The following is a 144179-nucleotide window of genomic DNA, read 5'->3' as shown; positions in this document are numbered from 1 at the left end:
TATAAAAAAAAACTAGGACATGTGCACACATTGTTTTTTTTAAATATTTAGCATACAAATTTAATATTTTCAACATAGAAATATATAAATCAAGTGCATGTATATATATATATATATAATTAAAATAAACTTAAACATTAATAAAAATACAAAATAATCATAAAAATAACAAAGTACAAATGTACTATTAAAGATATCCTTGTTGTCCAACACGTCATAGTGTGCCCCGTAGACACAGGACGCCAAGTATGGCCACTGCATAAATTAATCTTTGTTTTAGGATCTATCTATTGTACTATGGCTCTTTAATTTCTCCTTTAGCCGTAACCTTGCCAATATAAGAATTAGAGACCGATAGAAAGGAAAGGATATGGGCCCGTGCAAGCAGGAAATAAAAAATTTCTATTTGAGTACTATCACATAAATACTAAATATATATTCTATAATATGCTTTTGTTTCACAAACGTCAACTCTTTTGCAATTTAAAGTTCAACTTTTAGGTCCCATTTGGATGACACTCAAAATCAAGACTTTGAGTGTCAAATCAAATTTTACTCATAAAATTTGGTTTGGTGATTGTTTTGGTGGCCTCAAATTAGGTTTTGCAAAACCTAGTTTCAAAACCCAGTTTTGAGAAAACGCCCCGCCCAATTTTTTATTAGAAAACCTAGTCTATCGGGTACGGGTGGTGAGAGGGAAGAAGATACCCCCATCTCTCAACGCTTCACCATACTCTTCATATGCTGGCCACTGGTCGGCTACGTTTTGGCCGTCTAGTGGTTGGAAAATAATTGAACAGTGTTGTCTTCCCCAGGTGATGTTGTCTTGGCCATTTTTTGACCAACATGGAAAATCGATGTATTTTTGAAAAATATCATGATCCGACCATTTTTCAGCTAGCCACCGGCTGGGAAATGGCAGGGCTAGTACCACCCTTGCAGGATGGTACTAATCCATTCATTTTCTACTCATCGGTTTGCTGAAAAATGGCCGACTAAATTTTTTAAAAATTTTATACCTTTTTTTATTATTTTATTTTTTATTTATTTACTTTCGACCATAAACGAAGAAATCATATCTGGGTTCCCTAAAGCTTCACATTTTGCTACATGAGAAATTTAACTTTAAAATGTATAGGATCTTCTCACCATCTAGAGTAATGGCTATGAATTTAGTTCTAAATACATTATCATTTTTTAGACTGCAAATATTCGACTAAAGTCACATATGATACTAAATTTGCGTGATACCATTCAAACCTCCTTTCAGTAACAAGGAGATCTACAAATATGTGGCTATCTGTGTAAATATTTGGCATGTGAATCTTCGTAACTTTGCATGCTTGCCGAATCATATATTATAGACATCCAAATTTTTCAAAATGCCCAAAACCCTAGAAAGTCCATTTGTCCTACCATGGGAAGGCACACTTGAGGGGTTGTCCCGACCCTGGGTCTTATCCTGGGATGGCACACCATGTGTCATCCCTCTGGGGCTATCCTGGCTTGTTCCAGGTATGGGACGGCACAAGCTGTGTCATCCCACCACACCCCCCTTTTTTTCCTGGTTTTGTCCTGGGATGACACAACTTGTGCCATCCTAGGCTTGTCCCCTTGTCCTGGGATGACAAAACATGTTCTACCATCCCAGCCTGTCCAAGTTGTCCCAACCTGTCTAGGCTATTTCTTTGGGACAAAAGAACATGTTATGTCATCTCAGTTTATCCCCTTGTCTGGAACGACAAAACATGCTCTGTCATCCCAGCCTGTCCAGGCCATTCCAACCAGTCCAGGCCATCCCGCTCCTATTGTCCAAGTCATCCCACATTGTGACGACCCTCAGTTTGGTCGTCCTACTTGAGACAGACAAATACTTTGGCCATCCCGTGACTGAATGCAGGGATAAGCCAAATATCCTCCTGCACATTTTTTAGAAAGGAAGAACTCTTCTGAATGAGTCTTATTCTCATTTGGCATAGACTTGAATCCATTTGGGTTGGATCTAGATCCAAAAAATTCGGTGATCTGTATTTCGTTCAAAATTTTATAAATAGGGGTTTGCTCCTAGGATCTGGTCATCTGAAAATTTTTTGTCCGAGCATTGGCCTTAGAAAGAACGAGCCCTAGCCTTGCCATACCCTTCTCTATCAAGTTGTAATACCTATATGGAGCTGCTGTCGAACTAAAAAAAACTAAAAAGAATATAACCGACCCTCGAATCTGAGAAAGGTACTTTCTAGATCCTTGGTTCATTTATCTCAATTTTGTTTAATTTGTCAATTGGTGCTTATATACGTTATCATCTTTATTCGCACGCCTGAATCCACGATGGCGCAATTCCAACTATGAAAATCAAGAAACCTGTCTGGAACTTACCTTTCCCTCGGGCAAAGGATGGTCAAGACTTGCATACAACATCCCCACATCTTTTGAAAGGATTTTGCAAATTCGGGTAAGTCATTTTTTTCCAACTTCAAAATATTTATCAACAGTTTTTGGCGATCACAATGGGACGTCCTATTTTTTTTCCGTAGCTAGAATTGCATTTTTGAGAAAATTTGGATCCTAATGAACCCAAAACTCCTAAACTTAATTTTTTTTTAGTTCAGAGGGCAAAAACACCTTTTGTCGTCCATACTTTGTTGTCTATAGGGTTTAACCGTTTGACCTCCTTTTGGTCGTTCGAACCCTTTGTTGCCCGGTACTTTGGTCATCCGACACCCTTTTGGCTGTTTGGTCCCTCTGTGTCTGGTACTTTGGTTGTCTGACCCCATTTTGTTCGTCTGGTCCCTTTGTGCCCAATACTTTGGCTGCCTGCAGACCCTGGTGTGCAGGGTTTGGCCGTTCAGCTCCCCTTGTAGTCGTCTGATCCCTTTGCCACCTGACAGTTTGGCCATTTGCAAACTTCTGCATGCTTTGGCCATTTGTAGACACTCAGTTTGCGGGGATCCACCATCTAGCAGGATGTTGTCATCCACCCATTTTGTTGTTCGGCCTCTCTGCCGCCTAGTATTTTTGCCTTCTGCAAACTGCTAATTCAGAATGTGTCATCCCAAGCTTCGTTGTCCATAGGCTTTTGTCGTCCTGAACTTTACCATCCCAGGCAGGACTGTTCAAAGCTCTGCCATCTGGCCCTTTTGCTATCTGGTAGTGTTTTCATTCTTACTTTTGTACGACCGCTTAACTTGCTTTTCATATATTTTATTTGTTTTAGGGTTTTTTTACCTTGAATATAGGTCTTTTTGCATTACTTCTTGCATAAATATTAAGTTTAAGCCTATCACATTTTAGAAACCCTTACTTGAGATTTTCATGCTACATAAAAAATAAGAAAAATACAACTTCTAGTAAGTTAAGGTTTGTTTGGGACCTTATCTGGATTTTTTTATGTGCTCTTGATTTATATCCCTCTCATAGGATAAGAGCCTTTTTTATTGGGTATTTTAAAAAATCCATGGTCCTATTGTTTGGATCTCCCCACTAGTACTCTTAAGCAATGAGCTTAAGTATACCTGTGGCGATACCTTGAAGCCAGATAATCCACATTAGTACTGTTAAGTTGTTAGCTTAGGTATATCGATGTGGACCCTTAAGGGAACCCTGACCCATAAAACTCGAAGATACCTCGCAGATTCGTAGATACATCTTTCGAGGATAATTAGGGTACCCAACAATTTTGGAAATCTTTCATTACTTGTTTGGGCCTTTGTAAACCAATTGCTTGGGGTATAATGAATACCTGATCCAAAACCCAAAAACTATAAATCCTATCCACCTAGAAGAACTACCTCAAGAAAATCTCACTTATGGGATGCCACCTCACATATGGAAGTTGACCTATGAGATGCCTCCCCATATGATGTCAAACACCCTCTTTCATGTGGATCCTGAAGAAAGGACTCATACTGATGTCCTTGATGAGCCCGAAGACAATCGGAGGAAAGGAAAAGGTCTAGAACTCCTAGAGTCTAGCTCACGTCAGTATTTCTATCATTCTCGTAAGGATCCCCTACAAGGTGGGAGACAAACAATTCTAGCTCAGGTAAATCCACAAAAAGTTGAGTCCCCAGGACTCTATGTGTCAAAACTCTATCCAAAGGAAAAGATATGTGGGAACAAATGAGACAACAACCAAAGAAAATGGAAGGGAAGAGCATGAGCAGACCCAAGAGGCACATGCAAAAAAAAGGACTAAACGAGCCCAGGAATAGGAACATAGCCAATGGAGTGAATCCCAAGTGTCTAACTGGGAGAGGAGCTCACAGACCCCGATTAACCCATCTGGTCCAAACCATATCGTTTGATTCAGACCGAAAGATAAAATCCCTAGAGGATATGGTCTAAAACCTCAGTGTTAGAATGAAATATATGGATTTGGATAAAAAAGTGTACTTCTTGAAGGATTTTTTACCCGAGGGGTGTGATGAGGATGAGGAGGACACTCCCCCAAGTTTTTAAAGTTTAGTGGGAAGAGAGACCCAAGAACACACATGGCCTTATTCATGGAGAGCATATCCAAATATCAAAACAACGACAAAAGGTTGATTAACTGGTTCTCCAGGAGTTTGGAGGGAGAGGCGTTAGAATGGTTTGTCATCATGAACCTCCAAAATGTTACAAAATTCTAGCATGTAATCAACCTGTTCATGGAGCAGTTTCACTTTAATGTTGAGGCTCTCCCTACTATAAACTAGTTGTATGACCTGAAACAGAAAAAGGATGAAAGTGCTCATGAGTTCATCAATAGATAGATGTCCACAACCAACAAAATGAATGAGCCAATCTCTGTCTCTCATGCCCTGGTCATAGTTATGGATAACTTCTCTCAAGCTCTGAGGAGCCTAATAAGCATGGCTCAAGAAGGCTACCGCCTTTGAGGTAGGCATCTGAAGAGGAGTGTATGATGGGTTTCTGAAAAACAACATAGACAACAACACCTACAAGAAGTCAAACTCATCCAAGGGTCAGGTCAATGTTGTTTGAACCTGAGGACAGACCTCTCAAAAGAATGACAATCAAGGTCAGAAGGCAAGCAACCATAGAACCGCCCCAAAGAAGGCCAACTCAAATGAAAATGGGTGTGGTGGAAACTTGAAATGGACCAAAGAATAGAGGTTCACAAAGTTCAAACACGCCTGATCACAGGTTCTAGATCTTCTGTTATAAGATGACCTGGTGAAACTGCCAGAAGTGTCAGACCCACCGTAAATGAAGGGCAAAGATCCATCTAAATACTGTCGATATCATAGGGTAGTGGGCCGTGATATTGAAGAATGTGTTGTCCTCGGGCATATTATACAAGACAACATCAAGAGTGATGGATTGCTTATTGACGAGGAATAATAGAATAAAGGAAACAATGACACAGACATTTTAAAGAGTCATTCTCCAACCACAACATAGAACAGAAGGTCAAAGCTTGTGACCAAAAAGATAATTGGCTTTCAGAAAAGGCTATTGGGCAAGGACCACCTACCAACTCAGTGCTTTGCATTTCCTAGGCTCTCACATGCAATGTTAGTCCTCAACGACTACCTGTAACTTCATTAATGTGTTACCAAGAGGGATGAAAGTACGAACAATACATACTTCATGGGAGAGCCAACAAATTCCAAAAGAGTCCTCTTAGATAAGTATGATTCGTCTAGACCCTCCAGACAATGATTACACCAAGGTTCCTCCGCCAACATCATATTACAGAGATGCCACCATAAAAGATGACATCCTCTCTACACTCTATCTTAAGAAGAGCCAGCTGAAAAGTGACGTGAGTCAGGTAACATGTTCATGAAAGGTCTACCGACTGAAAGTCTTAAAGAGATCATTATCCTTGATGCCTCATCAAATCATTTCTCAACCCAAGTCCAGCAAGGAAGCCCCCGAGAAATCCAAGAAGATAGAAAAAGGAAAGTACAATATTTAGACCCATATGACCAAGACACCTGCCAACATCTCAATATTGGAACTAATTTGGGATTCCAAAGAACACAGAGAGGTAGTAGAATAAATTCTAAAGAAGGTCAAAATTCTTCTCAGCATCCAGCCTAAAGGATTGAGAACACTAATCTCACAAATCATGACTCAAATGCGAGTTACCTTCTCTGTTGAAGATGTCCCAAAGCCCTCAACACCCCAAACTAAGGCATTGTATATTATTGTGCAAATCAAGGAGATGTCAATCACTAACTATCTGGTGGGTGGTGGTGGTAGAATGAATATATGCTTGGTCATTACTGCTAAAAGATTGGAGATTTTGATAGCAGAATTTGGGAAACACGTAATCCAGATTAGCGGGGAAGATGGCAATGCTACAACCACAACAGGGACTGTGCTATTGGATATGGAAATAGGTCTCATTGCCTAAAAAGCATTGTTCCATATGGTGGATGTGCCACCCTTATACAACCTCCTATTGGGAAAGCCTTAGATTCATGACCTAAAAGTTGACCCTTTCATATTCCACAATGTGTCAAAATATCTTGGCAAGAGCAAATTGTGGTGGTGTATGCCGATGACCCTACCATCTAGATAGTGCAACCCATGTTGTCCTGACCTAAGAAAAAAATTGATATGCCAATTGTTTGATCGAAGGAGGAAACAATCTCATCTTCAAGCTCAGTCGTGAGCGTGACATCATCCAGTTTGGGCCAAGTATCAGTAATAAATCACTCTAAAAAGCCCAAGGCTTTTTAAGAACAAAGGAATGATCAGTGACTTTCACCTCAATAGTCACCCCTTATATCAACATATACAAAAATGTTTTAATGGATGCTGAATCACCTTGCACATGGGGTACCAACCTTTTAAGGGACTCGAAAAAAGCCAACATGGCATAAGAAAGCCTCTTCCAATAGTGTTTAAAGTGGGAACCCAAGGTCTAAGCTACAAGGGGCCTAAATATAAAAAGGGTAAAAAGGAAAAACTCTTATGGGTCCTAAAGGATCACTTCATAAATAAGGCTATCATCATCAGCACAGTAAAAAGCTCGACCATATCGAAGTACACAAGGTTGATACTTTTTTTGTATAAACTCAATCTTGAACCTCAAGAGTCAAACAACAATCCAAGCCTTTCCTTCTCTCCTTTTGAAGAAGACCAGCATGCTCAGAACAAGAAACAAGTCGGAATAGAACCATAATAGTATGGAGGAGAAAAGACCTCTTGTATGAGTCATCATCCCACGACCCTCGGTAAGCCATCAACACCTGGATTCTATAAATAGTCTTTTGAAAAAATTAAAAAATGGAAAAAAATAAAAAGTCTCAAAAAATAAGAAAGTTTTGAAAATAAAAAAAAAACAAAATTTTCAAAAATCCAAAAATATGAGAAAAGCCAAAAAAATCCAAAAGAGTTTTCTCTCACAAAGTCCAAGTTATCCTCTTTATTGTAGGAATATACTATTTTTGTTAACAAGATTAAAGAAGTTTTTAACTAACCCCATATTTTTGTTTTTTCCAACCTATCATATGATGCCTTTTGTTATTAAAATCATGTGGGGCAAAGGCGTCTCAACCTAAGTTCTTGTTGGGAACTCATATTGGCTCTTTAATGCTCATGGGGTCGAGCTATCAGTTTTGGTCAATGAATCACATCTAAAAACATTATCCTTGATCAATGTCTCTTTAAAGGATTTTTTTTCCAAAATGGTCCTTCTTGCGAGCATATCCCCGCACATGAGAATCTATCACATTTGACAACCAATTATTAGGGAAAAATAAGACAACATGCAGTGAGGCCAAGGTACTTTAATCCAATAATTCTAACTCATGAGTTTATAAAGTTGAATTATAGGGGCACGAGATTATTGTCAATGCATGAATGTAGACCTTGTGAAAACCCACTTAGGCAACCGACTCTCTAAAAAAAGGGTTGGGTATTGAGTACCTTCGATACTAATCTACTTCATAAGTTACCCCCCTTAAGGAGCTTTTTTCTTTTATCTTGATAGAAAAGGACATTAAAAAAAATGTGAAAAGGTGCAAAAAAAAAATACCAAAAATAAAGGCACAAAAGTCAATTTTGTATTTAGGCTAACACCTACTTCGAGTCCATGGCGAGGTGGAAGGCACCAATCATGAAACTTCCTTAGGGGTATAAGTTAGAATAAAAAGGTGTATGCTAGGAGAAAACTGATACTTACCTCTCGACCTATAGCGAGGTGGCAGGCTCCGGTCATATGGCCTTTTGAAGCATAGGTTTGATAGACAACAACAACCCTCATGGACCAGAAAGCTATAAAACCCATGGTTGCCAAGCCTTAGGTCAAAGGATGACAAAAGTGAGAAATAAGCCCATCTGAGATAAAAGCAAAGGGACTAGCACTTGAATGCATTCTTATCAAGCTCTAGAACTTTAGAGTTTAAGCCTCAGTGGAGACCATTAGACTCAACAAGAATGCTTTGATACCTAATCTCATATCCCTATAACTAATTGCTTGAAACCAAGGCAAAATTAGAAGAGAAAAATCTGAGTGAAACCGAGTATCACTACCTTATACCAACTTGAAAAAATGAAAGTCTAAAGTGTAGAAATCTCAAGTGCAACAATCAACTTGTTAGGAAAGATCTAATCTTTGAAAAAGGGAGAAAAGAGAAAAAAATTTTGATCATAAATGATCAATCATTCATAACTGTCATAGGCTACTCATTCTACTACAAATGCATGAGTCCCACTACATACCATAAAAGTTTATTACGTGCATCATAATGCACCAAAGAGTCTAGACATAGGGATCCTGAGTTTAAGGAGTACACAAAAAGATCTGTCATTTCTTAGGTGTCACATGATCGAAGTATACCTGACTCCCCTCACTATAGTAGGAAGTCTCATGCCTAAATTGATTATCCTGAGAAGGGCACCTCCACCCTAAGTCCTTACTAGGGCAACTCTATCCTATCCATGAACCCACAAGAGGTATATGACTCCTAATGTTTGCCCCTATAAATTTTCAAAAATAAAATCATCATAAAGGCATCAACGATTAAAATTGGCCTAAAAGTCATGAAAGAGAACTACATACTTCTTGTGCTACCCTTGCTTGATGCACAATATTTTATCCTCTCATGCATAAAGTAGTTGATGGGAGTCCAGAGTTGTAGTAGGTCTTTACCAAGTCAGCAATATCAAGCCTCATCAGGTGGTACAACTTGCCCAACAATATTTAGAATCATTTGGTTCTAAGAGAAGCCCAGATCAATACCCAGTTGTCTTCAATCACTGGCCCGACCTTGTTTGGTGAGACCCAAATAGTCCCTACAACCCATTGAATTTCAAACTGGCATGACCTCGTTCGGTGAGACCAATCATAGTCTCGACAATCCAGTTTTCTAGCCAAAAATACTAGCCCAACCTCGTTCGGTGTTACCCAAACGGTCCCCACAATCCAATGGTTTTCAAATTGGCCCAACTTCATTCGATGAAACTAATTACAGTCTCAACAACTCAGTTTTCTCGCCAAAAATACTAGCCCAACCTCGTTTGGCGGGACCCAAACAGTCTCTACAACCCAATAATTTTCAAATTGGCCTGACCTCATTCGGCAAGACCAATTATGGTTTTGAAAACTTAGTTTTCTCACCAAAAATATTGGCCTAACCTCGTTCATTGAGATCCAAATGGTCCCAACAACCCAATGGTTTTCAAACTGGCCCCACCTTATTCACCGAGACTAATCACAATATTGACATCCTAGTTTTTTTGCTAAAAACACTAGCCTAACCTCATTTGGTGTAACCCAAACAGTCTCCATAACCCAGTGGTTTTCAAACTTGCCCAACCTCGTTTGGCAAGACCAATCACGGTCTTGGTAACCTAGTTTTCTTAACAAAAACATTGGCCTAACCTCGTTCGATGGGACCCAAATAGTTTCCATAACCCAATGGTTTTCAAACTTGTCCGACCTCATTCGGCAAGATCAATCATGGTCTCGACAACCCAGTTTTTTACTAAAAACACTTGCCAAACCTCATTTGGGGGACCCAAATGATCCCCACAACCCAATGGTTTTAAAACTGGCCCGACCTCGTTTGATGAGACCAATCACGGTCTCGACAACCCAGTTTTCTTACCAAAACCACTAGCCCGACCTCGTTCAACGAGACCCAAACAATCCCCACAATCTAGTGGTTTTCAAACTGGCCCAACCTTGTTTGATGAGTCCAATAACGATCTCGACAACTCAATTTTCTAGCAGAAAACATTGGTATGACCTCATTTGATAGAACCTAAATGGTCCTCACAACTCAGTGGTTTTCAAACTGGCCCAACCTCATTCGGCGAGACCAATCATGGTCTTGGCAACCTAGCTTTCTCGCTAAAAACATTGGTCTGACCTCGTTCAACGAGACCCAAATAGTCTTCATAACCCAATGATCTTCAAAAGTGGCCCGTCCTCATTCGGCGAGACCAATTATGGTTTTGACAACCTAGTTTTCTCTCTAAAAACACTAGCCCAACCTCATTTGGCGAGACCCAAGCAGTCCCCACATCCCAATGGTCATCAAAACTGGTCTGATCTCGTTCGACGGGACCAAACATGGTCTCGATGTCCTAGATGGAACAGACTGTTGTGACGTCCTGTCCTGGGATGGCACAACTTATGTCATCTTGGGCTTGTCCCCTTATCCTGGGATGATAGAACATGTTTTGTTGTCCCAACCTATCCAGGCTATTTGTTTGTTTGTCCTCTTGTGTGGGATGACAGAACATGCTCTTTTATCTCAGCTTGTCCAAGTCATCCCAACTTGTCCAGGCCATCCCACCCCTATTGTCCAAGCCATCCCACCTTGGGACGGCCGTCAGTTTGTCAGTCCTACTTGAGATGGCCAAATAGTTTGTCTGTCCCATGACCCAAATGCGGGGATACGCCAAATGGCTTATCCCTATCCACCTGTGCATTTTTCAATAAGGACTCTTCTAGATGAGTCTTATCCCCATTTGGGATAGACTCAGATTCATTTGGCTTGGATATGGATCTGGATCTGAAAAATCTGATGATCTGTATCTTATTCAAAATTTTATAAATAGGGACTCACCCTTATGGTCTTGTAACTGAAAAATCCTTGTTTGAGCACTCTCCTTAGAGAGAATGAGCCCTAGCTTTGTTATACCCTTCTCTCTCAAGTTGTCATACCTACGTGGAAGTGTTGTCAGACTAAAAAGAGCTAAAAAGAATAAAACCAACCCTTAAGTCCGAAAAATGTACTTTTCGTATCCATGTCTCATTTATCTTAATTTTGTTTAATTTGTTGACTAGTTCTTATACACATTTTTATCTTCATTCATATACTTGAATCTGTGACGGTGCAATTCCAACTATAAAAATTGAGAAATTTGTCTGGGCTTTACCTTTCTCTTGGGCAAAAGACGATCAGGACTTGCATACAATATCCCTACATCTTTCAAAGGGATTTAGCAAATCTGGGTAAGTCAATTCTTTCCCAACTTCAAAATTTTTATCAACATATATAAAGTCGTTTTTGTTCATTTTTTTTCTTTTTTTCATTTGTGTCTTGATAGAATCATATTTTTCCAGTAAAACCCTCAATATTGTTTCTCTCCTCTTGCGGTGAAGCTAGGTTGCTTTTTGGCTTTGCATTTCGATGAGGTTGTGGTGTCATTCTTCTCATTGACTTTCCTAGTTAGGTCAAAAGGTGAGTTTCATATAAACAATATATATGCATAATGTTTTATTTTACTCCAAACTTATTTGTGTTTGGTTGTAGCTGTTGATATTTTTTGTATGTTTAACTATGTTTTATTTAATATTTATCATCAGATTTACCGTTTAGGGTTTACTATGTTTAGAGTTTATATATATATATATATATATATATATATATATATATATATATATATATTTGTTTGTGTTGTAGATGATTTATATTTGTTTCCTTATCCTTTAGTTAATATTCGTTATTTTTTTGTTGGTGTAAAGGGGCTTGAGTTTATTATGCACAAGCATTGAATATGAGATAGTTGGTTTTCAGAGTGATTGTTGTAGGTAGTTTTGTTAATTAAATGTATGAAGTGTATATGGATGATCTTTTCTCACATGCTACTTTCATTAGATGAATGATGTATTTTTTTAGATGGTGTAGGTAGTTAATGATGACCTCTAAAAAAAAATAGAGTACTCTACTGTAACACTGATTTTCTTACTTGGAGATCTATAGTGGTCTTCAACAATAGTAGCTATTAGGAATTTATGGTTTTGATGTCTCGTAAAACCAGATATGCGGAAGAATCCATGATCCTTCGGTATAGTTGTTATCCAAACGTAGATACCCAACATATATGCATAGTTATGTTGGACGATGATGTACAATTGATGTTATTTAGTGGCAACATTTATGTAGTGGTTTGCAAAGCTAGAGAAGAAGTTGTTGCTTGCAAATTTAAAGAAAAAGTGGTTGATAAATTGCTTCTTTGTATTTATCTAGTCTTTTTTAATAAATTGCTCTAATGTCTTATGTCTTTTATGTATATGTCAGGTATATATTTCTTGTATAAACATAAAGAGAAATGTGACAGAAAGGGAACCAGACTGCCATCCTCAACCCAAGTAAGGAACCAATTGTGTGCCTGAGGTATAATCAATGTCCTGAGTCACGTGTGTATATTTGTCCTATTATACGTGTGTTTGTTTATATACAATTTCAATTGGTGATGAGAACATGTTAATAAGAAAGGAGAAGTTGTGCAATAGAACACAAAAGAAACAAACGACTATGAATTTGGCGAAGAAACTCTGATAACAAGTGACATAAGTGTTAGGTTTGCTCATTTGTATAGTTGTTATTTTGTTACGTTTGTATGTAGACTCATTTGAATCTAACATGAATGTACATCATATTTTGACTATATAGCATCTAGCAAGATTCATAGAAAGACTCCAAGTGGCCCACAACAACGACATGGAAAGATAAACAAAACTGCCAAGGACCCTTTACCTTACCTTATACTTCTTTGAGTATAAAAAATGAGGTTTATGTTGTTTTTCTACCGACTAATAAAAACCAACTGGTAAACCTTTTTTGTTCACAACAAATGGCCACAACTAAATGACAACAAGATGAGGCAATTGGGCGCTTGAAGAGAAACATATTGCCATATTAACTCTTTGAAGTTGACAAGGTATCCATTGAACAACTTTGCATAGTTATAAAACTTAAATTTCTACGTGCACAACGACTTTAAACTTGATTTATGTTGCAGCTCTTAATTCTTGTTAATTGAGGCAACTACCACTAGGTTCTTTAGAAAATGGACATGTGTTCAAGTTGTACAATTCCACAACGTCCATAGATTGTGCATATGAGAACATCATACAAATAATATGACAACAATACATATTCAATAATGTACTCGCTTTTCTGCATATTTTTGTTAACTCACTTTTTTATATGTTTGTTAACTCATTTCTTTTTATATATTTGTTAACTCATTTTTTTGCAGATTCATTTTTTCAATGTGGTTTGGCTATGACTGTTACAACGATTGGACAACTGTGACTGTGGAGGGTATTCCTCAACAACAAAATGGGTAATTACTTTTCATATTATTTGTTAACTCAATTCTTACATGTGCATGTTATTGACTTGGTATATAATTGTTACATATATGATTATGGCATATATGACCTACTGTATATGCAATATTTAAGCATAAACTGATAAATGAACTTCACATAGATACATGTTTATATGTCATGTTTTGTTGAGTTCTTTGGGATGTAAGCTATAGTTAGTTTGTTAATAAATATTTTTTTATAAAGATTATAAGAATACAAGAGGTGTATGATCAAATTGTATGAACACATGAAGAATGATGCTTTGAAGAGTACCAAAAAGAAAGTTGACAAAGAGGCAAAGAACGAAAATCAACCACAATAGAACATAGATGGTACGAAGTCCAATGAAACGGTAGAGATTAAGGAGACATCAGTCAGTGAGGTGTCAACTAACAAGTCTCAATAGCTAAGTTGTGGACAATTATGTGGAGTTTAGTTTGAATAGTTAATGAAAATGTGTATGAATTATCAAACTTTAAGGATGTAAATTATGAGTTTAAATCTTAGATGTTCTTTAAATATTCTATGATCTGTAAATTATGTTTTGTAAGTGAAGAATGTTTTTAAACAATTTACGAGGTTCTGCAAATTTTGTATGTTTAACTTTATTTCATATGTAAATTGTGTAAATGTTGTTAATTTGAATTGTGTAATTGTAAATAGTTGAATTGTAAAATTATAAACATGTGAATTGTGCAAATGTTATCAATTTGAATTAAGCAGGTAAAATTATAAATTTACGAGGATGAGGAAGTTCGCATAAAATATAGGTGAACAATGACCAATATTTGCTTGAATGAGGAAATTCGCACAAAATATAAGTGAACAATGACTAATATTTGCGACGTTGCGGAAGTTCGCAAAAAATATTTGCGAATAGTTGACCAATACATTTGCAAATTCATTTTATGGACTTCCACATCCTCACAAATATTGGTCATTATTCATGAATAATGTATGCAGACTTTCTCATCCTCATAATTATTGGTCAGTTTTGCCTATTATTTTTGTGGACTTCCATATTCTCACAATATACAGTTTTACCTACTCAAAACAAATTGACATCATTTATACAATTCACCTGCCTATAATTATGATCTATAATTAAAATCTATAGATATAAAAATCACTTATTACATTAAAATTCACAACACTTACACAATTCAATGATTTAATGATTTATAATTACATTGATTTATAATTACATTGATTTACAATGAGTCTCAGTTACACTCAAATTTACAAAACAATCAAAGGTAGAAGTTACTATTGTGGATGTTTTAGGTGCAGTCATAGCTCCTCGATGACCTTATTTGCATTATCAACAAGGCTAGCTTGAGCCTGTATAATATCATTCAACTTGCAGATTTCATCTAGTGCAAGAGCCAACTCTGTTTTCGCTCCACTTGTAGTCTTTATGTTCTTCACTCCAACTTCCTCCTCCTCCTCAATGGCCCTCTTTGCGAAGGGACTGCCTGCAAGTTGCTGGGATAAAATAGCTACATCCTCATCATCAGTGGCATATACCATGAATGACAAGCTGATATCTTCGTCGTCGTTGCATCAGTCTTCAAGTTTAAAGAGGAACATCATCAGGTAATCTTTCATCTGATCCTTTATTTGTTGTGAGACAAATTTGCTAACTACACTAGGGCGATGAGGTTGTTAAACAAACTCACTTCCAGAAGACTCGCTTGGCTATTTGGTTTTCAACTTCATTCATGTTGTGTAACTAAATGTCCATTCTCGCAATGCCCTTCGCCCTCACAACCACATTGATATTCTCCTCCTCCTTTTCCTCCTCCTCCATGTCTTTATAGGGACACCACTTTACCTACAAAACAAAGTTTTATTTATACTTAGTCATATATTGCATTATTTATTAAAATATTAGAAATATCATCAATAATACTTACATCTGCCCTGGTCAGCCTATGCAACGATGCAGTGCATTGTGCACGTCCCATGTGAGGACCCACTACTCTTCAATCAGTTACCTCTTTGTTGTGTAACTGACTTCATATTGCAACACGTGAAAATTCATGCAGACAGTCACATATTTGTGGCCTTGCAATAGATATGTGCTCTCATATCCAAACCTACAAGGATTAATACAAAGATTAACAATGACTAATATACAACATAATACATTAATAATGTTTGAATATAAATCAAGAATTTAGGTATCATGAAGGAATAAGTACCGCTAACAACATAATCTCGACTATATTTTTTCTTTCACTCCTCACGCTACTTAAACTTGTATACAAGTGTGCAAGTGAGGCTGCTCCCAATGCATACTGATCGATGTGATCTAGGTCTTGTAATAGTTTAATGTATGATGCATGGATCAACTTTGTATTAGTGTTGATGAATAAGCATATACCAAAGAAGTAGAACAAGAATGCTCTTACCTTATTTTTTACCCTACTACCACCCTTCCCTCTAGCACACAGTAGCTTCTCCTTTATCCTCCTCCCCTTGCTAGAGTTATAGTGGTTCCTCAGCTATAATAACTGAAGTCTTTCTCCTTTGAACACATTATCCTTCACTTTCAAATAAGGATCACACAGGTGATTGAAATCTCTCCACTCATATCCATTCACCGGCTTCCCATGGCAATTAAATCCAGTGATTAGTGCTATATCCTCCAGCGTGATGGTCATCTCAATATTTTTGAACAGTAATGTATTGGTTACCGGATTCTAAAACTACACAATAACCTTTTGGATATTGTGATTGATGTTTTATTGTGTGATCTTCAAGAATTTTCAGAAAGACATTTGATCCAACTAGTCCTTCGCATTCTCCATTAGTGCTACGAACCAGTGGTGTGCTTGAAACTAGTAGAACCGGTGCATGCAAGATGTTGGATCTTATAATTCTTTTGGTTGCGAATCTTGCAATTATAATTAATTTTGTTAAAATCAGTCAAATTAATCATTAAATTACACACACATACAAATATATCATTTTAATCAATCAATGGCAATATTCAAACTAGTTGAAATGATTAGTGGTAACCTTAGCAACGTTTAACTAGTCAATTTCATCTATGAATAGTGGTAACCTTAGAAATATTCAACTAATTGAAATGATTAAATAATCAAATTAACCACATTAGACACTACTTTTTAACATTTAAATTATTTAAATAGCCAATTAATATTAAAAGTTTAATATAAAATTATGACTACCAAGTAACTTGAACTAATTTCTCTAGAACTTAACATAATGTTTATGAACAAAACCAAATAATTCATGTGCTTTTAAAGTATGAAGGAATGTTAATAGGCACTATTATTGATTCAACAAGAAAATAATAGTTTATGCTTCATACATACACACACACACACACACACACACACATATATATATATATATATATATATATATATATATATATATATATATATATATAACATTTTACACATTGAACTACAATAATCAAACTAGTTATCCTAAAAATATGCTTCACACACGCACACGCGCGCGCGCACACACACACACACACACACACACACACACACACACACACACACACATATATATATATATATATATATATATATATATATATATATATATATGACAATTTAATCAATGATTGAATGTAAAATTAACAATAAACAAAATACCTATTCACAAGCACCAAACCTTGTTCTCCGCTATGACTTTTTCGTTGAAGCTTGCACTTTCTCCTTTGAGACATCATCCTCAAACTCCTAAGGATGATCCCCCTAAACATTGCTCTGTGCATCTGATCGTGCCGCAGGACCCTCACTCACATTCACTTCTTGAGGAGGGTCCATATTAACCTCATTGCATCCTCTCCTTGGTAAGGTACCTCCTCCGCCCTTGTTCATGATTCTTCCCCTCTATTATCTATACTCTCCATCTTTATCTCAACATTGCCACTGAAGTTGGCCACAACTTCAGCTTCATCTATCTGGGTATTGAGGTTAGCAGCAACATCAAAGTGAACTAATGTGTCGTTCTTCTTTACCACTGAGTCTGACCTCCTCTTCAGATGCTTTCGGGATGGAAGACAAGATTGTGACTACAAATCTTTCATATTTTTTTATAGATATGAGCTATTTTGAAATTGTTAAGTGTTGTTTGGCCAACATTGAAGGTGTTTATGGAGGATTGTTTGAGCACAAATTTTTGGATTTACGGAAGGTGCATTTTTTTATGAAAAATGGCGGATACCCAGATTCTTAGCATTGGATGTGGCTCTCTCTATCCATATGTGAAGCTTAATCCGTGATTCATAATACATAGGATGACCTAGTTCATAATCTTCTTCTTTTGCTTTTTCTGTTGTGATCCAACACTAAAAGATGATATATGTATGAACCCCTTCGACACAGTTTTTTTAGTGGCCATATTGTATTAAACAAATTCATAATTTTCTATAATAACAAGACAAAAAAGTATAGGTAAACAGGCAGGCAACAGAGAAATATGACATAGGCCATTGAAAAAGCATTAAAAAAGCCAACAGAATAGGCTATTGACAATGCAAAAACCAGAATTGTTAAGAAAAAAATTAAACAATGTTATTAGCATACCATGTTTATCATACAAGATACTCAACATATAAAAAACTAAACTGCAGGATAGAGGCATATGAATCATTGAAACAAATGAAATAGGCTATTGAACATGCAAAGATAACTTAAAAACCATGTAATTCTTTTACAAAATAACTAACTCATTGCAATTGTGCAAAAAAATAACTTATTCAAGCCGATGTTTCAAAAAAATAACTGGTTCAGCCGTTAAATATATGCTTATAAAAAAAAATCACCATCGATGATTCTGGAATACTCGAGGATGAAGTGCCACCGATGAATCACCGAAAATAGTTGCTAGAAAAGTTACCGATAGGAAGCAGGTTGGGGACCATAAAGAACCCTATTTTGTGCGAAAATAGCTTTGGGGTGCAGACAATCGGGTTTTATACTCAATCGTTTAGGAGTGCAACTTTCATAAGGTATTTGCATTGATCACTAAATATATGTGACTTTAGTCTAGTATTTGTGAAATTACAATGTTCAATTTATCATGAGGTTCACAAATATTTTTATGTGAACTTTGTGAGGTATATGCTGATTAAGTAGGATATTTGTAAGGTTATGAGGTTCAGTTTAATAGGAGGTTAATAGATTTTTTATGCGAATTTAGTCAGGTGTTTGTGAAGTTTTGAGGTTTGGGTTTTTACCAGGTTGTTCGCAAATATGATTATGCGAACTTCGCGATGTCAAAAAAAAAGTGCTCCCTTTTGAGTGAGAGTTTGCGATGCCCGATGAGTGGAATGATATATCGTGCGAACTTCATGAGTTTCACACATGCGAATGATAAAAATGTCCTAACAAAGTTGGCTATTTGTGATTTTGGACATATTGAGGATTTCAAAATTGTTTGACATTTGAGAAAATATGTCATTTTTGCCATATGTACGATCATTTTTCGAACTTAAATTTGACAATGCCAAATGAGTTGATTTCAGACCGTTAAGAATTTCTTGGAAAAAAAGGGGTTTCTCCACACACTACTACGTGTAAGAAGCTCATTAGAACAATATCCAAGTGATATGTTTTCTAGCTAGAATTCACTATAAAAAGGGGTATAATAAGGAACTCCTGCAATATGATGATGATAATAAACAAGTGTTGTAATTGTAATGCACAATAAAAACATTGATGTCATGATACATGAAGATGGTGCAAGAGAGAGAGATTTTAATTGAAATTAAAAATTAATTTAGAGAAAAAAATGTATCATCCAAACGCATTTTTATTGGTTTAAGTAAACATGAGTTTCAAAAATGCATATCCGGTTAGGTTATATGTAGTTTATTGAATCTGGATTTTCATCCAAATCCTAATCTGAAACTGGTAAGGCCAGATCCGGCTACGTAGGATTCAGTAATGCATATACATCACAGTTAGGGATGTCAATGAAACAGATTTTATCCGACGGAATTCGATTCCATTTAGCTGCATTTGGTAAGCGAAAACTATATCCGATGTAAAAAACTGCATCTGTTAAGATTTTTCACCATTCCGATCCGAATCTGAATTCGAATCCATGTAGCCGACGTCCGTTTAGTCGAATACGGTATTCGCCACATCTGATCCAAATCCGAACCGTTTACATCTCAGAATGCTTTGAAATGGACATGGATCGGTTGGATACCCGATCCGTATTCCCCGACTGTTCATCGCTTCAATCCTTATATCCGGATAAACCCCTGCGCTGGCGACCCTACACGACACTCCTCTACAATCTTCACTCTGTACAAACAATTTCTTTCACTCTGCATCAGTTGGCTGCCCTGCCTTCCATCCACCACAGAGTAACGGAGAGATGGCGAACCTTTGCTCTTCCCTATCCCTAATTCCTTCTTCTTCCTTCAGAACCCAACCAGAAGGCCCTAGATTCCCCTCCAGCTCTTCCTCGGGGAGGGTGGGTTTCTCTGCGATCCTCCCACTCTCGGGTGGGCCTCTTCACTTCGCCAACCGCAGGAGGGCCCTTTCCCTGAGAGTCGCCGCACAGGCGGCGCCGGAGGCGCCGGAGGCTTCGAGGAGGCTTTACGTGGGCAACATCCCCAGGAACATCGACAACGGCGAGCTCAGTCGGTTGTTTGCAGGGCACGGCTCCGTTGAGAAGGCTGAGGTTGAGAATTTCGTTCTTGTTCCTTTTCTGTTTTCCTCTTCTGTTGTTTGGGAAGTGGGATCTCGTGGTATTGTTGAACGGAATTGCTTTCATTTCATAAATACAACAATCTGGCAGAATTCTATAACGATAATGTATTTGGAAATTTCCCGGAAATCTTATCGAAATAGTAGAAAGAATTGGTAGTCCGGTTTACGTGACATGAGATGTCTGGCGGAATTAGCAACTAGTTAAATTGGCTGTACTTTTCGTTAGCTGTAAGTGAGCTTAAGGAAAATCATCTTCGCGCCACATGTATGTTGGTAATTGAATTGATGGACATAGAACGAGTGCTACTTTCATTGCTTATGGAGGCAGTGAGTATTACCGTCATTTGCTTCTATGCCTTTACGTAGATGTCTGTTATAATTCCTAGGGAAACAGAAAATCCCTCTTTGTGATAGTTAATTGTTTCGCCCATTTTATTGGCACCGCTGAAAATTTGTAGCGTGTAATCTTTTATTCAGAAATATTGCCTTAGAATTGATTTCTTGTTCCAGAGAGCGAATTGATTGTGTTCTGCTGTTACTTGTGACATTGTGACTTCTCAGAGACTTTTATGGTGCCATCGATGTTGGGAACTAAATGGTCCCCATGTAAAATATTTTTTGAAAGAAATCTATGATTTGACTGTTATTTCAAGTACTTGTATTGTCAGTCATTCTTTCTTCACTGTTAGTTTCTTGGCACATAAAGGGTGAGTTACCCTCACTCGGTATTTGGGAATTAGGCTAGGCTCTCCTCTTCTGAACATCTCAATATTCGAGAAACACACACTCTCTCTCCCTCCTTCCTTCCCATGCCTATTTATTTATTTTTTATGTTTTTCTTCTGTATGTTAACAGGTCATGTATGATAAATACTCTGGAAGAAGTCGCCGTTTTGCCTTTGTAACTATGAGCTCCATAGAGGATGCAAATGCAGCTATTGAGAAGATTAATGGAACAGTAAGATATGAAATATGTTCTGATTGATGTCTTGTGATGATTGGGCATACTCTACCTTTGTAACTGTGAGTTCCATAGAGGATGCAAATGTGGCTACTTAGAAGATGAATAAAACAGTATGCCATAAAATACGTTTTGATTGAGCATATTCTAGCTGCAGGGCTTGCATTCATGATTTAAGACGTGTTTTATTTTTAGTATCCAAGCAGTTGGTACCACTTTCAAATATTTGCAAAGATAATTAAAAATATTCGGTATCATTTTGGCATCAATGATATCCTCATTTCCTTGCCTTTGATTGAGAGCATCATGATACCATTATGAGAGTAATATCACTATGTTTAAAACTTTAAATATTTCCTGTGAAGCTACCTGGTGCAAATCTAACAAGATAGCCATTGTTGTAATATTGCTATATTTAGAACTTCAGATATTTTCCTGTAAATGAAAATCTAACAAGATAGCTCTTTGGCTGAGGATTCTCAGCGATGAAGTTTATGGCCTATTGTGGTTAATGTTTACTCTAGAAGTTACATATCCCCGAATGGGAAGAATAGATACATAAATCAGATAACTATACGTAGCTCAAACTACAACTGGCATACCTTACTGATTACATAAATTTGCTTGTGCACCTTTAAGAAGAGATGAAACTTACTAAACAGTTGGTGTGTGAAAGAATAGAACAACCAGTATGATATACTCAGTCTATGTCAATGGAAAGTTACACGAAAATAGCACATGTATACTTTTAGCTGTGTCCGTGTGACATGGTACACAGTGGAGGCATGAAAAGTAACATCTGATGGCAAATACAGAATAATAGTCCCATATGTAACATGGGCATCTTTGAACACTCAATATATCCGTATCAATGTTGGATACTTCTGGGTGCTGGTACCAGGGTCTTCTGGGGGCTGCCACATATCGATGTATTGTATAATATGCAGGATACATTGTATGTTTCTATGTCAATGCTGGATACTTCTGGGTGCTGGTGTTGGGGTATTTTGGTGGCTGCCACATGCTGATGTATTGTATAATATGCAGGATACATTGTATGTTTATATATCATAGTCACTGTTGCGTTGTAGGTGGGCCTAGGTTAGGTTTGGGGGCTTAGGTGGGCTGGTTCTGACAGGTAGAAAAATTGGTACGCCCAAACGGTATGGAGGAAAAATCTCAAATTTGGAGGGATTGTTTCAGACATTTAAGGGAAGGTACAAACCAATTTTTAGGCGCAGACGATGCAGGGACAGGTCAGAACGGTTTCTGGAATGGGATAGATAGACAAGACAAGATAGGGTTAGACTAAATTTGGGGACAGACACACCATGTTTGTAAAATTGACATCTTAGAACTGAGATATGATAAAATCGTGATTTTTGGAGTGTTCAAACTAAATATCCCAAGAAAGCTTGGGTCCAAATTTTAAACCCAATGGGTTCACGGTTTGGGCTGGGCGATTTTTGGAAGTTAGGCTAATTTCAGGGTTTACCAGGTTTCAGGTCTAGGCAAGATTGGGTCACGCGGGTTCTGGTAAGGATTGCGGTCTAGATCTGAAAGGACTTGGTCCAGGGATTCTTGGGTTACCTAAAGACGTGTGTTAGGGTCTAATATAAGTTCTCGGGACCAGGGATATCTGGGTTGTGGAAGAGGCTGGTGAGATGGAACGGGCTGAACTACGCGTTTTCTTGAGTCGATAGAGTGCAGTTTTGGTGTTCACGAACGGCTTAGGCGGCTTTAGGGAAGGTTAGAGACTGATCTTAAGGTATGATAGAGGTCCAAGGAGTGGTATAAATACCTGAGACACATTCGTAAGGAAGGATGGTCAACAAAACAACAACTGAGAGGTCTCTTTCATCGAATTCCAAGGTATGGATCACTCCACAATGAGATACGAGTACGAGAAGGGCTTGGGCCCTCGGAAGGGTTGAAGGAACATCTTAGGGAGGTCTGGCTTCATGTGGATCACAGGAAAAAGATATAAACACGAGGGAGGAGAGAGAGAGAGAAGAAGAAGGAGAGAGAGAGAGAGAGAGAGAGAGAGAGACTTAAATTTCTTATTCCATAATCAATGCCTGAAGGGGAACCCCAAGTCTCTATTTATAGATGGGAGGTCTGGGATAGAGTCCCTACTCAATCACCTATCATAAGGCATTAAGAATTCTACCGAAAAATAAAGACTGAATAAGGACTTTAGAACCCTTCCTCCGACATGACTCCTCTAATAGAAACTCCTCACAATAACAAATCAAGTTAATCAACTAAAGACCCTCCATAATTAATTAACTAATCAGCTTCTAGAACTGGGGGATGTCCCTTAGGACCCTCCAGCATGGCACGACCCCCTAGGTGGACCCCGTTCCTTAATTGGTTTGCCTTCGGTGCTTGACACGTGTCCTGCTTCTCCTTCTCTTACCCTAAACTCTAGATCTTTGACTTGTCACTCATTATAGAAGCCATGCCAACTGTCAAGTCATCAACCTGGAACCCACACAGTGTTGGCCGACCCTCATAGGGCTCTAGAGGTGGCGTCTAGATCTTGGAGCTTAGGTCTACACCATCTTCTGAAAATTGGGCCGTAACAGACCACCACGCTTTGCACTACTTTTTTCCCATAGTGAGAGAGACCACGACCCAACTAATTGGCCGCTCCACCTAGATCAAACACGAGGTTTTGATCTATCATATGCACTACGGCGATTCTGCGGTTTACCATTCGCTATTCCATAACCGCTGCCCAATTCCTAAGCCGAGTGAAATCCAGGCAAAAGAGTTTGGGGCACGATCGCGTTGCACCAAAGTCGGCATAAGTGCGACTTCGTGGCACGAACAATTCAGCAGTCACAGGGTATGCGGTGACACTAGGGGTGTCAACGGGTCAGATTTACCTAGACCTGACCCGGACCAAACCCTATAGGGTCTGAGTATGGTGACAAATAAGAAGACCTGATTAAGACTCGGGTCCAGACTCGAAGGTCCGATTAATACATGGACTCGAGTATAGTTTGTAAAATTTTATATCAGACCTGGGTTCGACCCGACCCGAGTTTCGATTAAGACCCACAATTTTTCAATGTAAAAATGATAAAAAAATATTATTTTACTAGGCCTGGTTCATGTAGTTCTTATCAGGTTCGGGCATGGTTTCTCTTATAGTAGACCCAGGTCTGGACCCAATACCATACCCAAAAATCTTGTCCAAGTCTGGTTTCACCTGGGTCCGAACCAAACCCGACCTGTTGACACCCCAAACTTCTGAAAGACCCAAGCTCACGGTAGTATAGAATTCTGCTGGTGCGCTCACGACCCAAACTGTAACTGTTTTTCTCGTGCAATGCACTTCGATCATATCATACCGTGCAATGGGTGACCCAGTTAGGGCGTGCTTCTTATTACAGACCCAACTATCGATCAATACAACAAGCACAAGACGCGAGATGATGCCATGAATTTCCAAACGGCTTGAGTGCACGTTGCGACAGATTTCAACTTGTGAGCTTTGGACTTGCTGCCGATTTCATCATGCAATTGGTTGCGTTCGACTGCTGGTCCGGCCAAGCAAGAGATGACTCGGTTTGAATGTCCCGCACACATGAGAGTGCTCCGCTCCTTGTGGGTTGGGGGTGTTGGTTCATTGTTGCACACAAGGTTGTTGCCTTGCTGCGCACAAGGGCGCTCCCCGCAAGTTGGGGCATCTAGTTCCCTGTTGTGTACAAGGGTACTTCCCTATTATGCACTCTGATGTTTCCTGTAGATTGAGGGCTTCGGTTCAGTGTTGCGCATGGGGGCACTTCCTTGTGCACGGCGCTGCTGTCGTGATTGCCGCAAGGTGCCATGGGCTGGTTGAGCTGCCAGCCTGACTGGACGTGCTCTTGGCCTGCGGTGCACTGTTGTGGCATTAGTGATGGCCATACTGAAGGAGGAATCACCGCCGGTGGCAAATCGGCCGACAGGGTATTCAACTCCATGGATATGCCCCTCTAAAGGCCACAACTGCAGTTATGCCATGCTTATAGACAAGGTGTTGGTCTTTCCTCGATATACGTGCTACACATGGCCTCCCTACCAGCTCACTTAGTTGCCACATCAGGTGATGATTGGCTGCTAGCCTGTATCTCTCTCAAATCTACTTGGAGTCTCACACACATTCATTATGGTGTTCGGTCTCTTTGTTGGCAAATCGACATAGGAAGGGAATCAATATTTGTCAATCATCCTTCTCCATTCGGATTCAGCTAGTTTGAATAGGTGGAGTCAGGAGGCGAAGTCCATCATTAGAACTTATCATTCAATGTCCATGATAAATCTCCAAGTGACAGATTCATTTTTCGCAAGTGAATTCCCTCATTCGTATTCACCTCAATCGCAATACAGTCCTTCGTATAGTATTTAAGCTTTTCCACCGGTTTTACCAACTCAATTCTCATCCTCGCATTTGGACCGAATCCTATATCGTACATCCTTTTCACAATTGCGATTATATCTGAATATAATTTTTGAAGCATGTCGTGAAATTCATATCGATTTCTAATTCAGGTCTCGCGATTTGACGAAGACCGAGGGCGTTATCGCTCGAATTCCATTGTTAAAATTCAGAGGAGCGAGGATCGTTCGCTCTGATACCACTTATTGCGTTCTAGGTAGGCCTAGGTTAGGTTTGGGGGCTTAGGTGCTCAGTTAGGTCTAGGTTTAGTCAAAGTCAAATTTGGGTAAACATGGTAGGTTGGTTCTAACAGGTTTTGGTAGAAAAATCGGTATGCCCAAACAGTATGGAGGAAAAATCTCAAATTTGGAGGGATTATTCTAGACACCTGAGTGAAGGTACAAACCAATTTTTAGGAACAGGTCGAAACAATTTTTGAAATGGGATGAACAAACAGGACAGGACTGGGTCAGACTGGGTTTGGGGATCGACACAACCTGTTTGTAAAATCGATATCTTAGAACTGAAATATGATAAAATAGTGAAATTTTCAGGGTTCAAACTAAATATCGTAAGGAAGCTTGGGTCCAAATTTTAGACTCGGGGGTTCACGGTTTGGGTTGGGTGATTTTTGGAAGTTTGGCTAATTTTAGGGTTTATCAGGTTTCAGGTCTAGGCAGGATTGAGTCATAAGCTGCAACAGAAAAATAGGAGGTTAATGAATGATTTTGAAATACATCTACTCGGCAGGTTCTGATAAGGATTACAGTCCAAATATGAAAGGGCTTGGTCCAAGGCTTATTGGGTTACCTAAGGACATGTGTTAGGGTCCGATATAGGTTCTAGGGCTCAGGGATATCAGAATGGGTCGTGGAAGAGGCTGGTGAGATAGAACGGGCCGAACTATGCATTTTTTCGAGCCGATAGGGTGCAGTTTTGGTGTTTTGGATCCTGAATGGCTTAAGCGGCTTTAGAGAAAGTTAGAGATTGGTCCTAAGATATGATAGAGGTTCAGAGAGTGGTATAAATACTTGAGAAACATTCGTAAGGAAGGTTGATCAGCAGAACCACGACTGACAGGGCTCTTACGTCGAATTCCAAGTTAGGGATCACTCCACATCGAGATACTTGTACTAGAAGGGCTTGGTTCCTTGGAAGGGTTGAAAGAACAACCTAGGGAGGCCTAGCTTCACGTGGATCACAGGGAGAAGAATGAGAAACATGAGAGAGGAGAGAGAGAGAAGAGAGAGAAAGAGACATCTAGAGAGAGTGGGACGCCTAAAGAGAGAGAGATTGAGAAACTTAAATTTCTTATTCCATAATGCATAAAAGGGAACCCCAGAGCTCTATTTATAGATGGGAGGTCTGGGATAGAGTCCCTACTCAATCACCTATCCTAAGGCATTAAGAATCCTATTGAAAAATAAAGATTGGGCAAGGACTCTAGAGTCCTTCCTCTCACAAGACTCCTTCTCTAATAGGGACTCCTCACAAGAACAAATAAACTAAGGATTCTTCATAATTAATTAACTAAACTAATTAATTAATTACTTCTAGAATTGGGGGATGTCCCTTAGGACTCTCCAGCATGACACGTCCTCCTAGGTAGACCCCGCTTCTTAATTGGCTTGCCTTCGGTGCTTGCCACGTGTCATGTTTCTTTTTTTTCTTGCTCTGGACTCTGGATCTTTGACTTGTCACCCATTAGAGAAGTTATGTTATCAACCTGAGACCCACACAATGTTGGTTGACCTTTATAGAGCTTGGGGTTGTACCATCTTTTGAAATTCAGGCCGTAACAATCACCTATATCATTTAAGGTAATTTCTCGGCGAGGGTTTTTCTTTGAGATATTATGAAAAAATGATTTTTCTCAAGAAAATTGCGAAAAAATCTTGAAAGCTTTAAAAACTGAAAAAATATAAATAATAATAAAAAAGAGAAAAATAATAGGTTTTCTTGCAAAAATATAAAGAAACAATTAGAAAATATTTAAAATAAAAAAAACAAAAAAATACTTAAAATATATAAAAAATATGCTTTTGAAAACATTGGGAATATCTCGGGAAAATATCATAATATTTTCGTTTTTGGCGATATTTTGAAAATCTCTGGAAAATATTGCTGACCTTGAAATACCGATAATATTGAGATGTTTTCAAAATATTGGCAATATCGGTGACTTCTGTATCAATACTGGATACTTCTGGGTGTTGGTGTTGGGGTCTTCTGACTTCTGAGGGCTGCTACATACCAATGTCTTGCATAATATGCAGGATGCATTGTATGTTTCTATGAATATTTTATATATTCTACATTTTTATCTTTATGTCCTAGTGGAGTTCCCCATTAGTGGTATATACATTATGTATATCAGCTGCCACATATGGATATATTGTATAATATGATGGATACATTGTATGTTTCTATAAATATTGTATTGTATACTTTCTACATTTTTCTTTACATTCTGATGGAGATCTTCATTTGTAGTATATATATTATGTGTATCAGCTGTGGCCTCACATGCTTCTTTTGGAAAAAGCCATTTGCACAAGCCGCACCTGTTATACCACGTACCAACTACCACACCTCTCTGACATAGTTAACCCCTGCGTTCAAAGTGGTGGTCTCAGAAATTTCCTCTCTTACATCAGAGTACATATGGTTGCACTTTAAAATAACTGTTATTATAAAAGTTTGCTTTATGGCATCGCAATCTTGGTTTGTTTGTTTTTCTTTTTGATGGCAAAGAATATTTCTTTCTTTTCTACGGTGCCATTTTCTTTTAAGATTTGCCGTTTGCATTATATGCTAGAAAACTTGAAAAACAGCCATAATTTCATTGGACTTGTTACTGTTAAGAATCTTTATCTTTATAATATTTTGTATTTGATGGTCAAAATTATCCTTTTGCACATACTCTAGGAAATTGGGGGACGACAAATCAAAGTGAACATCACTGAGAAACCTCTTCAGCCTGTTGATCTATCAAATATTCAAGCCGAGGAATCAAGCTTCATTGACAGCCAGTACAAGGTCTATGTAGGTAACTTGGGGAAGACAGTGACATCAGATATGCTAAGTAAATTATTCTCTGAGAAGGGAAAGGTTCTTGGTGCTAAGATTTCAAGAGTGCCAGGGACTTCAAAGTCCAGTGGGTTTGGGTTTGTTTCCTTTTCCTCCGATGAAGAAGTAGAGGCTGCTATTTCTTCTTTTAACAATATTGTAAGTATTTCTGACTATCTGTTCTATAGATTTTTCAGTTTCTTGCATTTTTCTGGTAGCTTTTGAGCTTTGTTAAACATTTCTCTTTCTAATTATAATCCATCCTTTCTAGCGTTTTGAGGGGCAGCAAATTCGAGTCAACAGAGCCTAAACTTGCATTCTACTTTCAGAAGAGGCATGTGTTTTCTTTTTACTGAAGTTTCTTGGGAATCCTTTTATAGCTACAACTTGAATTAGAAAGGTTGCCTCTCTCTCTCGTACATTATACAACGCCCTGAAATTTAGAGTTATCTTTTTTGCCAGGTGGTAAAACTATTCTTCGACTAGTGTGAACCGGAAATTACTTCATTCTGACATGTGAAGGAATTGACTAGCGGCTGATAAGAAGGCCTATTTTCATGGGTTTATTATTTTTGTACATTTTTTCCCTTATGTCCTGCCTGTAGGTTTTAATGAAACAACCTGGATACTGCACCTTGAATTCAGTTGATAAATGCTATGACTCCTGGCTTCTCTTGTCTATGGCTGTATCAGCACATTCAGTGATATAGGTACTTTGGGGTAAGAAATATTTTATATCCCTGTGTCTTTGAAATCTATAATTCTGTTCACATTTATTTGCGATTATGCTGGGGAAGAACCATAATCATATTCTCCCGCAGTGCAGTGCATTTAGCTAGCGTCATATTTTTTTTTATATCCCCCATTTTCAGAGACCTAGCCACGCTGGCTCTGTCAGCCTTACGTTCACTGTCCTGGCAGCATAAGACTCCATGGGCTTACCCCTTTACCCCAGAGTTACCACCATATGATTTTATATGTTTTGCAGGATTCAATTGATGCTTTTTGGAATCTAGAATGTGTCCTTTTTTTGGTTGGTGACTTGGACAGATCAGGTGTTACAGGGTCACTTTTTTTTTTGTCCAAAAGCACACCACGTGCGTCCTAGACTTTCCGAACCCCAGGGAACCTGTTATCATTGCAAAATTTTACTTTTTCAAGTCAAACTGATTTTTTTAAAAGATTTTGAAAATAACTCGTCTCTGCTTTAAAATGCAGGATAATTTCGAAGAATGGGACTCGCCTGTCGGTACGAGGTTCAACCATTCTTGGCATTATAACCAGGAGTAATCAAACCAATGATCAATCTAGTGTTTTGCTTTGCTCAACTTGTTTGTTCTATTCTTAAATGCATAAAGAATAATTTCTGAAAATGCAGATTGAAAAATATGATGTTTGCTTGAAATACTTGGAAAATACTTGGAAAGAGGAACATTTTGAAAATTGTGAGTCACATCTGAGAAGCATTTTTAAAGAAAGAAAATCGATTTCTGAAGAAATCTTGATGTTTTAGGAAAATCGATTTCTGAGAGAATTCAAAATGACTTAGAGAAAATTGATTTATCTGAATTTGAACTTTGAAATTGAGAATATTATAACTTAGAAAATCGTGATTTGAACTTACGAAAATATTTGGAAAATCTTTGAAAAATAAAGGGATCTTGAAAATTTGGTTTCTGAGGAAAATCTAACAAATTTGAGAAAAACTGACTTCTTTGAATTCTGAACTTTGAGAAGTTATTGAAACTTGAAAAATCAATTTTGGGACTTAGAAAAGCATTTAGAAATCCCTTGAAAATCGTTTTTAATGAAAAGGAAACCTTAATGTTTTGAGAAAAATTGATTTCTGAAGAAATTTCAGGATAGCTTTGAGAAATCGATTTTCTTGAAATGAGATTCTTGATTTGATCAAAAGAGGGATGTGTAGCCTTGTGAAATCCTTTTCATGATGCAATCTAAACCTAAGTGAATGAATGAATATAATTTTGCAAAAAATATTTTTTGAAGATTTTGAGGAAAATCATTTGAAAAAGAAATTTATGTGCCTTATAGAATTTTGATGAAATATATTCGCCAAGCCACGAATATGTATTGAATATCTTATTTGATTCTAAAAGGAGTAAATATTTGGAAAAATTTTAAAATATGCAATGATTTCTGAAGATGCCTAAGAGTGTAGGCCATTTGTGGCTTAGAAAAAGATGATAAATCTGGGTTTCATTCGTATTCTGACTATGATCACAAATACGAAACCCACTGAGTTTGTCAACTCCTTAGAAGCTAGTGCATGTGTCATTCGTGTAGACCATGATGAATTTGAATATGCATGAATCATCATCCATCACACATTAATATTATTAAAAAATAAAATTATATGCAATGTGATCCAATTCTAAGCAGGAAAAGTAAATTCTTATTCCAATGTTTACAATTATAATTTACATAAAAAGAGAAAATAAAATAAAATAAAATACACTCTTAAATGTCCCTGCAAAACTAGAAAACTTGTTAGTGAAAATATGTTGGCTTTTATGGATTTATCCAATAATATCTGAAAATTACTGGACTTATTCGGATATAAGCCTTTTTTCATGTTTTCCTGAGATAAACATAATAAAAGCTGATGTAAAATTGCATAAATAATAAAAATAAATAACTCTGAAATTCGGAATTTGGAGAAAAATGATAAAAATACCTTTGAAAACAAGACTATGGCCTTGAAATCAGGGGTTTCAGAAAAGATTTTTGTGAAACTTTGGATTTAGGGATCAAATGGATTTAAATAAACACCAAATCGGGTGTTAAGCACCCTAGCATAATTATAAACATGATAAAATATTAAAAACATGAAACTTTATATCAAAAAATTAAAATATCACAAAATAGTGATTTTTGCTAGTGTTTTACTCGAACTGGGACTCTACGGGCACCTTGTTTTCATGATTTAATCAAATAATATATCAAATGAATTCAAAAATCTGTAAAAATCGATATATATAGTTTTGATAACTCTAAAATTAAATTACATTCAAAAAAATATATTTTTAACATTATTTTAATATAAAAATTGAATAAAACCCTAAAATACGCAATTTTTCCCTTGGGCACATATCTGCCACAATGTCAAACCCGAATCGGGTATCAAATTACCATGGAAATTTACAAAAATTTATAGAGAGATATTAGACAAAAAACAAAGATTTACCTATTTATAGATCTGAAAAATCATCTTCGGTTAGGGAGATATTGCTCCGGCAACATACGCTTGATTCTGACGAATATATAACAAGTTAAAATAAATACATCCAGTTTTGGGTACAGAAAAATATAGCAAATCATGTTCAAAAATTATAAAATTTTAGCAGATGAAAGTAAACACATAGAGAAAGTTTTTTTCTTTTACAGATCATCAATCGGATCTTCGGTCAGGGAGATACGATTGACACAAGTCGATCTAGGGTTTAGACAATGTATACCAGCTCTGTAAAACCAATTCTACTTTCTGTCAGAGGAAAAATATCAAACAGATGCATAAAAATATGAAACATTTACAGAAAATATTAGACATGATAACGAAGACACTTCAACTTACGGATCATCGATCAGATCTTTGATAAATGAGATATTGCCTCGTCAAGTTGTCCCCGAATCCACATAGCGATTTCACGGTTTAAAAAGTAAGGTTCGGTTTTCTATTTTTTTGACAGGGTTCCAGAACCCAAAATAATTCTATTTTTTTTATAGGAAATCACTGACCTGCTCACGGTTTAACCCTAAAAATATTAAATTTTTTTGAGAGAAAAATATACATGAAATAACACTGTTTTCGCGTGCCCGGGATCAAAATTCACATATTATCGATAAAACATTAAAAACCCTAATCTAAATATGAAAACAAAAAATAAAAAAACATGAAAATAATACCACGAATTTAGATTTGGCATTTGAATGGCCAAAATAACCATAAACACGATAAAAAAAAGAAAATCAGCGAATACACGGTTAGATTTTGATTTAGTCTTCGAAAATAGAGACTCGACCCATTAAATGGGCGAATCTCATCTTTTATTTGACTTAAATATAAAAAACGCTATTTCTAACGATTTCAACGGATTAGAATCATGAAAAATGCCCTTAAATAACGTTAGATTGCTTTTTTGAATCAATTTTAAGGTTCTTGAACGAAGAACAAGCTTGAAATCCATATGAAAAGGGTGGCAATGGTGAAAGCCATGGAAACCTTGTAATAAATTTAATAAAATAATAAAATTAAATAAATAAAACTTACCTTGGGTTGCTGCAACTTTAATGGAGGAAGGAGAGGATGCTGAGAGGAGAGAGAAGTAGCAAGAAAGGGAGAGAGAGAGAGAGAGCATAGGGGTCCACCCCTCCTTTTGGCCCCTTTTTATAGATTTTCAAAGTCTTAATTAAAAGGAGTCCTAATTAATTTCTAATTTTCTTAATTGACTTAATTAGAGGGAGGCGATTTTTTAGATTAGGTTTGACTATTCAACCTTCCTAATTAGGCTCTAACTAACCTAGGAATCCTAATTCTATTAAAATGAGTCCAAATGTGGTGCCACCCTCTGTGGGCCCACATTTGGTTTTTTAAAGGCTTAAATTTAAAAGTTAAAAATGTGTTTTGAAAATACTAAAGTAAAATGAAGTTTTAAAATCAATTTGGACATTTTCAAACTCCTAACCTAATTAGGACACTGACTAACCCTAATATAACCCTGACACTTTCAAATGCGGCGCCACCTAGAGTGGGCCCCACTTGATTTTTCAAAAGCGATTTTTAAAACTTGAGAACGAAAGTTTTCAAAAAGAGGTTTAAAATTTGGAATTAAAATTGACAGTTTTTTTTCACCAACTAGAGTTCTGACTAGATAAGAACTCTTCCAGATGTGGTGGTGTCAACTGAGTGGGCCCCACATCAGGTTTTTGAAAAAGTTAAAATAAAGACTGAAAATGGTTTCAAAACAGACTAAAAATCACTGAATAAAAAACAAAAGTTTTAAAAATAGAGTCCTAAGCGAACTGAAACTCTAGACCAGAGTCCAAAACCAACTGAAACTCTAAAATTTAGGTTTTTGAAAGTGAAACGAAGAAGTTTTTGAAGGATTTTCTCAAAACTAGTGAAAATAAGTCAGAAAATGCAGTCAGGGTTAGAGTCCTAACTCAACCGAAACTCTGAAAGAGAGTCCTGAATCAACTAGAATTTTGCAAAATACACTAATTTTTGAAAAACAAGTTAAGAGAATGAAAATGAATGTAGAAACAAAATTCAGAATAGAGTCCTAACTGGATTAGGACTCTGGGACAGAGTCCTGATCAGACTGAAACTCTGGATTTTTGAAAGATAAATAAAGAAATTTTAAAAGGTTTTCTTAGAATTTGATAAAATGAGCTGAAAAATGAAGTTATGGTCAGGGTCCTAGTCCAACTGAAACTCTTGAAATATAGTCCTAAGTTGTCTTAAACTCTACAAAATTGAACTTTTTTCGAAAAACAAGCGAAAAGGTTTTAAAAACAAGTGAACATGGGAGTTAAAACAAAAATCAGAACAGAGTCCTAATTAGACTAGGACTCTAAAAAAATTGATTTTTCTAAAAACATACAAGAAGATTTTGAGAGTTTTTCGCGAAAACAGATGAAAACTGAAATCAGAATTAGAGTTTTGATCCAATTGGGACTCTGGGACAGAGTCCTAATTCAACTAAAGCTCTCAAAATTTTGAAAAAACAAGGAGGTTTTAGAAGCTTTTTCGCAAAAAAATAAATAAAAATAAGGTGAAATTTGAAATCATAATTAGAGTCCTGATCCAACTGGGACTCTGGGACAGAGTCCTAATTCGACTAAAACTCTTAAAATTTAGGGTTTTCTAGAAAACAAATGAGAGGGTTTTAGAAAACAGGTGAAAATAAGATAGAAATTGAAGTCGGATTCAGAGTCTCGATTTAAAGGAATTGTGGGTTATGTAATTAGAGTCCTAATTCGATTAGAACTTCAAGAATTTTTGGTTTTCTAAGAAGCAAATGATAAGATTTTAAAAAGGACTTTTCAAAACAAGTGAAAATGAAATAAAAAAAATGAAATCAGGATAGAGTCCTGATTCGATTAGGACTCTTGGGCAGAGACCTAGTTCAACTGAAACTTTAAAATTTTAGCCAAAATGAAAGGTTTTCTCGAAAAGAGATAAAAATAGAAGTGAAAAGTAGATTCCTGATCCCACTGAAACTCTGGGAAAGAGTCCTAATCCGATTGAAACTCTGAGATTTTGGCCAAAATGATAGGAATGGACAAGGGATAAGACTACCTCTGATTTAAAACCAAAATAGAATTTTGAAAAAGGTTTAAAAAGTAAAAAGATAGAGTCTTGATCTGACTACGACTGAAAATTTGAGAAATTTGAGGAATGAAGGAATCTAGAAGCGACACCAGCTAGATGAGTCTCATCTGGGGACTGAGATCAGTTAAAAATTGATTTTAAAATGAATCCAGATTGTTTTGTAAAGAAAATATTTTGAAATAAAAGAATATAAGATCTTGGCGGTTAACAAATGAAAAAATATCAATTTAAAACTTAGGTATTTGGAATTGATTTTGAAAGAAAAGTTTTAAAATCGAATCTAGATTAAATATTTTGAAAAACCAGAATGCTAGATCTCAAAAATGTCATGCGATGGCGTGCAATGTCATGAAATGATATGCCAAATACATGCAGTGATATGCAATGACACATGAAATGCAAACCCTGGATGAGGGACTTAGAATCTCGAGCCCCTGGCAGACACAAAGGATTGAAAATTCTCATATGAAGATAAGAACTGATAATTGAGATTGAGCCAAAATAAGGATTGAATCTTGATTGTGAGATAAAATATTGAAATTTGTTATAAATTTTGGGTCATGAACAACCCTGACTTAGATGTCGACCAGCTGATTCTCTGAAGGCTGCAAAGAATGGATCCCAGTGGCAGGAGGAAATGGTTTATGAGCGAAGGTTGAAAATTTGGGGTGTTTACAAAACCCCTTCACGCACAAGGGGTGCACCCTTTCATGCATTAAAGGGTTCACTCCTTCACGTACAAGGGGTGCACCCTTTCATGCATTGGGGTGTGACCAACTGTTTATACACCAGGGGTGCAACCCTTCACGCACAAGGGGTGCACCCTTTCATGCGTTAAGGGGTGCACTCCTTCACGCACAGGGGTTGCACCCTTTCATGCACAAGGGGTGTGCCCCTTCATGACCAAGTGGTGCGCCCGTCCACGCCACAGTGTCACCCTTCACTGTGTGTCACTTTGCCAAGTCTTAGCAGGGTCTCAGCTACTTCGATGCCCTCCAAGAGTCCAAAATGGTCTTCACCCCCACCCCCCCCCCCCCCCCCCCCCCCCCCCACCCACCCACACACACACACACACACCACCACCACACACACACACATGTTCAATGTCCTCGTTGAACCAGCAAGATAGTCTTTCACTTGTTTCTCGATCTGACATAGTGAACTATTTCACTCCCAAGAGGCAAAAAAGTTGGTAAGCTAGTTAAACATCATGAAAGTTATTTACACATATACATATATATTTGCTTATTTGTTTTTGTTTACACATTATTTTGTCTTTTAATGGACTACAATTATTCATAACTAAAGAATAGTACAAAAACATTTTGCCAATTGCAATAGCAGTGACTGCGTTCTGGTAATATCTCGAATTTTCACTTGATCGATAGTTGGGAAACTGAATTGTTATATATGGTCAATTCATCCCATACAACGGATGACGTTTTTGATGCAGGCGCTCCTTCGGCCTCTGCTTGGGAAAAAGAGTTGATTGCTTGCATCAAAGAATGGCTAATACGGGAGGAGAAGAAGTGGCATGAGTGCTCTCGTGTCCTTTGGCTCAAGGATGCAGATGCCAACACCTGTTTCTTCCATCGATATGCTTTTGATAGGAAGCGGTATAAGCAGCATAACATCATTCAGGTTGGGGGTGAAGTGGTTGAAGGCCGACACCTACTGTCTGTTGTCTCCTCTCTTACTTCATCCATCTCTTCACCCTACCTAGCATTCAGGGAGGTTCTGTTTCAGAATCCATATACCGAAGGCTCACTCCAACGCAGGTGTCCTTGTTGGTCACCCCTTTCCAGCTAGGAGAAATACATGAGGTCGTTAGACAACTCTCTTGATTCAAGTTGCCAGGCATTGACGAGTTTCCAGTAGATTTCTTCTTGTGGTACTGGGAGGTTATACAGTCAGACCTCTATCTATTTTTCGTTGAATTATACCACTATGCAAACCTGCTTAAGGTGTTCGGGCGCTCCGAGATAGTGTTGATTCCAAAGGTGGTTGACGCGGTCGACATTTCCATCCTTGTGGTGCCCTACCGCATTCTTTCTTAAGTCCTGGCGAACAGGATGTAGGGCGTCATAAGCATTTTGCAACAAGCATTTGTCAAGGGCAGGATGGTGCACGACTGTGGTGCTCACATCAGTGGCTATCCAAAATATCTCTGCTTCTAGAAAACCCTACTTTATACTGAGGTTAGACATTAGTAAAACTTCTAATTTAGTCTAGTGACAACTTTTTAATGGATTCTATGCAAAACATGGGCTTTGGAGTACGCTGGTGCAAGTGGGTTAGGGAACTGGTCGACTTCAGCAGCGGTTAGTCTCAATGGTGAATCTGGCCAATTTTTTGACCTGAAACGGGGGCTTCAGCAGGGCTGCCAGCTCTCGCCATTGCTCTTCGAAGCTGAGGGCCTGGCTGCCTTATTTTGACAAGCCGCGGGGATCAGTTTTACAAACTCAACTGTCTCCTTTGGTTTTGATTTTTCTCTTTTGTAGTTTGCCGACGACTTCATCTTATTTGGCGAAGCCTCCATTAAGCAGATGACGAGGATCCTCTGCATCCTCAAGGTGTTCGGTATAATATCTAGTCGTCACGTCAATGAACTCAAGAGCGAAGTTTGTCTTCAACGTTGATCCATCCATCACTGCTACTGCCTCACACCTATTTGGATGTCGGGTGGGTAAGCTCCCTACTTCCTACCTTGGGCCCCTAGACAATTGGTTGATTAATTCGTGCTTCCCATTGGTCGTCGGTACTAGATAAAATTGGGTCATGGTTGCAGTCATGGTGAGACCAGTATCTTTCTCGAGCAAGTAGGCTCACTCTTATCAAAGTGGTGCTTTTGTTATTCCCTCCCACTTTATCTGTCTATAAGATGTCTGCAAAAATTGAAAAGCATATTGAGAAACATATTCATACTTTTCTATGGAGCGGTGACAATGACCACTCTAAAATTGCTTTGGTGGCTTGGTCTCGAGTAGTTAGACCAACCAAGTGAGGTGGAATGGGTATCTCATCCCTTTCATTTAAAAATAGGTCATTGTTGTCAAAATGGTGGTGGTTTATTTGTTACAATGAAGGTGACATGGCGTCGTATTTCATATCCAAGTATGCTTTGTAAGGTCCTCCTTCGGGGTGGTCACCTAGTAGGGGGAGGGGGAGGGGGAGGGGGGCTTCCTCCAGGGTGTGGCTTCATTGGCGTCGTGTTTGGCCCCAATTCATATATGGCCAGGGACCACCGGATAGCAGGTGTTATGATTGCACTTGGACTTAGATCACGGGTTGTGTTTTGATCCATGAGAACCTGGCAAGGAAGAGCTTCGGCTTGGTGAGCATATGCTGCTTGTGTGGTGCAGTTGTCGAATCAACCCCGCACTTGCTTTGGTATTGCCCTTTCTTTCAAGCTCTATTCTTTGCCTCAAGGCAACAGCTGCATATTTCAGCCTGCCAAGAGTTGTTCGCTAGAGACCTTCTCCATCTGCTTCTACCATCTCAGGGCAGCAAGTGGTATTTCGTGTGGCGTTGTTGGTTGTTCAATGCTTGGTGGGCAGTTTGGCGGGAGAGAAATGATAGAACGTTCGAGGATCAGAGTCGACATGCTTCTTAGCTTCTCATCCATGTCATATCTGATGTATTTCATATGGTCGTTCTTAAGTGGCCGGCGACAGATCTAGAATGGATTCACCCCTTTTCACTGGTTGCCCTGCTCTTCTTGTAAAGCAGGGGGTTGATTCCTTATAGTCTTGAGCTTTCTCTGATTTCTTATCTGTTTTAATAAAAATTTGAGCTTTCTTCCTCAAAAAAATAAAAAAATAAAACAGCATGATCATCTAATAAATCCAAGAATAAGAGTTTTGCTAATGTTGAATAAGCATGCAAATAGATTACTCATCTTCTAGGTGCTGAGGAATATCCCAATGGAGAAGTGCAACAAATGGCTTCAGACCTAACAAGTAATTAATATTGTAAATTAGTACATCAAAACACACACAATGTATATGGTCTCTGTTTGTAGGTAAATGCAAGGGCAAATATGCCTGTCATGTTGTATTATGAAATCTCACTATGAAAAAAAACTTTATATTCAAATCCAACCACCCAAAACTAGAATTAACCTTTAGAATATATGGAAATAGCCTATTTGATGACTTTTGCACTTATACTACAAACAATAAAGCAATTTGAACTATTTCTTGCTCAAGGTATCTTACTAATCTAAATTGTTTTCTATAATCAATCTATTGAAACAACAAATAAACCAACTTTTGGTGATCGGACTATGCCAACCAAAGGTTGTATTACCATGATGTATCATGGCGTCTTGTGTTGGTGTTGCAAATAACATTCTTGGATATCTTCTAGAATAATTGACATATTGAATTCATAGTGACTTTATTATGAATTTATCTTGGCAAATTAAAGAACAAATTGTAATGCAACGAAAATTGTTCCAACAATTTTATAGAAAAATATTAATGTGCATTGCCAAAAGATTTATCATATTGTGCAAAAAAATTATATCAGAAATGGCCTTGCCTTACTATGGAATAAAATGGTGAAAATTAAGACAAGACATTATCATGACATTTTGAAAATTGTGAGTAAAAATTTGATTAATCATATTAAAGCTGAGGAGAAAAAAATTATTGAGCAAATAAACTATGTTGCTATAATGATCTCAGCAAGCTACTATTTTTCTAGCCTTAACAAATTTTACGATACCATGATACTACTGTGAATATCTGAGGAAATAAGCTAGAACTGGGGAGCTTTTGAATGGTTTGGAACAAGCATTTGAATTTCTTGTGTGCAATGCATGTGCATGTGCATGGTATATATATATATATATATATATATATATATATATATATATATATATATATATATATATATAGAGAGAGAGAGAGAGAGAGAGAGAGAGAGAGAGATCCTTGCCCCCTTTGATATAAGTTCATTGATCAAGTTATTGTAGTAGTTGATTCCAACCTTGTTCACCCCTCCTCTTATTGTGCCAACTGCAAATAAAAGAAACATTGTTTAGATTTTAAAATATTAAATAATATGAATTTGATAGTTTAAATTCATATCTTGAATGCTCCAGCTAGGTGAAGTCGTGATATGATGTATTTTGGGTTTTATTTGCAATCAAACGAAAGCTTGTTGGGGGTTGGGTAGATCTAAGATCAGCAAAAGTGTCATTTTTGTAGTTGATATGAAGCATGGTTGATGAGACCTACCAATATGTCCAAAATATGGACCTGTCTGCAAAACAAAATTGGATACTGAATACAACATTTTTTTTTAATGAATATAGCAACAATTATAAAGCCGAACTATTAATCATCTAAAGGGATATCATTTTTAAAACCCACATATTTAGCTCCTTGTATTTTGTACACAAACTAACAAGCATGCTTCCCCACCCTAAGGGTGCTTTCGGTAACCATGTTCTGCATAGACCCTACCCTACTTTAACCTTTTCTTACATTGGATTCAGATCTACTACGTGGGAGTTCTGCCTTGTCAAGCACTCATATCATACAAGTTGCACAAAGGTACTACTGAATTCTGGAGGAGTGGTCTTAGATCACCCTTAGCTCAAGGAGGGGACCCTCCTAGCAAAAAGCTTTCCGTGTTTTTTGTCTCAATTTCGATTTCAATCTGATTTTCGTATTTAATTTCTTAAGAGTTAGGAATTTGCAAATCGACTTGTTCCAGTTTTACTTTCTCCTTGGAAGAAGGATATTTGGAGCTTGAAATGAGTGTCCCACAACTTTTCAATATATTTAAAGAAGCCCTCTTGTTTTTGCAAAATTTTGCATAAGATGTGAAAAAACTATATTGTGTAGTGTGTGTATATATATTAGCGAAGTATGCCACTCATTATTGATTGCTACCAAAGCAGCTTTCAATTGCACACACCAAACAGGATACAATGTCAACATATCAAAATATGATACTTATAAGCTAATTATTAAATATGGGTTTGCAGATAAAAGTATAAGCGATAGTTTGGAAGCAAAAACCTGAGCACCATGGACAACTAACATTGCTATTGAGCTTACAAGTTCTTTATGTTTGCTTCCTTCTTTCCAGCTACTTTAACTAAGAGGAGTTGTATTATTCATGAATAATGTTGGGCAAATTTGACCCTTTAAATAGCAGGAAAGAGAAAGCAAATCTAAAAGGCTCTGTCAAGTGATGTGGCCGCAAGACATCTTACAAGGCAATACTCTGCTCCATGAGATGGAAAACCTGTAGGCATCTACTCCCAAGTCCTTACAATAAATTTACATCTTCTTGCATTAGAACATAAATGACACTCATTATTGCCAATAGCATTCTCAGAAACAAAGCTAACTGCAAGCCCAACTGGTTTATACCTAAACCGTTAGTCTTTAGAGACGAGATCCAGTTGGTTCTTCATGATATTTAATCGAAATAGCTTGTGTTCACTATACCTTATGACCAAACTAGTTTTCTAATCATTCTATTTTTATACCTGGCCTGCTGGAATAGGTTTTTAGTACGTACCCTGACCGACTTGGAACAAAATCCAGTTTTTTTTTTTTTGAGTTTTACTCGGAGAAACTGCCCCAGGCGCTGAGACCTAGCCGCACTGGCTTAGCCTGCCGTACTACAGTCTCTGTCCATGTTGGCGTAAAACTCTAAGGGGTTACCCCTCGACCCCAGGGAGTCGTCAAGCTTCGGCTTGCACAGGGGGGGGGGGTGAGGCCCATGGGATTTGAGCCTAGACTGCCCGGCTAACAGTCCAGGCCCCATCCCACTAGGCCAAACCCCTTGGGTCTAACCAAATCCACTTTATATTCAAACCTGTTTGCTATCAAAATCCATGGAACCAAACCCGCTTATTGTTCAAACTTGTTTTTTATCCGAACCAGTTCACACCCATTTTAAACCAACTTGCATATATAAGATGGTCCTAATTTTATGAAGTTACCTAGCCAAGACATGATTAATGTTCTTATTCAGCACATCACTCTTAATAAATTGAAGTTTCCCAATCAAGTTGGAGAATATTGCGGACTTTGAGGAAAATGACAGCCATTGAGAAAAATGACACATCATTACCCCGATTCACTCGGGAACAGATTCCATCCCCACCTGCATGTCCCTAAACTAGAGTAGACATGGGCCCCAATGACTCGTGTGGATATGAGATGATACTATAAACAAACTTGTAAAGAAGGCCATGTTTATGAACCTTGCATTGACATGGAAAAACTATTTTCATGTGTCAGAAACATCTAAGAAACTTTACAAATATTTCACTAAAATCACATATATAGAACGAAGTTTGCACAATTGATTTTGTGAACTTTCAGTAACTCTGAAACATGATGAAACTTTGCAAATATTGCACATGAGATTCACAAATTTTTGGAAGACTTAAATGTGAATCTCTCCTCATTTGTTTGTGAATGTCCCTACCAGCATTAAATGTGATACTATGATATTTAAAACAACACTTTGATATTTAAAAATTAATAGTTCAAATTTAGGGTTTGTTTTCACCTTTAAAAAGCAACGATAAGCATATTGTTAGTGGTTGAAACAACAAGAGAAGGATGTTATAGCTGAGGTGGAGAAGATTTTGGAGAAAATAGAATGTGGAGATGATGAGGTGGTGAATGATGTTGATAGTCCTAAGTCAAAGAAGAAGGTACGAGTTGTGGAGAGTGTGCAAGAGGATGCTGAGGAAAAGAAAGATGAGCCCTTGGAGGAGCAAGTGTATGCTTCGAGTCGGATTGCAGATTTTGAAGGATACACAAGCTCAAGAGTAAGATTGCAAAGGATGCAGTTTTGTCTCAATCATTTGCTCAAGAGAAGAAAGGGCATGCAGACAAAAACACTAATCTTATTGGCATTAAGAAGTCAAAGATCGAACCCCCGATGTATGATATAGAGTTATATATTGTGAATTAGGAAAAGAGGGTTTGTACACTACAAGGATGACAAACAATAGTTATAACACCTGCAATTTTAATGTAGTTTAACTTTTAAATTCAAGCAAAATTTAAGTTAAATGTAGGTTAAAATTAAGTTAAAATCAGGTTAAATTTAGGCAAAATTCAAGAGTTGACTTTAGTTAGATCCGTTACGAGTCGTAGATCTTGTTGGAGATTCGATTTGGCGATTTTGAATTTTGGTTGGTTAAAAAAATATAATTTTTAAAATTGACTAGCCTCTATTTGGGGTTTTCCAACTTGGATAAGGTTCTGAATTTGTTTATTTTAAATTGATCAGGCTGTATTTTTTACTCAAACCACGTTCCAGAAGAAGTATAGGAGGTCACGCCCAACCCAGTGGGGTGCTTTGTGTGGTTCTGGTGGCTCACATGGTTTTAGGGGTAACTAAAGGTTTTTATGGATCCTGGATGAGTCATATTCAGATTCAAACCTAAGTTTTGGATCCAAGGTTGATTTGGATTTCATGTTTGGATATGAATCTTTAATTTGAGTTTTAAATTTAAATTCTTATTTGGTTCTTGGATCCAACCCAACTGAGTTTGGATACGGATTGAGATTTGTGGATCTGAATCACTTGGATCTAGACCCAAGTGGGGCGCCACCTAGGTGGGACCCACTTTGCTTTTCTAAAAGACATCTAGTTAATAAATTAATTAATTAAGCTAATCGTAGAGGGTTCTAGAGAGGGTGAAACGCACTCCCTAATGGACCCCATGTTAGTTAGAAAAGAGTATTATTTTTAGGACTCTTTAGAGTCCGAGAGGACCCCCCCCCCCCCCTCTTATCTTGTTCTTTTAATACCTCTCTCTCCCAATCCCTCTACATTTCTTCTTCTTCTTTCTTGTTTCATCTTCTTCTTCCTTTTTCCTTCTTCTTAAAGATTTTTCAGCAATTGTTGAAGCTACTCCAAGGTTTGAAAATGAGAGACGAAGGTCAGAACCTGATTAAGGTAGGTTCATCAATCGCGTAGACATAGATCTATTCAAATGCATGAGATATGCATAGGAACGATTTTCATATATAAACCAATGATGATCAGACCTAGAAACACCTTTCTAATATTGGTTTTTAATTTAGAAAATACATTTTTTGGTGAATCCATGTAACCATAGAATCAAAGAGAAACTGTTTTCAAAATGGGACTATTTTCGGGCTTCCAATATGAAAAACTATTTGAGAAAGCTTATTTTCTTGTTATTTGTTAGATCTTATTTGTTTCAGCATGATTAAATGTTAATATTAGATTATATTGATAAAATAAAAGTTCTAAGAGTTCTAAAAATTTGATATATGCTTGAATCCATGTTTCTATATGCAAAATTATTTTTAAAGAAGGGTTTGGCAAAAACATTTTAAGGTTTTAATGCTTTATGATAAAGAAAGGTTAATCTGAGCATGCATGGTACTTTAGTTTATGTTTAGTATGATTAATCAGCTTGTTATTGCAAAAAATAAAACATGATTTGATGTTGTTTAAGATTTCTTATGATTCTTGAATAGATAAAAATTTTATTTGAGATATTCCATAAAGGTGTTGTGATTCTTGGATGATAGATGTTAATGTTTTTATAAAGTTTAGCATAAATATGTTTAAAGATATATTGTATGGTGCTCTAAATATGTTTAGAGCATTAAAAATCATGATTGAATGGATTATAACATGATTCTTAATCTTGCTTCATGAATATTTCATGAGTTTGGAATCTTGGATATTCTGCCTTTGTTTTTTGTTATGACCAGTTTTAGAAAAAAATAATATCTTTGTGAAAATGAAGTTAATGATAAAAAAATATGTTGGAGTGTTCTACACATTCAGAGCTTAAATTTAGATCTTGTTTTGTTCAGTTTGAATCAGTTTTGAGGTTGAAGTATCCATTGCTACAGAGCACAGGTTTTCTGTCCTGTCAGCAAGACTATTCCGACCAAAGATTTTAAAAGTAATAAAAACCTAATCAAAATTGATTAAAATAAATTATATAAAATTTGGGTGAAAGCTAACATGTATAAGAAGAACTTGAAAAAAGTTTTTTGTCAAAAGATTTTTTTATAAATCTTAGAAATTTTCTCAATTTGGGATGAATTTCTACAATTGGCAGGATTTGTCTTATATTTTTTCTGAACATGGTTCAGTCCCAAAATTTTCATGATTTTATTACAATGGTTTTTGCAGTTTTGTTTCTTGGATTGTGTTTTTGAGATGTTGGGGCAGTCCAAGTTAAATTTTTAGAGTAAAATTTGGTTCTTGTGATTTTTGGTGGGTTTTCTAAAATCGGGTTAATAAAGATCCGAACTACACAGTATGACATGTGTTGGTGCCTAGTTGTTTTCTACTTTGTATAACATGATTATTGATGCTTAAATTAGAATTTGGTCAGATATTCATGTTAACTGAATGCATTACATGTTATTTTTTATTGATAATCATTTATATGACAAGTATGTTAATGAGCATTATGCATCATAAGGCATGATTAGTGAAAAATAATTGGTTACACATGGTTTGCTTGTTGAAACATGATCATGATTGCATGTATGTGCAACCTTTATGTATGCATGTGGGCATATGATATAGTGATAAAGATGTGTGATATAAGCATGAATATGGCTCAAGAGTGATTTTGGGTTCGATGGAACCTATGGGTGCACCAATAAAAGAAAAGATTGAATATCCATGTACATAATTACTTAATTGCCTCGAGGAGGCTGTACTCAAAATCACCCAGTGATAGGGTGTGAACTGCGAGCTGTTTGAATGGGCTAGAACAACCTTATATTATGGAAACTCCTCATGTAGAGATTGAGCTAGTGAGCCTGGGTGTGTGTGTTGAGTGCACATGGAATTAATTGATGAGCTTAATAATTAAATAACACTCATAACCCATTCAAACCCAAGACCACTTTAGAGAGAGTGGTGGTACACACAACTGGTTGACCATTGTTATTCTTTGGTACCCAGTCTCTGATCATAAGGGGGCAGTCGGACTACCTCGTGTCCTAGGTGGTATGTCCTGAATCTCTGTAAAGTAAGAATCGATTTTGTACTAGAGCACTGGGAGATTCTCTCGATCGCGAACCGCTCGAGTGAAAACTCTGTAGGAGTTCACAGATTCTTCTAATTGATGAGGCTAACAAAATACATGGCATAACAGACACCTCATTGGATTAGTTTGATCAGAGTTAGAAACATGTGAGTGTACCTTAAGGGCAAGAAAAGATAAACAAAAGATCAAGAATGAAATCATTGCAATATTTCATTTTGTGCATGAATTGTTATTTCATTGGCATGATGCATTGTAGCATTTTTGTTTTAAAAATATGAATGCAGGCATGATTGACTATGAAATCGTAAATTGCATGATTTAGTTGTTTATCTGAAAATGTGTTAATGCTTATTTATGTGATTGAAATATATTTGTGTTCATGTATTTTAGTGTTTCCTACTGGGGTTGTGGCTAATGCCCCTACTTTTAATATTTCAGGTAACAAGTAAGCTGGAGGGTGATGACATGAGGCTCGGGGTGGTGCCAAGAGAGCCACACTTTTTTAAGGCTGTTGAAAGGACTTGATATATTATATTATTTAATTATTTTATTAAGTCCTTTAAACTCTGATATTTGAAATACTAGTATTTGATTTATTTTATTGCAAATGATGGTTGGTTTAGTTATTCTAGTCTTACATGTATGTATTGTAAACTTTAACCTGCCCAAGCTTGAACCATGCTTAAAAAAAAAGTTTTTGTTATTTTCTTGAAAATCGTGTTAAGGGATTAAAAAAAATCTAAAATTTCGATTTCAAAATCAGAGCGTTACAATATCGATGACTTTTCTTGCTGCTATTGGCCTATTTATCGTCATTATAGGTCTATAAAGGTGACAAAAAAAGGCTATAAATTTTTGCCCTTTGTTGATTAATGACATTTATAGGTCACCATTAATGTGTAACCCAATACCAGCGAAGAGTTTTTTCATAACTAAAAACACTAATAGCAGCGACCTACCCTTTAACAATGACATTTTTATGTCGCCTTTACAACCTATAACGGGGACTATAACTCGTCGACATAGTTGATAACGACGAGAAGCAAGTCGCTATGATAGGATATGGCAGCAACAATTAAGTATCCATTATAGGATATAACGGTGACAATTAAGTCACTGTTATAGGTCATAACGATGACATAGGGTTAAGGCCGATAACGGCAACACAAGAATGTCGTTGTTGTCAACCATAAACAAAATGACATCCATTCAAATATAAATTTCAAGCATACTTAAACATACATCTATTCAAATATAAGCATACACTTCAAACATCAATTCAAATATGCTTCTCCAACCTCCTCAAACATGCATCATCTTCATCCCCATTAAACATGCATCAATTCAAATATAGACATACACTTTAAACATCAATTTAAATATAAACATATACTCCAAACATCAATTCAAATATAAATCTACACTAGTGTTTATACATCCTGAAACATACATTTAAATATAAACATACACTACAAAAAACAAACACATTTCAAAAAACAAATATACATCTTCTCCACCCCCTTCCCTACATCCTCTCTAAAGCTACAACAGACACACTTCAAAAAATAAACATACATCTTGTCCAAACCTATAATAAACACACTTCAAGAATGAGTATAATCTGACAATTTAAAAAAAAATTATAAAAAAAAACAATTATGACAATGTTAATGATGATGATGATAGTAGTATGAGAATTAAGTTTGATAACTTACAAATATTTTAATCACAATATGATTGAAGACTTGATAATGCTTTTGCCTTTTTTTGTACTTCCATAAGATTCTGAAAAAACATAAAGATAATATTAACAAATTATCCTTTAATATTCAAGAAGATATCAACTTTAATTCAATAAAAATGTATAGATATATATATATTTAAAATTAGTTTACAAACAACAAATTAAAATTATTTTATATATATAAAGATAACATACATCCATTCAAATATAAACATACACTTCAAACATCAATTCAGGAAAAAAAATATTTAACACTATACTATATGAAAAAAATAAACTTAGGGAATAAGAAACTTACCTTCGTATGATAGCTCTGGAGGTACGAAGATGATCTACTAGTTTATAAAACACACTCACCATCAGTTCATATTCATTTATTTTAGTCTACAAACAACAAATTAATAATCTATTAGAATCATCATGATAAGCATTGTATTATATACAAAAAAATAAACTTAAAGAATAAAAAACTTACTCTCGTATGATAACTTTGGAGGTACGAAGACATATCAGGCTTGATAGTTATTAAAGTCTTTCATTGCTTGATTTGCTTCTGATGCATGAGAGTCAACCTAGTTGTGGTGATGATATTTGGATTCAATTGCAACATTTTTCACAAAATTATTTATCAGAATATTTATCAATCATCTTCTAAATCATCTCGGTGTAATGACATGGGATCTTCGTGAATGATGTGGGGGGTAATAAATCAACCCATCTGCAATTGTCTTTCTGATACGCATTGTTTCCCTATTCTTTATTCAGTTTAGATAAAGATGGAAGAATCTCATACACATTTCTTGGTATTATCTTCTGCGCTATATGCATTTCGCTCTTTGTGGGATCTCTAATATAAAATACTTGCATAGCTTGAGAGGCTAAAATAAAAGAATCCTTCTAGTATGCTAAGTGAGATATGTTGACAAATATAAAGTATTTGTTCTTATGTATGTGTTTAGTATCAAATCAATCACATCTAAACATATACACCCAATTTTGTCCTACATATTTAAATTCAATAATATCTTTTAAAATAATGCAATAGTCTACATCAGGTAACCATAAATTGCTCTCATCATGATGTATATGCATTGTATTTACGTGGTTTTGGGACACACTCACATGAGATTGAATATATCCTATGGTAGAACCACATCAAATCAAGTGTAGTTTGGTCAGTGGTAGAACTTTATATTTTTTATTCTTGCAGTCCTAATATAGGCATCAAATTCTACCAGCAGAATTGATATGAGCACTTGATGCTTCAATAAATCGATCAATTCCAGATGTATAAGGTTCAGAACTTTTGTTGTGAATGTATATCCATGATTGATCCATATTCTCAAACGGTGAGTTCACTATATTCAACAAGAGAATCTTTGATCAATGGCACTTACAATTAAAAATATAAAATTCTAAAATTCTATAAAATGCCCTAAAATTCTAAAAAAATCAAGCGACAATGGAACAAGAAATGCAAACCTGGAGTTCAGTGGCATAAGAACTAAAAAAATATTGACATAACATGAATTAGAAAGAAAAAGAATATAGAGTCATCATTTTTAACTAGGGCTAGGAAATGAGACGAGTGAAGAGCTGAGCTATGAGCCAACTCATTTAGGTAAATAAGTCACACACAAACATGGAAACTCTGCTCAGCTTGGCTTGTATAGGTTCATTTTATATATTATATATCTATATGTTTTAGATTTAATTTAGGCGTATATTTTATATATATATATAAGAAAGGGGATGGTCCACCCTTCTCTTTTCTTATTAAAAATGTATATGTAGATGTTTGTTTTTTTGCAAATCTGACCATGAGGATGTGATTTCCATAGCTGAAAACCTACAAATATTTACTTGAATTTAACAAGGATATAAAAATTAAGAGTTTTCTACATTAATAAATCCTACATATACATTAACAAAAGTTTGATTAAAGAGTCTCTAGGTTTTTTACCGTAGAGATCACATTCATATAGTCAGATTTTTCAAAAAACATGTCTATAAAAGAATTTTGAAAGGAGGATAAGTGGGTGGACCATCCTCTTTCTTATATATAATATATGTATATATAATTTTTCAAAAATCAAGCCAATCACATGTAAAAACTAGGAATAGAAATTAGATCTAAATCTGAACATGGATCCAGATTAGAACACATTTAGCAAGCTCAACACATTTAGCAAGCTCAACACATTTATGGGATCATAATTACAAAAAAAGTAGAAAAGCAAATAAACACATTTATCATGTTGGCATCACTAACTTTTTGAAGTTATTTGAACCCATTTAGGTTTCTTTTTTCTGTTTCTTTTCTATTCATAATGCAAGTGTGATTATTGGCCATTCAATTATCGTTGGCTACATATTTTAGACCTTCCTTTGGTTGGACAGTCTGCCTTCCCTATATATATATATATAGATATAGATAGATAGAGAGAGAATTCAGAATTCTCATTTTGAACAAAATTCAGAATTTGGAATACATAATCTTATATTTTTCTTTAAAATGTATGAATTTAACCAACAATATTGGTGGTCCATGTGTTTATTCCTATAATGAAATTTTGCAATATATCTACTAATGCCTTTAGCCTTTAAATTCTTATAGTTGCTCATTAACATTTTCCACATTGTTAAAATTGCAGTGCAAAAAAAATGATAAAACTCTCATTCTATTACTATGTAGACTTTTGGAATACATACCAAAGCATGAAGAAAAAAATGATTAACAATAATCACATTGATACACTGCTTTTAGGGAGAAAACAACAAAATCTCAACAACAACATATTGCATACATCAACAATCAACCCAAAAACCATTCTGAACAAGAAAAAAATAGCCAAAGAAAACGCAAAAAAAATTGAATAGGAAAAAAACAGCAATTGAAAACATAGAAAAAAAATTGAACAAAAGGTTCGTCGTCTCATTTTGAACCAAAAAAAAATAGCCAAAGAAAAACACAAAAAAAAATGAGAAATCAAAAACATTACCTAGAAAAGATGATTCTCTCACTGAAACCTGAGTTTCACAATGAAAAGGAGCACCTCAAAAGAGATGAGGTGCAATCGTGTCATGCCATCATCAGATAGAGACAAGGCATGTTGAAGGGAGAGAGACAATGAGAGAGAGAGGTGCGCAAGGAGGAGTTTCGGCGGCGACAGGCAGTGGTCTGGCGAGCTCTAGCAGAAAGAGAGAAAGAGAGTGAGAAGAAAAAGAGTTCATCGAGCCCTTTTAAAATACTAGGCTATAATGGTGACAAAAATCTTACTGTTATAGAGAAAGAGAAAGACTATAAAAGCGACAAACATGTTGTTGTTATAGAGAAAGGCTATAATGACAAATTTTTTATCTCGTTGTTATATATCAATAGCAACAATATTATATGCCCTTTAAATATTACCGTAAAAGTTTTTTAAGGACAATAATTAACAGACATACAATGTTGTTGTTATAAATATATCTATAACAGAGATATCTAAAGTCATCCTTATAGGTGTTTTTATAACGGCAACATAGTTAATGACCATATAATGTCATCGTTATAAACAAACCTATAACGGTGACCTTTTTATCTCATTGTTATATATCAATAGCAGCGATATTATATGCCCATTAAATATTGCCATAAAAGTTTTTTAACACCAACAATTAATGTTCATATAATGTCATTGTTATAAACATACCTATAATGGGGATATCTAAAGTCATCGTTATAGGTGTGTTTATAATGATGACATATTTAATGTCCATATAATATCACTGTTATAAACAAACCTATAATGGCGATATATAAAGGCGCTGTTATAGACATGTCTTTAACAATGATAAGTGTGCACGACCAAGGCATTCACGGGGATATCTAAAGTCGTCGTTATTGCTAAATGAATAGCGGGGCTTTTTTGTCGTCGCTAAAGAGTCACCGCTATTGACTTTGTTTCTTATAGTGGTAACTTGTTTATTTTTTAATGAATTGAATAAATATATATATATATATATATATATATATATATATATATATATATATATATATATATGAGCAAGTCCATTTTCAAATGGCTAGAATGAATATATATATATGTATGAGCAGGTTTATTTTTTAATGAATGAAATAAATATATGTATGAGAAGATTCATTTTTGAATGAATGGAATAAAGTTGTATAAATAGATTATTTTCATGCGGATCTTGCAAGTTTTGAGAGATTTCAGTTAAACAAAGTTCGCAAATTTGGTTGTGCAAACTTCACACTATATATGTGAAGTTAGTTTGTGAAGTTTTAACCATAAAAAAATCATACATGGTTATGTGAACATTGGACTATATACATGAATTTAGTGAAATATTTGCAAAGTTTTTTATAGGTTTCAATTACTGAAAGTTCACATATATAATTATGTCAATTTTTTACTATGCATGTGAATTTAGTGTTATATTTGTGAAGTTTTGATAGGTTTGAGTAACTAGAGGTTCGCAAATTTGGTTATGCAAACTTCGTGAGGTTCACAAAAAAATCATGTGAATCTACCTTAAAGTGAGAGAGTGTGATACCTAGGGAGCATACCGATATATTGCTCGAAAATCAAGATGCCTATCATGTAAAGGTTAAAATGGTTCTTTTAAAGTCGAACATTTGCGATTTTGGATATCGGGCAAATTTTGAAAATTTATAAGGTTTTTGAGAAACACATTTTTTTGACATACACTACTATCATTTTCCATTTTTTTCGGCCCTTTTTTTAATATGCAGGCACTAAATGTAAACTATTACTACTTGATGTGGGGTGGGTGTTCGTGAGGTGAATGGGAGAGTGGCCCTCCTTTCATAAGTTGTTGGAGGACCTCCTCTCCATATTACCTTCGATATGATGGGACTGTTTCCATAAATTGCAGCTTAGGGGTGTCAACGGGTCGGGTTTACCCAGACCAAACCCTATAGGGTTCAGGTATGGTGACAAATATGAAGATCCGGGTCCAGACCCGAAAGTTTGATTAATACATGGATCCAAGTATAGTTTGTGAAATTTTATACCAAACCCAGGCCGGACCCTAGTTTTGATTAAGATTCATAATTTTTTAATGTAAAAATAATAAAAAATATTATTTTATCGGGTATGGTCTGGGTCTGGTTCATATAGTTCTTATTGGGATCGAGTATAGTTTCTCTTATAGTAGACCTGATTAGACTCGGATTCAGATCTGATACCATACCCGAAAATCTAGTCCAAATTTGATTCTACGTGGGTCCGAACCAAACCTGACCTGTTTACACACCTAATAGAGAGTGAAGCCCTCCCAACTTTGTGTGATTTTACCGTACTAAAGTGAAAAATTGTTTAAGCAAAAGATTGGTAGAGCACGCGAACAAAGGCAGTCGGGTTCTGGCAGGGCGTTGGTTGAAATTCCCTTAGTGTTTTTTATCAATGAGCCTTAACTTGATGTCTATTCAGCTTTCAAGTTGATTCTGTTTCAGAACCCAGATTCAAAAAAGGTTCATCGAGATCCAAATGAATGTTTATTGCTTCAAGTCCGTTTGGAAATCAAACAATATATAAGTTTGGACCTCTTGTGAATGTTTTCAGTGCAGTGTCTTGGCAACATCATTGTTTTCATGTAGCAAAGAGTATGAGAACACGACCACTACACACCTCTGATTCAAAACTCTCAAATAAAGCCTTAAGATCTTGGCCATTACCTGTCATGCATGCAGAACTTACAGTGGGTGAGTATCATGATTGCCTTCACTGTGGACATCAGGCAAATCAACGATGATGTTGAACTTTCCATTGAATAGTATGGTGTCCAGCAATTGACATTTTGTATTAAAAAATGATGTATTTCTCAAAAAAAAAACACTATTTGCCAAAATCTGCTTGATGACCAAAACTGTAAATATTGGGCATCAAAATAACTATTTTAACCTTCACATGTGTGGACTTCTTAAGGATTTGCGAATTTCCTCTATGACAGACTTTACTAATGATTTTTGACCTAGAAGTTGAAGGATTCTAGAGAAACGCAGAAAAGAACAAAGAAACTAGATAGAAATACATTTTCAACAACACTCGAGTCGCTGAAAAATGATAAACAAGTGCTAAGATACATCCTCGGCAATGTTCTAAAAAAAGTAGATGAACAAACGTGGTTGTGCCAAACCCAGTTATTCTATGTTATTTTTTGGTCACCTGCATAAAAAATTCAAAGAAACAATAAAAAGTACAGACAAATTGATGCTTTAGCTTTCCAACGCCAGCAAGATCACCTTGATTTGATAAGTTGTTTGAGAGAAACATCCTTTAAAAGATTGACTTTTTGAATTTATTGCACCAAACATCCTTTAAAAGATTGACTTTTTGAATTTATTGCACCCTCTAACTAAAAGGTAAATTCACACAAAAAAATTTTTGAACCTCACAAAGTTCACATAAAATATAAGCAAAAAATAACTAATATTTGCAAAGATGAGGAAGTCTACATATATTTTATGTGAGGATGAGGAGAATCACATATATTTTTTTACATGGATGAGGTCCACATATATTTTATGAATGGATGAGGCCCTCGTATATTTTATGCGTGGATGAGGAAGTTCGTATATATTTTATGCGTGGATGAGGAAGTTCACATATGTCTTATGCGAGGATGAGGTAGTTCGTATATATTTAATGAGGAAGACCACTCAAAGTTTGCATAAAATATATGTGAACTTCTTCATATTCGCATAATATATATGTGAACTTCCTTATCCTCGCAAATATTAGTTATTTTTCGTTTATATTTTATACGAACTTTGTGAGGTCCGCAAAAAAAAATGTGTGAATCTACCTTTGTCAGAGTGCAATACATTCAAAAAGTTTATCATATAGAGGACATTTCTTTCAAACCGTTCATCAGATAAAAGCGATCTTGGTGGTGTTAGAAAGCTAACACATCAATATGCTTGCTTTTTTTATTGTTTTCTAGATTTTCGATATAGGTGGCCAAAAAATAACATAGAATAACTAGGCTTAGCACAATCGCGCCTGCTCATCTTCTTTTTTCGGAACGTTGTTGGAGATATATCTCAACACTTGTTCATCATTTTTTAGTGATTTAGATATCGTTGAAAAGGTATTTCTATTTAGTTTCTTTATTTTCTTTTTAGAATCCTTTATTTTTTTGGTTGATACGTCATATGAAAGATTGTTCGGTTGTTCCATTTTGCAAAGCATGCTTTTATTATAGTTTTGGAACTAAAAAATGAGAATCCTAGAGGGTTTTTTATTCTAACTCAAAACAAAAAAGTTACGAGTCTGTCACTCAGCCTTTCAACAACTGTAAAAACATAAGTTTTTAATGTCAGATCAAAGATATACAAATCTGAGAATATAAACTATTTTGCAAAAAAGTCACATATTTGAGAGAAAATTTGCATATATTTAAGAAGTCTGCATGTGTAAAGGGTAAAAAGGACTTTTAAAACTGGATATTTACGATTTTGAACATAGGAAGAGTAGTGAAAATTGTGGGGCATTTTCGAAAAACACATCATTTTTGCCATACAATACAGTCATTTTTCATTCTAACCTGCTTGTCTGTTTTTCTGTATGCATGAATTGGTGGTGGCACTTCTGCCTAATTCCCTAGAAACGAAGGTGATCACTGACCTTGTATACGGCCACATTGGCAGTGCCCATGCCAATGCAATTGCGGCTTCAAAAATATGAGAGATCCAGTCATATTCAATATCGCCCCATGTTGCTGATATTGTATCTCAGCCATTGACCACAGACCGACAATGGCATCCCTAGGCTTCAATCTAATGGCAGGAGATCCTGAGGTGCTGCCAGGGCAGGGCCAACATACATACCCACATTGAAGTGGGATCAATGTTTGAGATCCAGTACCACCAGCCTGTGGTCGTATTGAAACCTGAAACCGACCGCACCTGTTCTCGGAAAACACATCGACGGCTTTTTAGCACCAAGGTTCTAATTCTCTGGAATGTCATATAGGTTAACTGTCAAACTATTGCTTAAGAAGAAGCAGCTCATGGTGAAATGGTTGCCTTGTTTGTTGTGGAATGGCAGGAAGAAAAATGATTTTTTTTTAAACAAAATAGTGAATTGGAAGAATCATTAGAAAAGAATTTGAAATGCATGGTAATGTTTAATTCATAGGATTGAATCTGTATCCTGTAAACAAAGAATCTAGATTTGATTTATCCCGCAAAAGCCAAAAGCATTCTTAACCAAAACGAAAGAACGATATTTATTCACTTGGTGCATTATCGGTCGTGCAGTGTGTAAATGAACAGACAATTCATGCGACCATTGGATGGGCTTTAAATTTCCAGAAAAGAAAAAACGCTAGTAAAATTCTATTCTATAAGTCTGTTAAGTCGAAGTACTCGTGTTCAACTTGGCCATCTGTCATGGATTTGGTCAATAGGAGAAACGATCAATTGAACAATAGATGAGACAGTAGTCTGCACCATCCACATCAAAAGCAACCACCGTGTAGATTTATCGATGGCACTGACATTCAGTACATAGCTTCAAATTTAGGTTTCTCCTGCTAGAAGCCCTCAGCTCGAGCACTCAGGCCTACAGCAACTTCCTGAAGAATTAACTTTCAGTCACGTTACAGAAGCATGAAACCATGAGCATGGATGGAGAGCCATTGTCTGGACCATACAATAACAATCCAAATCATCCATTGCGGCACCTGCAAGTAATGGGTTTCCCCCAGATACGCAGGTTCTCATGCACAATGCAGGCAGTAGGATGAGTCACCCAATTTTCAGCAGAGGTATGGAGGCAAAGTGCTCCATATTGTCTACTAATAGGCCATAGGAGGCAGTAGCTAAGGAGTGCAAACATGAGGAGCAGTTAAAACAAAGACTCCAAAGATGTTCAAGGACGATAAAGAAAGGTGCAAGCATGTCCAGCTCTTGCTGACGGACCAGAAACCTGAAAAAGAAGCATTCAACATGTCCGCGCTATGGAGCCAATCTACAGATCCCAGTGTGGATTATGGCTAGAAGGGCCAAATGCCCTCAAGTGCCCAAGGTCCATCAACTGCCTGCCTCCCTGCGGCACCAACTCGAGCTCACCAGGAAACTGACTGTCATGAAACTCTGATGCTTGCTTTAATCCCATCTCAGAAAGGATGTCCTCTGAATTTGAAGTCTCATTGCTTCTGAAACTCCATCCACCAGCTCTGTTTCTAGCAGGTGACAGTGGTTCTAGTATAGCACTTTGAGAAAATGCAGTAAATGGAGGAAAAGCTGCAGACCACTGTGACGAAACAGTAAGCAGTTTATCAGAATAGACACCAGAGCAGGGTTGGGCTTCAGGAGGTTGATTCATAGAGGCCCCTTCATTATTCAACAAGTGGTTTACAGCACTAAGGCCTGAAGAACGGCCTTTTACCCCCAATGGTTGGGGTGACAGAAGAGAGAGAGCACAACCGTGGTTGGAGACTCCTGAGAAACAGTCGCAAGGTGAAATTTCCTGGCTAGAAAAGCTCGATCCACCAGATGAACCTTGCAAAAATGGATGGACTTCCGAAGATAAAAGATCAGCAGCAGAAGCATCACCCTGCCAGACATGTTGAAGATATTTCCCAGGAGCTTGGACTTGGTTTGGTACACATTCGCTGGCTCTGATGGTTGGCCAAACATCTTTACCAGCATGCCTTGGGAAGGTGAAATCCATCAAGAGTCCTCCAATTCTGCTGTCCTCTGATGTTGAAAATAAAATCAGCCAGATAAGTTAAACCATAAAATTCAAGTGAACAGGCTTAGAACATAATATGTGAAAAGATGTAGCAGATGCGGACCATAGAGAGTGGAAGGAATCCGTCCATAGTGGGATGATATTGAACCAGGTGGTGGCTTCCTTCGACGTTCATTATGACCAGCCAGACGTCTGCGGCAACTGCGTTTTCCTTGGTCAAATTCAGACAGCTGATGAAATCTGTGCAGAGAAATATACGGAAACAACTAGTTTCATCAATAACTGGAGTTTGATAAAGTTAAAAATTGGCAATACAATTTATACTTATATGATGCATATGAAGAGGCCAATGCCAAAGAATCATGGACAAGATGGTGATGGCCTGTATATGATCATGTGTCTGCAGGCGCTCACCTCTATGTAAGTGCACTCATTCAGCATATTCCTTTTTTCATTACCAAGATTGAGAATAGCCCCTAATGGTATTTGAACCTGAGATCTCCCAGTTAAGATGTTGCAACTCCGCTCAGTCCAGCCGTCTCATATGCGATCCAGCCAGGAGTCAGCCCATGCCTAAACAGGTGATTGACAACGGAATTTGCCAATTCTTTTTGTGTTCGTCTGTTGATCCAATCTATTGACCATATAACAGCCACATATGAAGGGGTGGAAAATCCATCAACCTAGTGAAATTGGGTGCTAGCAGTAATAAACAAAATAATTAAGACTGCAGACACAACTCCGTGAACCATGATAACTAGTGAAACTGGGAAGGGAAACCCATACTAAGCATCTTTCTAAGTCCAACTAGAAAGAATATAAGGGGGGGGTGGGGGGGTGGGGGGGAGGGGGCATCAGAATATTCAGTGAATCATAACGACTAACAGGGAGATTGTACAAACAACAAAGGTTAGCTCATCTTTATGACTTCCAACAGATTCTGCAAAAAGGCCAATCCACGAAACCAACTAGCATATAGTCCATTAGCACAAGATACCTCTCCGCTAAGGATGGTATAAATAGGAGGACTATGTTTATTAATCTTTTCTTTTTTTTCGATAGACAAGCTGGGGAAACCCCATGGAATTCAAACCCGAGACCCCAAGGTTATAATTGTGCAACCTAACCATCCAGCCATCCCATTCCTCCCCATTTATTTTCCTTACTGGTATAAAGCACTTGAATAGAGAAATCTTTACATCCTTGCTGCACTCATAGCACTTTGTTTGTCATGTTGGCTCAGTTCTAATTTCTTTAGTTGTGTTGATGTGGCTTTTCATTTTACAGTTCATCCTTACTATTTAACTAGCAATAAGTGTTAATGAGAGTTTTAATAATCAGGCTTCATACGTAGTCCTCCTCAATCCATCAGCACCCAATTGACTGTGCATGACAACTTGTCAAAATGGATAGAACTTGTCAAAGTGTGTGGGAAAACCAGGCCTTCACAAGCGCATAGAAAAACATCTGGATAAAAGTTGTCCCAAACTAGTGAATGGAAGCTACTTCTCTAGTTAAAATCGTCATTCCCCAAGAGTTATGACAGTTTTTCAAGGGATAAAAAAATTCTTGTTAAAAATTCTTGTTAAAAATTCTCCTGGATCGAGTTCTCAAAAGAGTCTTTTACAAGACCATCCAATGGCCCCTTAGATACTAGTTATTACTTGATGGAGTCATAAGCTCATTTTCTTCAGCAAAGCATCTCACAGATTAAAAATAAAACAATCCCATATAATCATTTAGGCTAATACATGCCTAACAAGAAGACTTCCTCCAAGCAAGTTGCTGAAGAATTAAGGTTGGCAAATGACTTAGAATCTATGTTACACCAACTCGTCTAGGCGCCCACTGCACCCACATCAACGCAATGCAGTGGGGGTGTGTCAAGTGCGCTCAGCAGCAAGTTGGGTGCGGCTAACCGCACCCAATGTCATAGATGTCAAGAACTGGACTCGGTCAGTGTTGACCGAGTTCAGTTCTGTCCTATGTAACATGAAAGGGCAATGCATGTGTCGCACCTGCACCATTTGGACACAACTTTCATAGTGTCAGGTGTGGTCAACCAAACAGGATCCATTTATGTTCGAAACTGGACTCATGTCAACCCTAACCCAGTCCAGTTTTATTTATATTACACATAAATATGCATATACACAGATTTATATAACCGCACCCCCGCACCAATGTTGTTAAAATCAGTCTGAATCAGAATCAGCCCAAACACAATTCAAAATAGGTTGATTCAAGGCTGATTCAATTCATTTTTTTAATATTTTCTAAGGGGTTAAAATAATTTTGATATTTTTTTATTTTTTAATGACATGTTATCTGATGGTAAAAAGTTGATCGATTCAGCTCGATTCAATTTTTTAGTTTTTTAGGAAACTGGTTCACCTAGTGAACAGATTTTAACGACTTTTCCTCACACCTAAGTTTTTGAAATTGCCATGTCGCACCCATAGACAGATATATGCGATCTTTTGAAAATATAACTATAATATAGATGTAAATTCATAAAATGATATTAAAGGTAAAATATCACTATATTTTGAAATATAATAAATTTATTCATGTCAAGATAATATCAGTTACCTTTTACTTTTTTACGTCTTTTCTATATCTTAACTATGTTTTTCTTCTGATCTGTTCCTACCGGGCTTCTAAAGGGTTTTTCCATGTTTTTCTCAAATCTGAGAATGCAGATATGTTCTATATGCTTGATTTTATAGGAATGGATTCTTGAATCATCCCATTCCGGCACGTGAGTAGGTTTTTATAAGGTTTAAAAGTCGCTGATTTATAATTTTCATAAACATTCAAGCTGAAAATTCATATCTTTTCATCGAAAAAACATGACCCATGTGTTGTTTTCTAGAAAATTGAACATGTCGAACGCTTTTGCAGGATCAAATTTGCAAAAACACCCCGAAAAGCAGGGTTACCAAAAGCGCCATAGGACCTGGAGAAGCACGCTTTCTTGAGGCGTGTTTCGAAAGCGCGAAACGTGGCGCTTCCGAAATGTGCTGGGAAGCGCTAAAAAATTGAGAAGTCGCTTCCCCATTAATGGGAAGCTCGCTTTCTCCTTGTTTCCTTTTTTTCTTTTTTCCTTCTTGTTTTTTTTTCTATTTCCCTTTTTTCGCTTCCACCTCACTTCCTAGGTCGCTTCTGGTTTGCTTCCTAGGTCGCTTCCGGTTTGCTTCTCTTTTCGCTTCCGAGACGATTCCTGGTTTGCTTCTAAGTCGTCTTGCGCTTCCCGCTTCCTAAAATTTTAGAAGTGCCTCGCTTCCCGCTTTCGGCTTCTGCTTCCCCGACTGGCAACTCTGCCGAAAACCCCGTTCGTTGACAGTAGGCTCTTAACTTTGGTAGACATCTACTCCCCACTATATATATAGGAAATGTGGTAGCTGCCTACCACTTTTTGAGACTACCTCCAGCCTACCACCAGTAAATAAGTGTTTTCGGGTTGTTTTTCGCAAAGTTGACCCTGCAGATGTGTACAACATGATCAATTTACTAGGAAATGACACTTGGATCATGTTTTTTTGATAAAAAAATATATTTTTTTAAGCATTGCATATCTTTAAAAATTGTAGAACATCGATTTTTAAATCTTATAAAAACCTACCTGCACATCGGAATCAGACGATCCAAGAGTTTATTCATATAAAATTCAGCATGTAGATCACATCTGTATTGTTAGTTTTTAGAAAAAATAGAAAAAACTCTTCCCAAGCTCGGTAGGCTAGAAAAGTGGTAGGCATCTCTCTCTCTCTCTCTCTCTCCTCTCTCTCTCTCTCTCTCTCTCTCTCTCTCTCTCTCTCTATATATATATATATATATATATATATATATATATATAGTCACCTATATCATTCAAGGTATTATCTCGGTGAGGATATTTATCGGAGAGATTTTTAAAAGTTGAAAAATCTTGGGAGTTTAAAAAATGAAAAAAATATAAATAACAACAAAAAAGATGAGAAAATAATAAGTTTTGCATTATTTTTCTTTCAAAAATATAAAGAAACATAATTTACAGGGTTTTAAAATATAAAAGAAACAAAAAAACAAGAAATGCAAACTAAAATAAAGCAAAAAGAGTTTTTCCCAAAAATATTGTGATAATATTGAGATATTTTGTCTTCTAGCGATATTTTGAAAATATTGTGAGATATTGCCTTTCATATCGGTATTTTTTGCAATATTTTCAAAATATCGCCGATATTGGTGACAGTGATACACACACACACACACACACAAATATAGACATACATACACACTAAGGAACAATGTATGTTTTGCTACTAATGAAGGTAAAGAACTAATTAGCTAGAAATCATAGGTGCAAGTTGTATCGACTCAATATAACCACATAGATGTGTTCAGCATGGTTTGTTCGCTAAGGATCAAACCTTAGATCATGCTTTTCTGATATAAAAATGTCATCTTTGAGTTATGAAATTTTGGCACATTGTGGCTGTTGATTTTTGGACCCCTTTAAAAGCCTAATTATTTGTCATAATCACATGATTCAAAAAGAGTTTCCTACTAAACAAACCATGTACATCACATATGTAACATTTGATCTACAAAAAATTGAAATTTTTTGAAGAAAAGAGTGATTTCTACTCATTAGTTCCTTACCTTCATTAGTAGCCAATATATATATATATAGAGAGAGAGAGAGAGAAATGGGTATGTGCTAAATGAAATATGCTAGCTCCAAAACTTGGCAAAACTCATACTCCACCATTTTCCATGGTCTTATTTGAACATTCATCACTATCATTCCATGGCGTTGGCCGAATGTAAGAAAGAAGAGATTTGGCCAAAGCAGTCAGATAACCATGCTATCTCTTCAATTATTTACGTTTTAGATGTGTTACGAGGTAAGAACCTTCTTTCCTTATGAATAGGACAATATGAGACCTTCATGCAACCCAATTTATCGTATAAAACCTCTCTTGCAGTATCGGTTAATGAACAATGAATGAAGGTAACAAAGATCCTAGTCAGAACATGTGGGCATAGCCAATAAAGAACTACATCCCTCCCATCTGAAATTAACTGAGAGATATGGAGCAGAGAGAGGCAAAGGAATGTGAAGCACTCTATGAGCGCATATTGTATCTATTAGGTAATACAATACAATACACACTTGTATCCCTATATAGGGTGTATTGGATACACCCCAACATGGGGTGTATCTTATGATACGTAGTTAGTGCAGTTTAAGTTGGGGACATTCATACTCATTTCCGAAGAGCTTGAGAGTGATCGGAAGTAATTTCTTGCAACAAGAAGATAATGATGATAATGATAATCATGACTGACATTATCTAGTTCGTTTTTGTTAGAATTTTAAAATGGTTATATAAAAATTAAGTATTGAGAAACAGTGTGATTTTGTTTTTGTTTTTGTTTTTGTAAACACGCACTATTATGAATGGTGTGACTTGCTAGCTTATTTTCATTGTTTAATATGCATATTAATTCATAGTTTGACTGTTTCTTGTGAGATATGCATGTCATTGACAACATGTTATCTTGATTATTGGATGTTTGATATTTTATGCATCTCATAATTGTTTGATATATGATATTTTGGTTTTATCTTATGCAATTAATTATTATTTCTTATGTTATGAACATTTTAGAAATTTTCTTGATTTTTCCTTTTTTGTAGATTTTTTGGATTTCTTATTAGAAAGTACAATTGTTTCCATTACAATGCGATACATATCTCATTTTGGGCAGGCCAATATGGGTTACGATACGCTTTTTACAACCTTGGATATAGCTACACCTAATTCTGGACCGATAAACGCAAGAACTATTAATAAAGGGTCAATATCTTATTTGGCTACACTGTTGTAGGTTTTCACAGAAAGGAAAACATCACACAACCTTATAAAATATATAATAGTAGTTGTCATCAAAAGGACAGAACTTGAATGACACTAGTCGCTTTGTCATCAAAGGCCTTGAACAGACAAGACAGGAAAGCAGTAGTGTTGCTTCATTTGCATTAAGCCTCTTGCTTCTGCTGTGTGTCATCAAAGGCCTTGAACAGACAAGGACAGAACTTGAATGACACTAGCAAGAGCATCCAAGCAAGTATGAGCAAATCCAATAGCATAGGCAGTGGCTCACAAATCCTACAAATAGGATTCAAGAATTAGATCTTGTTGATTCTGTCAAAGAACCAGATACTGGTATGATGAGAGTCCAATAGAGAACCTGAGCTCCAATGCAAGCAATCAGTTGAAGGAGCAGAGCTTAAAGCCGACAGGCTGGTAAACTAGCCAAACGAATCAAGCATGGTTTGTTCAGGCTCGAGCTCATGTCTAGCCAAGCTTGAGCCAAGTCTAAGCCCAACAAGTCAAACCACGAGCTGGCTCATGTAGAAAAGTTTCAATTAATTCTGAAGTTATGAATAGTGGAATTTAAACACCAGATCTCTCTCTCACATGCCATATGCCATATACTCTAGCCAACCCTGGAGGGCTGCTTCTGATGAGACATGTTACACCTAAATGCTAAACACGAGCCAAGCCGAGATGAACACCCTTTATTGATGATCGACTCATTTATGTGTAATGAGCTGATCATAGCTCAGCTAGCTAGTTATACAAACCAGACAGAAACGAGTGTATGGTGAGTGAACCAAAATGACCCATGAGCTGCTTAATTCATTTCCTATGTCTCTCTATATATATAGTCTCTCGATTTGACTTTGATCATTATGGACTGGTGCCAAGATCAAGTCCTAGCCAAGCTGACCTTGTTTTAACAGCCAATACAGTAACAATGAAAATGGTTCCTTCTATAGTAACACTTTATGAACAAATGTCTGAACCAAAATATGTAATTTCTATGGGAGCCTACACTATTATTGTGAAAATATCTCAAAAGGAGATAAAGTGTGTTATAAGCACAACACCACCAATAGGTACGTGCACAAAGGCACAAGAACACTTAGAACAAATGTACAATAAAGAAACACAAATGCACAAAAGCATATAAAATATAAAAAAAAATTATTGAGAAGAATGGAGAACAAAAGCTCCAAGAAGTAGTTTTTACAAAGGGGGAACTCCCCTATTTATAAGCTAGCAAGGGGCCTTAGAGGGGCTCCACTAGCTGTTGGAGCCCCTCCAACAGTTAGAATTCTAACCGTTGGAGAGGCCCAACAGCTAGTGTTGAGCCCCCTCCAAGTTGACTTTAGTCAACAAACAAGAAAAAGAAAAAAGAAAATGAAAAGAAATAAAGGAAAAGAAGAAAAAAATAAAAGTACAAAAATATTACAGCACATTCATAATTATGAATATGCACAAGAGGGGAAATGACTATAATACCCTTGCGGGTTTTACAAGAAGAGAGAGAAACATATATATTTACATATATATAAAGATAGATACATATACATATATATATATATCATATATATATGTATATGTATTTCCCTTTATATATATATATATATATATATATATATATATATATATATATATGTAAATATATATACATAAGAGAGATACAGTTTAACAATTATAAGATAAACGTTCAGTACCGATTCTTATAGTAACTTTCAGGTATTCGATAAGTTGATTCCCATCAATGTCTATTTACCAGGCTGTTGATGCGGGCCAAAATCTTGAAGACCTCACTCCAAACCCATTACACCTGTCAATCAAAGCGGATCCCAGTGTGGAAGACCTTGACCCAACTCCAAGGGTCCAAATCTTGCAAACGAATCCAAGTATGGCCGATCCGGATCTGACACCCAAGCGCCTTCTGATGCAAGCCACCTCAACCAAGTGGGACCCATGCCAAGTGTCGCCACACATCAGCTTTGCAAGCCACCTCAGCATTTCAGCCACCTCAGTCAAGTGGGACCCATGCCAAGGGCACCCTCCCCATTTATATGGTCTTTATTACAAGTGGGACCCACATGGGGGGACGTCCCTCCTTTTATTGGCCAAGGACACCAAGAGGGCCCCACCCCTTTGGGTGCCCCAACCATAGTAAATGGCCTAAGGACTCATGCGGTCCTCTTGAAGGCCTCTCCATGGAACCGTGCAACCCTTTGGGTTACCTCCTTAATGGACTTTAAAAGCTCAAATGGATCTTGTAAATTAGGTTCTCCATTGATGAGCCAAGGGAGGTTCCATCTAAGAATAGGTTTATTTATTTTAGGTGTTTTCTAAATTAATGTACTTTGTAACTTGTGAAGCCATTATGAGGCTCATCACAGCCTGTATATAGGGTTCATTTTGATGTATATGAGATATGAAAATGAAATGAAGAAATGAAATAGAACCTCTCTCTCAAAATCGTCTCTCTTCTCTCTCTTCCTTCTCTCTTGTTCAAATCCCCCTTTCTCTTGGACATTTCTCTCTCTCTCTCTTACTCCCTTGCGAATCTCTGCCCCCCTGACTCGTTCACCCTTTCTAAGGGTTCTTCCTTATCAGCTAAAGGTGGTTTAAACATTGCTTAGGTCTGAATTTGCCTAAGTGAAAAGTAGTGATTGTCTCTACTTTTGGTTCGTGTGGACTGCATCAACATCCTGGAGAACTCGATCCAACCCAGCCTTGAACGTGGAACCTTGCCCAACCCTGGACGGACCAGACCTTCCCTCAGCCACAGTGTTGAGAATATCATCCAGGTTAGATCTGGATCAGATCTGAATCAGATCAACTATTGTATGTGTATAATGTATGTATAACAGTATTTACTTATTGTGCTTATGGACCATACTATAATTTAATATGTTTATAATATAAAAGGCTAGACATCACCCAAGACAAGGTAAAACATCCCTTCATTTTTTCAGATCTCTCTCTCCCTTTTCTTCCTCTAATTGTCTGCAGGTTGTGTAGGAAACATATTCCAGAGGGCGTCTTCACATGGTATCAAAGCTTAAGAAAAGGTAAGTTCTATTGAGTCCTGACTGCAACTCTCCTTCACATTTATTTTCTTCTTTCTTCTCTTTTTTGTCCTCACGTCCTTTCAAAATCAAATTTTCTTTTCTGATAAAAGCTAAAATCCAAATCTGATTTTCTGATATCTTGATCAGATCAGATATTTCAATCTTGCAAGATTTGTTTTCTTTCTCTTTGATCAAATCTACTTTTAGAACTAATCTTGTTAGCCTAAATCTGATTTCACGTCATATCAGATCTAACGATTTCTATTCTCTATTATTCATTCTCCTAAAAAAGGTGGAAAATATAAATATAGTATTGATTTTCTACTTTCCTTCCTGTCTGGTCAGATCTGACAACGCTTTTTGTGTTGATCAAAATAAGATCTGACGTTTCATATTTCTTCCTTTAAAAAAATGAAGGAATATTCATATATTGCCTAGACTTCTTTACATTTTCAAAAAAAAAAAAAGATATTCTTTGTTATTTGTAGTCCCTGATCATTTCAAAAAAAAAGGAACGACCTTTTTTTTTATCCAGTGCTTGATTCTTCCTTCTGTATATCTTGGCCTTTTCCTTAATTTTTTCAATGGCTGCAATTAATGCTTCATTTCTTAGTCATCTTGTTACCAAAAAACTTGATTCTTTCAATTTCATCACCTGGAAGTACAAAGAAGGTCTTGAAGACTACGATCAGAAACCCATAATTTATTGCTTGGAAGAAAAATGATCAAACGGTTGTGGCCTTTATTACAACCACCCTTTCCTGTGAGGTACTTTTGCATGTTCCATCAAGAGTTCTCGCAAAGGAGTTTTGCAACATTTACACCAGTGGTACCAAGAAATCTCTACCCCGAAAGTCTATCAACTAAAGGCTGAATTTGTTGAACTAAAGAGGTGTAATTCTTTTGTTGCATAATACCTCAATAAAAATAAAATCATTGTGGACCAACTTGCTGCCATAGGATCTCCTTTGTTGGATGAAGATATATGCACAAAAACTGTTAGAGGGCTTGAAGCAGAATATAATATATTTATTACTATCTACACTATCACAGTACCGCATCCACCTTTTGATCGGTAGAGGACTATGTTACTGGAACATGAGGTCATGTTTGGTTTATCATCTAGACTTCAGAAAGATGAGGTGAATCACGAGGTTATGGTTGCAGCACAAGGGTACACAGTTTTACTTCTTCCAAAGGAAGAGGACGTGGTCGTGGATGCAGTTTTGGTGGGTGAGGCATAGGTATTTTACCCACACTTTCTTCGACTAATCTAGCCAATATTATATGTCAGATGTGTGGAAAGAAGGGTCACACATGTTCTAACTATTATTGGCGATATGTTCCAACGTATCGACCACCCATAGTGCCAATACCAACTCGTTTTCAGGCACGGGCAGCTGCTGCTACACCATTGGTTAGGTCTCATCCACGTGTTCCAGTTAATTTTATTCAGGCTCCCACCAACATATCTTCTTCTTCAGTGATTGGTTCTCATGACTTAGAGGCTCTTAATGCAAGTTTTGGGCTGATAAATTTTTAGCCAAGTCATAATCCTACTGGAAATCCATGGGCTGCAAGTATGTATTCTTCTTCTTCAGTGGGTATGTCTCACATATCGGAAAATCATCAAGGATGGTTCGCAGACTCTGGGCAGCAAATCGCGTCACCGGGGATTCAGGTAAACTCTCTCATTCTGAACCTCATTGTGGAAATGAACGTGTGATTACTGAAGATGGAAAACACCACCATATTACTCATGTAGGCATTGTTGTCATTTCTATCAGTAAAGGTCATCTTTCTTTGTCCAACATTTTTCTTGTTCCTAACCTTTAGAAAAACTTTATTTTTGCCTCACAACTTTGTCGTGATACTAATTCTTATGTCTACTTTTCTTCGTCTTCTGTTTTTATGAAGAGAATTCACACAAATCAGACACTCGCTAAGAGAAGATGTGAAAACTTGTACGTCCTCAATGAAGCCTCAGAGTTATCTTCATCCTTATCTAGTCACACATTGTTTGTTTCGTCAAGTCCGGGAGTCAGTCAAGAAGTTGATATTTAGCATCGTAGATTAGGACATTGCAACTCCAGTTTTCTTGAAAATTTATGTAATAAAGGTTTGATTGATGTTAAGAGAAAATGTTCTTCTTGTGTTAGTTGTCGAATTTGTAAGAGTCATGGATTTCCTTTTTCTAGATCTAATAAAAGGGCTTCATTTCCATTTGAACTTATTCATTCGAATGTATGGGGTCCTTCCCCTTCTATGTCTTTGTCAAAATCTAAATATGATTTAATTCTCATGGATGATTATACTCATTTCACTTGGATATACTTCTTAAAATTCAAGGACCAGGTCTTTCACATTTTCCGTAGATTCAAGTCGTATGTCGAAACTCAATTTTTTAGAAAGATTCTAGCCCTACAAAGTGATTGTGGTGGTGAATACATATCAAATGAATTCACACATTTTTTACATGATAATGGCATTTAGCATGAGTTGAGTTGTCCTAAGACTTCCCAACAAAATGAACTTGTTGAACGCAAACACCGTCATGTTATAGAAACAATCCTAACAATGATGCATGATGCAAATTTAAAAGTTGGGTTGTGGTCGGAGGCTTTCAATACAACAGTTTATTTAATAAACAGAATGCCCTTATCCACTCTTGGAGAAGATTCTTCTTATTTTTTGTTGTATAGAACACACCCGGATTATTCTCAGTTACAGGCATATGATTGTCGGTATTTTGTACACGTTGACAACTCTTTGAGAAACAAGTTATTTTCTAGGGCCACTGTGTCAATTCATTGGATATGAAGAATATATGGGTTATAGGTGTTTTGATCATGCTGGCAATAAAATTATCGTTTCACGGCATGTTTTTCATGAAAATATGTGGTAGCATGTTACAGCCCTCCGATAGTAATTTTCTGCAATCCTTTTGGCCCTCATCACAAAGTGCAGAAAACAATGTCGCTGCTGTTGAGTCACCACCAAGGTCAGCCGATATACTCCCAGCTGACAGAGTTCAGCCAGCTGAACCGCCACACTTTCCTTTCTTAGAGCCCATGTATACTAGAAGAAAAAACAGTCTCTAGTTAATAGTGAACCAACAACTAGTATATTTGTACAGCAGCCAACAGTCATTAATAATGATTCTCAACAGCAACAAACTGAACCTATTTTTGATAACTGGGCTCATGCTTCTAATAGTGCTGATGTTCAGCCCAATGCAGCTACTAGTCTTGATGCAGTTCAGCCACCAAGCCAGTTTAGCCAATGATGGTCTGGTTCAATCCCAAGGAACCTCTACTCGTATGTTCAGCCGAGCTAGACATCCTCCTGAAAGATGGGTTAATTATGAATCTTTTTCGTTGGATTTTCAAATATATGCTACAGCTCTTGATAGTGTTCAAGAAACAAAATCCTTTATTGAGGCTAGCCAGAATTCTTGCTGGATAGAAGCTATGAATGATGAAATTGCAGCTCTCCATGAGTGCATACGTGGGAAATAATTCTTAGACTTATTTATAAAAATGTGATTGGATGTCGTTGAGTGTATAAGGTTAAACAAAAATCTGATGGTAGCATTGAACGTTTTAAAGCAAGGTTAGTGGCTAAGGGCTACACTGGAATAGATTTCAATGAAACCTTCATTCCAGTTGTTCGAATGGGAACCATTATTATCCTTGGTTGTCTCACATGGATGGGATTTGTTCCAGTTGGATGTTAAAAACGATTTCTTGCATGGAGATTTGTGTAAAGAAGTGTATATGGAGTACCCACCTGTCTATCTTGCGGAACCTTCAAGATTATGCTGCGACAACAAGAGTGTTGTATACATTGCAAGCAATCATACATTTCATGAGAGGACAAAACATATTGAAATGAATTGTCATTACGTTCGTGAAGAATTCCTAAGGAAGACCATCACATTGCCCTACGTTCCGTCTGAGTATCAACTAGCAGACTTCACTAAACCGCTTCTGTCTCCCAGATTTCGCTTCCTACTTGGCAAACTCTCAGTTGTTCCACCATGAGTTTGATGGGGGGTGTTAAGATATATATATACACACATTTGTTGTAAACCGAAATACCCAGCAAGGGTATTTCGGTCTTTTATTGTAATAGGTGTCAGCCCATTAGGGGCTAACAATCCTTTTCTTTTATTTTTATTTTTATTTTGTATTTTTTTGTTTTTTGTGTTTTTGGGGCAGCTCCAATATAGCTGATGGAGCTGCTCCCAACGGTCATAAATATGACTGGTGGGAGCAGCCCAACAGCCATATTGGGGCTGCTCCCTAGTAGCCCATTTGTATTATAAATAGGCTCTTTGTGGCCTTGTATTTCTAACTCATTTTTGAGTGACTCTATGCAATAATAAATTTGTTAGACCCTTGTGGGTGGATTCAATCAAGTATTCTACTAAATTGAAAGTGTATTCTTGCATGTTTATTGGATTCAATCCATATCATTACAAATACATGCATGAGCCTAAAACAAGACATGTGGAGGATATCAAAAGAATCCTGTGATACTTAAAGGGAACCCTTGGAGATGAATTGGTGTACAGGAAAAAGAGCACAAAATGAAAATAAGTTGATGGTGAAGGCCTTCTCTGATGTTGACCGAGCAAAAAATCCAAATGAAAGAAGGTTTGTATTCGGATATTGTATGATTGTGGGAAGAAATTGTTAAAAATGTAAATATACATATGTATATATATATATATATATATTTATGTGTAACTAAGTTAGTAACTAGGGTTAGTCGGGTTAGGATTAGTTTTTTATTTTTTGTTGGGATAGGACTAGTCAACACTTGTTGACTAGTCAATATTGAGAGTCGTTGGAGTGGACCCCCAACGACTCTCTCTTGGGCCTCTTTCCTTGTGCATAAATATGAGGGCAAACCCCCACCATTTGTGATACTTTTTGCATGTATTGAGATCAATAAAAACATTTATTTTGTTATCTTTTGGTTCTTCTACTCCTTTGTGGGTATTTGTAAGTGAACTCTATTTATGGTTCTTTGTCTGTTCATTGTGGTATTTTTGTGGAACTCGCTTGAGTGTCCACTTTTGGTGATTTAGTGAACATCTTCGGAGGAACTCATTTCCTTACATGGTATAAGATCGTGGTGATCAAGCTGAAATTCTTTTCAAAACATTGGGAAGTGTGTCACTCCAAGTTTGAAAGTGTTGAAGCTCTCTTGCAATTTCTATTTGAAGTGCTCGCGATTGGTAGCGTTTGATTGGTAATAGAGTGCTCGTGACTTCTACCGTTACTCTCGTTTTTTTCTCTCCTCTTTCTCTATTCTTTTCTTTTTTATCCTTGTGAAAATGGATGATAATGATAATGTCACCAAACTATGTAACATGGGCTTCAACTATGAAGCACCTTATATGAAGAAAAGGGTTGTGGGGACTAATGAATGAGACTGATCTGGAACCCAAACTAATCCTTACCAAAATAGAAGGCGAAAAAGAGGTACCTCTTACGAAGATTGAGAAAAATAAGGCAATAACCAATTATGAGAAAGAGTGGAAGGAATGGAGAATGGGACATGCCAAGATTATGTCTTGGCTCATTAGTAGCGTCAACATCAAGAAGTGTTCAAGTATTGCTAAATTCGAACATGCAAACAATGCATGTGATTATCTTAAGAGAATGTATTCTCGTAAAGATATTGCACATGTATACAACTTACAAAATAAGCTACGGAATATAGTTTAAGATAACAAAAGCATTAGAGAATACTATAATAGTTTGTTCGAATTATGGGAAGAGCTGACTCTTCTTTAACCAAAGTGGCATTGTCCGAAAGATATAGAACTCTATCAAAATCAAATAGATACAGAGCACTTTTTTCAATTTATTAATGGATTGAGATCGAAGTTTGAATCCACCAAATCCGCTCTTCTTCGTTGAAGGAAAGTCCCTTCGATAGAATACACGATAGAAGAATTATAGAGGAAAATAGGCTTGAAAAGAGAATCTCTAAGAGTGATGATGACTCGGTTCTATCCGTATCTAGACCGAAAAATTATGTTTGTAACTACAAACCCCAACACTATGGAAGGTCAAATGATGAGAAGCAAGACAATGAGTATGAAAGAAAGAAAGTTATTTACTACTATTATCGTGAACCGGGACATATAACATATTGTCCTAAATTAAAGGAACCTTATGAGAAGAAGGTTGTCGCTGTTAGACCTCCACAGGAGTGAGTGAACCATCTATTGAAAACATGTCTTTAATACAATTAGTAGAGGCTCTTCAACCTCTACTCATAGGAGCATCTTCAGCTACTAGAGTCGTGGTCTCTTCCTTCGGCTTCTTCGATCCTGATAAATCTCTTTGGCTTCTTGACTCAAGTGTCTCTTTTCATATGAGGCCAAATAGTGATATGTTATCCGAATGTCATAACTTAAGTGGGTCAAATGTTTTTCACTACCGATAGAACATCTCTTGAGATAAAAAGAATAAAAAAATTTGAAAACATTTCTCAGAACTCAAAAAGATTTTGTATTCCAAAAATTATATATATTCCTAAACTAAACTTAAATCTTTTATTTGTTTCTCAATTATCTGACCATGGATGTAATGTTTCCTTCTCCGCTCGTGGTTGTCGAGTGTAGAATCGCCAATCAGGAAAGCTGATTGAAAAAGGCCATAGAGAAGGAGGTTTGTACTACATGGATTTTTTTGAAATACCCAAGAATACGTTTTGTGACAATGTTCAAAAATTGGATTTAGATCTATGGCATAAAAGGCTTGGTCATCCTAGTATATCCAAGATTCAGTTTTTTTCCAAAGATAATTTTTTTTTGTAATTTTGAAAATTTTACATGTGAAAATTATATTCTTGGTAAAATGAAGAGACTACCATTTCAAGAAAGAACCTTTGTTTCTTCTTGACCACTTGAGTTAATACATTAGAATGTGTGGGGACATGCACCTATTATATCAAAGGGTGATTTATGTATTATGTAATTTTTGTGGATGATTTCACGAGACACACTTGGATTTATTTTCTTAAACATAAGTACGAAGTTTTCTCATATTTTCAAATATTTCATAATTTAGTCAAAAATCAATTTTAAGGATGATATTTTCATCTTTCACACTGATTTAGGGGGAGAATTTTTATCAAAAAGAATTTAAAGATTACCTAGACCTATACGGTATCACACATTAAAAATTATGTCCTCATACCCCTCAACAAAATAGTTTAGCTGAAAGAAAACATAGGCATATTATAGAAACAACAAGAACTTTTCTTATTACAAACAAAGTACCTAAAAATTTTTGGGTTGAAGCCACATTAACTGCAGCTTAGCTTATTAACAGAATAACATCCTCTTCCTTAAAAAACGTATCTCTTATTAAAAACTTTTCAAATAAATCCCAGATTACTCTAGATTAAGGGTTTTTGGATGCAAGTATTTTGTTTTTACTGACAAAAATGACAAACCCTCTTCTCGTGCTATTCCTTGTATTTTTTTAGGATATGCAAATAATCAAAAAGGTTACAGATGTTTTGACTTTAAAACTAAAAGGTTATATCTTTCAAGGAATGTATCTTTTTTAGAAAAGGAAATATTTTTTTAAACTGAGAAAACTAAGGAAATAAATGAGTATTCTTTTCTGTTGGATTTAATTCCAAAGATTGGTGATTGTGATATTGATGAAGACCAAGTACTTAAAAATGATGTGATAAGTGAAGAACCATCTCATAAAGATCAAGATTGTATCCAATATTCCAGATGTGGTAATTTAGAACATCCATGTGCTCTTGAAAAATATATGAATAATGAAAAACAGAGAGATACAAACCAGAAGGTCATCTAGAGTGTCAAAAATCCCTGGAAAATTTGTTTCCTATGAGTCATTTTCACCTAAGTATTAAGCCTACATTGCATTAATACATTTCTATATAGAACCTTCAAACTATGTTGAAGGAAAGAAACATCCTGAGTAGGTAGAAGTTATGAGAGTAAAATTAGATGCCTTAGAAAAAGTGAATACTTGGACTATTCAAGACATTCCTCCAACAAAGAAACTTATAGGTTGTCGATGGGTGTATAAAGTTAAAACCAAAAGTAATGGAACTCTTGAAAGCTACAAAGTCAGATTAGTTGCCAAAGGATATTCCCAAGAGTATGTAATAAACTATGAGGAAACCTTTACTCCAGTTGTTAGAATGACCATAGTTAGGACCTTAGTAGCTCTTGCTTCTATGAAAAAATGGCTTATATATCAAAATGGATGTTAAAAATGTGTTTCTCAATGAAAGCTTCACTGAAGAAGTTTATATGGAAACACCACCTGACATAGTTATCCCTAAAGGAAAAACTTTTCGCTTAGACAAGTTCATGTATGGTCTTAAATAAGACCCAAAGACTTGGTATGACAGGTTTAGTCAAGTTATCTTGATATTAGATTTCAATCTTATCTGACTGACACAGCTTTGTTTGTTAAGATTTATGATGAAGGTATTATTATTTTTCTCCTCTACATGGACGATATGATTATCACTGACAGTAATAAACAAGAAGTTGAACACATTAAAAGGCTTCTTAAAACATATTTTGAAATGACTGATTTGGGTTTTTTTTTTAAATTCTTGGTATAGAAGTTGCTTATTCTTTTAGAGGTTATTTATTGACTTAATTTAAGTTTGCTTTAGATATTGTTGACAGGTCTGGTATCTCAGATGATAAGAAGGTTGACACTCTCGAAGTTGTCAATGTCAAAATGAAAATTGATGAGGAAAACCACTTGAAAATTCAACACCTTACAGAAAACTTGTTGAGGCATTGTCGTATCTCTCAATTACGAGACCTGACATTGCGCATGCAGTTAACACAGCAAGCCAATTTCAGCATGCTCCTACCACTGTTTATATGGAAGCAGTTTTGCGTATTATTAGATATATTAAAACTTCTATTTTTCGAGGACTCATCCTTAGATTTAATTGCTTATACCAATGTTGACTAAGGAGGTGATCCAAATAACCGACACTTAACTACTGAATTTTGTGTATTTTTAGGTAAATCATTGATTTCTTAGAGGTGCAAAAAGCAACAGAAAGTCTTTCTCTCATCAACTCAAGCAGAATACAGAGTCATGGCTACAACCACTATGGAAGTGGTCTGGCTAAGGAGATTGTTGGCTGACATAAAGGAGCATCACGACTATGCTGTGACAACAAAAGTTCCATCTACATTGCCAACAACCGGACCTTCCACGAACGAACCAAACACATTGAGATGGATTGTCACTATGTACGAAAGGAATTCCTACACGACACTATTGATCTTCCTTATGTTACTTTAGAATATCAATTGGCATATATCTTCACCAAACCTCTCGCTGCTCCTAGATTTCACTTTCTCCTAGACAAACTTTTAGTTATCCAACCATAAGTTTGAGGGAGTGTTAAAAATGTAAATATACATATATGTATATATACATATTTATGTGTAACTAAGTTAGTAACTAGGGTTAGTCTAGTTTGGATTAGTTTTTTATTTTTTGTCGAGATAGGACTGGTCAACACTTGTTGACTAGTCAATATTGAAAGTCATTGGAGGTCGTTGGACCCCCAACGACTCTCTCTTAGGCCTCTTTCCTTGTGTATAAATATGAGGGCAAAACCCCACCATTTGTAATCCTTCTTGCATGTGTTGAGATCAATAAAAACATTTATTTTTTTATCTTTTGCTTCTTCTACTCATTTGTGGGTATTTGTAAGGGAACATATTTGTGGTTCTTTGTGTGTTCATTGTGATATTTTTGTGGAACTCTCTTTAGTGTCCACTTTTGGTGATTTAGTGAACATCTTCAGAAGAACTCATTTCCTTACAAAAACCTAGTGTCATGGAGTAGCATAAAACAAAAGGCAGTAGTGTGGACTAGCATAGAGGCTGAATATAGGTCTATTGCAGCAGCCACATCGGGAGTAACATGGATTAGACATCTTTTGATTCAGGATTCCAACGTCCATCTTGTTCTGTGATAACCAAAGTATGATTACATTTTTGTTGAATCATGTTCAACATGGAAGAACCAAACACATTGAAATAGACCAAATTTTTATCAGGCAGAAAATTGAAGATCAAGAAAATGAAGCAAGATATGTTGGAACATAAAATAAAATTGCAGAATTGTTTACAAAAGGGCTCACTAAGCAAAGGTTTTGGATCTTAAAGGACAAGTTATCCATGATAATGACCATGTACAACTTGAGGGAGGCTATTGATGTGACCTTGGATCAGATCTGGATCCAGATCCATGTTGTATGCTGGTTTATTTGGTTTCATTATTCTTTTATTTGTTTGTTTCTATTTTACCCTTTTTTCCCTTATTATTTTGTTGTGTTATATTTTGCTCATGAGGGCAATATTGTAATAAATCATGAATAGCAATATAAGGGAAAAGAACAGCACACGTTGCCCTATCTTTGGGATGTGTGGGGTTGCAGCATCTATCTCTCTTGTTATCTCCCTTACATTGCACAAGTACTTTGGATTGAATTATATCGGTACCAAAAAGTTAACACAATAGATGTTGGTTCTTAAAAGGCGAACTGTCCAGGGTTGTAAGTCATAAGTCATGTGCAATTTGACGAGGAGTATTAAGAATAAGTTGGTTGAGGGTACACATTATATTTATAATTACAGTTATAGCAAAAGGGCATTTTTGTCATTTAAGTCAAACAAGTATATTTGTCTAGTACCAAGGGACAAGGGTACATTTACAAATTTGTGATATAATCAGTGATAAATAGGTGAGTCAATCCTAATGAGACTGTTGGACAACCACTATTAAGTTTCTACCTTTTCCTCCTCTCTTTCTCCTTTTCCTCCTTCACTCTTTTCATTTTTTCTCACTGTGAGGCACAGATTCCAAGAAGTTTCTCAAAATGTTCATTTGTCTTAGAGTTATATCACACGGATGTTCCATTTGCACTTCCATACCATCTCCTCTTATATACTAGCAACAAAAGGAAACTCCATAAAAATTGGCTAAATTCCCATACAACACGTAGTCCTAAAGGCATTGAGTCTTTTCTTGTTGTGTGCATGCACATGCTTGTATGTGTACATGCATGTGTACAGGTTTTTTCATTTGTTTTTCTTTTGGTACGCAAGCTGCGGCTATGCAGAACCCTACTGGTACATGAGCTAATTAGTATTACTTTTCATTTATGGCAGGAAACCTCTAAGGTGGTTTATCCTTCCGCACCTTGCTTTCTCCAACAACATATGATCTGGCTAAATTCTTTGCAATATATTCCTTAGGTATCCAAACACATTAAAACTCACGAAATATGTCTGATCAAGGATGATGGAGTTAACCATTTTGCATATTTCCTCAATAGCGAAGTTCATAAGTTTCACCACACCTCTTCATGATGACTCCAAGATTACTTGGTGAATACATGGAATTCTTTCTAATATCGTTGTCCACCCATTCCCTCATGTGGTCACAAATCACGAAACCTATGACCCATTCATGGACACAAGTGCTATAGATGGTTTGGGATATTTTACAGGTCAAGGATATATTAGTGCAGCTTGGCACATTAATCCTTGTCCAATCGGATTAAATGGGATGGCATTAGAGTCATAGACAATGCTGAGCATATTCCAGCAGCTGAATATGTAATCTAAATAAAGTCCAAACACTAAAATTAAATCTTGGACAAGGACCTTGAAATGGAAAAGAATTTGGCTTGTTTATAAATTTGTTCTTTTCTCTTCATCCATTTCTTCATTCTACAACTTATTGATGAATGAAAAGCTATCTAAAGTCAGATTGTTTGATTTTGAAAGGGACTCAAGTATCCTGCCCATGTAAGGAAGAAGAAGAAAATATCTTGGTGTCTTTTCAGGACTAGTTTTCCAAAATGTCCATAGTGAAAGGATGCCCTGATGCACTTCTGGACTAGCCAAGAAGCTTAAACCGATCTATTTTTTATTACCAATGGCCAGTTTAAGTTTTCAATTAGGTGTAAGCATAGTCATAAATATCGGTCTCAGCTATATCTTGGTAAGGCAATTTCTCACAACAATATAGGCAGAGTTGATAAATTTTGGGAAGATCTCAGGAAAAAGTCGGCACTTTAAAAATTATAAAAAATATAAAAGTAGCAGAAATAAGTAAGAAAATAAGATGTTTAGATAATAAAATACACACATAACAAAAGAAATAAGTAAAAATTACAAAAGGAAGGGGAAAAAAATAGTTAAGACATAGAAAAGAAGTAAAAAAAGTACATGGTAATTGATATTATCACAATATATATAAATTTCTGATATTTTAAAAATATTGTAATATTTTAAAAATATTGTAATATTTTTCCTTTAATATCATTTTATGTATTTACAGCGATATTATCGCCATATTTTCAAAACATTATGTAACACAGACTCTTCTAACAGAGCACTGCACCTGCACCCATGCGGGTGTGACACTTGGACACGGCTTCCTTTGTGTTAGGTGAAGTCAATCACACTGAGGTTCATTTCTATCCAAAAGTAGATTCAATTAACCCTAACCAAGTCCACTTTTATCTATATTATGTATATATATATATATATATATATATATATATATAAATACATAGATGCACAAGCATACACGTATACATACATACATACATATATATATATGCAACTCCGCACCAATGTGATGCTATTTTTTATCGATGAGGAATAGCAATTGTAGATTGTTAATTTGATTTATTGCATGAATTTATGCATGATGAATTGATGATATGATAAATGTTTTTATTTCATTAGTGTTAACTTAAAACTGTTAAAAATTATATATATTATACCCTCCCTGCACCCAAGTTTTTTAAAAGTGCTGCATCGCCGCACCCGCACCTATGTGACATAGCACCTATATCTGTGACTATGGGTGTAAGTGGAACATCTAGCATTATGCACGACAAACATTGAAGAAAAAAACCCTGCAAATGAAGCAAGCATGTCTTGTTTGGAAATCAACTATACTAATCTGTCAGCCTTAACCCAAAAAAATGTTGTCTCCTACAAATAAACCCTAGTTCTGTGAACAAACAACATGATAGGCTCACATATGGCATCATTTTACTCTTTTACAGACAGAAAATAGGAGAAAGATTCCTTAAGAACAGTTAAGCCTGAGAAATCAAATTCTCAAGCAAACAATTGAGTTAGATCTCCAACTGTTACAGAAAACCACCATAAGTGAAGCTTCAAAGTCTGGTCCTAGGCATGTTGCTTCCAAGTAGGACGCAGATTTAGAAGAATACTGCAAATTCAAGTTGAATTAGCTGATTCATTCACCATCACAGCATCGCTACATGCAACGTTGATTCATCAGTAACTCATACAGATGAAAAATAACCAGCTCAAGCTGTATCTATTTTTGAGTATTCCTCTTAGAAGACGGTGTTTTATTCATTGGGCTCACTGTGAAAATGACAAGCGCCATTCTACAGCTGGGATCCATCATTAACACATTGGACCAAAAAGGACATTTGGTTCTCTGTTCACCATAGACATTATGTTTGACAAACTCATCTAGTATAGAAAAAACCTTCAACATCTCGTAAAAATTTCTTCAAGAAAGCGTCTCCATCACACTCCGGTCCCCATCTTTAAAAGAAGAAAAATAGAAGGTCAAAAGAACGAACATTTGAAAACAAAAAAGGAAAGAAAACCCTGTTCATTCCAAACTAAAGTAAGCAGAAAAGTAAAACTCAGAACAGTTGCGACATTAACATCAGCCGCTTATCTCCAAAAGGAAAAACAAGAAGAAGAAAACAGAAAACCCACTTTTATCCCCAAATATGATGGGGTTAGGGGAAAAGAAACAAGCTTAGAACCATTTCACTATCACCACCACTTGTAATTCCCAAAAAGAGAAAAGGAGACGGCCTCAAGACATCTATGTTCATTTCAACCAAAAATTGACCATTTCCCCCGCCAAACATACGAAACAGAAAGGCAAATGGACAACCAATATAACATGAACATCTTCTTCTCTCCTTCACCACATTCATTTCCGATTCCCTCCATACCCCCAACCCCACCCCCCCGGAGAATTCAAAAGCAAATCGGAGCAATCCCAGAAACCCATTTTAGTACCATCCCCAGAAATGAACGAGAAACAGATATTTACATCCCCAAAAGCCAGAACATCGAGAACCAACAAGCGAAACACATCACAATTCTAGAGAGAGAGAGAGAGAGAGAAAGAGAGAGACCAACCTGCTACACTGCTGGCAGAACCTCTGCTCGATGCCAGCAACGATGACCTTGGGGAACTTAGAATGCATGCCGCATACCTTGTGCCTGCAGTAGTAAGGCTTGGCACCGGTGAGATCGACCCTGCAGTCCTCGACCTGGCACTTGGGAGGCTGGCCGCTCTGCACCACCCCTCTCGCCCTCTTCGGCGGCACCGACGCCGAGGCGGCGGCAGCGGCGACCGGCAAGCCCCTCGGCCTGGGTGGCGGGGCGCCGGCACCCACATCCTGGAAGTAGGTCCTCTTCCCCAGCTTCAAACCGTTGAGCGGATCCTTCAGCCCCTCCAGTGATGACGATGATGATGATGATGCAGAGGCCCCCTGCGCATGCCCACCCTCCCTTTCTTTCACGGCGTGAAGCTCCATCACCACGGGTGGTGGCTTCCAGTGTGGCCTGCTGATGTTTCACACCCACCAACACCACCCATTCAACACACTAACTTTTAATGTGTGTGTGTGTGTGTGTGTGTGTGTGTGCACGCATGTGTGAAGAAGGAGTGAGGGAGGTTAAAGGGGAGATGGGTAGTAGGTGTTTCGAGAGATAGAGGTAAGGATAAAAAGGGATGGGAAGGATGGGATGTAAAGCCGACAGCTGCTGTTCGGGGCCATGGCAGTGTGGTGGGGGCAGTGGAGGGACTGTCAGGCTTCAGTACAGGAGTGTGTGTGTGGAGATGCACCATGAGACTCGGATCCTGGACCCTCTTAGTCGGATCCTAATGGCAATCTCGTACTTTCCGTTCTTTCTGGGCATCGATGATGGGACATGTCTCCATGTGTTTTCGATGCGCTTGGGTCGAGAATGCATCTTCATGACATCCTGGCTGGACCCTGCAGAAGAAGTCTGTTGGTCTGGTCCAAGTTTTGGGTCTTGATTTGGATCGGATTTGATCTGGATCGTCGTACAAATGGGTGGTTGATGTGATGGATCTCGATTTGTTAGACCTGATATTGGCGTCAACGAATTTGGTCTTTCTTTAAATGGACCATCGTGATACCAGATCCTTTGATGCAGGTTTGATGGATTCAGATTTTGGATATGGGAGCACATTGGATCCTTGGGAAGATCTTTTCTTACTTAGACCGGGATTTACTTTGGATCAATATTTCCTCTTTTGTTGTGCACCCATATTTTACTTGATTTGGTATCTTTGGCTCCGCAACCGCAACCAATACGTGATCCACTCACGGATGGGCATATCCAGTTTGAGTACGGCTCGGTTGAGGCAGATTCTCTGGGCCTGTCACATTCATTGTTTGCAACATCTTTCATCCAACTTCATCAGTCCGAACCCGGGTCAGGAAGGTGCATCAGGTCCACAAAATTTTATATCGTAACATACATATTTACTGTGAGTTTTGATCATGGTCCAGGACTTGGTGAGGAGACCTTTTGGACCTGGTTGTGCATTTGGACCCTCCAATGAAATAATGCATATCGAAATAATTTCTTATTTAGAATTCGAAACCCATTTACAGCCATGAAGACCCGAATCCTAGATGCTTGCATAAGTTTTGTATTTTGTGCTATGTCATGGGGACACGTTGGGGGGATTCGATACAAATCTTGTGAAAACTATGATATGTGGAGGTTGAGTTTTTCATTATTTACTTTTTTTTTTATGTAATATGGAGAAACAACTGTTATGCTTCCAATGTCAGAGTCGATGTCTGCAGTGTAAAACTCCACAAGTACTCCCCCCGCTCGCTTGGAATAGTTTTCCATTTGGCTTAGGCTTTGTGGCCAAGGGCGTGCATCCCAGGTTTCAAACTCTTGACATCCTTTAACTTGAAAGCCTTAGGTCAGTCCACCTAGCCAGGTGTAGAGCCCTAGTAGGCATTTATTACTAACTTGACGTAAATGTTTTTTATTTCTTAATATATAAAATATATTTAATATTGAAAATATTATTTGAAATTATTAAAAAAAAAATACTAAAAGTAAAAAATAGTGTTTGTTTGTGTCATAGTGTATCACGTGCCCTGTCTTGTCCCCCATGCACTAGACCCTAAACGATGTGTCCCTGTGACTTTTTCTTAGGCTTCTACTTAGACAAGTGCTCATCCATCCATTTGTGTCCTTGGTTACGGACTTGGGCTTTGTAACGGACTAATGTTCAATACGTTTGAATGTGCCTGAATTCCGGCAACAGTAAGACAACTGAGATTCAAAGCATATAAACTTTAAACTCATTCCGCTCCAAATATTGACCCAACCTGATAGGTTGTTATCAATGTCGAGTTGTGGACCCTGTCAAAGACTTAAGCTACCCGGTTCGGGATCAAGCTCCAGGGTTTGCCATCTCTCTCTCTCTCTCTCTCTCTCTCTCTCTCTCTCTCTCTCTCTCTCTCTCTCTCTCTCTCTCATATTTTCAAAGTGGTTACTTATTTTGAAAATCTTGTAATTTTATTGATTTATATATATATATATGTATATATATATATATTATTTATTTGTGTATGTTGTCCTTTCTTTTTAAGCTTTATTTGAGAGCCTTGCATTTTTTCATGGTTACAAAATGTGGTATTGAGGATGGAGTCGCCAAAACATTCTCTTGTGAAATGTGGTGAATGGTTGCAAACTCCATTCTCAGTGCAATGATTTAGCAACGCTGCTGCTCCAAAACAGCAGAGAGCATGAGAGCACTGGGAAAAACCAACACACCACTGATTTGATACAAAGCAAGCAAAGAATAGGGAAGGGAACTGGCCAGATATGAGTCAAGTCAAGTTTGAACCAACACTAGATTCAAATTTCAATGGATGTTTCCAATTTTGGATCTAGATATGATTCGAATTACTACTTAGTAAAGTTCCAAAAATGGGTCAAATATATTGGGTTTTTTCACGTGGAATAGATAGATTCGGTCAGCCTAGACATGTTCCAACCCATTTCTGGAATCTGGATATACTTATTTAGTTATTCTTACCTGGATCCACTCACTAATTCCAAATCTGACCTGGAGCTGACATGGTCCTGGTCATATTTATTGTGAACCTGTCATGGATTTGGACATATACTACTTGGATCCGAAACACGGGTCAGATTCAGTTCAGAGCCAGTCTGAGCTCGGACCCACTTGTATCCCTGGAAAAGAATGTAAAAGTGAAATGCATTGATAGGTGTATTCCTCCCAGTAAGTTTGTGTTTAGGAACATGTGGATGTGATTTTCTTGTTGAATTACATCTGAAAGGAATTTGTCCATGCTAATCAATATTAGAGATTATTATTATCAACCCACTTTTCTTAATTTTGGACAAGTGTGGTGCTCTTTTTTTTTATTATTAAAACAGTACAACTTTGGGAACAAATTATTATGTGGCAGAGAGGTGAGACAAAGTTGATTTGCAGAATGTGCGTCATTATGAGACTACACTTTTCTTTCCTTTTTCTCTTCACTAGTCCTTTTCACCATGTTCATATCTTGGTTGTTTGAATGCCCCCCACCAACTTCAGCAGCCTGTGCTACCAGTTTGCAACCTGCAATGAATGTTAATTAAACCCTTTTACATCTCTCTCTCTCTCTCTCTCTCTCTCTCTCTCTCTTGGGCTGCCTTTTAATAGAACTGTAGCATTACACCGCCTGGGTCACCTCCAGTGGTAGTGGGCTTGGAGAGAAGGTGTTGACCCCTTTGTCCCATGTTGGACTTGGTGAGCTATGTAAGGGCTTGGGTGTCGGCGACGTCACCCAAAGATTACCTGATTCGGCAGGAAACGTCATCACAAAATAAAATAAAATAAAATAAAACTGAGGCATTATGACCCATAATCTGAAAAATGAGGATCTCAGATTGTGTATGACTGCCCAGCCCCCTCAGGTTGGGTTAGAAGAACAGGTTTTACAGTGCAGTGTCCAGACAGAACTGTTCTACACAGTTCTGTCCCCTCAGTCAAACGCCCCATGAACTTCCCAAGGTGGTTCATAGGTTTTTTTTTTCCAGTTGGGGCCATAGGATAGGATCTGACTCCAATGTAGACCCGGCGGTACCTGATGTCCCGCCCGAGTCCACTTACTTTAAGGTGTTTGTGAAAAGAGATGGACTTTACCTTCCGACATGCCAACTGGATCTGGATCAGATTGTCCGGTTCCAGGCCAGATCTACCTTTTACTTTCTTCTTAAATGCAAACTGAATAGAACACAAAAGTTCAATCTAATTACTTCCTATACCTAACCAAGTATGGGAAAAAAAGAAAGTACATAACTTCGATCCGTCTGACAGGAAAGCAGACACTATCCCACCAAAGTACAAACCATTTCTCCTCGAAAGTATCGTAAAGAAACAGTCCCTCTAGTCTAAAAAACAAATGACTCGGGTTGGTCGTCTCGGAGATTCGTTTCGGTCACTTCACTAGAAGCCTATTTAGTCCCCACGGCTCAGTCTGAGCTTGGGCTCAACCAAGTTTGAAAATGTCCATGCTGAACCGATCCAGTCTACCTAGCATTGAAAATAGCCTCATGGATCTCATGCTCATGGGACCAAGACTCGGCTCGTCCTGAGTCGAGTCCTTTTGAGCATGATGCGAGTCACTTGGCTACAGTGAAAGCGTAACCGCATGTTAAAAATATGTGTTATTCTAATAAAGAATTAAGTCAATTCTCGGAGAACGGGTGTAAAAGAAAAAGAGTGCAGACATAGTAAAAAGAAAAAGAAAAACGAAAAAAAAAAATCAGATGAACTGTTGCTTTTTTATCATTAGGATGGTGGCTCAGCTGCAAAGGATCTAAGTGGGCCCGGTTAGTATCCCCTCGAGCTTGACACTAGGTGTGTCAACGGGTAGGGTTTACCCAGACCCGACCCAGACAAAACCTTGTAAGGTTAAATAAGAAGACCTGGGTCTGGACCCAAAGGTTCAATTAATACATGAATGCGGGTATAGTTTGTGAAATTTTATATCTGGTCTAAGTCTGATTCTACCTTAGTCCGAACCAAACCCGACCCGTTAACACCCCTAATTGACACAAAGATGAGGTTCAAATTGGCATGAGGCATGTGGCCAAATGCATGTCATCACTGCTTGGTGGGACCCGCAACTCATTTATGGCACCTGTGCATGAACCTGGACGATGGGGTTTTTTTGTTTCTTGCTTGAGTTCTTCCAATAATTTTCTGCCACGAAACCCGAGTCACCTTTTTCTGATTATTCCTAAAACATTTAAAAAAATACACGGCGCAGTTGCGACCTTTTGATTTTCAGCTTGTCACGTCCGATCAATTTTTTTTTTTGGGCACGCTAAATGTGAGTGAACCCGTGAGGGCTCTGGCTCATTGGCCAAGTGCATCGTCTTAAAGTGTTCCCAGTTGGAAAATGTTACGGGGTTGGATATCTCGGTGTATGTGTCCTTTACTGCAAGGTCGGAGTTGACAGGAAATTACTATTATTTTTAGAGATGAAAGCACTTGTAGAGTTTTATACCATGGAACATGGCATTAGCGTGGCACCTCTTGCCACCATAACTTAAAATGCAACAAAAAATAAATGTCAACAAGAATCAAAACAGTTTTTTTTTTTTTTCAGCATAGTTAAGTGGTGAAAAGATCAGGGTCAAGGTCAATATGATTACACAAATATTATCACCCTCCATCTCGAGGACAGGGCCTATCAGTTGTGGGGGCCATAGCCTCAGGTGATGAATGCACAAATTTTGGGACATGTGATTGCACCCTATCCGGATTCAGTTAAGTGAGTAAGGTGGGATCACATTGCACATGCCCAATGTGTCGCTGCACCGGATCACCCTCCATCTTCTATCAGTACAGCTGGTGGTCCAACCTGGAAAGATAAGGTACAATATGATTGTATAAATATTTGTGCATTACCTTCATCTTGAAGAACCGGATCTTTTTTCTCTTTGTGTCCGACATCACTTAGCATTGGAGTTCGGTGTATTTGCAAAGACTTAAGTACCATTTTTCATCATTAGCATCATAAAATGACGTTTTGAGTAAAGGACAAAAATATTCTTGTCGAAAAAGTTAAAATCATCATCGTTTTTGCCCTAAAGAGTAAACTCATCTACTTTAATAGGAGCTGATTGCAATATGTCACGCTAAACAATCTGGATCACCTTTTGACGATGCACCATCTGTTGTAACAGGAGCTCTTTTTGACGACGTAGCCTTTGACGACGTTTGTTGTTGCGGAAGCACCCTTTATCGTCGTCTACTACCGTCAAAGCACCCTTTTTTTATCGTCTGTTGTCGTCGGAGCATAGTTGAAGCACCATTGCCACCATTGGTTGCATCTACCTTCTAGGTGTTTCTCCTCCACTGTCGAATTAGCAAAACGTGTATCCTTTCGGTGAATTTTGTGTAAGAATTCATTATATAAAGAAATCGATTTGTAAATCCAAATGTTAAATCTTACAACTGGTTGTATTATTCATGCTAAATAACACTTATTTTCATACTGAAACAAATCGATTTGTACCTATCCACCTTCTGGGCGTCGAAAAATAGTTAGCACGATTTATTTTTATGAAGGTCAAACATTACAATGATATGTACTTATGAAGAGTAAATTTCTACAACGATTTGTAAGTTTGAATTTAACAATGATTTATACATTTAATGCAATAGCGATTTGTTCGATGCACCAAGCATACATTTAAATATCACAACACACATATCTTACAAATCAACACTAGCAAACACATAATATGTTACAAATCGATACAAAAATTCATCATAATAGCTTACAAATCGATATTAACAAACAAAACAATATCTCACAAATCGATAGTATGTTACTACAACCGCAATTTGTGTTATACTATTTCAATATTCTCTATACAAAAGGCAAATTGTTGTAGCCCACATAGACGTCATTGCATAAATCGCATAAATCGTCAACCGAAATCCAGATCTCACAAGGCATATCGATTTTTGACAACAAGCAGGATGTGAAACGATCATAAATCGTCAACCGAAATCCAGATCTCACAAGGCATATCGATTTTTGACAACAAGCAGGATGTGAAACGATCATAAATCGTCAACCGGAATCCATATCTCACAAGGCATATCGATTTTTGACAACAAGCAGGATGTGAAACGATCATAAATCGTCAACCGGAATCCATATCTCACAAGGCATATCGATTTTTGACAACAAGCGGGATGTGAAACGATGTTTCCTTTATAAATGAATGACACATATTTTCATAACAAAGGCAAATCGTTGATGCGATTTATGATTTATACATTTAAAGTAGCAATGATTTATAAATTTAATGCAGTAGCGATTTATGATTTATAAAGTTACCAAGATTTGTACTCAAGTTTGCTAAATCGTACAATGATGTTTACTGTTGAAACCTAAACGTTACAACGATATGTACTTATGAAGGGTGCAATTTCTACATCAATTTTTATGTTTGAAGCAGCGATTTGTAAGTTCAACGCAGGAATGAATTATATGTTTGATGCAATAGCGATTTATACTTGTTAATGATAGCGATTCATATGAAAACTATTTAATTAAAGGTACGATGCTTTGAAGCGATTTTCATAAAAATCGCTAAATGAGCAACGATTTGAACATGCAAATGGCCACCTCATGTTGCTATAATATAAATTCCTTACGCACAAGTTTCAATTACATACTACAAATATCTAACAAATCGACACTATCAAGCACTTAACATTTTACAAATCGGTACAAATATCACATAATATATTACTATACCTAATGATTTATACATTTAATGTAGTAGTGATTTGTTCAATACAGCAAGCACACGTTTAAATATCATAATACAAATATCTTACAAATCGACACTAGCAAACACATAATATGTTACAAATCGATATACATATCGCATAATATATTACAAATCGATGCAAAAATTTAGAATAATAGCTTACAAATTGATATTAACAAACAAAACAATATCTCACAAATTGATAGTATGTTACTACAACCACGATTTGCATTATACTATTCCAATATTTTCTATACATAGGCAAATCGTTATAGTCGACATAGACGTCATTGCGTAAATCACATAAATTGTCAACCGGAATCCAGGTCTCACAAGGCATATCAATTTTTTACAATGAGCGGGATGTGAAACGACGTTTCTTTTATTAATGAATGACACATATTTTTGTAACAAAGGTAAATCATTGAGGCAATTTATGATTCATACATTTAAAGCAACAATGATTTATACATTTAATGCAGTAGCGATTTATGAGTTATAAAGTTACCAAGATTTGTACTCAAGTTTGCTAAATTGTACAACGATGTTTACTGTTGAAACCCAAATATTACAACGACATGTACTTATGAAGGGTGTGATTTCTACATTGATTTGTACGTTTGAAACAGCGATTTGTACGTTTAACGTAGGAATAATTTATATGTTTGATGCAATAGCGATTTATACTTGTTGACGATAGCGATTCACGTGACAACTATTTAATTACAGGTACACTGCTTTGAAATGATTTTAATAGAAATTGCTAAATGAGCAATGATTTGAACATGCAAATGGCCACCTCATGTCGCTACAATATAAATTCCTCACGCACAGGTTTTAATTACATACTACAAATATCTAACAAATCGATACTAGAATGCACTTAATATTTTACAAATCGATATAAATATCACATAATATATTATTATACCTAACCCTATACCCTAAACCCTTAATATCTTACTAAACCTTAAACCCATAAACCCTAACCCCTAAACCCTAAACTGTAAACCTAAGCCCTAAACTCTAAGCCCTTATTATCTTACTAAACCCTAATGCTAAACCCTAAACCCTTAACATATTACTAAACCCTAAACCCTTAATATCTTACTAAACCCTAACGCTAAACCTTAAACCCTTAATATATTACTAAATCCTAATCCTTAAACCTTAAACCTTAAACCCTAGCCCTAAACCCTAAACCCTAAACCTAAACCAAAACCCTAAACCTAAACCCTAACCTAAACCCTAAACCTTAAACCTAAACCCTAATCTAAACCCTAACCCTAACCCCTAAACCCTAAACTCTAAACCCTAAACCTAAACCCTAACCCTAACTGAGGTAACGATGACCAAATGGTAGACTTTTGGTCAAGTGAAAGAGTTTGTGACCATATCGATTTGATGTAAATTTTGTAGGCACACGTTTCAAAATCATATTATAAATATCTTGCAAAATCGACACTAGTAAACACATAACATCTTACAAATTGATATAATATTGCATAATATATTACAAATCAATTTTTAATATCGATTTGTATGCTTATTCTTAATATCGATTTCTAAGCTATTAATAGGAATTTCCCTCTTAATTTTTATGATATTTTATCATTGATTTGCCGATATTGCTTCCTAACACAATGTCTACTATAAATTTATAGGATATTATATTGATTTAAGATATTACTTTGATTCTTAATATCGATTTGTATGTTGATTCTTAATATCGATTTTCAAGCTATCAATAGGAATTTTCATATCGATTGTAAGATAAGTTGTCGATTTAAAAATTTTCCACTGAAGCGACAGATGGCATCATTTTTCAGTTGCCCGTTGAGAACATGACATCGATTTAAAATTTTGAACTGACAGGGGAGAAAAGCCACAATATTTTATTTTCTGTTTGTAACGGCTATATCGCACTGGCTTTTTTAGACACATTTCCTCTTATCACTCCCCAACCGCCCTCTCTCTCTCTCTCTCCGGCGATAATAATGTCTGAAATGGAGAGGACAACCGCAACACCACCGCACAAGTCGCTTGTGGTGGCTCTGAGAAGCAAGGGCGCCTCCTGTGCCTCCCAACTCCTCGGCTTCCAACCACCACCATCCCTTCTTGTCGATATTGTGCCTCTCACCCCTCATCCCTCGCCCAAAGTTTCTCTTTCTCCCACCTCACTCATCGCCAATCATCCTCTAATCCAATATATATGAGAGTTATGTAAACTACCAAACTATAATGAACATTGAGAATGAAAAAGGCAGGAACAAATTGTTGCATATTTATTATGCGGAGCCTGATCCATCAGCTGTTGAAGATGAAAAGCAAACGATGAAGGATGAGGAAGAACTAAAGATGAAGAAGAAGAAGGATGACGAAGAGAAGGAAAAACAAAGGAAGAATGAGGAGGAGAATGGAAACTACATGCACTTATGAGGCAAATGGATGTCTTCTTGCCGACCATGCAAAATTAAACCTACATACACATCATTCTTCATGTTATCTGTCATGATCGTCAGTTGTATCATACTATACTATGCATCGAGTTGTTATTTACCATGCCAATAAAAGAAACGACTTATCGTATATGTGTGTTGATGATAGCGATTCACGTGACAATGACTTAATGAACAGTGATTTGAATACGCAAATCATCACTGCAATCGTGCAACAATGTAAATGCCGCACACACATATTTCAATATCATAATACAAATATCTTACAAATCGACACTAGCAAACCCATAATATGTTACAAATCGATATACATATCGCATAATATATTACAAATCGATACAGAAATTCAGAATTATAGAATGCTAAACATTATAACGATTTACACTAATGAAAGTTAAATACTACAACTATTTTGTAGTTGAAGAATCCACACGCGATTCATTTGTTACGTTGCTCACTTTGAATTAAACTGTGACTGACATGAAATAGAACAATATCAGACACTATATTAAGTTCAACAAGAAATGCAAACATCCTCCCAAAATTGTTATATACCAAAAGATTTGTCAAACTCATGCCATCGTTTCACTCAAACAGGTTGGAAGGATTACATGTTTCAACGTTATAGTGCACGTTTGTAGAGTAGTGCTGCATGCTAGAAATGACACAAGTTAGATATTGATAAGTTGCACGTAATACAATTTACATGGGAAGCAATAATATCTCACAAACAACTTAAAAATCGATATACGACAATTTAGCATAATATATTACAAATCGATATTAACAAACAAAATAATATCTCACAAATCGACATTAGAAAATACATAATATCTTACAAATCGATATACGGCAATTCAACATAATATATTACGAATCGATATTAACAAACAAAATAATATCTCACAAATCGACACTAGAAAATACATAATATCTTACAAATCAATATACGGCAATTTAACATAATATATTACAAATCGATATTAACAAACAAAACAATATCTCACAAATCGACACTAGAAAACACATAATATCTTACAAATCGATATACACCAATTCAACATAATATATTACAAATCGATATTAACAAACAAAACAATATCTCACAAATCGATATACATGTTACTACAGCCGCGATTTGTGTTACATTGCATATACTGAGTGAATGGACGATACCGGATGGGGTAGAGGCCCTTCCTCGCATCTGTAAACAAGTATTCTTGTCAACAGGTCCCAGCATCTTACAAATATTGTTAAGTTTCCAACAGTCGAAAGGAACAAGATCCACTTGCAATAACAAAACAATGCTTTAATGGCACTCACGATGACATACGTTCTTCAACAATAGCATGATGACATGGAAAGGTACTCACGATGCCTTAATGGCACTTGTTGAAATGTTTATATGTCATTGCTTTCTTCTATACTGCCTAACGACAACAAAAATGAAGAGAAGACTGTAAAAAGAGATGGCCGACAAATGCTCGTATGACACCCACCAATGATCGAACCAGTCAATCGCGAACCCAATAATGTTTTGTAACACAAGGCAGGAACGAGAAGGCGACAATGTGTTGTAACACAAGCTAAAAACCAAGGCGGGAGCCTAGACTCGAGACGACGACAAAGGCTGCTTCAGCGACAACAAATGACGGTAAAGGGTGCATCGTCAAAGGGAGCTCCTATTACAGCAGATGGTGCAAAAGTTTACTGCTTAGGGCGAAAACAGAATGTTTGGACTTTGAAGAGTTAACATCATTCTCAACTTTATGGATGAAGGACATTTTTGTTCTTTTCTCGAATCATCGTTTCCTTTTTTTTAATGAAGGACATTTTTTGTCATTTTCTCGAACCGTCGTTTCATTACGATAATAGCAGAAAAAAATACTTAAGTCTTTGCAACCGCACCGGACTCCTATGCTAAGTGATGCTGACACACATGGGAATACGACCCCACGTGCTTATATACGTGGTGCTCATTCGAGCCCGAACATGCACTGTAGCAAACAGTGCATCTTCTGGGGAGAACATACAACACCCTCCCAAAAATGAGGACAATGCATTCTCATTTTTGCACTTTCTAGTTAAAAACAAAAATGATCCTTCCACGTTAAAAAAAATGGAGGCCTGTAAAAAAAATAACTGTTCTCTCCTTGGGAGGATTCTGGTTCCAGGGAGAGAACGTCCTGCCGGTTGCTGCCGGAATACCGGCCGACAGGGAGCTGACATCCACTCTCTCTATGTTGATTCAACCCAAATCTATTGTCCTCCATGTAATTCGAGTTGAAGAAGGAAAAAAGTGCAAATGGACGTCCCACGAGATGCACCCTGACCTCGTAGCAGCCCCTGCACGCTTCCCCCATCCCGAACAAAGCCCTGTCATCGTGGTCAACCCGTTCTTCCCCAAATCGTTGTACCCACACGCCAGCTCTGCTCCTTCCGTGATGCCATTCCACAACAACGTGAATGATCGATCGGCATGATACATGTGAAGAGATGAAAAGATTAATCAGAGATTTCCATTTGTTTGTGGGCAGACTCCAGAAAAAGAATCAAAAGTGAAAAAATTGACTCCTAAGCTCTAAAGAGGAAAGGAATTTTCATTCGTTTTGATCGGAAAAAGAATCAACATGAATGATCGATCGGCCGGACGTTCTCTCCCTGGAACAGGACTCCTCTCAGGGAGACAACAAATTTTTTTTTACGGGCTTCTTTTTTTTAATGCTGGAGGGTCATTTTTGTCTTTAACTTAAAAGGGCAAAACAGGAATGCATTCTCCCTATTTTCCCTACTCATTTTGACTTTACACGTGGCGATCATTTTTCCTATCAATTTTTACTTTACATGTAAAGATCTGGTATATGCCGCGCTCCCTGAAACCGAACTGTAAGATGGGGCATGTCTAATTTTTAGTGCACGCTTTACAAAAAATTCAATAATATAGGCTAAAATTAGGGATGGCAGTGGACAGGGGGCGGGGACAAGGTCTCCATCCCCGCCCCATCTCAAAATCCGGATCTCCATCCCCACTTCAATCATTTTAAGGGTTTGAATTTTAACCTTCATCTCTGCCACCATCTCCATTTTATGTCATCCATCTCAGGTCCAAACAGGGTGAGGCAGGGCAGGCCCCGTTTCCCCGATCCATTGCCATCCCTAGTTAAAATGGACTTTTTTTTTTGGATAATCCAAGAATAAAATACCTCATCAGCAATCACACATTAGTGCACCTTTGTTCACCGGGGAGTACACCCAGCTTTAACCATGCATCAAAGGGCACCACCTGTGGGTTTTGAACTTGTGACATCAGGTTAACTTGGTGACGTTTATAAGTTGCCCTTACTATATGAGTAGAGCCAAAAATGAAAAATTAGTTTGCTGTTTATGGGGCTTTGTGTTAGGTCATTTTTTATGCAACGGTGCTGCACTGCTGCTGATGCCTATTCATATTTTTGAGATGGACACCACACCCATCTTGAGAAATGTGGTGATGGGTGACCATCAATCAAGTCATCACCATGCAGCGACGCTATATATATAATTTTGAAATCATATAGTAATACTTTCTTTTTATTTCTCTTATCTAGTGAGAATTTTGAAATCAACTCACCTATATTTTTTTCACCAAGTTTGCCCATGAAAATGCATGCGCCCTCTAGGGAGTGGACAACTCAAAAATCCATTTACATATTGAAACTTGATACTTCTAACAAAGGGTGCATATTATTGATGGTGGGGCCCGCATTTCGCGTCGTCAGACATAGAGGTTGTGAAGTCCTTATCGTCAGTTCACCAAAGTTGGTAAAATATATACGGTTATATATATATATATATATATATATATATATATATATATATATATATATATATATATATATATATATATATATATATATATATATATATATATATATATATATATATAATGATTAATTAATGTACTCTTATAGTGTCACCATCATCAGTACTGAATTGATCAGTCACTCTGGTTAAGACTGTGGCACGTAGAAACAACCACGCACCAAGAGGCAACTTGGAGCAGTCACAGTAGGGTAGCGGTGACTCATTTGGTGGCCAGAAATATGTACAATAGATGCTATGGTTGGTTGCCGTCCGCCCATGTGTCCTATGTTCATTTGTTAAGTGAGCTCAGTCACTGGATCTTGTGTCACTCAAGGAATTTGAACAGTGGCTTTGCAGCTGTTTAATTCTGTGGAGTACTTAAGCTGTGGTGTCCACAAATGGTAAGTACCTAATGATACCCTCGTGGGGTACCAAACAACCTGTCAAGGTTAAGAGTTAGCACTTTTGGGAAGTTGGAAAAAAAAATTGTGAAAATTGAAAATTCTACACGAAATCATAGAAAGTAGAATGTTTTTTCCTCACTTTCAAGCAAGGAAGAAAAAAAAATCATATGAAAAACTTCCATGTTGGGAGGCGAGTAAATAATGGTGAAGATTTTCTCCCATGCTTTTAATATGATATCAACATTTAAAGTAAAGACATGACACTCACTTTTGGTATCATTTCTTGTTTTCGTTGAAAAAAATATGATAAACATGGTCGGTTTACGATTCAAAATATGACAAATCTGACCAATTGTTTTTTTTTATTTTATGATTTTACCCTTTTGTCGCATGAAAAATTAGGCACCTTGGTCAACCACTTGTTTAAGTTGTCACATAGAGAAATCAAATACCATTTAAGTCATCACTTAAAAAAAAATCAGGAGCCATGATCTTGACCAAAAAAAAGAGAAAAATTATCAAGAAAATAGTAAATTGGCTATGTTTGTTATATTTTCTAGTTTGCAGTCAGTTACTGTATTGTGCTAAAAATTAATGTCATGTTATTGTCAGATATAGATTTTAAAAAAGATTTTACTTCTAAGCATGCTTATCTCACTTAAGGTTAGCTCGAGGACCCGGAGTTTTTTTCCAATAATTCAAAAGTATGAGACTGCTTCGATTGAATTCTGCTTGAGTAAAGTATCATCAGATTCTTTACTGCCAATCAACTTAAGTAATACATCAAGGATCTAGCAATAATCTTGCATCTACTACTGTTGGGGTGGTTGGCCAAACGTTCAATAGAATTCTGTAGCTATCCACACTTTGATACAGTTGTTAAGAATAAGGATTAACTGCTATTAGGCATGTCTAGCAGCAGTGTACACCTCTTCACAACATTAATGTGCCTAACAGATTCGCCAACTTTCCCAAGCTAAAGCAGCCAAAAAAAAGGGTTCCAATTTCATAGTTGGAGTACTATACTATGGCAAAATCAGTCAGTAAAGATAAGAACAGCCACTATGAGGACTCATTAACTATGAAAGATGTACCCTGTCGCATGGTGGCGGACACAAGCATGAATGGGATACAAATTTTTTTTTTGAAAGACAAGCTGGGGTTAGGCGGACACCTACCAGAACAACAGCCACCCCATGCGGCAGAGGGATTCAACCCTGGGCCTTCAGCTTGACACAGGACCCCGCTTACCACATGGGATACCACCTCGGTGGTATGAATGTGATACAATTTTTTTTTTTTTAAAGACAAGCTGGGGTAAGGCGGACCCCTACCAGAACAACAGCCACCCCATGCGGCAGAGGGATTTGATCCTGGGCCTTCAGCTTGACACAGGACCCGGCTTACCACATGGGATACCACCTAGGTGGTATGAATGTGTAAGCATGAATGTGATACAATTTTTTTTTTTGAAAGACAAGCTGGGGGTAAGGCGGACCCCTACCAGAACAACAGCCACCCCATGCGGGAGAGGGATTCGATCCTGGGCCTTCAGCTTGACACAGGACCCCGCTTACCACATGCGATACGTACCACCTCGGTGGTATGAATGTGATACATGATTTTTACTTAAGTATGACATAAAGACACATTTTTTTAAAAGTATTTGACACAAAGAATATATTTTTAATACTTTTAATATATTATGATTAATAACACACAAAAGACGAATAAAAATTGTAAGAGCGTTAGCTAGGCATGTGTCATATATATCATGTCAAGTGACGTGTCTGCGTGTATTGTGTTATGTTAGGATCACTAATCTAATAGAGGGAAAGTGAGCATAATTTGGAAGTAAAATGAAGTTTCAAAGAGAGATGATGGATCAGCTAGCTTGGAGAAGGATTTTGGATGGCTAAGATGGAAGTATGAGTATTGGGATGTAGGGTATAGAACAGATGAGTTTATTTTCCTAAACCTAGATTTCTCTAATTTCTAAGAATCGATTTCTCTAATTGAAGGTCAGGATTTGCAAGTGTAGACACCCCAATTTTGGCCAAAATACTTTTTATTCAAATCTGTCTTTTCCCTGTTAAGGAGTTTCAAGAAGTCTTAAACTTCAAGTGTATTTTTGGCCTAGAAAATGATATTTTTAAGCTTTTCATCCAAAAGAAAAATTAAAGTAGAGTTCATAAGCTTTCCCACGAGCTAAAAAACACATCAAATAGTCAACTGGATTAAAAGTTATGGCCAAAAAAGTTTTTGATGTGAAAACAAGTGTAATTTAGATCCAAATCCAGCATGAATGGTTTGCTGGAGAGTTTTTTTTTTTATCATTGAACCTAATTCAGATCCAATTATCAAATGGATCCTTAGACCTAACCCAGATCCAATCATCGTTCAGATTGTTGGATCCGATCCAGATCCCATTGTCATTGGGCTTAATCCGAATCTAATAGAGAATTTTCCAAATCCAAATTGATTATTAGAGAAGGTTGTTGTGGGCCCCACGATCTACCAAAATCTTAGATTTCCATGTACTAGCTTTTCCAAATCTCATCTTCTAGATTCACTGAATCTAAGCTCTTTCCAATTCCCTTAGGCCCTATCTTACATGGTTGCCTATCTCATAAACTTAACCCCTAAGGTAGCACCAACCAACAGTATTTCGCATGTCATTCCCAACTAATAGGATTTAGCCATGTCATCCCCAACCAACAGGATTGTGCCATCTTAAACTTCCAACCAATCGGATTCATGCTACTTTGCAGTAGCTAAATTTGGATAATTAAGCCCCAAATCCCATTAACTCGAATCTTGGATCTAAGATTAAAGGTCAAAGATCCACCCTAAACTCTATAAACATGGCCTCTCATTCTAGCAATCTAGAAATGGAGTAAGGAGACTCAGATGTAATGAGATCCCACCCTAGCCTAGGTCAACCCTACTTTGTTGAACCATCTAGCCCAGTTTAATTAGTTTTTGGTCAACCCTTTAGCTTATTAAGTCCACTCTACCATACCGAAATCCATAGTCACAACACTGAACAAGCTCTGCAGACTAGTGTCGTGTTCGACAATCGTCTAGGAGGGCTACATAAGCTTGTGGTGGACTCCCTTTTTTTTATTTCACTTATTTTCTTTATTTTATTTCAATTATTGTTTCTTATATTGATTTTGTATTTTTCAAGATTTGGTCGTGGTCTTGCACCATCAAAATCTCTTTTTTTTATTTCAAGAATCTGAGAAGAGGTACACACACTCGAATACATGAAGATCCAATTCGATGGGCTATAATTCCATTGGAACTGATCCCTTGTCATTTAGGGAGGAAAGACGATCAACTAATTACAAGCCAAACACCCACATTTTTCAAAATCTAATTTTCAATGATGTATTTATCTTTTTGAAACCTATTTGGTGTGATTTCTTGCATATCCACAATTTTAACACACCCGGTGGGATTTGTCATTTCCATCGAAGCTATCAAGGATCTGGATTATCTAGTGTATTTAGTAAGTTACCTACAAACCTTTTGTTGTTGTTTTGTGTGTATCTCTACAATCATATATCATTTTTGCACGATTTCAGTAGCATTTGAAAGCTAACTCCATGCGCTTTGATTGATCAATTTTGTCTAAATTCAAGTCCTTTATGAAATTCCCTCTAATTTACAAAAAATCGAGAATCAAGTTCGTTCTTCTGAGAAAAATCTGTGAACAGGCATAGTTCTAAGAAGGATATCTCGTATAACTTTTCAAAGATCTTTTTTTTTACTGAAAGCTGAGATATCTTTCTACAAGTTCTCCTATTGGTATTGGGTTGAAAACAACTTTTAAACCCTTTAAACTAGCACCGAAATTCGTACTTAGATTTTAGACTATGTCTAGATCTATCTAGAACAAGTTATCCCCCAAATGCCATACCTCAGTTCTTAAAGATCGTATCTTCGAGTTGTTTTTTTGTCTGAAATATAAGGTCTAAATCTAAGTTTTAGCTTTTTTGTGTTTTAGTTTTTCCTTTATTTTTGGCATTGGGATTCATCCCTCAATTAGAAAAAAAAAATCTCATAACCTAGAAAAGGCAATCTATAATGACCCCAACTCGTACCCCTTAAAAATGCAGATTTTTTTTAAATCAATTGCAAAAATATTCCTAGAGACCTGGGGCCTTTACAGTTTCACTCCCAATTAGAAAGCCAAACACACCACAAGAGATCTTACATTTATCACCCCAAACCATATCAACTCACTATTTATTAATTATGAAAAAAAGAGTATTTAAACAATAATTGCAATAGACATATTAGAGTTATTTTAATGACATAAAAGTAAATAAAGAAAAAGACTAAGCCACATTGTCACTCTGTGAACTGTCCAACAAAAGTGTGACACTCGTAGCTCTACTAGAAGCTAGTCGCTTCACTAATCCCCGGCGGCTGCGAAAACCACAAAAATAAGAGTGTCAAAAATTTGAGAAATTCTGCGTATGAATCCCTTTAATGAAAGCATAAAGAATACAGATAAAAATTCGTGCAGTAATTTAGAGGAATGTAATTATGATAATTACATAATTCAATTAAGTATTCATGTAGTAGGGAACAAATTCTAAGCATGAGTGAACATTAATTAATAACAAAGATCTTAATTAATAACAAAGATCACAATTTAAGTAACTAAGACATTTAACATGTTTTAGGGAACAATATTATGCATTCACCAACATTTAACAGTTAAGAAAACATGTAAGTATGCATGTTCTAATGCTTAGCAGGAATATGCATGACTTCAGTGCAATGCATGAATAAATTATTATCTTTCATTATAGTTTCTTTTCATATGCATGTCTATATTAAATGCACACAATTTAAGTTCTTTTTTTTAATTATTGTTGCCCACGGATACACCAAACGGGTATAATTTTCTGAGGTTAAGTAGGGTTTATAAGGTAACTTAGCACACAAGTTGTATTTTATTATTGGGTTCCAAACTTAGCCCTCGACCGAATCACCTTCGAAATATTAAACCTTCATATCTAATGTTGGGATACTAAGGACCTCCACATCCAATAGTGTCACTTTCTTGGTATATCAAAACAACAGCAACTGTGTCTATACACCACCCTCAGGTAAAGTGACAGACTCTCCCTAAAACCGTAGCCAGGAGAAAGAACCTCAATATCGGGTTCAGAGGTAATAAGTAAAGCACACAGAGTTTTTGTATTCTTGTGGTCTCTTAAAACCGAATATTTAAGATGCTCATTATTTCGATGGGAGATCTCAAAACATATATTACACTATTCTTATTCATTATATTTTTAGTAAAAACCACTTATTAAGTTTTGCAATTCAGCATGCAAAAGTAAACTCAAAAGCTCACATCTACCCCTGCGAGAGTCATCACGGAACTCCCACCCGTGGAAACACATGAAATAGTGCAATAAAAATAAATATGATTTTTGTAATGTATTTAAAAGTAAATAATGAAGGAGCAAACTATAGCTCGAAGCCCACCGAGACCACGATGATTCATCTTGATTCATCGATGCACCATATGCCAAAAACCATGACAACATGTCATACACGAAATCGATCACATGCTTTCTAAATGCACAACCATAGTGCAGATTTCAACTCCGCACATGGAACAAAAATGTTTCGAAGCATGTTTATATTCAATTCATATAATAGTGACATGTGCAAGCTTTCATGTAATGCACATATTCAGTCCATTGTATGCTTTCATTCACTATGCATAATATGTCAAATGCATGTTTTCATTTAATGCATTTACTCATGTCGAATGCATGTTTTTAATTCACATACTTACATCACATGCAAGCCTTCATTCATAAATCTCTTTATATATGTGACTACTTGTGCAACTATATATATGCAACATGATCTAACATTTCATATTTGTACATATTCACAAACTACCCATGTAGTTAACATTGCCTTTGAATATTGATCACACAAAACTTGTTAATCATAAGTAGGTGAAAATCTGGAATCTACAAAAGGCAGCACATAATACAAATTATATATGTATCCTTTTCTTTTCTTTTTTTCTAAAGAAATTTGCACCTAGCCGACCTAGTCGGCTGGGGTTCCAAACAGGTCCAGCTGACCTTAGTCAGCTAGGTCGGTCTGGTCAGACCCAGGCCGGGCCGGACCAGCCAAGTCAACCCAGCCGACCCTATCGGTTGGGCTTGACAGCCCATGCACAGGCCCAACTCGGGTCTGTGTGCACATGTTGTCAGGGCATGCTGACAGCACCCCTATAAGTTCCATACTTTGTTTAAAAAAAAAACTGCCCAGCCGAGCAAACTCAATTGGGTTTAGCCAAGTTGGCTGGCCTGGCCGGCCAACATACTGAAGTTGGCCTGGTCGGTTGGTCGGCCGAGCAGAACTCGACTGGTCTTCCCACCAGACCAGCAATGCGACCCTGCTAAAAAACAGATTCCCTATTTTATTTCCTTTTTGTCAAGCTATGCATAGTTACTTGAATGCATGTTAAAAGGAAAACATGCTATCAACATAATCACATTGACATATACCTGCAAAACGAATTAAAACTTATATAATTTCAGAAATATCACATGAACAATATGCTTTATTGAAGACACTTATTTAATGATGCACATGCATATTTAATGTTTTCAACAAGCATGCCATTGTACACACATTTTATGAAAAATACATGCACACTACATGATTTCAACATATATTATCATGCACAACTCAATCCATATCAAGATCCGCCCATAGGAATCGATACTCACCGAATAAGGTTCTAAAAGAACCCCTGCTTTCTCAATAAAAAATCTGTTATAGTCGATACAAATTTTTTTCCATGAAAAAAGATGCAAGAAATCAAGAATCTAGCTATGAAGGAAGATTCATGGATCATCCTCCATGCATTTTTAAGAAACCAGCCATAAAAACATTTTTCCCATGGATTTCATCCAAGAGATTACATGAAATCGAACCGGCATTTGATTTCTCACTTATTTTCAAAAGAAGAGACTCATACCTTTGAAAAAAATTGAAGAATAGAAAAGAACAATGGTGGCAAAAGGGTTGGGCTGGAGAAGAAGACTCTTCTTCTTCTTCTTCATCCTCCTTCTTCCTCTCTTTACTCTCCTTCCCTCTCTCTTCTCTTTCCCTATTTCTTTCACTTTTTTCTTCTCTCTCTTTTTTTTTCTACATAAATAGTGAGAAAGGGGGTAACGTCCCCCCTTCTCCAGCCCTTTCTAAAGGGGCTGGAGAGTGTTTCCAAAAAAGCCAACTCTTTCTCCCTCTTGTTTCCAAAATTTTTGAAACTTTTTTTAAAGTTGACTTTTCTTAAAAAAAACTTCCAATCCTTTTAAAACTCTTTCTTAACCTCACTTAAGCTGAAATAAGGACTCTTTTAAAGAGTCCTACTCAGCCCCAAAAATAAAATTTGGAATTAGTATTAATTAATTATTAAATATTAATTAATTAACATGATCTAAATACTTCCAAAAATAGCCAAATTAACCCAGAAGGCTCCCTAACCTTATTAAACCCCAAAATAAAGCTTTATATTCAATTTAAAGCTGAAAAAATGTGGGGATTGGATTTAGATCTAGATTCAGATCCATAAATCCAAAACGAAAATAGATCAAGATCTGGATTAAAGTAAGTCATAACTAAGATCCAAATCCATAAAAATTTGGATCATAGGCATTGGATCCAACCCGATCCAACTTCAGACCCAGTTCAACAAACTGCTTAATTTTTAGAAAAATGTAATTTTTGGGCAAGCCGATACTCGAATTCAGAAAAACAAAATATCATTGTGCTCAGAATTCTGAGACGCATCCAATGATATGTTACACGACTACCAAATTCTGAATTTTGCTTAAAAATAACCTAAATTTTGCTTGAATTTAAAGGTCGAAATAAAACTCTTTCTCACGCTTTATTTGACTTGCCTCAACCTTGTCGATGAGACCTGGGTCAAGCCCAGACTCAATGACTTCAGTCTAAAAATCGAGCCTCAAACAATTTTTCTCCCAAATTTAGCCAATTTTTTGTCAAAAATATAAAATAACTAAGTACCAAAATACACGATATTATACAATATTTTCCCACTTGTCATCCCTATATCTTAGTGATCTGAGATCATTTTTTAGTAAAACTTGTTTTGTCTTTGGACAATTTTTCTAAATATGTTTTTATCTGCCTCAAATCTATGTCCAAACAGAGAAAATTCCTCGTTTGATGAAGATTCTTTATCATGCATTGGGATTGTCTTGTTTTTCTTGGGTTATTCCTCCTTTTGGGATTTTAGGTATGAACTTATTTTTTTGGTGAGGTCTTCTTCACTATCAGATTCATAATCTTTCATGGCCTCCCTTAAATTTTCTTCATATTTTCTCTTCCTTTCCAGAGTCATTCATCTTCTTGACTTTCTTTGAAATATATTCAATTTCTTTATTGTGAGTCACAAGTTTTCTTGACCTCTTTTTCTTAGCCCTTTTGAGAGAATTGATTTTCTCACGAGCTTTGAGTTTTTTTAGGATATCTTCCTCATCATCCTCATCGGATTCGTTCTCACTTGAATCCCCAAAGGCTTTGTAGATCCTTGCAATAATATTTAGCTTATTCTTCTTGTGGGATCTTACTTTCCCATGAACCAATCCCTCTTTCGCACTCGATGAGCCTCTTCTTCTTAAGGTCAAATCTCCTTCTCCTCCCCCCAAAATTCTTTTCCCTCTTGGACTTTTCCCCTTTTATGTTTTTTGTGATTTACTTTCTTTGGCAATCTCTTCTTCCTTACTTTTTTGGTTTTTTTCTTCTTTTCATCCCTTTTCTCATTTCCATCATGATAATCATGGTCCTCCCCCTCTTATATATGGGACCTTCTCTTGGACTACAAACCATAAAATCAGGGTCTTTTGTGTCTTTGTGAGGACCTTAGAATGATCGAGATATAGGGCATCCTCATTCCTATGTTTCTCATATTGGCGATCAACATCACTTGTTGGCACCATAATAACCCCTTTCCTAGATCTACCAATGGTTAAGGACATCAAACAAGGTTACACACAATAACATCTTGCAAGTAGCTTTTAAAAATTAGGTTTCTTAGGAGAACAATTTCTCACACAAGCTCTCTTCGAGGTTCTATGGGTGAAAAGGCTCTTTTTCGGATCGTCCATTGTATACCTAAGTTAATGCTTTTGGTACATGTGAAATGGATTCTAACTCCTTGGTCACCTACCAATATACCCTAACTAATGCTCCTAGTACGAGCAGGGGGATATTTTGATCCAGAGAAATGAGACAGGAAGTTGAAAAACAAGAGCACACAAAAACATAGTGGCTTTTGTTTCACCCTCCTCAAGATCCAATATAATCTATTCAAAAATTGGACCATAAGGGAGCCCCGGGCTAGTAACAGACGGGTACTCTAATATGAGCCTGATGAAAGTGAGAGGATCGTGCTTACAGTTTTTAGACTTTTGCGGTTGGAATGGACATTTTGGGGGTTCTGACCCTTGCTGGATGGTAGTCGATTTAATAATAATAGACAGTTTAATCATTTTAATAAAAATTGAGTGGTATGTCAGTTATGTGATCAGTTTGGTTATACTGCTCGTCAGTGCTCCCAAAACTCAAATCGATCCACTCCTCTTAATGTGTTCCATATTGTTGTGTGGTGGATCTGATACTCGTGACAATAACTAGAACGTTGATTCATGTGTCGCCCATCAAGTTACTAGTGATCTGAACAATCTTTCAATCCACTCAGATTATTAAGGATCACATTATGTTCGTATTGGTGATGTATCAAGTTTGGCTATATCTCATATTGGTTCTGTATCTATTTTAAATTTGTCAAAACTTTTAAAGTTAAATTATGTATTACATGTGCCTAAGATTTCCTGCAATCTATTGTTTGTTCAAAGATTTGCCAAGGATAACAATGCTATGTTTGAGTTTCACCCGAATGTTTGTTATGTGAAAGATCTAACTTCAGAAAAAACCCTCCTGCATGGAACAAATAAATAGGGGTTGTACCAAATGAATTTAAAAGGTAGATCTCATCTGGAGACTCTTGTGGGAGAAAGAACATTTGTGAAAGTTTGGCATCAACAGTTGGGACATCCAGATTTTAAAGTAGTGCAACAAGTTATTAATAAACATAGTTTGCCTGTTTTAGAGAAGGTTTATAATACAGTGTGTGATGCATGTCAGTAGAGAAAAAGTCATAATCTTCTCTTTGACAATGTAGTGAATAAAGTTGAGAGACCATTATATATTATATTTTCTGATGTGTGGGGACTAGCTCACATCATTAGCATTAATGGTTTTAAATATTAGGTTTCCTTTATTGATGCTTTCTACAAATGTACATGAATTTACATGATTAAGAATACATCTCAAGTCTTGAAAGGTTTTAAGAAATTTAAGTTGCATGTAAAAACTGTTGTTGGACAAAAAATTAAATATCTCTACTCTGATTGGGGAGGAGAATATCGAGCACTATCTAAATTTTTGCCTTCATGTGGTATTCGATATCATGTTTCATGTCCACATACTCATGAACAAAATGGTGTTGCAGAAATAAAATATAAGCACATAGTTGAAATTGGCCTTACGCTAATGGCTCAAGTTGGCATTGCCTCAAAATATTGGAATTATGCCTTTTCTACTGCAGTTTATCATATAAATTGAATCCCTTAAAAAATCATTGGGTATATTTTACATTTGAAAAAGTTGTTTAAAGCAGATCCCAATTACAAATTTCTTACGATGTTTGGTTGTGCTTGTTTCCCTTGTATGAAACCCTATAGACAACACAAGCTAAACTTCAAATCAGATGAATGTATGTTTTGGGGATATGCAAGTCAGCATCATGGTTACTATTGTTTGCAGGGCTCTATTGAAAAGTTTTTTGTATCATGTCATGTTGTGTTTAATGAGAAACAATATCCTTGTGTCAAAACCATAAAATCGCATGTTTCTTATACAAGTTCATATCAGACCGCACCTATTATGTTGATTTCTCCATATTAGAGTAACAACGATGACACTACAATTTCCTTGGTTCCATCTCCTTAACTTGAAATTGTTCCTAGTTGTCTCAACTGAGTTCAAGAAGAAATTTCAAATCCAGTTAATCCAAATCCTCAAAGTGAGGCTTCTCCAAATAACCATCTTCTTGACTCTAATTTAAACCAATACTTAGCTCACTTAGAGAGTCCTCCCCAACTATTCCAACTTGTTTAGTTTCATCATAAGATAACATGATAACTAGATTGCAGGACGAAACTTGAAAACCATATATGGCCACTCTTTATCCTATTCATGCAGCTTTATTAACCGCTTTGATCAATGACATAAAACCTATTCATTTTAAGTCAGTAAAGATCCTAAGTGGAGTGAAGCTATGCAAAAAGAATATGAGGCCTTGAAGAAAAACTATACTTGGGAGCTTGTTTCTAGCAGAAAATATCAGCATGTCATAGGGTGCAAATGAATTTATAAAATTTAAAAAAGAGTAGATGGTTCCTTGAAAAGATATACATGTTGGTTGCTAAAGGCTACAACCAACAAGAAGCACTGAACTATTTTGAAACCCTCGATCCAGTTGTAAAACCAAGCACCATTAGAATTGTGGTGTCTTTGGTTGTCAATAATAATTGGGTGATTCATCAAATTGATGTAAATAATGCTCTTTTAAATGGTTATCTTACTGAAGTGGTATTTATGGATCAACCTCCTAGGTTTGAAGACCCAAACCATCCCAACCATGTATGTTTACTAAAGAAAGCTTTATATGTGCTAAAGCAAGGCCCTAGAGCTTGATTCTTCAGGCTCAACTCTTTTCTGAAGTCTCTGCACTTTAAAGATTTCAAGACATATATTTATTTATCTTCCACAAAAATGAAGTGATTTTATATATTTTAATCTATGTGGATGATATCATTGTTACTGAGAATTCTTCCAGTCATGTTCAATGGATTATAGATAAAATGAGCATGGAGTTTGCCTGGAAAGACTTGAGAAATTTAATTTTTTTTTTCTTGGGAATAGAAGCCATCTGCACATTAAAAGGTCACTTATTGTGTTAGAGAAAATATATTTTTGATCTGCCAAACCGTTTTGCAATGACAGACTCTAAACCCAGTTTTACTCCTATGGCTTTGACTTCCACTTTGTCTACTGGTGCAGGTGTAGCTATGGAAGATCAAACTATGTACATGAGCGTAGTTGGAACTTTGCAATATGCTACCATGACATGCCCAAATATTTCTCATGCGATTAATAAAGTGTGTCAATATATGCATGCTCCAACTGATGTGTATTGGTCCGTAGTAAAACACATATTAAGATACCTCAAGGGTACAATTCATTATGGTATGGTGATAAGTCCTTCATAATCATTATCTTTGTTAGCTTTTTCATATGCAGACTAGGCAGCTGATAATAAAAAGTCTACTGGAGGATACACTATATTTGTTGGTTAGAATTTAGTTTCATAGAGTTCAAAGAAGCTGGGCAGGATGCCCCGATAATAAAAAGTCTACTGGAGGATACCCTATATTTGTTGGTTAGAATTTACTTTCATAGAGTTCAAAGAAGTTAAGTATAGGGTTCTGGCCAATGCAACAACAGAGCTTATGTGGATGCAATTTCTTCTCAAAGAGCTTGGGGTTAAATTAAGTCATATTTCAACTATATGGTGTGATAATGTAGGAGCCTCATATCTAGCATCTCACCCTGTTTACCATAATCAGAGTAAACACCTTGAAATCAACATTTACTTTATGAGGGAGAAGCTGGCCAAGAAGAAACTTTCCAGTAAAGATCAAATTGTTGACATCTTCACCAAGCCACTAACTAGGGCCAGATTTAAAGATCTTTGTACCAAGCTCAACAACCTGGACCGTTGAACTTGCAAGAGGCTATTAGAGACACAGTTGTAGGGATGCCTAGTACTCTACCTGTGTTGGAGGACAAAGAGTCTCATTCAGTCAAGGACTCCTCATATGGACCAACCTCCTCATCATTATTCTTATATGAGCCAACTTCCTTATCTGCCTCAATTAACAAGGATGGACAAACCTGTAGGAGTCCTACTTCAGTTGAACTGGTGCAAGCATCTATCAAAGATGGGACTTCCATCTATGGTGGAGACTTAATTAATGTGTTTCTTAATTATAATTATGATTGATTAAAGATAAGTCCAAGAGGGATAGAATTTGTAACTCCTGTAAAACTCATTCACACTAAACCCATTCAGATTCAGTGATTATAAATATAACAAGCTCTTGTGCCCCTCTCATGCTTTTTAGTGTGAGAGGGAGTGCCTTTCGTGGATGTAGGTTGTTACTCAACTGAACCACGTAAATCTGTGTGCAGTGCTTTCTGTTTTCTTTTATGATCCTTGGCTATCTTAACCTAGTTCAAACTACTTTATGATTCACAACCTAGTTTTTGGATTTTGGACTCAATTTTTCTATAAAACCATGTAAATTCAACCTTGAATACTCTCTTGGACCCACACAAATATGTTCCTGACCCATCTAAACTATTCTATTTAAATCCAAACACTAACTTGAGCACACAAATACCCATGCAAACTTGTCCACTACTTAAGCAACTCTTTCAGAACCCATTTGACCCAGGTGGAGCAAACTTGGATCCAATTACTTATAATTGGACCCAAGAGTACTTGCAATTGGATCTTTGTACCTTGGCCCATATATGGCAAGTGTACCCATTTGGGACCATTTTACACTACCCACCTAGAAGCAGTTGGACCCACATGTTTTCTATATACAAATTACTTGCAAAATAAGTCCTACCACCATTAGCTCCTTCAGTTTAGTGCTTATTCGATCCACATCAGTTAGAGAATGTATTACTTTTGTTGTTCTCAAAAGTGAGTGAAACACACACGACTCAAGGGCGAGTCTTCTCCAACACAGGTAGAATAATGCAGGAGCAGAGCAACATGCAATAAGTGTCCAAGGGATCCTATTCTAGTTTAAGTTTTTTATTTGTGTTTAGATTTGGATCTTTTGGTATAATAGATCTATCTCAGATCTAAATTAGAATTAGGATTTTTTTTACCCTATAAATACTCTTTATAAGGATTATTAGTCATGACTGATGGATAAAAAAACTTGATTATTTATTTAATTTATTGAATTTTTAATTGTTATTTTCCATTATTTTCTTGTTAGCCTTGGTTTTCGTATGTAGGAGTAGAATAACATAAATATTTTTGTGCCCTCAGGTTCGAGGGTGTATCAATCAGTGATTTATTACAATAATCTTGCTGAGTTGCAAACGCTAATGATCAGTCCTAAGCCAGCATTAGATACTAAAACCCATCAAATTCTTCCTGATCCAGGAGCATCAAAGATTTTGCACTTGTTAACTGCTGTTTTATGCCATCTAGCTTGGACACCCCTGGGCCCAATTACGGAAACGCGTGATCATATAGATGCTAACTGATGCAGAAAAAGTACAAAACTTCGAGCATGATACAACCATAAAACCCCCCAGACTTTTCTACTCTGAAACTGACATGCTCACCTTTTTCATCTCTACCTAACTGCACCCAGGCTTTTTGTGAACTCCCTTTTCCCTCATCTCTTACTTCACACCCTCAACCTCCTCCCACTTGCCAGCAGCTGCATATATATTAGACATAACCACGAAACCGCCTGCATTGCTACTCCCCATCTTTCCTGCTACTTCCTTTACCAACTTCTATGCCAGTTCAGTCCCTCCATGAACTCTACAACCGCTCAGGAATGCACCCATCACAGACTCAGTAACTTGAATAGGCATACTCCTCACCAAATCATAAGCATCAGTGAGACTCCCATAACGGCCTAGAAGATCAACCATGCAAGCATAATGCACCTGATTAATCGCCACATAATAATTCTCTCTCATAAGCCTAAATACTTCTAATCCTTTCTCGATGAATCCACAATAGCTGCATGAAGAAAGGATGGTAGTAAATGTCACGTGGTTGGCTCCAACCCATTTTTTGCAATTGCTCAAATAGCGCCAATGACCTTTCAACTTGGCCGTTCTTGCCATGGCACCCGATCATGGCATTCCAACAAGCAACAGTTTTCTCAGGAAGTTGATCAAATACTTTACGGGCCTCGCCAACACGGTCACATTTTGCATACATGTGAATGAGCGCTGTTCCTACATGTATGTTCCTATCTAACTGGAATCTGTAAATGAAAGAATGAAGTTGTTTGCCTGTGCGTAACATCCCCGTGATTCCACATGCACGGAGCACACTGGCAATGGTAACCACATTCGGATTCAGTCCCAAGATCACCATTTCCCCAAGCAGTTCCAACGCTGTGGTTCCCATATCATTTCTACTGAAACCAGCAATCATGGCATTCCAAGTGACCTCATCTGGCTCGACTCCTTACTTCATACGATTGAAGAACTTGAATGCTTCTCCCACAGTCACCAATCTCAGCATAGGCAGCAACCATTGCATTCCAAGTGAACTCATTTGGCTCTATATTCCCTCTCCTCATCCCATCAAACAGCCTTTTGGAATCCTGAAGCAGGCCACTTTGTGCATACCCACAAACCATGATGGTCCAAGTAGCAACATCTCTGACGTGAATACATATCAACCAGAGCATTTGCTAGAGATACTTGGCACTCGAAGCCTCTGTTGATGATAGCACAATGGAGTTGCTTGCCTATATGAACGTCCATTATTATTTTTTGCTTTTGAAAGGCAAGCTGGGGTTAGGAGGACCCCTACCAGAACAACAGCCGCCCCATGTGGCAGAGGGATTCGATCCTGGGCACAGGACCCTGCTCACCACATGGGATACCACCTCTAATTGCTTTTAGAACTGAAGGAAACGTGTATCTGTTTGCATAAACATCGACCTTTTGCATCATTGAAAACCACCGAAGTGCATCATCGCACTCCCCATGAAATGCAGAGCCCAAGATCATCCAATTCCAAGGAAAGACACTTGGTTTCATCATCTGATCGAAGACAAGCTTTGCATACTGAAGATACCCACAACATGCATACATTCCTACAAGCTTGGAGTGTAGGGATTAACCATCAATGGCTACTCCTGTTGCGAGTATTTGAGCATGGATCTGATTACCTTGACAAAGGGCTTTCAATTTCGTGCAGTCCTGCAACAGGCAAGCAAAATAATCTGCACAACGCTGAAGACGGTATGATGATCCTGTAGAAAGTCTTCCACCACAATTCATCTTAATTGCATTTAGTGGGTGCATCAGTCCACACGCTCATCCCAAAACTTGAATAAGTTGGCATACTGTTTTCTGCTCAGTAATGCAGCATACCAACGCATACATCTTTCTGGATCAGTTGGTACATCCAAACGCTGACAGAGAAAGAAAGATTGTAATTTCTGACGTGCCTCCAACATGGTGATTTCTGCAAAGCGGCAATGGCTTCAATAAATTTGACTCAGCGTGCACCTACCAAAGCTGCTAAAGTAATAGGCTTCATCTCAGATAGGCCACGTAAGTCAGGGTGGGCCCCTTCCCAGGGTTTTCCTCCCTTCGGCGAGGGTTCCTCATCATAAAAAAAAAGGACAGCAACCTCTTTGTAAGAAAGGTCAAGAGATCATTAGCTGTTACAAACTGAAAGCATTCATGGGCAGGAAGCATTGCTATAACATCCATATTGATGAGCATAAGTCAGAATCGGATGAGGCTCTGTTAATAATGCATGTGGTTGTCGTCTCTGTTTTAACGTCCAACTCTTCCTGACACACCTTGTCGGCAGAGTGACTTCCTTTAGAAACACGCACAAATCCAGATTCAATGTTCCATTGAAAAACAATATTAAAACAAACAGGCCAATCACCTCAATCATCTGAATTTTTTCATGTCACTGACCAAAAGTTGGACGGTAATCCATCGAAGAATTGTCCTCAAATATCCACAGTTTTAATAAGACTACAATCTTCCTCGGTTAAATCAACATTGTGCACAGGCTCTCGGCACATGGCACTCAGAAATAATTACATTCACTGTGCATGCTCAAAAACCTCAAACTTTAGCACAGACGACAAAGACCAGGAAAAAAAAACTCAGAACTGCTTCTTCCTGGTACCTAGCTTGACCATCCTCCCTTCAAAATTTGATCCTTGGTTGCACATATTAGTCTGACAATCAGAACTGCAAAGTCTAAAAGTGCTTGATCAGATTGGCTTTGAATCTTTTGATAGTAACAAGATATATCAAGAAACAAAAGCAATCGAGGTTGATGTTACCTCATGAAACAATCTGCAACACAATGACAAAGTGTACTCTGTTCAGTGCTTTCCTGCATAGAAGTGGTAAGAACCAACTGCAGTGGATGATCCAGCAGGCAATGCAAGCTGCGGGTTATTTCCTGCTATAGATCCATAAGCAGCTTGAGACTGCTGTGAGTACTGTGTAGCACCATTGGCATAACTGGTAGGGTAAGGAACCAGAGTCTGAGCCTGTTGGTATGCAGAATAACCAACAGGGACTGTGCCCACAATATGGGTTGTCCCGGGTTTTGTATACCCAGCTGGAAATGGAATAGCAATCGGAAGCATGGCTGCTGGTAATTGCGTCTGGCCATATTTGTTCTTTTGACTATCTGCAAACTTTACAGTGATGACTTTTCCCTAGAAACAGATATCCAACAGCCATGTCAAAAATGATGTTTCAAGTTTCAACGAGAAGCGAACTGTAGGAACACAGCCAGACAAACCGGGCTCACCTCAAGGATCTTACTTGGATCATCAATGGCCTTTTTAGCAGCTTCTGCCGTCTTGTATGTAATGAAGCCAAACCCGCTAAGAACAACTATTTGAATTACTAAAAGAAGAGGAGAAAAATCTCAAGGGAAAAAAATATTTTATAGGTCTTGCAAGACGGAAGAGATGACAACATACCGTGATTTGCCGGTCTCTTTGTCATAAGCAACAGAACCTTCTTCTATGTCACCATGCTTGGCAAAAAAAATCAGTAATGTCTCACTTGAGGTTTCCAGAGACAGGCCCCCAATATACAGCTTCCTTTGTGCTTGATCAACTGTTACAGAACCGCTGCTCAAACCTTCACATGCTAGGTTGCAAACAGCCATGCGCCCCTGAGAATACCATCAAAAGGCAGCCCAAGCAGTCATAGTTACTTGACAATTAATGCCCTTATGAAATAAACATCCAAAAGAGAAGCATGGCTTCGATCTACTGTTTGTTAAAAGGAAGAACTATTTGAAAAATGAAGGCCACTGGATGAGGAAAGAGGGCATTGCAATGACACGATGGGGTAATTGAGTCGTAACAAGGTAAAGAATCATTAGAAAGAGTAAAGGGATCTTAGTTAGCTCTCTGGTCACGGAAGACAAAGCAATAGCTGTATTGCTTATGAAACGTAGAGTTTTACTTTTCTTTCCTTACATCTATCAGTTTGCTAGGCTCTCTCAAGGCCGTCTGAGCTGATTCCATATCCCGATATGTAATAAATCCATAGCCACGTGACTTTCCAGTAGCCTTGTCAATAATGACAGCTCCTTCCTCAATTTCTCCATGTACCCGAAAAGCCTGGATGATAGATCATAAATTTAGCGTGCACATCCATAAATGCCTTTTACTATAGAAACATACATTATGAAAAACTTTCATCAAGAATTAGCCTAAAAGTCATCAAAGTTACTGTCTCTAGGAATGGTTGGAACTTGGAAATGGGTTGAAATTTTTTTAGGGAAGAGACATACACCCAACAAGCAAGCAACACACTCACAGCACACAAGGTTTCTGAAGTAGTTTCCCACGCCAATCCACGCACAAAAAGCTTTCGGTGAACAGGATCTGCACTTGCAACGCTTCTAATGCCTTCTGCAACTGAAGGATATTGGGACCCACTGTATGGCTCAACATGCAAACATGCAAATTCACACAGCAGTCATCAGGATGAACATTGAGGTGCCAATGAAGACCAAGAAAAGCATCCAAAGTATTCAACACGATGGTGTCTAAGAAAAGAACCTTGGTGGCATTTGGATGGGCAGATACTGGACAAGGGATAAAATATTTTTCCTCTCCTAAATATATCAAATAAATAAAAACGATAAACAAAAATGTAGTCCTTAATATAAGAGAAAAGTTACAGTATCAAATCAGACATGTTTCCTTATCTCAGTTTTAGCGTGAGAACCAAGAGAAACCTGCTAAAGCAAATACTAATGAACTTATGCATAACATTTTCATGTCCCATTACAAACACTGTAAATTTGGCTATTACTTCAGTTTGCAACCACTGTATGAGCAGGAATAGAAAGCCACTGTAACAGATTCTACAATTGTTATCGAATGATATTAAACAAAACCCCTGTTATAAATTGTTCCTGTTATCCATAGATAAAATATCTCCAAAAAACTAAATATAAAAAATAAGCAAGTAAAACAACCAGAACAATAGCAGCTGCTTAAATAATTCGATAGTGAAGAGAAGATCACATGCAGGGATTAAGGCACGTATGTGGTGCCACATGGAAATATCATTCCCAAATGCAACCTGCTACTCAACTAATATAAGCAACAGGGTGTAGCATAACACTTAGAATGAAAAAACCTAAAATGTACCTGATTGCTTTTTTTCCCTTTTACAAATCACAGATTTTTTAGTCTATTACATCAGCTTGGAGCTCAAGCCTAACATTGTTTGAAATAATGGCACTCATGCACAATAAGACTTCACATGACTCCTACCCAAACTTGTCTAAACTGACGCAGCTTCACACAATTTTTCACTTGAAGGACCAAGATTGTTAAAATATATGTAATCCATATATATATATATATCATCAATTCCTGATTAAGGGTATTTATGTAATTCTACCCAATAGGGCCTTTTTAGTCTTTTTTACTTTCTTTATTTTTTTCCTTTTCTTTTTCTTTTCTTATTTTTCTTTTTTGTTTTTTTTATTGTAAAAAGCATTTAATGCTTTATACATTGGGGGTCCCAACTAAGAGTCGTTGGACCCCCAACGGTTACAATTGTGACCGTTGGGGGCCCAACGACACCTTGTTGGGCCTCCCAATGTACTCCCTCTCTCATTCCTTTCACACACTCTCTCTCTCTCTCGCTCCTTTGCTTATAAATAGTGGGGTAAATCCCTTTGTAAAGTAGGGCTTCTTGAAGCCCATTTCTTGCTTTTATAAGATTTTTATGTTTGCAAGCCATTGTTGGTTTTTGTGTATGTCCATTGTGGACTTGTTCTTTGCATTCTATGTGTGAATGTTCATTATAGGACATTGTGTTTATTTATGCGTATTTCATTACATGGTATCAGAGCAAGGTCTATGCTCTTGATTCTTGCTATAACAAGTTGATTATTTGTAGTTTACATATTGTATTTCTCTTTCTTGGTTTGTCATCCTTTCTTGAGTTATAATGGAAGGAGAACAAAAGATTGATCTATCTTTCAAACTTAATGGTATCAGCTACATGTGGACCACCGCCATGGATAACAACCTCAAGGGTAAAAAGCTTCGGAGATATGTTATGGGCACTATTCCGAAACCATAACTCCAACTCACAAAGATGGACGGTGATCAAGAAAAAACACTTGAAGGAAATGCTCGCATGAAGGCCATTGAAGATCACTAATCTAAAGTTGAAGATTGGGAAAGCAAACATGCAAAGATTCTTGCATGGTTCATGAACAATGTGGAGCTCAAAATTTGCGTCAACATTGCAAAATTTTGAATGGCAAACGAAGCATGGTTCTTTATGAAAGGTATGTATAATCAAAAGGACCTTGCTAGACAATTCTTCCTCCAAGAGAAAATTTGTACCATTAAGCAAGGGAAAATGGGTGAAAGAGATTACTTTAGCACCCTTGGACCCTTATGGGATGAGCTATCTCTACTAGAACCAAAATGGGTTTCTAGTGAAGATGTTGAACTACGGAGAAAACAAATGAAAAAAGAACATTTTTTCTAATTTTTACATGGGCTTAGGCCCGAATATAAACAAGTTAGATCTTCTCTACTTCATAGATCTAAGCCTCTTCCGTTGAAAGATGTCATAGCTGAAATATGCCAAGAAGAAACTTGTCTTGGCATGATTAAAGGAGGAGATGAAGTTTTGGCAGTGTCTAAACCCGACAATCATGTGAAAGCTTACAAGCCTCCACACTTTGAAAGGCAAAATAATTATAATGGCAACTATAGAAAAGTAATTTGACATCATTGCCAAGAACCAGGTCACATAAGACCTAATTGCCTTAAGCTAAATGAAGATCCCAAAAGTAGAGTTGCTTCCGTTGAAGAAACTACTCAAAAGGAGGAGCCCAACAAAGGGAAGGATTCCTTCTCTCTTGCTCAACTATCGGAGGCACTTCAAATCAAATCACCATCAACTTCGGGTGCCGCCATCGCTACCTCTTCTCCTCCAGGTATGTCCTCTTAGATCCTTGATTCTGGAGCTTCTTTTCATATGAAACCTCTTGAGAATGGGTTATCCGACTTATGTAATAACTCAAAAACCTCTTATGTTTCAACCGTTGATGGCACATCTTTACAAGTCAAAAGTTTTGGAACTTTAAGTTTTTCCAAAGATTTCTTTGTGTCAAATGTGAGGGTAGTACCCCAACTTAATTTAAACCTTCTTTTTGTTTCTCAAATATGTGATCATGGATGTGAAATCTCCTTCTCAACTGAGGGTTGCTCTATACAGGATCTCTGGTCCGAGAAGCAGATTGGGCAAGGTCATAGGAGGGGAGATCTCTATTACATGAACAACTTGAAAATTCCAACCAACTCCTTTTGTAACCATGTCCAAGATAAAAATATTGAAACTTGGCACCAAGACTTCGACATCCAAGTTTCTCAAAAATGTACTCATTTCCCTTTGGAAAGAAATTTGATAATGAGAAACAATTTGTTTGCAAGAGTTGCATTTTTGGGAAAATGAAATCTACTCATTTTCCAAATAGAACCTTTGTGTCCAAAAGGCCACTTGAGTTAGTTCATTCGGACGTGTGGGGCCCTTCTCAGGTCATATCGAAAGGAGGATACTCCTATTATGTTACATTCATTGATGACTACACTAGATATGTGTGAATTTATTTTCTCAACCCAAAATCTGATATCTTTGCCTTTTTTAAGAAATTTCATATGATAGTCAAAAATCAATTTTTAAGTAATATCTCTACTCTTAGATCCGATTCGGGTGGAGAGTACCTATCAAATGAATTTCAAAATTATTTAGAATCAAATGAAATTTGTCATAAAAAATCTTGTCCTAAAACTCCTCAACAAAATGGTCTAGCCGAAAGAAAGCATAGACACATTTTGGAAACCACTAGGACACTTCTTATTTCCAAAGAAATTCCAAAAAGCTATTGGGCCGAAGCCGCTTTAACATCAACTTACTTAATAAATAGAATGATATTTTCATCCTTACAAAATACATCTCAAAATGAAAAACTATTTGAAAGAACACCCGATTTTAATAGATTAAGAATTTTTAGGTGCAAATGCTTTGTTCTTTCACATAAAAGAGATCAATTATCTCCTAAAACTATTGAATGTGTTTTCTTAGGATATGGAGAAAATAAAAAAGATTTTAGATGCTTCGACCTCAAAAGCAACAAACTATATGTTTCTAAAGATGTAACTTTCCTAGAAAATGAAAATGGTTTTGAGAAAACAAAAGATATTGATGAAAGCGAATATGCTTTCTTGTTTGATCTTCTTCCTCAAGAAGATGTGACTCCTCAAGAAGAGGTAATTTCTAATGATTTGTTGGATGATCAAGAGGATATTCCTCTTAACAATGTTGAACATGAAAGTGATGTCATTGAAAGTAGACAAATTCAAACCTATGTTAGGTGTGGTCAACAAGTTCTCATAAGTGCCTTAGAAAAATACTCTCAAGGTTCCAACATAGAAGAAACTTCTTTAAGAAGATCCGACCGAATCTCCAATCCTCCTAATAGGTTTGTTTCCTATGAGTCTCTAACACCAAAATATAGGGCGTGTCTAATTGCGTTACACTCTTTTCATGAACCATTTCATTATAATGAAGCCAAAAATATTCCTCAGTAGGTTGAAGTAATGAACTTAGAACTTAGTGCCCTTGAAAAGACAAAAATTAGGAAATAACCTCATTATCCACTGGAAAAAAATCTATTGGATGGAGATGGGTCTTCAAAATCAAAACTAAAAGTGATGGGGCATTAGAACGCTATAAAGCTCGGTTGGTAGCCAAAGGATACGCCCAAGAATACGGCATTGACTATGAAGAAACTTTCGCTCCCGTAACTAGAATGACTAGTGTTAGGACTCTTATTGCGGTTGCTTCAGCTAAAAAATTGCATATTTATCAATTAGATGTTAAGAATGCATTCCTAAATGATGAATTAAATGAAAAGATCTACAAGGATCCTCCACCAGGATTATGTATTGGTAAAGATAAAATTCTCAAACTTAACAAAGCATTATATGAATTAAAATAAGCTCCAAAGGCTTGGCATGATAGATTTAGCAATGTAATGACAAGTTTAAACTTTCATTCATGTTATACTGACACTGCTTTGTTTGTGAAAAGTTCAGGGTCCTCAGTAGTTATTTTACTGCTTTATATTGATGATATGATCATCACTGGAAGTGATGAGCAAGGAATTAATGATATTAAGAAAGTTTTAAAAGAAAATTTTGACATGTCTGATCTTAGTTTCTTAAGATATTTTTTAGGTATTGAAGTAGCATACTCTCCCCGAGGGTACATTCTCTCTCAGATGAAACTTGTTGCTGACATTTGTTCAAAGTTTGGCATTTCAGATGACAAGAAGATAGAAAACCCTAAAGTTACCAATGCAAAGTTGAGGTTGGAAGATGAAACTCTTTTCGAAGATTCCGCTCCCTACCGCCAACTCGTTGGGTCTCTGACATACTTATCCATCACTCGGCCAGACATAGCTCATGTAGTTCACTCAGTCAGTCAGTTTCAACATGCACCTACAACCGTGCATATGAGTGCAGTCTTAAGAATAGTCAAATACATTAAAAATACCATAACTAAGAAAGTTTTTCTTTCCTCTTCTTCATTACTTGATTTAATTGCTTATATTGATGCTGATTGGGGAGAAAATCCCAATGACAGTCTCAACTACTGGTTTTTGTGTATTCTTAGGTGACTATGATTTCCTGAAGATGCAAGAAGCAACACAAAGTATCATTGTCCTCAACAGAAGTAAAGTATCGTGCAATGGCCACTACAACCATGGAGCTTGTGTGGCTTAGAAGTCTCCTCAGTTATATGGGCATAGTCATCTCTACACCTTCGAAGATGTGTTGTAACAATAAAAGCACAATTTATATCGCAAGCAACCATACCTTCCATGAGCGTACTAAACACATTGAGATGGACTGCCACTATGTTTGTGATGAATACCTAAGAGGAACCATAGCTTTGCCGTACGTTACATCCGAATACCAGTTGGCGGACTTCTTCACCAAAGCTCTTGCTGCTCCTCGTTTTATGTTTCTTCTCAACAAACTTTCGGTCATATTCCCGTAAAGCTTGAGGGAGGGTGTTAAAATATATGTAATCTATATATATATCATCAATACCCAATTAAGGGTATTTATGTAATTCTACCCAATAGGGGCTTTTTAGTCTTTTTTACTTTATTTTTTCCCTTTTCTTTTTCTTTTCTTATTTTTATTTTTTGTCTTTTTATTGTAAAAAGCATTTAATGCTTTATACATTGGGGGTCCCAACTAAGAGTCGTTGGACCCCCAACGGTTACAATTGTGACCGTTGGGGGCCCAACGACACCTTGTTGGGCCTCCCAATGTACTCCCTCTCTCATTCCTTTCACACACTCTCTCTCTCTCTCACTCCTTTGCTTATAAATAGTGGGGTAAACCCCTTTGTAAAGTAGGGCTTCTTGAAGCCCGTTTCTTGCTTTTATAAGATTTTTATGTTTGCAAGCCATTGTTGGTTTTTGTGTATGTCCATTGTGGACTTGTTCTTTGCATTCTATGTGTGAATGTTCATTATAGGACATTGTGTTTATTTTCGCGTATTTCATTACAAAGATAACCAGATACTCAGACTACTAAGGTTATCTACCAAAATTAGTGCATACTTGCCCTGAACGATATAGGATATCTTGGTTCTTTCTTCTATGTGATCCATAGCCTTGTGCAGGTATTCCATGACATGGCAAGCTTCTCGGCATTATCCGATATATCTAGGACCTCAATAGATGGTACCATCCCTGTCAACATAAACGAATTTCTTGTACATTGTCATTGTGTGAATTTTTTCCATGCAGTGTTTGACATCTTACTTTCTATCCATCTTTCGGAAGAAATACAAACTTTCAAGTTGTATTTATATAAAACTATATATGCTCTTAAATGTCAAGACAAGAAAGGGAAAACACGTAACTGCAGGCTTATGGTGTTGCCAGCTTCTAAACCATCTCATGATAGCAAACACCATCACAAAAATCTTCAATGTTTTGTTACAAACTTCTGTAAATACTTCACTGCAATATTGCAACAAAACAAGAGTTCTGAAATTCAAAAATATTACTAGATCCAAATAGTTATCATTAGACCAAAAGATAATATATTTATATTGGATGTTAGTGAAAAAAAATCTAAAACCCCTAAAGTTATTCCTTTGGCAATAAAATTCCTTCAATGATATCTGTGAGATAGATCTGAAGCTGCATTCCATGATCAAAAGCATAGTCACAGATATCGGCGATATTTTGAAAATATTGTAATATGATGGAAAAACAATATTAAAGGTAAAATATCCCGATATTTTCAAAATATCGGAAATTTATATATATCATGATATTATCACGATATTATCAATTAGTTTTACTTTTTATTTATTTTTACATTTTAAATATGTTTTTCTCCTTTCTTTTACATTTACTTATTTCTTTTATTATTTATGTACGTTTTTGTCTAAACATGAAATTTTCTTATTTTTGTTGTTTTTTAAGTCCCGAGATTTTCCCAATTTTCATCACCAAAATAATATCGCGAGAAATAGCCTTGCCAAGATATAGCCGATACTGATATTTGTGACTATGATCAAAAGTGTCGTCGTCACCCTCTTCAGTCATCCACCTAACATGCCAAAGTACAACTCCATGTCATGCTGCTGGATCCAAAACAAATGCCTCCACATGTTTGTAGTTTGTGCAGATGTTCAGAATGCCAGAAAGATGCATTATTGGAGGTAACATATACCCAAGTTATCTACCACTGCCTTCTCAACCACATCTTTTTAATCATTCAAAGAGCAATATACCTTTCACCATGAGTAAATCAGTGAACTGATTATAAAATGTAGCCCCTTGAGAACAAATAATCAGAAAACCTTTAATGGTCTTCCTCCTAGCATCAACCCATGTATTAAGATGCATTGATAACAGACCAATGTTCTTTTTTTAATACCGCACCCAGGGACGGGTGGACCGCACCGGGTGCCGCACCTGCATGCGCACCGCGTCGCATCGCATCGACGCGGGTGCAACACCTGGTTGGCCGAGCTTGTGCAACACCAATTTGCTTCTTCCTGTGTTTTGAGTGCACAAGGACTAATCCTATTCCAAACTTTATAAACGCGTTTTTCCAGTCGTGAGGTTTCCATCTTGCTTACATTCAGCATATTGGTTCAAAATTCGCCCTTTTCTATTTGAACTTGTTTTGGCCGACACCAAGTTTGATTTTCAGCATTTTTCAAATGAAGAGTAGGAAAAAAATACCCCCTAAAAGAGAGAAAATGCATGGCCATGAAGTTTGAACCAGAAACTAAGAAACTATGTCACATAGGTGCGGATGCGGATGCGAATGCGAATGCGGATGCGAATGCGGCACTTTAAAAAAACTTGGGTGTGGGGAGGGTATATATATATATATATATATATAAATTTTAACAGTTTTAAGTTAACACTCCGTGTATGTGTGTGCATTTATGTATTTATATATAATATAGATAAAAATGGACTTGATAAGGGTTAACTGAATCTACTTTTGAATAGAAATGGACCTCAGTGTGGTTCACTTCACCTAACACAAAGGAAGTTGTGTCCAAGTGTCGCACCTGCCTGAGTGCGGGTGCGGTGCCATGTTAGAAGAGTCCGTGTGACATAGCTAAGAAACGAATCATAATCGTTACCACACAAAAAGACCACCAATACCAACAAAAACATCCTAAAATTAGCTCCCAAAAGATAGAAAGAAACACAAGAAAAGATGTTTGTAAGAAAATGAAAACCTCCAAGTCACCAAAGTGGATACACAAAAGAGTGAAAACACCAAGATGAACTCACAAAGAACCATAAATAGGCTCATACACAAAACCCACTCAATGAGCACACAAGGAACACTCACAAGTATAAAAATTATTGTTTTATTCAAGTGAAATCTATGCAAGAAGCATACATGATGCAGTGGAGGGAGGTCGGCTGCGACGATCCGGTTTGCTGAAATGGTTGGCACTATCCTCCCGACCGTGCAACGTGCAATAACAAGTGGAAAGACAGCCACCCAAAACGTGGTGCTGTCTGGTTTTCTTTATTTCAATGGAGCCTCAATTAAACAGTCGATGAAAACAATTGGAAAGAAGAACTAACAGGGCGTAAAAACAAACAACGCAAGCCAATGGAATAAACGAATGTCAAAAGAAAAGAAATTGCCGAAAGAAAAAAAAAAAGAACTGCTGCTGCGATTTCAATGTTCTCTGTCCTTCACGAAACCCTAGGCAGGGTATTAATAATGCCTGGCTGGATCTGGGTCTCGGGTCCAGTCCTTGGACCCGAGACAACTCGTTGCCGCTGTACCCGTTGTTGCTGGTGGATCGGGGCGTTGGCACTGTGCAGTGTTGCTTCCAGCCTGAGCTCGCCTTGAATAGGTAAGCACGGCACCACATCTTTGCGCTGGAGCACCAGACTCGCGATCGAATCCATTGTTTGGGTTCGATCGTTCGTCCCATGGGAGTCCAGACCCATGGACCCGCTCGGGTCACTCTGTGTAAATTGGGCCTGGTCCTGCTCTGCATCATTCTCCCCTGGTTGGGAAGAAGTTGGCTCTGACGAGTTGTTGTCTCCACAGTAAGCATATAGATCAGACATGGAAGATAGGTGGAACGTGCCAATCTTCAGGCAGTTCAAGGAGGTAAGACCGATAAAATAGGCCCGCGAGCCGGGAAAACCCGGTCTCCTTGGTGGGAAGAAGAACTATCTTATGACCCTTAAAGATAAATGTGTACGTGTTCCTACGGCCATCATAGATGGTCTTACGGTCAAACTGCCAGGGACATCCCAAAAGGATGTGACACGCACTTATAGGGGTCACATCACACCACAATTCATCATGGTAATGCTCCCCCATGGAGAACCGAACTAGACAACGCAGGGTGATAGGTACCTCGTTCCCTTTCTTGAACCATGCCATCTTATAAGGTTGGGACAGTTTTTCCGTTTTTAGGTTCAAGGTGGACACCACATTCTCGCACGCCCCGGTATCAATGATAACATCACATGCACGCCCCTCACAGTTGCACCGGGTTCTAAAAATATTATCCTGCAACCATTTTGTCGGGGCCGACTCTCAGGATGTGGTCAAAACATGACGTATGGTTAACAAATTTTCAATGCTGCCATCGAACTCTACGACTTTCATCTCGTCATCCCCCTCAACAAGCGACTCACCCTCGCTCTCACTATTGGACGCTGACTCAACAATGCCCTCTGCGAGATGGGTGTTCTTGCTCACAGTGGGGCACTTGGACGCAACATGACCTAACTCTTGACACCTAAAACAACGAATGGTAGACTCATTGGGCTTACCTTTGGATCTGGTGTGGTACGTGGGTGTATAGGTTACTATTGAGAAACACATTCTTAACATCCATTTGGTGTATAGGTCATTTCTTTACAGAGGCAAGGGCTACTAAGGTCTTAACTATGGTCATTCTAACAATTGGAGCAAAGGTTTCCTCGTAATCTATTTCATACTCTTGAAAATATCCCTTGACAACTAATCTGACTTTATACCATTCAAGAGTTTCATCATTCTTGGTTTTAACCTTATATACCCATCGACAACCTATAGGTTTCTTTCATGGGAGAATGCCCTGGACATTCCATGTATTCGCCTTTTCTAAAACATCTAATTCTACTTCCATAGCTTCTACCCACTCAGGATGTTTTTTTGCTTCAGCATAGTTGGAAGGTTCTATATAGGAATGCATTAATGCAATATAGGTTTGATACTTAGGTGAAAATGACTCTAGGGCACAAAAAGAATTTTTGATAATCTAGATGACATTCTGGCTTGTATTTCTACCTGTTTTTCATCATTGGTATATTTTTTCAGGAGCACATGGAAGTTCAGAATTACCACGCCTAGAATATTGGATACACTCTTGATCCTTATGAGATTGTTCTTCACTCATCATATCACTTTTAACTTCCTGATCTTCATCAATATCACAATCATCAATCTTTGGAATTAAATCCAACAGAAAAAGAATACTCATTTATTTCCTTAGTTTTCTCAATTTCAAAAAAGCTTCCTTTGTTTAAAAATGATACATTTCTTGAAAAGTATATCTTCTTAGTTTTAAAATCAAAACATATGTAGCCTTTTTTATTGTTTGCATATCCTAAAAAACACGAGAGAGTTTGTCATTTTTGTCAGTAAAAATAAAAAATAAAACACTTACGTCCAAAAACTCTCAATCAAGCAATCTGGGACTTGTTTAAATTTTTTTTCAATATGAGATAAGTTTTTCAAAGAAGAAGATGGTATTTTGTTAATAAGATAAATTGTAGTCAATGTGGCTTCAACAAAAAAAACTTTAGGTACTTGGTTTTTAATAAGTAAAGTTCTTGTTGTTTTATATAATATAATATGGCTATGCTTCCTTTCAGCTAAACCATTTTGTTGAGGGGTATAAGGACAACATTTTTTGTATGTAATACCATATAGGTCTAGGTAATCTTTAAATTCTTTTGATAAAAACTCTCCTGAATTAGTGCGAAAGATGAAAATATCATTCTTGAATTGGTTTTTGACTAAATTGTAAAATATTTGAAAATGTGAAAAAACTTCAGACTTGTATTTAAGGAAATAAATTCAAGTGTGTATCGTAAAATCATCCATAAAGATTATATAATACATAAAACCATCCTTTGATATAACAGGTATCGGTCACCATACACCCGAATGTATTAACTCAAGTGGTCGGGAAAAAACAAAGGTTCTTTCTTGAAATAGTAATGTCTTTATTTTATTAAGAATACAATTTTCAAATGTAAAATTTTCAAAATTATAAAATTTTCCATCTTTGGAAGAAACTGAATCTTGGATATACTAAGATGGCCAAGTCTCTTATGCCATAGATTCAAATCCAATTTTAGAACATTGCAACAAAATGTATTCTTGGGTATTTCAAAAAAAATCATATAATACAAGACTCCTTCTCTATGACCTTCCCCAATCAGCTTCGCTGACTGGCGATCCTGCATTTGACAACCACGAGAGCAAAAGGAAACATTACATCCATGGATAGATAATTGAGAAACAGATAAAAGGTTTAAGTTCAATTTAGGAATATATCTATTTTTTAGAATACAAAATCGTTTCGAATTTTGAGAAATATTTTCAAAATTTCCTATTCCTTTTATCTCAAGAGATGTTTCATTAGCAGTGAAAACATTTGACCCACTCAGTGTTATTAAAAGTGTGCCTCAAGGCACAAAAAGCGCCCCTCGCCTCAATGTGAGGGCCTTTGTGCCTTGAGGCGCAAGCATAAAGCGCAAATGCCCCAAGGCGTGCGCCTCATATGCCTTGAGGCGCACGCCTCAGGGCAAGGCGGCCTCAAGGTGAGGCGTATACGCCTCGGATTTTTAGTCAAATGAGGGTCAAAGCCCTCATTTGACCAAAAATTAGGTTTTAATAACGGGGCCCCTGACCCTAATGTTATATTTTCTGAGAAACACGCAATTGGGGGCTGTGTTATTTTCTGAAAAAACGGAGATCCAAGGAGACGAGTTCGAGAGCCAAAAATTTGTTTGGGTGTATTAGGGTTTGTTGCCGGAGAGAAAGGAGGAGACGAGTTCGTTCATTTGAAACACACAGTTTATACATTTTGGGTAAGTTTCACTTTTTCCCTATTCTTGTTCTCAGTTTGTATTTTTTGTTTCTTCTTTGACTATAAATCACTGGCTGGTCATCATCCTAAATCAATTCCTAATGGTTATTATCTCTTTTAGTAGTCAGTTGAGCACGTTATTGTGATGACAGAAAAAAAGATTTAAAAGTTGCCAGTCATTGAATTGATTTGGCAAGCCGTGCACAACTTGCTACATTCGGTTGAGGAAGAAAAAAAAATCATAAGATATGTTGAATCCATTAATGGTGCTCTGCGTCAAACACCAAAAAACCACAAGATTAAACGCATGTACAACTTGGCAAGCATTACAAAGCCTGATTTAAGTAGCACCAAAATCGAATACATGTCATCCAATCAACCAAAATAATTAATCATAACTGGATTAATGTTACTTTTATATGTTAATCTCATATTTTTTCAGTATTTATTTGAGATTTTTTAATTTTTTGTTGGTTATTGCTTTATCAATAAAGCAATTTTTATTTATTTATAATTTTAGATATTTTTTATAGTCTTTTTTAAGTTTTTTTTAAAAAAATTGAGGCTTATGCTTTACGCCTCGCCTCAGATTTTGGTGGAGCGCCTCGCTATGCCTCAACGCTTTTCACAACACTGGACCCACTTGAGTTATGATATTCGGATAACATATCACCATTTGGTGTCATATGAAAAGAGACATCTGAGTCAAGAAGCCAAAGAGATTTACCAAGATCGAAGAAACCAAAGGAAGAGATCGCGAATCCAGTCGATAAGGATGCTCCTTTGAGTAAAGGTTGAAGAGCCTCCACTAATTGTGTCAAGAACATGTTTCCAATAGATGAATCACTTGATTTTCGTGGAGGTCCAATAGAGACAACCTTCTTCTCATATGGTTTCTTCAATTTAGGATAATATGTTTTTACATGTCCCGGTTCACGACAATAGTAGCAAATAACTTTCTTTCTTTTATACTCATTGCCTTGCTTCTCATCATTCAACTTTTCATAGTGTAGTGGTTTGTAGGTATGAACATAGTTTTATGATCTAGATACGGCTAGAACCGAGTCATCATCACTCTTAGAGATACGCTTTTTAAGCCTATTCTCCTCCATACTTAATTCTTCTATAGTGTCTTCTATTGAAGGGACTTTCTCTCGATGAAAGAGAGTGGATTTGTGCTTCTCGTCTATTTGATTTTGGCAGAGTTCTATGTCTTCCGGAAAATGCCACTTTGGTTCAAGAAGAGTCAATTCCTTTCATAGTTTGGACAAACAATTATAATATTCTCTAATGCTTTTGTTTCCTTGAACCATATTTTGTATCTTATCTTGCAAGTTGCACACACGTGCAATATCCTTAAAAGAATACATTCTCTTAATATAATCTCATGCAATGTTTGCATGTTCGAATTTAGCAAAACTTGAACATTTCTTAAGGTCGATGCTACTAATCTTGGCATATCTCATTCTCCATTCCTTCCACTTTTTCTCATAAGTGGTTATTGTCTTATTTTTCTAAACCACTGTAAGAGGTACATCATTCTCACCATCTACTTTAATAAGGATTAGTCGGGGTTCCAAATCGATCTCATCCAATAATCCCCACAACCCTTTTTACAATATGAGGTGCTTCATAATTGAATCCCATGTTACATAGTTTAAATCATTGAGCTTGATGAGTTTTATAGTGTTATTTTCATTATCATCCATCTTACAAGGTAAAGATAAAAACAAAAGGCTAGAGAGAAGGAGAGAAAGTGTAGAGGAGAGAACAAGGGCAAAGGTGAAAATCACCAGCACTTCACCACCATGCAAACACCACCGATCAAGAGCACGAACACTCTTTTTCCACACAAGCACCACAAACCTATTTCTTGAATACAATCGCGATCATACAACACTTGAATAAGAATTGCAATAGAACTTCAATACTTAATTTGGACTGGCATGCTTCTCAATGTACCAAAAACCATTTCAGCTTGATCACCAAGCTCTAATACCATATAAGAAAATGAGAACCTCCAAGTCACCAAAGTAGATAATTGAAAGAGCTACAATAAGATCCACAAAAACACCAAGATGAACTAACAAATAACCATAAATAAGCTCACGTACAAAACCCACTCATTGGGCACACAAGGAACACTCACAAGTACAAAAAATATTGTTTTATTCATGTGGAATCCATGCAAAAAGCATACATTGAGATGGGCTTTGCCCTATATTTATACACAATGAGAGGACTCAGAGAATCCCCAATGGCACTAAATAGAAAGGTTGGGCACTATACGTTGACTAACAAATGTGGACTAGTTCAAAACAAAAAAGTAACAAACCTAAAAAAATCTAATCCTAGTTACACTATATATATACATTTATTTTCAACAATGTCGGCATGGGCAACGACCATGAAAAGAACCAACAAAACACAGACAGACCACCAAACACAGACAGACCACCTCACCGAAATGAGGTGGGTTATCAACAAAATCCACCAAGCAAACTATCAAGATATACATATTAATAGAAAGCAAAAAGGAAAGAGACGATTTGGGTGTAAGCAATAACACCGGAATAATACTTCACGAAGACGAAGGAAACCAACAAATCAGGGGGTTTCCTTGGATCAGAAAAGGGTACACGATAATCATCAGAAACGAAGAAACCCAACAAAAAAAAATCGAACGGTTTCACTGAGCCCCAAGTAAAGAAAGAAAGAAAAAGAGAGTGGGGGTTGAGTGATTCGTGTGGGGCTTACAACTTGATTAAGAGATCAACGAGCTGCTCCTTCTTGAGAGGGTCGAGGAGCAGACGCAGCTCTTCGACGGAGGGTGCTGCCGCGACGGGATACATGTCCAGCACCGCCTCCCCTTCGATCTTGCGCTTCTTCAGGTCGTCCATCTCGCCTCGGCCCCTCAAGGCCTCTTCTAATTTTAGGCGATTCTAGGACGAGGCTGCCCCGCCCCAACACCCTGTCACCCACCAACCTGCCCCTCGATCCCTTTGCTTGCTCCTTTGCTTCTAATCTTCTTACTTTTCTCGGTTGCTACTCATACTTTCCTTCTTTCTTTCTTTTTTTTTATTTCAACAAATATATTGTTGGCGCTTAGTTGGCTTATACTTGTGATTATGCCTCACATTTTTTTATTTTTTTTCTTTTACAAAATATATTTTTAGCTCTTTAATTGGCTTCTTGACCTCATGGGATATAAATACAATACGCTTTTCGAGCCCCTAAATCTCAAATTTATAAGGATTTTACGATGACAACAAATTTACAAAAAAACATAACCTCAGTAATCTGACGATATATTCAAAATAACATTTTTTCGATACCTCCCCATTATATCATCATTTTAATGATATTTTTTATTTTCTTTGTATCTTTTTTACGTCGTCTTATTTTTTACATGCAGCTTTACTTTTATATATATTCAATTTTTTGACATTTTCGAAAAAATAATTAGTTTTTTCTAGCTAAGAAAATCTTAATGATGAAATTTGTGGCTGGGTTTCATCCAAAGCCTATTACATATGGTGAAACTTTGCGTTTTTAATGCCAATAGAATGAGCAATCACTCTAAAACCAGGCCAGATATATAGCCTTGGGACTCCAACGTGGGATCTAATAGGCCTGAATTTTTAACAAGCCTTTGGGATTTCAATGAAAACTCAGTTGAGCCTACCTCAATGTCCAAAAACATTTAGCGTTTAAGGTTTAGTACTATCATAAATTTCATAATAATTTTGTTAATACTAAATGATACAATATTAGGCTAAATATAATGAGCTTGTCTTTTTTTTTTACATTACCTTTTGCTCGTTCAGGAAGTATAAACTACGGGCATATCCACTTCTAGCCAATCAGCACTTATTACTTCAGATGGTGGCCCACCTGAATTTATGGGTGGTGGGGCCTGCCGTATGGCTCACCTGATAGCATAATCTTAATCTTAAACTATTGGCTTTTTTAATGTGTCTCAATATTTTTTATTTGTTTGGTAAACGAGGCGATTCCTCTGTAACAAATATCGTGAGATTTATAAAAAAACTTGCAATAATATCATGAAAAATTGCCTGAAAGTTTAAAATGGTAATTTCTTGTGATATTTTTAAACCATGACAAATTTTGTGATATTTACAATTTTTGCAGATATTTTTATTTTTAAATGTGTTTTATTTAAAATTTCTTTAATTTTTTTATATTTTTAATTTATTTTTTATTGCCAAGATTTTGCGAAAAATGCAAGATTTATGAAAATTTTGAAAATCTCTTGAGTTTTTTTTACTCCCGAGATTTTGCCGTTTTTAACTTTTGTCACTATGGGCCATTCAACGCTAGGAATGGCAGTGGACGGGGGAGGAGGAACGGGTCCCGTCTTGCCTCACCCGTTAGGATGGGGGATAGAGGACATGAAATGAGGATGGAGGCGGGTTGTAGATTAAAATCAAAACCCGTGCGAGGATGAATTAACACTTTTCGCCGCCCCATTCTCAATCCCCATTAGTAAACCTTCCTCTCAGCTTCTTTAGGGATGACAGTGGATAGAGGGAAAACGGGGCTCCGCCTCACCTCGCCCCATTTGAACCAAGAATGTAGGACATGAAACAGGGATGGAGGTTAAAAACAAAACCCGTGTGAGAATGGAGGCGGAGATGGAGGGCAGGATTTTGAGATGGGAAGGGTATGAAGACCTTGTCCCCTGCCCCCGCCCCAGTCCACTGCCATCCCTATTTAGGAATATCTTTCTTTTCTTTTTTGTTTCTTTTTCTTTTTTATTTTCCAATGAGAAACCTGAGCCCCTCGTAGCAGGTAGAGCTCAGTTCGGGTGTGGGTAGGACCCTCGGGAGACAAACCTCGAATGCCATCCAGGATTTTCTTGAATCTAGTGGCTAGAAAGCTAATATCTACTCTGGTTGCTGCAAACAAAAACAGAAAAACAAAATCGCGTACATTCAGCTGCCTACAGCTTTCACATATAGCATATTCAAACTTTTACTATCCTTAAATTTAACATTAGTGGCTTTAGCGACGAGGCTTGTCTATAGGTAACAGTTTTTTTTAATCGTACGAACCGCCCCAGACACAAAGACCTAGCCACACTGGCTCAGCCTGACGTACTTACCATCTCTGTCCATATCAGCGTAAAACTTAGAGAGTTTACCCCTCGACCCCAGAGAGTCGCCAAGCTTCGGCTTATGCAGGAGGTGACGCCCATAAGATTTGAACCTAGACTGCCCATCAAACGCTCTAGGTCCCATCCCACTAAGCCAAACACCTTGGGTCTAGTTAACAGTTTTTCATTCTATATCTTTTAACAACCTAGTAAAAGTATATATTTTTTTTTTTGCTCAAACATAATGTTTTTGAGATTTTCAATACTTTTGATGTGTGCATATTCTTTGTTTTTAAAATGCATGCTAAATGAATACTTTGCTCAGTTCATCATGTTTACTTTCAACTTGGCAAAATATCATCAATACTAGCAAAAAATTATATATAATTGAAGATCTTAAAAGAAATCGACCATTGTGTGGATAATGAACACACGACCAAGCCATTGATTCTCACGTGAAGGAAAAACTCACGCACAACTTAAAAAACACACTGAATTTTAACATGATTCGGTCTGAATGACGTATGTCCACGATATCTCTATCTCTCACACTCTTAAAACGAGATAGTAGAGGATATATTATAAATTGGATATCAACTTGTCTTAGTTCTTGATAAGGATTTCATGTGGACTGGCTTACATAGGGAGTCACTTTTGATTACAACTCTATTATCAAGAGACATCTCATGAGTTGGTTTCATATTGGGAACATGCTCTCTTGGTCCTGCTTTTTCTCTCATTAGAAACGTCCTTCTTGGACGTGTGTCCTTTAGACTTTGGATCTTGATGGACTTGGATCATAGGAGTTGGATTTGGGTCATATGTCTTGACATCCCCTCCCAAGCCCAACGGTCATGGGGTAACGTTAAGCTTGGATCTTAAATAATTGAATCACAGAATAGCAAGTAGGATTGGTTAGAATATCCGTGAACCGGTCGTTGGTGGAGACATGCCAAACAGTAAGGGCACGAGCAACAACCTTATCTCGCACAAAATGAACATCGAGCTCAATACATTTGCTTCAACTGAGACACATTATCACAATATATGAGGGGAGTTGCCGAAACTTTATAACCTAGTTCACTGAGAAGATATTGAAGCCGCATGCATTCACAATAAACTTGTATTCAACCTCAGTACTAGAGTGGAAAACAACAGACTATATTTTGGAGCTCCAAGTCCTAGGTACACTGCATAAGCAAAAGTGGATTTGCGATCATCGGGGGACCCGACCCAGTCAGCATCAACATAAATAGAGAGTCTGGGAGACCAACTAGAAGAGAAGTAGAGCCCCAGGTTGAATGGTGTATTTGAGATACCGAAGAATATGCATAACTACAACCCAGTGTTCTGTGGTGGTTGCATGCATAAATTGACACATCGGTTGAACGAAAAGGACAGATCTGCACAAATAAGGGTGACATATTGGAGAGTATTGTGCACACTGCGGTATGCGATAGGGTAATATAGAGGCGTCCCAAAAAAGGCAGAGAGGCGAGTGCAGGATGCCATTGGTTTGGCATTGAGCTATGTTGGTCCATAGAAAAAGCTCAAAATATATATTTATGTTGAGATCCGAGAGAAATGAACTGCTTGAATACCCAAGAAATAATGTAAATCTCTGAGATCTTTAAGCGCAAACATGTGACCCGGACTGAGCTACATGAGGAGAGTGCCTTGTGACAAGAATATCATCCACATATAAGCAAAGGCAGACATGATATTCACTATGAAGGCTCATCCAATTCAGATCGGGAGCAACATGATGCGACACTCCCTAGTCGGGGGTACCATGCATCATCGTTGGTTTATGAATCAAAGTCGGTCGAGTAAACATGATGAGGGTCATTTTCAACCAGATTTTGTGCAAGTAGATTGCACGATTTGGCGACGTGACCTCCTTTGTCACATAGTTGGCACACAAGTTGTTGGCCGTACGATTGGCCTGAGTTATTTTGATAGCCACGACTTGAATTTTACTGAAGTTGTATAAAATGTCCACTATTCCTACCTCTGTTATTGTGATTTGAGAAACCACCTCTGTTACCCGATTATTATTGTGGCAGTTGTTATTTCTTTGAGTGAAATTGACCTCTATTGGGCTTGACTTTTCTTCACTGATGAGAAGCTTAGCCTCGTCAAACAGTAATAAATGATGCAGTTCACTCATGGCAATGGGTTCAAGTGGTCACAGTCTCCCAGATATGCCAAAAGATGCATATTTATGAGGTAACGGTGATGCCCAATTTTTTTTCAAAACTTATTTTAAAATTTTCTTTTTCAAAAGGCAAGTAAAGCAAAAGACTTTTTTCTTTAAAACCTTTTATCTAAACACAGGTTTCAAACCAAGACCCCAGTTATTTAAATACTTTGTGCATATTTGCAAAATCATCATTTTCTTTAGGTACCATTACAACACCCGTTATAGGCCAACATTACTATGTTCACACGTACCATTTCAACATTAACCTTAAACTAATCATAACATACCATTCTGGCATCGAGTCAAAACCCAAAATATTTCAATTTATATACAAGCTTTGTCAAGCTGGGAGTCGACTCTCATGCACTGGTGTTTACCCTAGATCAAACAATCTCAAATTCAAAAGATAATCTCAACATAGATGTAGACACCAAAAATTTCATGATGCTTATTGGATGATAGAACCAGGAATGTCGTCTGTTACTGGAGGGCAAAACACGTAGTGTCATCTGCTAAGGGATGACCTAGTCAAAATGTCATCTATTGTACCGAATGTGTGGATAAGCCTAAGCTTATCCCTATCTGATTTCAACCGCTTGGTATGTCTCTCAGGGCGGAAGGACTCCTCTTTAGAGAAAACTCTCATGGATGAGTGTGTTGAACTCTATAAATAGGGGTTCACCCCTATACTTTGAGTATCTGAAAATTATCAAAAGATCTGAAAGTTATTGGAAGATCTAAAAATTATCAAAAAATTTAGAAATCCCATACCTACATGCTGGCTCTAAAGATCAAGCCTACCTAAGCCTTACCAACACACTGTCTAAATGCCATTAAAGAATGCATACATCTACATACTAATGAACAAAAGAACAAGCTTGAATGATAAAACAAGCCTTCGAGTCTAAAAAAGGTATTTTTCCAGATCCCTAATCCGCTTATTTTTTTTCATATATTCTTTAGATTATGTACTTATATATGTTTATAACTTTTGATTGCATATTGAAATCCGTAGCAACGCAATTCGAGCTATGGAGATTGAGAAAACCTGCCACATCTTTTCCTTTATGTTAGGCAAAGGATGATCAAAGTTTGTAACGGCTTCCCCTATGATTTCAACGAATCTAGGTAAGTCTCATCTTTCCAACATTCAAATTTATTCATCAACAGTTTTTTGGCGATCGTGATGGGATGTCATACTTTTTTAAAAAAAATCATAGATAGAATTATATTATGAAAAAAAAATTAAAATTTGCTTTCGAATTTTCTATCTTTATCCAGACAACAATCTTGGTTTTGCCATCTGCTGAGATTTGGTCATCTGTTGACTGCCAACCGCCACGTTTGCCCATCCACTGACTATCGTTTAGATTTTATAGTCCGCTAAGATTTGGTTGTCCGCTGACTATCAACTGCCATGTTTGGTCATTCGCTGATTGTTGTCCATCAACCTTTAGCCATTTTAATTTTGTCATATGTTGAGATTTGGTCATCTGTTGACTGCCAACCACCATGTTTGGTTGTCTACTGACTGTCATCCGCCGGCCTTTAGCCATCCAGATTTTGTCATCCACTAATCTTTGGTCGTTCGCAGACAGTGTCGTCCATTGATCATTGTTTGCAGACCCGCATGTCTGCAAAGTCTCAGTTTGGCTATCCACTTATTGTTGTCTGCTAGCCTTTAGCTGTCCGAATTTTGTTGTCTGGCAATATTTGTCAAAAAGTTTTGCTAGACAGCATTGTCCGCTTACAGCGCCATCTAGTTATGTTTGGTTGTTTCGCAAACCCAACATATGCAAGTTTGGTTGTCTGCTGACTGACAACGCCATCCACTGACAGACAAGGTTGTCTGCAGATCCTCGTATATGCAGGTTCTGTTGTCTATTGGCTGACAACGTCGTCCGCCAATAGACAAGGTCGTCTACAGATCCTCGCATCTGCAGACTCTATCGTCTGTTGACTGACAGGCAGTGTCGTCTACATATCCTCGTATCTGAAAGCTCTATTGTTTGCTGACTGGCAACATCATCTGCTAGGCAGTGTCGTTCGCAGACCCCCACATTTGTAAGTTTTGTCGTTTATTGACAGGCAGTGTTGTCCGCGGACCCTCGTGCCTACAACCTTCTTTTGCTTCTTTTTGGTTCATTTAATTTGTTTTATTCTGTGTATAGGTTGCTTTTACATTAGATTTATTCATCAAAATTAGGCTTAGGTTTTTCTCATAATTTTAGAGACCCTTGTTGATGACTTGCACACAAATATAAAAAATAGAAAAATATAACCACCAACAAGTTAGAGCTTTGTGTGAGACATTGCTTGATTCCATTGTGTGCTCCTCATTTTTATTTTCTCCTCTCTTAGGAAAAGAGCCTCTCTATTTATTATAAATTTTCAAAATCTCATGTCCTATCAATTGGATCCTTGGATTCCCCCACTAGTACCTTTTAGTTGTTAGCTGGAGTATATCGGTGGTGGTACTATTGGAGTCAGATTCTCCACATTAGTGTCTTTTAGTTGTTAGTTAGGGTATATCGTTATGGACCCTGAAGGGAGCCCTAAACCTAGAACCCAAAGAGATCTTGCGGATCAGTGGATAATGCTTTCTAGGATACCCAATTGTTTTGAAAATCTTTCGATTATTTGTTTGAGCATGTTTGAATCAATTGCATGGGGTATAATTTATATCTGATCTAAAGCTCATAAATCCAAAATTTAATCTATCCCAAAGGAATCACCTCTATAGAATCCCATGTACGGAATGTCACTCATATGATGCAAAATATCATATTCGGTGAGGATCTTGAAGAGAGGACCCATACGAACGTTCTCAATAAGTCTATAGATGACTAAAAAAAGAAAAAGACTCTGATGCTTCTTGAGTCCAGCCCATATCAGTACCCTTATCAGTCTCGTAAAGTCCCACACATGGGTTACAAGATAGGTAATTCTAGAACAAACGAGTCTAGCAAAAGGTGAGTCCCCAAGACCTTATATTTCAAAGCTTGGTCTGAAGAACGACACCACATTAGCCTCATAAAGTCTTTCACCTGAGTTGTGAGACGAACAACTCTAGCATAGGTGAGTCCACTATGAGATGAACTCCTAGGACCTCGCATTTCAAAGACCAATTCAAGAAAGAAGATGTGCTAGCATAGGTCAGGAGAAATATGGAAAGGATGAAGGATAAAATAAGAAAAATCCAAGAACAATTGAGATGGGAACATGCAAGAGCTGAAAGAAGATCCCGAAGAGCTTATGATAAAGAATATGAAAAAATACTGTCTGATAGAGAGATCAGAAGAAGAACCAAACAAACTCTGGAGCCACAAGAGGATAGAAAGTGCAGTCTGTGGGGAGAGTCATAAGTGTCTAATCTAGAGAGAAGAGTTCACAGACCTCGGTTGACCCGACCGGTCCAAACCATGTCATCAAAGGCGGACAAAAAAATCAAATCCCTAGAAGACATGGTCAAGAGCTTAACATTAAGAATGAGATACATGGACATGGATCAGAGTAAATACTCCATGGACAACTTTTTTTCTGAAGGATATGACGAAGATAATGATACAACCCCTAAGTTCTTTAAATTCAGTAAGAAAGGGGACCCAAGGACTCACTTGTCTTTGTTTATGAGAAATATGGATAAATAACAAAATAACGATAGGAGGCTAATTAATTATTCACAAAAGTCTGAAAGGAGAGGCATTAGAATGTTTTGCCATCCTAAACCTCTAAAACAAAAGGGAGTTCATGCAGATCATAAATTTGTTTATGGAGCAATTTAGGTTTAATGTTGAAGCCCTTCCCACCATTAGCCAATTATACAACCTGAAACAGAAAAAAGAGGAAGGTGCCCATGAATTCATCAACCGGTAGCAGTCTATGGTCAGGATAAAAGAGTCGATCTTTGATTTTCATGCACTGGTAATCCTGATAAACAACTTCTCTTAACTTCTATGAAACCTGATCAATATAGCTCAGGTTGAAACTTATGATGAACTCATCAAGAATGCTACAACCTTTAAGGTATGCATCAAGAGGGGAGTGTACGACGGGTTTCTCAAGAACAACAAAGAGCACAATATCTATAGGAAGTCAGACTCTTATAAGGGCTAGGTCAATGTTGTAAGAACCATAGGATAGAATTTTAAAAAGAACAACGATAAGGGATGGAAGACAAACAATCAAAATGATTTTCCAAAGAGAAAAAATGAGAACGGATATGGGGGTCATCCTAAGTGGATCAAAGATTAGACATTTGCCAAGCTTTAACAACCTCTATCACAGGTCATGGATTTGCTATTACAAGATGACCTACTCAGACCACCCGAAGTGTCTAGCCCACCACAGATGAAGAGAAACAATTTGACTAAGTATTGTCGATATCACAGAGTTATAGGACATAATACTGAAGAATATTTTATCCTAAGGCATATTATCCAAGACCATATAGACAGTAGGGAACTGCTTCTGAATGAAGAACGACCAGAGCCAAGCAACAACGACCGCACCACAAAAAGGCAGTTTCGGTTTATGAAGTGAGTAAAAATTGGTTCTCGATAAACAATATAGAACAAGGGTCTTCCGTCAATATAATGGGCTATATTTCACGAGCCCTCATCTGCAGCAAATGTTCATGTTCAATGCCTCTGTTACTCCCAAATTTGTTACCAAGGAGGGCAAAGGGTACAAGAAAGAGAAATTCTATGAGAGAATCACGTAGTCAGTCAGATAAACGTGATGCATCTGGACCCACCTAACAACAATCACATAAGGGTCCCTTCCCTAATGTTCATCATGAAAAAGGACAAGGTCCCTGTACAATCTCCATTGTCCAAACCCGAGGGGCAAACTAACATTTCAAGAGTTCAGTCAAAAGAAAAAATGGCTTTGTCAGTAAGCTTAATTGTAAGTGGGGCATCATCAAGTACATGCCAATTGTTAGTCAGAGACCTCTCTAAAAAGCCTAAAGTTATAGGAAATCCTCTCCCAGACGCACTCAGAGTAGGAACCCAAAGACTTAATCATAATAGACCCAAATAAAAAAAAAGGCAAAAATAAAAAACTCTCTTGGGTTCTGAAGGACAAATTTTGAGAAAAGAGCCACCACCATAAGCTTAATAAAAAGACTAGTCACATCATAAAACGCAAGACTGACTCTCCCCCTACAAGGACTCAACCTAGGATGGAGAAAGCTACAAGACTGCCTAGACTTCGTTGTCTCTCCTTCAGCAAAAGGAAGACACCTTGCTTATAACAAGGTTTCCACAAGTCAGAGCAAAACCACAATAGTATGGAAGGAGAAGGACGTCCAGCATGGGTCATCATCCCACAACCCCAGGTAAGCCTCCAAGACCTGAACTTTGTAAATAGCTTTTTAAAAAACCAAAAAATTAAAAAATTAAAATCCAAAAAAAATAAAATATTCCAAAAAATAATAATATATAAGAAAATTAAAAAAAATTAATGGTCCAACCTATATACTTCATTACAGGAGCATGTTATTCTTGATGACAAAACCAAGAAAGCTTTTGTCATGTTTTCAGACCATTCTCAATGATGCTTTTATGTCCAAAATCATTTGGGGGCATGTCAAAGGAGTTTGAACCTACCTAAAACCCAATGATAGAGCATTGTAAAGTCATTTCAAAGTTTACATTTCTTAAACAATAAGAAACCTTTAGCAGCCAAGCATATATCCCAATCTGGTTTGACCTCGTTTAACAAGACCCAAATGGCCTTAAAATCTTGTTTTACCTTTGGACACAGGCTCGACCTTGTTCGATGAGACTACACAGTGATCTCCACATCCCAGTTGTCTCGGACACTGATCCAACCTCGTTTGGAAAGACCACAAATGGTCTTGATACCCCAGTCATCCTTCAACTGATTCAACCTTGTTCGGTAAGACCCACAATGGTCTTGGCAATCTAGTTCACCTTGACTCCCATAAATCATAGAAAGATGATAGAACTTTATCATGATGCAAAACATATCATCAAAGCTTATAAATTTCTCCTAAAACAGATTCAACTCTCTTTACATTAGTCTTTCCTACAAGTGTATCCCTACATACAGAAGTCTATCACGTAAGACATCAAAGTCTTGAGAAAAGATAAGGCAGTAATACAATTATGTCAAGAGACTTTAATCCAATGATTTTGTCCCATGAGCTTATAAGGATGAATTATAGGAGCACAGGATTTTTATCGAGGCATAAATGCATATTCAATGGAAACTCACCTAGGCGGCCAACTCTCCAGAAAAAGAGGTTTGGTGTTGAATACCTTCAATGCTTATCAACTTCATTGGATGGTCTCTGAGGAGCCTTTTCTTTCATCTCAAGGGAAAACATCAAAAGAAAAAAAAGAAGGAAAAGAGAAGAAAACAGAAACCAATATTCACCTTTGGATCTATGGCATGGTAACAGGCTTCAGTCATATGATTGCCTTAGGAGCAGAGCTTGGAATAAAAAAAATTAAAGTTAAAAGAAAATCAATACTTACTTCTAGACTTATGGCAAGGTAGTAGGCTCCGATCATATGGCTTTTAGAGGTAGAGGTTGGATAGCTAGAGGCATTTTTCCTAGACTGAAAATCTATGAAACCCATGGTTGTCAGGCCTCAAGTCAAAGGATAACAAAAGTAAAAAATAAACCCTTCCTAGATAAAAATAAAGACTCTAGAAAACGTACCTAGAGGTAGGTGCACTTCAATGCATTTTTATCAAACCCTAGTCTTTTAGAGTTTAAACCTTAGTGTAGAACATCAGACCTAACATGAATGCTTTAAAACCTAATCTCATGTCCCTATAACTAGTCACTTGAAACCAAGGCAAAATTAGAGGAGAAAAATACCAGTAAAGCTAAGTGTCATCATCTTAGACCAATCTGAGAAGAGGAAAATCTAAAGTGGAGGAATCTTGTTAGAAAGATTCTAATTTTTGAAAAATTATAAAAGTCCTTGACTTTATGTGATCAATCATTTATAGTTGTCATAGGCTACCCACTTTATTACAAATGCATGAGTCTCACTGTATATCATAAAAGATCATTGCATACATCAAAGAGTCTAGCCATATGGATCTTGAGTCTAAGAAGTATGTAGAAAGGTTTGCCCTCTATTTGGTGCTACCTGACCAGAGTATGTCTAACTCCCCTTATTGGTGCAAGAAATCTTACATCTAAATTGATCATCTTAGGAAAGGTATTTTCACCATAAGACCTTATTGAGGCAACTCTACTCTATCCATGAACTTATAAGAGGTGTAGGACTCTTGGTATTTGCCCTCAGAAATTCTAAAAAAATAAATAAAAAATATCTAAAATCAAAATGGGCCTAAAAAGCATGAAAGAAAACAATATTTTTCTTGTACTATCCATGCCTAATGCCCAACATTTTTTCTCTAAACAAAGTATTTCTCAAACCAATCTAGCGTCGCTCGATAAGACCACAAATGGTCTAAAAAATCTAGTTCATTTTATGACACTAGCACCAACTTCGCTTGACAAAATCACCAAATAGTCTTGTCAATCCAATGTCCTTGGATTGATTTGACCTCATTCGGTGAGACCCATAATGGTCTCAAAAGCCCAATTCTACTCTTCAAATGCTGGCACTGACCTCGTTTGGTGAGACCAATTACAATCTCGACAATTCAATTTTTCTTCAAACATTAGCCCATTTTTGTTCAGTGGAATTGAATTTAGTTTCGACAACCTAGTGTTCCAAACCTTGAATGTTTACTTCTTTGTTATAAATCAATTCATACCGATTAATAACAAAGATGGGCATATGTAGACACCAAAAAATTCATGATGCCTAAACACTAACATCTTTTAAAGATAAGTGTTTACAGGTACCAAATTGGACCCCTTCTCACTAGACAATAAAACAAACATTGTCATTCATCACTGGACGATAGAATAGGCACTATTGTCCAGAACCAGGAACGTCATCCATTGCTGGACGATAGAACACGTAGTGTTGTCTGCTAAGGGACAACATGATTAGAATGTTGTCCGCTATATTGAACACATGGATAAGCCTGAGCTTATCCCTATCTGATTCCAACCACGTGGCATGTCTCCCAGGGTGGAAGGACTCCTCTTTGGATGACTTTTTATATGAGAAAACTCTCTTGGATGAGTGCAATGAACTCTATAAATAGGGGATTACCCCTATACCTTGAGTATATGAAAATTATTAAAAGAACTAAAAATTATTGGAAGATATGTAAATTATCAAAAAATATAAAAATCTCATACCTACATGCTGGCTTTGAAGATCAAGCCTACCTAAGCCTTGCTGACACGTTGTCCAAACGCCATTGAAGAACGCCTACATCTATATGATATTAGACAGAAGAATGAGCTTGAATGATAAAACAGACCATTGAGTCTGAAAAAGGTAGTTTTTCATATCCATAATCCGCTTATTTCTATTTCATATATTCTTTGAATTAGGTGCTTATACACATTTATAACTTTTGATCACATATTGGAATTTGCGAAGATGCGATTCAAGTTACGAAGATTAAGAAAACCTGCCCCATCTTTACCTAACCATCATGTGAAGGATGATTGAAGTTTGCAATGGTGTTTTCTACGATTTCAATGAATCCAGGTAAGTCCCATATTCCCAATGTTCAAATTTATTCACTAATAGTAGACTTTCAAACTCAAGCTTTATATAGGCGAGTACAAATTATCCCAATACATGGAAAGATGATCAAACAAAGGCTCACTAGTATCTGGTAACACAATCCAATCGTCATAAGCTTACAACTATAGCAAAACATACATCAATGCATCATATTTTCGTTGTTAAGGTAACTTGAGCTAACACTTCACGTATTGTACCATCACAGTACCAATATCTTAGCCAAGGCACAACTATCACCACAAAAAATGATATACAATCAATCGAAAAACATACCCTGTAGGTATTGTCACCCTAGCTCAAAGCTCATAGTACCCTTAGGTACGAGCCACAAGAACAATGTCCACGTACTCAGGTGCAGACAACAAAGTACCATAAAGTACCACTCTGTTATCATTGCAAAATTTTACTTTTGTAAGTCAAACTGACCTTTAAAAAAGTTTTGAAGATAACTCACCTCCATTTTGAAAAAATTGTGAGAAAAATCTGAGGAACAAGACTCGCCTGTCAGTATGAGGTTCAACCGTTCCTGACGCCATAACCAGAAGTAATCAAACCAAGAATCAATCATGTGCTTTGCTTTACTCAACTGTCTAAATCGATGTTCTATTTTCTAAATGCACAAAGAATCAGGCATGTGCTATGAACTTTAGAAAATGCAAATTGAAAACATGATGTATGCTTCGAATATTTGAAAGTACTTGAAAAAAGGGACACTTTAAAAATCGTGAGCCACATTTGAAAAATATTTCTGAAGAAAGGAAAATCGTGAATTGGACTCAGAAAAGATAGAAAATTTCTTGAAAATCACAGAGGTTTCTGAGAAAACCGATTATGAGGAGAAAGACTTAGAGAAAAATGATTTTTTCTGATATAAAATTGAAAAATATCAAAAGAGATGGGCGTGTGGCCCTGTGAAAGTCTTTTCATAATGCAGTCTAACCTAGATGATGCATGAATGCAATTTTGAGAAAATATTTTCTGAAGAATTTATAGAAAATCATTGACAAAAGGATTTTTTTGTGTCTTATAGAATTTAGATGAAATATATTCGCCACATATCCCTGACTATGGCCACGAATATGTATTGAATATAGTTTATTCGATTCTAAAAGGGGAAAATACTTAGAAAAGTTTTGAAAAATGTGTCATAATTTTTGAAAATAGCCTAAGAGTGTAGGCTCTTTGTGGCTTAAAAGAAGATGATAAATCTGGATATTGTTTGTATTTTGACTATGGCTACAAATATGAACTCTATCGAGTTTATTAACTCTTTAAAAGCAAGTGCACGTGCCATTCGTGTAGACCATGGTGGATTTGAATATGCATGAATCATTATTCATCACACGATTAATATTATCGAAAATAAACTATATGCAATGCAACCCTAATCTAAGCAGGAAAGTAAATTCTTATTCCAAATTTATAATTTAATTTATATCAATAATTGAAAAAAATAAATACAAAAAAAGGAAAAATTTAATCAAGTGTCCCTGTAAAATTAGAAAACTTGTTAGTGGACATATGTTGGCTTTTGAGGATTTATCCCATAATATCAGAAATTAAGGGATTTATCCGGATATAAACCTTTTCCCATGCTTCTCTGAGATAAACACAATAAAGAATGATTCAGAATTGAATAAATAATAAAAATAAACAACTTTGAAATTCAAAATTTAGAAAAAATAACTAAAATACCCTTGAAAATTGACCTTTATTGCAAAACAGGGTTTAAAACAGGGTTTTTTAC

General features: G+C 36.9%; 4 protein-coding genes across 6 annotated transcripts; 1 reads left to right on the top strand and 3 right to left on the bottom strand.

Moving 5' to 3' along the window:
• Positions 1-19851: 19851 nt before the first annotated feature.
• Positions 19852-29473, top strand: PSRP2 (RNA-binding (RRM/RBD/RNP motifs) family protein). Of its 2 annotated transcripts, XM_090019735.1 has the most exons (5): positions 19852-20254; positions 21139-21240; positions 28598-28897; positions 29010-29072; positions 29201-29473. In XM_090019735.1, exons 1-4 carry the CDS (start codon positions 19946-19948, stop codon positions 29046-29048), a joined length of 750 nt encoding a protein of 249 aa, XP_089875861.1. In that variant the 5' UTR covers positions 19852-19945; the 3' UTR covers positions 29049-29072; positions 29201-29473. The 2 variants fall into 2 exon arrangements, with proteins under 2 accessions (XP_089875861.1, XP_089875862.1); XM_090019736.1 differs by lacking the exon at positions 21139-21240.
• A 26888-nt stretch (positions 29474-56361) lies between these two features.
• LOC149827938 (squamosa promoter-binding-like protein 17) lies at positions 56362-109977 on the bottom strand. The gene is made up of 4 exons (XM_090018607.1): positions 109892-109977; positions 80805-81233; positions 57704-57840; positions 56362-57605 (listed from the first exon to the last, which is right to left on the bottom strand). Exons 1-4 carry the CDS (start codon positions 109975-109977, stop codon positions 56875-56877), a joined length of 1383 nt encoding a protein of 460 aa, XP_089874733.1. The 3' UTR covers positions 56362-56874.
• Positions 109978-110004: 27 nt separating this feature from the next.
• LOC149827937 (putative pentatricopeptide repeat-containing protein At3g49142) lies at positions 110005-111327 on the bottom strand. Its single transcript, XM_090018606.1, has 4 exons — positions 111105-111327; positions 110738-110887; positions 110319-110619; positions 110005-110236 (listed from the first exon to the last, which is right to left on the bottom strand). The coding sequence occupies exons 1-4, from the start codon at positions 111325-111327 to the stop codon at positions 110005-110007; spliced, it is 906 nt and encodes a 301-aa protein (XP_089874732.1).
• Positions 111328-112134: 807 nt separating this feature from the next.
• Positions 112135-129472, bottom strand: LOC149827936 (UBP1-associated protein 2C-like). Of its 2 annotated transcripts, none has more exons than XM_090018295.1 (7): positions 129208-129472; positions 114052-114172; positions 113709-113852; positions 113202-113398; positions 113027-113102; positions 112548-112931; positions 112135-112452 (listed from the first exon to the last, which is right to left on the bottom strand). In XM_090018295.1, the coding sequence occupies exons 1-6, from the start codon at positions 129348-129350 to the stop codon at positions 112590-112592; spliced, it is 1023 nt and encodes a 340-aa protein (XP_089874421.1). In that variant the 5' UTR covers positions 129351-129472; the 3' UTR covers positions 112135-112452; positions 112548-112589. The 2 variants fall into 2 exon arrangements, with proteins under 2 accessions (XP_089874421.1, XP_089874422.1); XM_090018296.1 differs by having other exon boundaries at positions 112326-112461.
• Between the last annotated feature and the right edge of the window lie 14707 nt (positions 129473-144179).

Source organism: Nuphar pumila, chromosome 10, assembly GCF_984573655.1.
Source record: "Nuphar pumila chromosome 10, dmNupPumi1.hap1.1, whole genome shotgun sequence".
In the NCBI taxonomy this organism is placed as follows: domain Eukaryota; kingdom Viridiplantae; phylum Streptophyta; class Magnoliopsida; order Nymphaeales; family Nymphaeaceae; genus Nuphar; species Nuphar pumila.
This window is presented reverse-complemented; position numbering and strand designations above follow the sequence as displayed.

Bases quoted from the DNA above. Each gene is read 5' to 3' on its own strand.
- LOC149827938 (XM_090018607.1), bottom strand. From the start codon at position 109,977: ATGGGGAGTAGCAATGCAGGCGGTTTCGTGGTTATGTCTAATATATAT. The intron at 57,841-80,804 runs GTTGGTCTCTCT...TTCTCTGCACAG, and splicing joins TTCTGCCAGCAGTGTAGCAG to ATTTCATCAGCTGTCTGAAT. The intron at 57,606-57,703 runs GTCCGCATCTGC...TTTCAACATCAG, and splicing joins GATTCCTTCCACTCTCTATG to AGGACAGCAGAATTGGAGGA.
- LOC149827937 (XM_090018606.1), bottom strand. From the start codon at position 111,327: ATGTATGCATGTTGTGGGTATCTTCAGTATGCAAAGCTTGTCTTCGAT. The intron at 110,888-111,104 runs GTGAGCAGGGTC...TTCACGTCAGAG, and splicing joins TAGAGGTGGTATCCCATGTG to ATGTTGCTACTTGGACCATC. The intron at 110,237-110,318 runs GTCATTGGCGCT...TTCTTCATGCAG, and splicing joins AAGAACGGCCAAGTTGAAAG to CTATTGTGGATTCATCGAGA.
- PSRP2 (XM_090019735.1), top strand. From the start codon at position 19,946: ATGGCGAACCTTTGCTCTTCCCTATCCCTAATTCCTTCTTCTTCCTTC. The intron at 20,255-21,138 runs GTTGAGAATTTC...GTATGTTAACAG, and splicing joins GCTCCGTTGAGAAGGCTGAG to GTCATGTATGATAAATACTC. The intron at 28,898-29,009 runs GTAAGTATTTCT...CATCCTTTCTAG, and splicing joins TTTCTTCTTTTAACAATATT to CGTTTTGAGGGGCAGCAAAT.
- LOC149827936 (XM_090018295.1), bottom strand. From the start codon at position 129,350: ATGGACGACCTGAAGAAGCGCAAGATCGAAGGGGAGGCGGTGCTGGAC. The intron at 113,853-114,051 runs GTGAGTGTGTTG...TCTATCATCCAG, and splicing joins CTTCAGAAACCTTGTGTGCT to GCTTTTCGGGTACATGGAGA. The intron at 113,399-113,708 runs GTAAGGAAAGAA...TGGTATTCTCAG, and splicing joins AGCCTAGCAAACTGATAGAT to GGGCGCATGGCTGTTTGCAA.